Below are 144,179 nucleotides of genomic sequence, written 5' to 3' on the forward strand. Positions count from 1 at the left end.
GTCGACAATCACGCACGCATGTAAACAAACACCTGCATCTGTGTGGTGCTAAGTTTATCCTGTTTGTGGCACATGTTCCACAGTAAATCAAAAGTGCTGAAGAGAGGGGGAAAGATGGAAATAATATATGTTGTATTCAGGACACACAATCTATAAATTAAGATGTGCAGATCCAATTTACTTGTGCTGTCAGCAGAGGACTGCACAGTTTCCTATTTGGACTTTGAATGCCTCTGTGTGTGTGTGACAGCTATGTGTCTGGATGGTATGATTTATTCTGGATAGTGGAATGAAACCACTGCAGTCCAGCAGATCAGATCCCGCCCCATGCCCTGCCAAACCTATAATTAACACCTATACTATTTTTCTCACAAAGAAAAATCTATTTAAATGGTAACGTGTATAGAGATTGCCAATTGATATTTGCCAATGTTTTACATTTATTATTATCCGAATTGAGAAGAAAAACGCTTTTTTCATGCAGCTAAAATGAGCAGGTTGCCATAAATTCATAAACTTCTGGAACAGTCTAAAGCTTAATTTAAGCCAACAGGTGTGGGGTGGGACGAGGGGTTACAGAGCAGGACCCCTGGGAGGGGAAATATTCCCCAGGGGGAATTAGAGCAGGGCTGTAGTGACAGCGTTTGTTAATGAAGCTGGTGGATCTGGTGGCTGACCTGCATGTTCCAGGAACTGTTACAAGTAGTCGAAGAAGACTACAAACGAAGGAGGTCAGAGTTCAGAGATAGAGTGGAGGGTGAGAGATATTTACTTAGCCCCATCATAGGCTGAGGATCTTAAATGAACGTTCCCTTTAGCGCTCCCTGGTGGTCACTTTGAGAGCAGCACTGATTTATAGTTGGACAGACAAGAAAATAAATTCCCAACATAATGTAAATGATAAATTTGCCTACATCTACAGTAGTTACACTGAGATCAGACCATACATATGAAAGAGTGTATAACTTATCATGGTTCTTCATAGGTTATAAATAATATTTAAAAAGCGTCTGAATTGGTCACAAGCATAGGAAATAATTATAATTAATCTTACGGCCGTCCACACTACAGCTGTTTCCAATGATGAGTGCTGGAAATGAACAACTTCTACACTTCCACACTTTATATTCGTGTTGACTTTTTCGTCATAATCTATAAGTGGTCCTATTGACTGAGTTCCCTTTGGTTACTCACAACTCGAGTACCTGGGGTTGTGTTATAATGTTTAACAATAACTCAAGGTAATAACTGCAAGGTTCCTGTATTCATTTTTCCAAATGAGTATTGCAATCTGGCCAGGGCTGCCATCTTGTGGCAGCTAAGCAAATTGATGTTGAATATAATTGTGTGGTGAGGGTGACAGATATTTTGGTTGAGCAGGTTCAAAGAGACCATAAAAACACTAGAAGATCTGCAGATAGCTTTAGTGAGCTTGTTATATTCCACCTGTTGCTGCATGGTGTTCCTGCCAACAGGTGCATTGAACCGGAATAGTGTTTGTGATGGTTCGCCTCTTCCTCCCCTCTGCACAAACTGCTGATTGTGACACATGGCAGCAGTCCAATCAGGGGGCACACGTACAGCGGCAGATCTCATGCACTCTTAACTACCGTAACCGACTGTATGGTGGACCTAAAAGTCAATGTTTGATTGAGTTGCTTATTCTTTTATTTTTAGTCAGCAAAAAGAGGGATTAAGATTTTGAGAGCCATACTGTTTTTTTCTTGTATGACACCATTTTCTTTTCCACAACAGTTGCATACTTTATACTAAATTCTAGTAAATGTAGAAGTCTGTTTTTTTGGACAAATTATCATTTCAAAAGCATCAGGGTTTGAAGTTTTTCTACTAAAGTGTCCTTAAAAAAGTTAAAACACAAAAGGAAGTAGGGAGTACCAGAAACCAGTGAACACACCAATTTCTCTGATCAACCCCAGTTCTTAGGAAGCTGGTGCATTAGTTCTATGTGGACGATAAGGGTGAGGAGAAAATAAGGCAGTGCCTGTTACCTGCTGGTTTCCTCCCTCCAGCTCCACATGTTTGAGCTCCCAGAAGCAGCGCATGGTCTCCACCTTCTCCAGGTGCCGGTAGAAGGCCAGTCGGCCCAGACGTAGGCTGTTGCTGCGGTTGCGGATCGCCTTCAGCCCCTCCATTTTTTCTACGATGGGGGACATGGGTATCGGTGGTGGTACAGCAGATGATGAAAGTTGAACGTTCTTCTTGCCAGAAACAGACTCATTACACAGCGTCCTCTTGTCTGACCTGAAATTACATCAAGCTGTTTATTAACATTTAAAATACATTTGAAAATGAATGCTTTCTCCATCATCCATCAAGAGAAAGGTGTCGTGTGTGAACATTTCTGATTTAAATCTTTTTTATTCTGACTGGTGGTCAAGGCAAAACAAGCTATTTGAATGCAACACATTTGCTTCTGCAAATTGTTATGGGCTGCTACTCAAATTAATACATAAAAAAGAGAAAATATGCAAAATAAATGTTGTAAAAATAAATTGCACATAGTAATCTTTCGTTACAACCCTATTTAATTAAGAAACAATCTAGAGTTAAACTAACCAGAAAGAAATGTTTAAAGATAAGACAATGAAATACCTAAATCCAACAACGACATGGCTTTTACTTGCCTGACCCTAAAGGACTTACTGCGTCGGCATAAACAGTATAGCGAAATCCCTTCCCTAACCTATTGCTCAACTCTAATCTACGCTGTTGAAGTAGCAGGGCCCAACATATTCTTTGACCAGGCCTTCAGTGGGCACAGTGTCTCTGATCCGGCTGGGATGACGGATGATAGGGTGGGGAAATCCTGCCTGACGCCTGCTGGCGACAGCTGGCTTTCTGCTGTGCTCTACCTGTTGAGCCTCTGGGGGATTCATTGAAGATCACTGGGGATATTTATACCTCCAGAGTGTAAATGTCCTGCCTTTGCTCAACAATTACAGAGGTCAGAGAGGGGCTGTAGTTTCAACAAGCTGCATGAGCCCCTGATGCACAGGGCATGTAACAGCCAGGGGCTTTTCTTCAGCATCTCGGGGCAGGATTACAACTCCTGTGCTGAAACCAAACGAGAGACCAGGGATGCACCTGCCAATGTTATTTAAGTTGCCTTTTTTACATTCTGTGATTTATTTACAGATATTATAATTGTTTACTTCCTATGGATATGAGGCCATGGGTTTGGTCTGCCGATGCACCAATGTGGCCAATACATTCAGACCACTCAGTTGATATTGTTAATAAGAAGATAACGAAGTTTATTGTACGAGGCTGGTTTTGAAATTGGGCATTTAAGACAAGATATGTTTACAGTATTATAATTCTTAACCAAAAACAATGGCAACTATCTGGATAAAATCATAAAATGGAGTTTTTTCATTAGAAATACAAAGATTTTTTGAGACAACTTTTACAGAATTTCAACATGAGTATCTGTCTGAACCATCTTTGTTGGTTTGTTTGTCATTACCACGAGAGGCCTAATGTACTCTGCAGACGACTTACACAATCATAACAAACTACTCTCATTAATAACGTTCTTAATATTTTGAGGGGAATCACAACATAGGTGTTTGGGCCAAAGTGACCATGAGGTCTGAAGTAAATTTGATAGATTACCATTTTTCCTGAACATAAGCTTTAGCAAGCCTGCAAAACTCTCTCTCAAAACTCAACCTATTGGGGAGTAATATTTCAGCTAATCTTAATGCACTGTAATCTGCATTTTTCAAATTACAAGGCACATGTTTATAATGGCTAAGATATTCAACTAATTGTACTGGTACTATATGTGTCTTTTAGTTTTCTAAAAACACCTGAAAGTAGGTGTTCTATTTGTATAAATGCTTTAATTTATAGTAAGGAATCTGAGTATTTCCTCCACCACTCACTGAGCGACACAACAGTTGTCTGACCTTTCCACCACCCCGTCTGTTTCTTTAAACTCTATGTTTTGAAGAAGGCCTTTTTAAGAACTGTTACGCCTGTTTTGATGGTGTTGGCCGCTGAGGATCACTGGCCCTCCCTCCTGGCCACTCACTTTAAAGGGCTTTATTTTTGGGTTCCCCTTATTCAGGTCAAGGGGCACGCCATCACCAAAAATGGAAAAGGCCCATAAGATAAAAACCGTTAGGAGGCAGAGCCGTCACAAGGCTTGTTGCCAGGCAGACAGGAATCAAAGCTGATTAGTTTGCTTTCCATTGTGGTCATTTGACTCATTGCAGTTGTTGCCTTATCCAGCACTTACATAAGGGTTTTGTGTATGGTATGTGGCGTTTTTTATGTGAGCATGCATGCCAATGCTGAGTCTGTCGCTGTCCAAGCGATGCCGTAGTTGTGTATGTTTACTTTGCTTGGCGGCCCCTTGGTAATCCCCCTCTATAAAATAGCAGGGGGGTTCCTATCTGTCTTCTCTATCATAATCCTTCCATGTAACTGATCAGAAGCCCTGCATGCGGCTCATATTTCCTAGCAATGGATCAAGGAGACCCCCGAGGGCTGTATGAGTCCACTCCACCACTTTAGATGAGTAAGAGCCGGAGAACAAAAAAAGGGGGGGTGGCATCGCTTAGATCCCCCCCTAAAATGCCAAATATGCCACAAGAGCAGAGTGTTGAGAGGAAACATCACTGTGAAACCTGCCCACAGGAATTTAATATCCCAAAATGTATTTATAATGGCTGTCAATGGGGTTTAAGGGAATTTATAAAAGCATACGCCCGATACGTGTTGATTAAGCTTATTGGAGGGGTCAGATTATTTCTCCATGTTTCGGATTGTGCCAAAATGCTTTTTAAAAGTCTACACATAGATGTGGGTTTAGTTCAGCAGGCTAATTGTACAAGCTCAGGACAATTGAGACAATAAAAAGAGGGACACTATGAAAGACGGTAGCAACAGGTGATAACAAACACTCCTCTGTGTCACTCCTCTTTATATCTTGTAATAGACAAGGGTACAGGGGTCAGAGTGGTAAAATAAAACTATTGCAGTGGAAATAAAGTGCTCTAACCAGGCCCACAAGAAATATGTGTACCCTCTTCATAAATGGCCCTTAATCAAACTAGAATGTAATACAACAAGGTAAGTTAGAACATCTGCCAATTTGTTCACTATATTTGTGGACATAATTCCTTATTGAAAATGTGAAATTAAAAAAAGTGAACCTCACACAAAACTATTAAGCTACGCCAAAATACTCAAGGTTTTATTGATGATGGTTTTGTGTTAAGCCGGCTTAGCTAAAGGACTGGAAGCCGGTAAAAATGGCTGTCCTCAACTTTAAATATTATTACAGTATACAGAATTTATTCTAAGTATTTATCATTACATTTAATTTAGCTGACGTTTTTATCCAAAGTGACTTCCAATAAGTGAATAAGTAATTGTTTATTTAGTTTTATCTTATTCTATTTTACATGTAAATATTGTATTGTTGGAGGAGCCTGACACTCAAATCAGCTGTACCTATCCTATCGTGTCTTTAAACAGATAGAAATAGAAGATGTGGTGCTGTACGCTTACGTTTTACACTTGCGCAGTCGCGCTATTTATTGATTATCAACAGCTGTCAGCAGTGAGTTTCCCAACTGAAAAACAGAACCCCAGATGACTCTTGTTTGCTTTGGTAAGGTAAAAACAAGGTGTCTTAACCATTTAAAATATATCATTTAAATAGTTTCTCTGGCTACAAGAATATGCTGATGTAATGACATTTAAAATGATAGTTCGCTTTGAGTGGCAGTATATGACACATTGAAATAAAATACTAATAATAATAAGCTAATAATAAGCAGTGGGACTCAGTCGGACTTGAATATTGCTCAATAAATCGCGGTGAGTTTGTTTGTGTATCTGCTGCTAGGTAAACAGACGTTGCAGTCGCTTTAAGCCAAGATAACATCAACTGGCCAGCAGAGACACATGTCTGATACATGTCTGCCAGTGTTGTGTTCACATGTACATGCATTCATGTGCATATAGGCTACAGGTTAAGTACAAGTGTGCAAGTAAAGCCAAGTCCTTGGGTTTGTTTGTGACATGTAGAGAAACAGCAACAGGCTAGATTTGGGGGCTCTTTACGAGAGGCTGCCTTCAATGGACAGTCTTCGCTCCAGGGTGCTATCTCTCTCTCTCAGTGGCCTCTGCTGTCCTGGTTTAGTAGTCACATGGAAACAGCCATCAAAGCCTATAAACCATAGGAATGTGAGGGAGGTGTCTCTGAGTAGGTGTGTATAGGAGAGAATAGAACAGTACAGGACATTATGATTCATCCAAATGTGTCTTTGGTCAGTTTAAGTAAGCAAAATTCAGGAAAATACAGTAAACCTATACAGTGTCAGACTTCTGAAGGGACCTTGAATGTAGACGGACAGACATGCAGCTAAAGGACAAACTGTTCAGCTACAACGTTACCTGGAAAAAACGAAAGGAACTGAACTTGTTTCCCAGCCCACACTCCCTAATTAGGGGGACACTCAAGGGGTCGCAGACACTTCTCAAATTAATAGGCATCAAATTAAACACTGCCTGGCACGACTGTATCAAGTGACCGACAGGTTTATTTTTCCCCATCCAAACTCCACATTCCCTCCCCTCGAGCCTACCAGCTCACTGAAGCTTTCGACACTGCCCGAGCCAAGTCACGATCAAGGTATCACCGCTGTTTCTCTTGGAATGGGGGCCAAATTGTTATCGATCCCCTGGTGACCCTGAAATTCTGCTGTACACACCATATAAAATACACAAGCATAAATAAATATGGTAAGTAGACTAGAGCAGCTTTAAAAAGGCACAAACTCCAATCATACATTTGGATCTTTTGCACACAAACACTTTCATTGACGTAGGTATACACACTAATTTGGGCCCTAACAGACGTATTCGGTGCCCACAGCCCCTCCAATCCGTCTCTCTGGCAACAACTCAGCAACCTCTGCAAAAGATTGTAACTGTAGAACTTCAACTCAAAGCACTCTTACATTATGCCAAGAACAAAGCAGAGCTCCTATTTTAGTCCACCACCGTATGAGCAACACAACTTACATAAATACATTTAAATGCATAAAATGAACTTTACATTATTTTTTAATTGGGAAAAATATGTTTGTTTTTTTATTATTGCACTGAAATCTACATCATGACATCATGACCTGGTGTGTTATTTCATTCTAAAGCCCAAATAAATATTTCATTTTTGTATTTTTTAAATGAAACATTTAAATAAAACATTTAGAATAGATTAATTATAGATCTTTTACCAAAAAATTATCACAAACCAACAGCTGAGTAAGCTATTGTAACAAATAAGTGTGCCATGTAACTGAACAAGTGGCTACTTGCCCTGTGTGTAACTGATACCACAGGAAAAAAGGTGTTAGAATTCAAAACATGATCATCATTCAAGTTTAAGATTACTTTGCAATTTTGCGAAATAATACAAAAAGCCAGTGTAGATGGGTCAAAAGTGCAGCAGAGGACTCACCCTTGGTAGTTGGGAACATTTGCCATTACCAAAATCTTCTTTTCCTTTCCTCCCATGTCTCTCATGGGTGTGATGGAGTCAGTCTCTCCAGGTTTCCACTGGTTTGGTGTGTTTAGTTCCTGGTGCTGGATGCTCTCTTCCTTCCCTACACACACCGAGCAGCAAAATTATCCAGGGTGACCATCAAGGCAGACAGAGACAGTTCAATGGAAAGCTCTGGCTGCTTGTGGTTCTCTGCAGTGGGAGCCACAGACGCCCAGGGATAAGCACCAGAGGGGGCGGGTGAAGGAAAGAGGGCAGGGGGAGGGGGTCTGCTCTGGGACCCAGGGACCACAAGCAGGGACAGAGAGGAGGAAGTGTTCCAGGGAATGTGGCTTGTTATAACGGAATGAGTGGCATGCCAGAGCGCCATGTGTCTCTACGAGAGGAGAGAGATACAGCATGGGGGAGACAGGGGGGCGGTAATGAGGAAAGATACAAAGTGGGTTTTTAAAAAATGTCTTCCATGTTTGTAACCTTTTACAAGGGAAATCTCTCTGCTTGTTAGTGTACTTTAGGTATTATATATAGATATATATATAGTTAATACCTACTTCAATATTTCATTCATCTTTTTCACTTGAAGGAGCAACAAGCTAATTTGTTACGAATAAATATGAGATTATTTATATTTATTGTCCGTACTCTACTTATGTATCCATCCCACAAAATATATTATATAACATTACATCACATATGGTTAAAGACTGATCCCTCACAAAATGCATTAATACACTTTATTAATGACTTAACATTTCTAAATAACTCTATTCATTGTCTTTACTGCTATGTAAATGTGCTTAATAAATAAATCTAAATTAATACAAAAATAAAAATAAACGCATGAAACCAAATCAAACCGTTTTGAAAAATATATATTTATTGTAGGTTTAAACAAAATAACATCATAGTTAAAGATTCAGTGTGATTATTATGCTCATTTAATAACTTAAAATCCTTTTAATATGTTCACAATTTTCATAATTATCTTGTATTATTTGATAAGTAGCTAGCGTCAACAGTAAACAACATTTTGGAAGAGAACACAAGTCTTTCCGTTACACCAGCCTGTCACAGGATCGCCTCGTTATCATCTGTTGTGTTTATCACCATCCTTCCTTGTCCTCCTGACCTTCCCATTAGGGAGCTCAGTCTTCCATCCAACACTAAATCCCCCCCTCACTCCTCTGTCGCCCTCCTGTCCCTCTACCTTCTCTTTGTGCTAATTGGTGACACTGGTGCCTGTTGCTGTAGGGGTTTAGCAGCGCTTTACATCAGTGCAAGAGTGTCTCCCCGGGCTAAATGTTAGCATCACACGTGTGCTATATTTGGCACACTACATTTTATGATCCTAAACAGCTCGATAACTCAGCGATAAGATAAAGAGTGCCAGACATGTTGTTCAGACCTGAAACGCAACATACTGTATGATGTTGGGAAGAGCGAGGAAGTCTATATCTGTAAATAAAAAACATTAAAAAGGTAGTAAATGACAGCACAGTTAACCAAATATCTGCTGGCTGACCTGGCTACCACCTGCTTCACCCCTCATGGGTTTGAACAGCAACAAAACATCTGTTATTCATTTATCAATTACATACCTAAAGACCATGAACTTAAACATGTGGCTATACGAGGAAAATCGCCCGTTAATAAAGACAAGTGACTTATCTAAAACATTTTTGTGTAAAAAAGAAGAATATAGAAAATGTGTCTTTTTTTTATTGAATTTGTTATTTTTTACATGGACACCTTAAAAGCATTACAATTGTAACATACCTGTTATGCACAATGATCAGATTCCCTGTCAACAAAAGGCTTTTAGAAATCATAAGAGGAAGGCATCTAAAACGTATAGTACCACTCTCACAACATCAAACAAACCTTGTGATCACACAATGAATTCCTGTAATGTGTGCTTTACAATGATGACTTCAAAAGAAGTTCCATGGAGTCTGTTCTGGCCTTCTGTATTGTGGCGTGGTATGGGAGCCTTGCCGCTTGTTAAACTGGTCTCAAAGTAGTTGGGGGTGAGTCAGCTGCAGCTCTCTGACCTCTACCAGTAGAAACAAGGAAGGCTCAATCCATATTAGACTGTACAGTCATGTCGAGAGCTCCTCTTCAGAGAACAAGAAAATTAATCTTTGTATGGCTAGATGCAACAAAATTCCCCCTGACGGTTTGACCGGATTTGACCCTGATGGCAAGTCATTAGCAACTCAACTTGCGTCACACAGTCAGGTACATTTTAAGAGCGGCATTTACTGTGAGGTATTTTCAGCTGTGTAAACCGTCTGGTGTGGTGGCAGCGGAGTTTTAAAGATGTATCAAATCACGATTTAATGTATTTCTTCCAAGCAGATTCAGACTTTGGGTGACGGGTGGCACACTGTTGACTTGACACAGATTTCCAGTAGTTGCACTTAATTTGGCCTGGAATCATAATCAGGAGGGCAGATTCCTTAATGATTCCTGACAATGTCACAGCTGTCTGGACGCAAAGATAGGCCGACAAGCTGACCACCACAGTCGGCTGCAGAGACTTCTTTCCTTGTTCGTCATTACTGAGGGCACCATTGGAAGCCTTGACCTGAAGCGCATTCATGGCGGACGGGGATGGTCAGTACAACACACAGACATGATCTCATTTCTAGAAACTGGAGCGCATCTATTTTTCTGCTGCCTGGTAACAGTCAAGCGACGATGGAGTGGTACATTAATAGACTGTTAAGCCAGGATCTTAAGTTTGTGATCAAAGAAGACAACAGTTGCGGTGGACATAGTTCCATGGATTACCATATAATCTGCAAGAGAAGTGCAATAAAATAAACACAGGTAGATTATTCATTCATATTGAGGACAAAAAACAAAACATGTGTCAATGCTTTTCTGTCAGGTGACTCCTCAAAGGTATTCCTGAGCGTTCATACAACATTAACAAGCAGCAGAGATCTTAACATATGCCAATACATGGATGTCAGTTTGATCCCTGGCTCCTGAACTCTACATGTCAAAGTGTCCTTCTCCAAAATCTGAACCCCAAGTGGCACCAGTGTATGAATGTCAATGAATGTTTTGAGTGGTTGCTAATCCTAGAAAAATACTATATCAATCCATACCTTTTACAATTTTCTCTGAATCTGTTAGTCCAATTGAACTGCTTTCATGCTCCAAAACCCTGTGCATGTACCCATCATAAAAACGTGATACTTTTCTCATACTCAGGGTCAAGACTTTACATGGAGTATACAGTAAAGTGTTTTTATTTTTTATAGTCAAAGTGGCTTATATTGTATGTAAACACTCTTAACCTCCACCTTGTTTTCTTGGTGCACATTGATTGACTTGCTACACAATCAACTTGAACAACTGCTGAGCTTTGGAGAATTGGGTCAAACTTTGCAAAGCGCTGTGTCTAGGAATCACATGGTGCACAAAGGCACAAGTATTCACTGTTTCCTTGGATCCATTTGTGCTTTGCCAAATGATCATCTGTGGATATGTCGCATTATAGCACTGACATGGCACAAGTCGGCGTCTAGACCGGTGTATATTCTGTATCGGTGACTTCACATTTAATTCCACAAATGAGTGTAATTACAAACAAATTCTTTGACAGATGTTTAAGTGCTTAGGTAAAGAGCCTGAGAAATCTGAGCAAACGCAGAAAGAGCTGGCACACAGTGTTTAACTTCTGTTGGGTTAAACTGGGCAGCTGAATCGCTGGAGATTCTGTATCAAGTGCATGACACCTTATTTAATTGCAGCTAAGGGAAGCATTCATTCCTGGGTGATGCATTAGGCAGAGGTCAGCATTGCGAATATTCAGCTAAGGTAGTATCTAGTGATATGTCATGAACTATTCACCATGGCCCCGCAGATATAAACTCACTAAGACACCATTGCATGAACATTTCACCTTATTGAGTCTCAAAATTAAAGTCAGATTTTTTACTTTTAATCAGCTGACACAATTTTTTTTTTGCCAAATGATAAACCGTCAGAGGATTAACACTTGACTAATCTTTTTCAAAGCTCTTCTGCCTCATTTAGGTAATAGTTTTGGTTTCACTGCACTATTTACTGTATTGTTTTTTGTTCTCCTAACAAACAAGCTTTTAAACTGTAAACTCCCTGTCATGCATTGAAAAGCAGACGGACAAAGTTAGAGCCAAGCCAGTGAAGAAGCTAAAGAAGTTAGCTCAAGAACAATAAGTTAGCTAAAGACAAACACTTTTTTTATTCGGAGATAGTGGGGTCATAATGTCTATAAACAGGTATCTGCAATCTTCAGATTCAGAATATGTAGTTAGCTCAGCTGTGTTTTTGGTCTGAACAAACGTCTGAGAATAATATTTGTCTCTCTAGACGCTAAATGCTACTCTATGTTCATCAGCTTGTTGCTAACTCTACAACTTTTAGTAAATCATATCTGCTGTTCAGTGCTGACCAGGAAGTGTGCTGCATGTTTTGAGCAACTAGAGTGAACCCGAACAGTAAAGTTGTAGGCTGGACAGCAAATAATGTGCTGAAAATGAAACCCACCAATATCACCTTGTTCATTTTATCTTCTCATTTCACTTTCAGAGAGAAAATAAATCTGTACCTATCCGGAAGAATATTAATACTCCTTTTATTTAACTTAAAAAGTCAAAGTACGGCCAGAGTGTGGGGCCAGTCAAACCTCCACCCTTGTCCAAGAATTAAGACTTCCAAGGATTGCTCAGGGTAAGGATCAAGTTATATTTAATGTACCGTAAATTCATGTTTAGCTCTGGTTAGCTGTCAGACCTTGACTTCAAACCGCTATCCAACATTGTTGTGGCACAAAAAACTCATCCCATTGCATCTGTTTACTCTCGCTTTTTTTTCCACAACACCACAATATCCAGGCGTTTGTTTTTACAGCTTAGGCCTTCTGTGTCATCGCTGCTGCAGCTCAGCAGGCTGACATTAGGGGATACAGGACTTTATTTGTTTTGTAACTTGTCCGGCTGGAAGGAACCATTGCAGCTATGGTTCCCCGCTGTGTACAACCGTTTTAACACTGTCATGGGTATTAAGGAGTCCTTCATGAGCATGATGAAGGACAAATGTAAAGTAAGATAAACAATGTGAAATACACACCTCCCTCATGCCCCACTTGTTGGTGGCAAGCTACTACCATTTCATCTCTAGCTCGTAAATAAGTCAGAATAGCAGTGATGAGGTTTATGGAGGTCATGTAGGAGGAGAGAAGTGTGCCACCAGTCAGTACTAGACAGCTAAGTTCAAGTTCCAACTTTATTGTGGTGTTCCTTCACGGACCCCAAGTAGGAGTTAAGTATCTTGCCCAAGGACACATTGACATGTTGATGCAGGGGCTGGGGATCGAATCACAACATTTTGAATGGCGAACGACCACTCTACCTCCTCAGCCGCAGCCATTTAATTAAAAACAGTTAAGTAATGGGCAGTTGTAGCTTGTAAATCAGTCTTATAATGTCTTTATCTCTCGAGGAGCATCGGATAAAATGACTCAAAATACATCTCTTGAGTAATAATAGGCAGTCAGTAATAACCATAACCCTGCAATTATTTAACATCATCGTTTGATTAGGGTAGTTTGAATGGTACGGGAGTTTACACAAATCCAATTAAACAGATCTTTAAATGCATAATTGAAAGTACTGGATATGATGTTTATGCGGGGTTACCCATTAAAAGGGACTTGAAAATGAACTACTTAGGCCACGTTTACACGGAGACGAAATGGGTTGTATCCGCTACAGTTCTCTATCGTATGGACGGTTCGTCCACACGAGGCCGACACGGAAACGCGGATAACGATAACGGCTCCCAAGGTGGGTAGATCTGCGGACGAAATGCTCTGGGGGGCCAAACGGCTCCGTGTGTACACCCTATACGATCATTTCCTGATAACGATTACGCCATAGCCCTGCCTCTCCCCACCTCTGCTGCTCACCCCCGCGTCACCCGCGCCATTGCGGATGTGTTTCGCCAACAACAACAATGGCGGATAACAGGGTTGCTTTCGTGATCCAGACGCGACTGACCATGATACAGATGTTAGTGTAAAATCTAAAGCTCCTCTACCACAACCATCAGCAACAAGTGGACATGGAGAACTACATGAACTACATGTTGCTAAATCCACAGCGGAGAATAAACAGAAGGGCAACCAGGCAACCATGGCAAGCATGCTCGGGAGGTCTTATTCGCTGCTTTTGGTGTATTTTGTGGCGGAAGTACAGCGCCACTTACAGGCCCTGCATATGTACTACAGCTGGTCGAGCGGTCTCGTGTGGACGACGGACACGTTTCTTGAGCCAATTTCGTGTGGACGGAAGACTTTTTTGATATTGACTAAGGTTCGTTTTCGTCTCCGTTTCGTCTCCGTGTAAACGTGGCCTTAGTAAGATGTTGTCACAGTTGTTCAAAACTACTTTACCTGAAGGTGGCGCTAAAAGGTTGGGCGAAACTTCATAGTTTACTATAGGCTGGAAGACATTACATAATACGATGTTACATGTATTATACAAATGTGTCCAATATTTCAAATATGATGCATAAAAATACAATTTAACAAAGCTAGAAAAAAAATAGTGAGGGCAATATGGACATTTAATACGTATTTTTTTATCAAACAATAACTCAAAACGCAATAGAATTTAGCAAGAACACATGTAGCTAAATAGCAAGTAAAGCTAGCCTTTATACATTATCAACAATGTTTGCAACCTTTACCCTAGAAATCAAATGGAAAGAAATTGAGCTTCAGGTCTGACATTGCCTTCAACTTCCTCAAGGATATACTTTGTTCCCATGTTCAGTTTTCCTTTACGTATGACATAGCTTAGTATGTGAACAGATTATGATGATGGATCATGTTGACAGGACAAAAAGATGCTGCTGTTATTGGAAAGGCCAATGTCAAATGTGGGAACAGAACACCTAAGAGAGGGGAGGACCAGGGCCGCCCCTGGCCAACATGAGGCCCCACGCAAAGTTATATGATCAGGCCCTCTGTTTCGCGAGCGTCGAGGGGGGCGCCACCGTGCCGCGCCACACAATTGTGCTGCATTGGTGCGCCACATTTTCGGCTCAGTTGAGGCTCCCTCCGCAAGATGAGGCCTGGGGAGGACTAAAGCTTGCATGTGAGCTTCCCCAAATTCCCCGCTAACTCAGAGGGCATATGTGCACTTACAGTATCTGCAACCACAATGTATTAGTATGCTTCTTATTTTTTTACTGGAAACGGATTGATCAATAATGAGTGGAATATTTATATCGAGCGACCAAAGGGTTTCTCTTTAATTATCACTTATACATCTTAACTCAATTTCCAGAAAACAGATTTTTTTTATTTAAAAATACTGTAGTGAAAGTCAGGTACGGTATGCAAATGTATAAAATAAAATCTACAGCACGTCTCTCTGGCTCCCTCTAGTGAAAGACACATGTTATGTCCTCTCCTTATCCTGCAGCCACTAAACAACCCATGACATAAGTATACATTAATAACATAAACACTTTGCCTTTTGTATATCATTTCAATAAACACTTGTTTAATTTCATTTTCATTCAGGTTTGTTTTTTAGTCTCAAGAAATTAACTTATGCATTGTTTTAACTAATTATAAATGCAATGTTTCTTTGAGTATCTCTTTTCATATTTGTGTTTTAATGTTTTTCTTTTCATGTTGGACACTTTGTCAGAAAGAACCAAGCCAAGCAAAGTTGGTTTAAGTATATCTTTCTCTTTTTTTAGATAGTGCAGTAGGGCATGGCTGGTTATCGCCGCTCAACACCTTTGAGAAGCGGCAAGTATCGAGTGCTGGTATCAAATCCTTGGTCAGATTCTTGTGAAGTCTCCCTACTATTTGCCTAGATATTTCCTGATCTAAATTAGGAAGCATTCTTAATTTAGGAGGGTCATTTAATAGGACAAAATATCTTATTTAACACAATGAATTGAGCAGAAGGGAATGGTTTGTTTAAGGGGTATAAGATATTATATTGGTATATACTTTATGTAAATATAACTCATATGTAAGGAAGAAAGAGCGGAGGATCACTTCTATAGTGGGACAGGCTATATGATGGTTGTTATACAACAGAGAGGTCTGGGGTCCAAGGGTTGCCATGAATCAGAAATGTTTATCATGTTTCAATGGTTGCCAAGGCTGTACTGTAAGCCTCCGTGACAGGTGGAGACAAGATATAATCTCTACTCCGTAAATCACACAGGCACACCTTTCTACACATGAAATGTTTCAAAAGAATAACCTCTGCTCCTTCTTGGCTAAGCACAGTTAAATCTATCCTTCAAGCCCATAAACACAAAATAAAAGTGTATTTCAATTTCTACCCTGGGCGAAAAATAAACACCTGCTCAATATCCTGTTTCAAATGCTTCAAATAGGGTACATTTGTTTAATCCTGAAGGTTTTCCATAAAAAATCAACGTCTCCAGATCATCGAGATGACACTGAGAACATTTAAAGTGATATTACTCAACTTACACAATTTTAACTAATTATTTCTACTTCAAAATGGCCAACTCACTTCTAGCAGGGGCCAAATAGGACAACAAGACCATGTTCTAATATTCATAATATTCCTGGTAATAAGGGGGGTTTAATAACATAACATTTTATGCGTTTATATTGCACAATAGGGGAGGATTTGGCTCAGTGCGTTAGTGCGCTGATCTTCGTATCAGGGGGGGACTGGTTTGAATACCGCTGCAGTCAGCATGTCATTGTGTCCCTGGGCAAGACATTTCACCCCATATTGCTCCTGTGGGGATTGCCCACGGTATTGAATGTATTTTGGATAAAAGTGTCTAACAAGTGACATGTAATGTAATAACACACAGTTATCACGTATCTTAGTTTCTCATATTAAAATATAAATGTAAAGTTTTTTGGGCATTTCCACAAGACAGGTTGGAAAAGTATTTAATTGAAAGCTAAGACTGTAAGGAAAAATATGATTTAGAAGGAAATATAACTAAATCATTAAATGAAAATATATAGATTTCGTGATTATGAATTACTTTGGTTTGTGGGACAATGTGTGAGACGGGTGGAGTCCTGCTGAGTTATTTTGGACTTGTATCTTATATGCATTTAAATTGCGAGTTTACACCCAAACATATTACACATCCTAGATCCTTTTTTTGTTTGCATCTCCACAAGACAGGGTGGGTTAGGCTTGGCATTAACATTTGGATTTGTAGTGAAATCTAATATTTGCAGGAAATATAATTGAAGCATTAATTGAAAAAAGATAAAGGTCAAATGTTTTAATTATTAAATATAAATAAAAAACGCTCAGTTTGATTTGTGGCTGACAATGGGTGGGGTCCTTCTCAGGGATTTCGGGCTCATGTTTTTACGCCCCTGCTTCCATCCCTTATCAGTCATCACAGGTATCAAAACATTTCAATTATATAATTTTCATTAATTCAAATAGTAGCACGCTTTCAGTTAAATGTGTTCAAACTTGAATCGGCAGGTAATTTATTTCTCTCTCCGGAATAATGGTATTTATTACCACTCAGTCACTTATCGCCCAGTCACGCGTCCCACCCACAGACTGCAGTGACTGTGTTTCGTATAAATGAGCAGCTCTCTTCCTCTGGGCTTTACCACTGTCCCTGCACATTGTGGATTCTCTGTTTTCAGGGGATTTTTTCGGATTTGTGTGAGTCTTTACCTTTCGCTTTCACTTCTTCACACGTTGAGTTCGTGCCAGCAGTCGTTGCGCAAGGACAATAAGGTAATATAAAGATGTGGCTAATAGACCTGAAACAGCGTCATGTTTATGGTGTTTTTAAAACTAGCTAGTTTGCTATGTAAAGATGCTCGTGTGCGGTCGTTTCCGGGTAAGTTAGCGCAGCTTTACACGCCCTAGTGGAGACTGCGTGACAGAAACATGTGGGGAAATAAAATACAATATATTATATCAACTTTGGCTATAAATGCTTCCATAAATGTTACTTGTCAGCTTAAAGGTTACCAAAATGTAATACATTATTCGTTGCTTAATATATTCTGCCATCATCACTCGCTAAAATGCTGAATTTCCTTTAAATTAACTAAGTGGTTGAACTATGGCGGTGAATGTATAATAAAAGTCTCTTGAATAAGCATCTCGATAACCACAATGCCAATACACTGCATGTGCAAATAGATAATGAAAAAGTATACAAGGTCCAACAAAATGTAGGTAAATAAAGAACAAGTAAAAGGTAAAAGCTACAGCTTTTACCTTTTACTTGTTCTACCTAGGCACAGTAGCGTGGCGTGGGGGAAAATGTAGGGGAAGCCCATTTTTTGGGTCGGGGGGTGGTCAATAACGTAACCAGATGAGTGATTACAGCGCCCGGTATCATTTTACACACATTGGTATCACACAGATGCAGGACTTGCACACGCCTGTTATCTAACCGACAGGTCCGCACGCACTCTCCAGCTGAAACTCTCTCCTTATTAATTTAAGCATTTTACTTATTAATGTATGCAGACAATCACACAATCTATGTGATTTTTGGATTTACCGTGCCTCTCAATTGCCCGTGACAGGTTGGCAAGGTCGATGAATCCTGAAGTTGCCCAAGGATTGTTCAGGGAGCACGAATCCTTGTCAAAAAGAAGACATGGCCAGCAAATTAGACGCTGAAGTTTAGCGCTTCCAGTTAGCCACTCCGTGCGGACATAATTGTCCTCATTGAACGTCCGATTCTCTCCCTTTTTCCTCTGCGTACACACAGCTCGAGTGCGGGCATTTGCCTGTCATCTGATTTAATTTTTAGTTGCTGCTGTAGCGGAAGTTTAGTAAAGTTATGTTTGATTAAGTACGCCAAATCTCCACCCTCCATAATGCTTCATTTGCTTGATAATTTCTAACGGCGGTGATGACAGTTACAGTATTAAAACTGATGTTGATGTGATTTGATTGGATGGCAGTGTCCAATCAAATCGCCAGCCGCCAGCCGCCTCTGAAGGGAAGCAAGAGGCGGCTAGCTTCCCTTGGCATGGCCCTGACCAATCACAGGTTGGCAGGGGCATCACGTGGGCCTCATCTGATTGGTCAATCCCTCCATTTTTTTTCACCAAGGGAAGCTAGATTCGGCTGGCCTCCTCTCGCAACAGTGAGTGCAATCTACTGTTTCACCATAACATCTAGAGGGGCGCTGTTTGTTTCACTCTTTGTAAAATACTCAATGAGAATGGGGGAGAGCCGGGCCGGCAGCAACACACAGCAAAGGAGAATTATCGAAACAAAACAAAGTGTTTGTATTTATTTATTTAAATTATAACTACAATCCGAAAAAACAGGGGAAGCCTGGCTTCCCTTGGCCTCCGGGAGAAAACGCCACTGCCTAGGCATACAGGCCTATGTATTAATTGTATTCTTTAATACTTCCAAGTTACTTACATGGTCATAAAGTGTAAAAAGAATAACATGTAATAGCATTTACATTTTATTTGACAATTGAAAATAGAAATAAACACAACACCTGGCAAAGTGAGATCCATTCAAATACTCCAAAATAATTGGAATTTGCTCCTACTGCCATCTTTAACGCTGTGTGTTTGTTTTGTTTCAAATAAACAAAATAAAATGTAGGTGTAATGTATTTTAAAATAAATAATTGTATATTGATTTTCTCATTACAGGAAACCCGTACATTTTCCGTCATGGCCGGCATCAGCAGCTCAAACACAGATTTCGCCTTGAAACTGTTCCGCACTCTGAGCGAAGCAAATCCAGCCGGGAACATCTTTGTCTCCCCGTTTAGCATCAGCTCCGCCCTGGCTATGGTTCACCTGGGGGCTGAAGGAGATACCGCTGCTCAGATGGCAAAGGTCAGCACACTGGCTCTAGTACATGCTTCCTCTCTTCCACTTGTTGCCCAGCTGAAATAATATATCTGCATTTTGAAACATTCATGCTGGTCTGTTTCAATAAAACATTTTGTGAGTTCAGAAGTTCAGGTGTGTATGTAGGCATAAATTAAAGGTGTGTCTACAGATACGCCACATCTAATGGCACCTGTACTTTGACCTCAGTATGCACCTGTGAAACAAAGAAGTGTACTGTTTGCTTGAAAGCAGATGGTTGTGAAAGCTTGAAGTAGTACATTGAGTTATTTCAATTCACGAAACCGCTTTGCTTTTAAAGGTAGTAAATCCTTCGAGCTTAGTTCTTCTTTTGATTAATGATTTATTTGTTGGAAATGTGTTAGCTTTAGCCTAAATGAATATTTTCATGTTCAGCAGGTTAATGATTAATAAAAACAAGCAACACAAAAGCATACCGAATATAGAAATACTCTATAAATTCAAAGGTATAAAGAGTTATGAATATTTCACCCATGTGTTGTTGTTTGTTTCCAAATGATTGAGCATTAATCTGCTGCTATATCAGCTTCTTCTTCTCTGGAAAGGCTTTCCTCCTGACTTTAAAGGCTGCATTCAAGAGCATTAGAGCATTAGTCAAATTGGATACTAAGTCAAGTCATGTTAGTTTAACAAATGAATCCCATTACAGGAGAGAATTAACCATCCGGACAATATGCTCCTTCCTCAAAAAATATGGGTTAAAAATACGATTTTTTTTCTGTTGCCGAAACCCTTATCCATGCCTTCATCTCATCACAAATCGATTACTGCAACAGCATCCAAACTCCTCTGTAAACTTAGATAAATGTGGAGCCTTTCCAGTTCACCCTGAGGTTGTTACATTCCTGACTCTTAGCAGGGAAGCAGAAACAGGAAATAGCCTTCCTAAAACTGTTGAAACAAAGTTGGAAGAACGCTGTTGTCTATCTAAATTATAATTGTATACACTTTCATTCCCTTATTTGGACCTTAGCCTTAAAAAAAAAAACCTTAACAACAAGTACACAAAAGAATGGAGGCCTGCATGTCTGCATACCTTAATTATAGAATGATATTGTTTAATTTGTAGAACAGGCACATAGCTTTAACAACAACAGTCACAACTAAATCTTATAAAGTCATAAAGAAAATGTCTTCCATAAGGCAGGCAAGCTAATATGCTTCATAGCAGCCATGTATAGCAACACGTAGGACTAAACATCTGGTCTTAAAAGCTGTTACAGTTACATAGCTCAAGAAAAGTGAACCGTTCTTACTTTTCACAATCTTTAACACGTTTTTGATCCCAGAATAAAGTCTGTTGTTCCATCCTCACACACAGGCCCTCTCATTCAGCTCTGGTAAAGACGTCCACGCAGATTTCCAGTCTCTAAATGCTGACATCAACTCGCCATCTGCATCATACATCCTGAAACTAGCCAACCGCCTGTACGGAGAAAATACTGCCAACTTCCTCCCGGTAAGCTTTCAGTTTTCACTCATCACAGAATATCTAGTTACTTCAACTAAATCAATAACTCTAAATGACACAACATATCTGCTCTTTTCAGAAATTCCTCGCAGCTACACAAAAGTACTACAAGGCAGATATGAAAGCTGTAGATTTTATCGGAGCTGCAGAGGCGTGCAGAGCGGAGATCAACGGCTGGGTCGAGCAGCAGACAGAAAGTGAGCAATCTTAATTGAACACAAAAATGATATATCTCTCTTGTAAAGCAATCATTTGATAGTGTCCTCTTTTCAGACAAGATTAAAGATCTTCTGAAGTCAGGAACAGTCACGCCTATGACAAGGTTGGCCCTGGTTAATGCCATCTACTTCAAGGGAAACTGGATGAACCGCTTTGATGAGGCAAACACCAAAGAGATGCCCTTTAAACTCAACCAGGTGAGGCTTGCAGATGTAGAGACATGTATTGTAGCGACAGCAGGAAACAAACTAAGTCGCTGAGAGGCTGAGGCCGGGCCTGTTTGCTGTTGTATGACACGCTAAAAAAGTACTTGCTGATATCCAAAGCTCTGTTTCATAGTATAGTAGTTTAATGAAAAAACTCTGTTCTCAGACATATACATTGTTATAATCGAAGCAATTGTAATCTTGCGCTCAACAAAAAAGTACAACGGCCCCGTGTCACCCTCTCTTCCACACACTCACACCTCACACAGGTGAACAGGATTATAATGAGTGCCACCCATACCCATGTGACCCAAGCCAACCAATCAACAGCGATCATGGCTCCTACATGTATATTTGAGCTTCAAACTAAATTCAGACTTTCTAAGGTGATCCGACCGCTTTTCTTTTCTTTTTTGTGCACTTCAGAATGAATCTAAGCCGGTCCAGATGATGTACCAGATGAAGAAGCTGCCCTACAACTTCATTGATGAGCACGGCCTGCAGATCCTGGAGCTGCCGTACGTGGATGAGGAGCTCAGCATGTTCATCCTGCTGCCTGAGGAGGCCGCTGATGGCTCTGACCCTCTGCTGAAGGTGATGAACCTAGAAGCAACTACCTGGCATAACCAGGGTTGCAAGAGGTGTATTAGAAGGTGTTCATAAATAATTAACCATTTGCACTCTTGCAAAACTAAAGAATCTATACCACTAATGATATGCGGGGGAATGACTCTGAAAGTACCCATTGTTTGCGTCTTGCAATAGAGATCTTGAGATATTGACCACCTGACTTAATACAAATATTTGTATTGTCTTTATATAGTAAGCATGCATGCTTCTGAGATAGCATTGCAGGTTAATGGTGCATTCAAAAGCTCCTCGGTTGGTCTTTTGTCCAGGGTTTGGAAGAGTTAGTGAGCTTTGCGTCATAATGTGGACACAACATAGATGGTAGTAGAACCTTTATTTATCCAGGAAAATCAATTAAGAACAAATTCTTATTTACAATGATAACCTGACAGGAGGCAAGGCTTCCTGAGGGGATGGGGTTTGGGAGGGAAAAAAATAAAAAGACAGACTCCGGGCACTACAGAACCCAGGAGACAACACAAACACATATATGTGTGTATGTTACAATGAAGATTTGTTGTATTTCTTTCTCGGATATGACTGAAATATGATCAGGAATTCTTACATCACACGAAAGCATGCACAAATGACTATAGACGTTTTTTAGGGCCATTTCTGTAACGTCCTACTGAACATACATAGTCTACCTACAAGTGGGATGCTATGTCTAGGCATATAATAGGTGTTTTTAATCTCTTTTAATTTAAACTAGTAATGCATTGTAGAGATGTTATAAGAGGTGGGCTGCACTATGGGTCAAATGTGTATGTAGTGTGACTGTGTCACTTATATGCAAAACTATCCAAACTCAAAAGGTTTGAAAGGTACGATTCATTAACAACTCAAGGGAACTGAACTTGTGAAAAATAGTTGTTCTGCACATCACTAACATAAATAAAAGCATTTGTTTTAGCTAAACAAAGACTTAATTATCGGTGTGTGTTTTTGTTCCAGCTGGAGAAGGAGCTCACACAGGAGAAGCTGGACGATTGGACCAAGAGGGAAAACATGGACGTCCACTCTGAAGTCCTCGTTCACCTGCCAAGGTTCAAGCTTGAGGAAGACTACGAGCTGAACGAGCCTCTTTCCAAACTGGGCATGACGGACGTGTTCTGCTCTGCGAAGGCTGATTTGTCTGGCATGAACGGTGAAGGAGGACTCTTCCTGTCCACGGTGGCCCACAAAGCCTTCGTGGAGGTGAACGAAGAGGGGACGGAGGCGGCTGCAGCCACAGCGGGAATGGTATCATTCTGTATGTTGAGGGAGGAACACTTCACAGCAGACCACCCCTTCCTCTTTTTCATCAGGCACAATAAGACCAAGTCCATCCTCTTCCTTGGCAGGCTCTCGTCTCCTCAGTAGACAGACACAGCCGATGATAAATGTTAAACCAACTAAAATAAAAAACATGCAAAATCTTTGAAAGTTTTTTTTTTCTGTGATGTTTTTCCAAATGAAGGACTGACTTTTTGTATCTGGTTTTGCACTGAAATTAGATATGTAGCTATCTGATTATTGTGCACGTCTGTATATTTCAAGATTTGTATTATTTTTGGCCAAAAGAATGAAAACATAATTTTTCTGGATTGGTTAAAAAGGATGAAGCATAATTAATAAACATCAATGATTAGAAGTCCAGTACATTATACTGGTTTGATTATACATCTACAAGACAGCACATCTTTTACAAAAATGTGATAAATGCTATTGCATAACTCCTATTTTTAAAAAAAATACTTTTGAAAAATGAAAATCAAACACCAAACTGAAGCTGAAACTGTCCACTGGCTGTGATAACTAATAATCAGTCTCTGCTTATAATGTGTTTCTAAGACTCATTTTGACAGAAAATGTGAAGCAATTATTGCTTCATCAACCTGGTCGGAAGCTCATCTAAAATATTTACTTTGACCAAATTTAAAACAAAATCATAAATTATTCAGAAACCAGTTCTAGTCATTTAAATGATGAGTGTTCTACTTTAGAAGACATAGAATACAGTAGATTTGCTCTTGCATATGAGGTAGCATCCTACCTCATATGCAAGAGCAAATCTACTGTATTCTATATCTAGAAATGACAAAGATCAAATTAACGTGCAGTTGTTTTTGGAATATTCTGTAATTAACTTTTATTTTGACATGTAAAAAAAGCGTATTTATACATGTCAAAATAAAAGTTAATCATAGGCTATAAACATTCCGTGAGAAACACAATAAATGAATGAAACGTAATAACGTGTTGAATGTTTCTTGATTTTGTCACATTTGCAATAATTCAAAGTGAGAGAGAGATTTACAATGAATTTATTTGTGGCAGGAAAACGACCCAGCACCTCAATGAAACTTTATTTTGAAGTTCTGACCGGAAGCCGAGTTCTCCATCTGCCACTCTTTACCATCAATGCTCTTTACACCGACTCCATCAGTCCGTGTAGTTTAAATTACAGCTAACAGGTAACAAAACTATTACTTTACATGTCTGTTTGGATCTGACTTGGTGTAGGAGAACGAAGATGAATACCTGTTACTTGTGATAGAGTTGCCACATTCAGGTTTAGTTTTTATTTTGCTACATTTTCACAACACAGGATTAAATATGACTGCGGTTACATGCTAGCATAGCTAACTTCAACTCTGGCTAATAACGTTAGCTTGTCTGTCTTTGCACAGCATAGTTCTGTTCAGACTGGGTTTACTGTTTTGAGAAGCAGGTAACAACAAATCAAGCTTGTATTGGGATGCACTGAAATAGATCTAAGCGAATAACTAATATAGCTACAGAAAGTTAGATATTCATTCATTTAGTTATCAGAATCAGAAACGGGTTTATTGCCAGGTAGGTTCACACATAGGAGGAATTTGTTAGACATTGTATTTGTCTTGCATTAGTATGCTGACCAAGACTCTTAACTTGTTAAATGCTCTTTGTAAGTAAGAACATGTATTTGGACTTGTAAAACACATATTGACACGTCCTGCTGAATGATGTGGCATTCACCTGCAACACGCCCACCATAAGAAGCTTATTAACTGTTCTTGGGTGTGTCTCATATGCAGAGACTCATACCTTGTTTGTTTGTATAATGCTTTAGGTTTTCATGTGCCTTGCTTTTTCCAGATGAACTGTCAGAGTGATCACTCCGCTCCTCTGAGGGTGTTGGTGACAGGAGGGTCTGGCTTGGTGGGCAGGGCCATACAGCATGTGGTCAGAGAGGAGGGGGGAGCCAAGGAGGGGGAAGAATGGATATTCCTCTCCTCCAAGGATGTCAACCTGATGTAAGGCATACTTCCCCTAGCCTGAAACATGTGTCTTGTAACAAAAAAACACAATATGTCTGTGCACTTTTCTCATTCTGAATTGTTGTGGCCTCACTCTTTAGGAACATGGAGGAGACACGGACGGTGTTTGAAAAACATCGGCCAACACACGTCATTCACCTGGCTGCTATGGTTGGGGGTCTTTTCAAGAACATGAAATACAACCTGGACTTTTGGGTATGAAGAAGTGGTGCAATCACTGCTAAAGAAGTAACACAGATGGTTGAAACGGTTGTTTGAAATGTGTTGAAAGTAGAATTTGTTGTATTGTAGATTGTTGTTTTCTAACATTTCTTTACAGATAGGTTTTTGATGTCACTGATATATGTTGTGCCTTTCAGAGAAACAATATCTACATCAATGATAACGTGCTGCAGGCGGCACATGAAGTCGGCGTGGTCAAAGTTGTTTCCTGTCTGTCCACCTGCATCTTTCCTGATAAGACCACCTACCCTATCGATGAAACCATGGTGATAAGCCCCTATTTGTGTACTGTTAACTAGCATGTATCAGCAAGTATGGACAATGGCGACTTTTAACTTTAATTTACTTCTCTGCACAAGATCCACAACGGTCCACCTCATGAGTCGAACTTCGGCTATGCTTATGCAAAGAGGATGATTGATGTTCATAACAGGTGGGAACTTGTAGATTTTGTACTATTTAGTAAATTACCACTATCGCATGAATAAGAGTTGTTTGTTAAACTGTGTGTATGTTTCACAGGGCATATTTCCATCAGTATGGGCGTTGCTTTACAGCTGTCATTCCCACGAATGTGTTTGGTCCCCATGACAACTTCAGCATTGAGGACGGCCATGTGCTGCCAGGCCTCATACACAAAGCTTACATTGCTCAAAGTAAGTTACATAGTGTAACGTTTCCCTGTTGATATAACAACTATTTCTGACAACACCAAATATTTTGCTGCCCTTTGTCTTATTTAAAGGGGCCCTATTATGCTCATTTCAGATTCATAATTGTATAACATGTTTTGTTTTAGAAAATGGATTGTGTTGTTGCAATATATTTATTATCTGACTATGAAGCTGATACTACGGGTTTAGTGGGGATACATGGAACTATATAAATCCTTTTCTCAATTGTCCGATGATCAGAGGAGGGGAAGCCCCTGGTGGTCTGGGGCTCCGGATCCCCAAGAAGACAGTTCATCTACTCTTTAGACCTGGCTCGTCTCTTCCTGTGGGTCCTGAGGGAGTATCCAGAGGTCGATCCAGTCATTCTCTCTGGTGAGTTCTCATTCAAAGCATACAAGTAGTTAAGGCAGAATGAAATCCTGATGAATGCCTGTGTCCTGTGCACTGGTTCCAGTTGGAGAGGAAGAAGAAGTGTCCATCAAAGAGGCAGCAGAAGCAGTTGTACAAGCACTGGACTTTAAAGGAGAAGTTGTGGTATCCTTTTAATTATGCCAAGTTAACCAATGTTTATATAGTCTGCACGCCAGATCAAAGTCAGCTTTATTTTCAAAATTACTACATGTGTTATATATACATCCAGAAATCTCGAGATACCGTTTCCTGCAGTCCCACAGTGTGACATATATATATATATACATAAAACGGGCCTAGATAAACGGGGTATACCATTTTTAAAATGTTAGATGTGCAGCAGTTTCAGTTTTTATCAAGCAAGGTTGTTTGGATTAATCTGTAAACCTTCCTCTTGGTTCAGACTTATGTTGGTGGGGACACTACAGGTACAAATTGCCAATATTAAAGGTGGGGTAGGTCATTTTGGAGAAACCAGCTCGAGTGCGCTAGAACCAATGAGGGCACGAGATACGTTTGTGCACAGATGGAAGGCTGACAGGCAGGTAGGCCATCCAGTTATTTTAGCCGGGCCGGCTCAAATGAATGGTCGTGCTTTTTACAGTACTACAGCTTCCACAGATGACATTTTGTTTTGGATTTGTTGTCAAAGCACTTAAGATATTAATTGCTATCGGAATGTTAAGAGCATTCCATGGAGTATAACAAAAAGTGTATCTCGAGCCGGTTTCTCAATCTTACCTACCCCACCTTTAAGCATTGTTGCCCATCAAAGTAAACCATACAATTCACAATGCAATCTAACAAAGGTCATCCCATCTCAGTCAATTATCCATCCATGTATGTATTCTTAAACACTTTTACTTTTAAATTACTATGAGAAAAATAAAAGCTGCAAACTTCTTCACTGAGAAATATATTCTCGTTGCAGTCAGTTAAAGGTTCTCTTCAAATTCATTTTAAAATAAAATACTGTAATATTAGCTGTTCAACTATCATGTAATTTACAGACTTGTGTAATTATAACCATTTACTATTGCTTAAAATATGTCTCATCATCAGTTCTGTATACTTACCTTAATCTTTGACCTTTAGTTTGATACCAGTAAAGCAGACGGCCAATTCAAAAAGACAGCCAGCAATGCTAAGATGCACCGATACCTGCCAGAGTTCACCTTCACACCATTCACACAAGGTGGGACTGACCGTTGGAGTGGCTGTTTGGATGCCATCGATGCAGCATTTTTACATGAAGCACATTTTGATTACATCTGTTCCCTGTTTTCATTCTTCCTGCTCTCACTTACAGCTTTAAAAGAAACTTGTGATTGGTTTGTTGCCAACTATGACTCAGCGCGGAAGTGAAAACACCAACAAGTTTGTGCCCCCTCTGTTGGAAGATGTGGAGGAGAACAAAGGGGTACATGTGGGAGATGTTACAGAATGAATCCGTCAGTTTGAGTCTGTTACTCAGAGCTGGAATGAATATCTCACTTTGAAATCAAGTCTGCAACACCATACTGTGTAACTGTATGTTGATTTGTTTCACTATGCTGGTGTTAATCATTAAAATGTTTAATTGACTGCATTAATCTTGATATCCAGGTGATGGTACAGTTTAATAGGATATTATCTGTCTATTATACATTTATTTTTCAACAATTTCGCCACTGAATTACCTTCATTTTTGAAGGTTTTACAAGCTGTGATTTACTTTAAATTAAGAGGAATAGAGTTACGGATTGGCCATATAGCTGGTGGCTTGGATGTTTTTTGGACGTGTTAGCAGAATAAATGTTATACCCAGTGCTGGAATTGGGCCGGTACTCACCGGTACGCAGTACCGGCACTTCTGGTTCTGACCCATGGAGTACCGGCACTTCTTGCTCAGTACCGGCATGCTGGCGGTACTCCGGTACTCATGCACCGTGCCAGTACTCAACACTCTCCCGCCGTTCTTATTATACATCTGTGACCTGCCCCACCGGGGAGGGGGGGGCTGCGATAATAAAAGGGGGTTAGGATACTTAACGCTAACCTGGGTTCCCCAATACGAGCCCTTAGGACAAGTCACGCAGATAAGAATAAAAGGATGGGCAGGGACGCGGCCTCAAGTTCAAATGTTTACAAACGTTTATTATATAAATAATCAAGTAAAAGTTCAGTAGTACAAAATGCAGATTAAAACTTATTCAGCTTTCTCAGTCGACACACATAAGTCCCACGATTGAAGGCTGGCTCTGACAAGGAGAGAATAACTATAATAATTACAATATCACACATAATGATAGTTAAAAAGTGATTCTTCTGGCCAACTGCTGAGGGTTTCCCCAAAACCACAATATCACCACATGTAGCTGTATTCAATCAAACACTCACTACAAATCAACCATATCTGCATGCAAAAAGTGCCCAGCAAACCACATGCTCCACTCCACAGTATGGCCAGGATCGTCACTGAAGAAGTATAAGCACAGAGACAGTATTAGACCTTGTAGGACAGAGTGGGTCGTTACAATGAGGGTGCTGTCGCTTTAAAGATTAAATCACTAGTTTGTACACAATACAACAAACTAGTCAATAAGCAAAACATAGAAGGTAGGCAAAACGGTAGCAAACTAATCCTAAAATAAATGGAGAAAGGAGATTAGAAATTGTATAAAGACTTATATGAATGTCCTTCAGTGTACATACAATTAATCTCCTACCTCTGATGCAAACGCATTCACTCAATTATCACCTCACTGGACACCTCTGCAACGGTGATTCTCTGCACAGTCTCTGCTGGGGCTGTCAAGAAGCCTGGCGTTTACAGGCCACATGTTAACAATTCAGTGGTAGGCCTACACTGAATGTTACAAATCCTAACAGCAGCTTCACATACCTCGTATAGGGGGAATACACGCCTATCAGCCAGACAACGATAACTGGAACAAGAACACTCGTAATAGTCACAGCTGATTTGGGTGAGGAGTGAGTGGGCATTTAAAGTGTAGCGGGAGATGCTGAACTGCATACAGCTGCGCGTTTTCCTTATATGGAAGGGCCAGCTGACTAAAGAAGGGGGGTGTGTCTTAAAGGGCCAGTGGCGGCCCAGCCACGTGAAGAAATGATCTGACAGCTAATCCTCAGAAAACAGTAGCGCCGGCTACACATCCATATATATATATATATACAGCCGCCCGGTACTCAGTAGATGCGTCATGAGGTGCCGAACGGACATTCTCATCGCTCTAACCGCTGGAGTTTCACAGCGGCTGTCAGCTGTTTACTCCTGTCATTCAAACAGAACGTGCTGGAGAGGGGGCGGGGCTTATCTTCTCCATGTAAATACTGTGGTGAAAACGACTATGTCAAAATTAACCTATTTGACCGTGATTTAATAGTAATACGTTTCAAAATAATAATAATAATAATGCCGAAGTAACAACATACTGAAAACTGTTAGTAAAACCATGTTTTAATGCTTTACAATTTACATACCTAGATGCACGTGTGTTGTGTTTATGCAGTGCAACTCCCACCCAGTGGGTGGCTATGTAGAGTGATAGAACAGAGCAGGCACGCCCCCGAGAGAAGGAAAGCAAGTCACGTCACAAATTAGCATTTCTAAAATGTTAGCGTGGATTAATAAAAGTGCAAAAAGACAGCGGTTGTCGCCGGAAGAAACTTCAAATACAGAGAATGCTGTGCCTGTGTTGGAAATTGTGTCTGATAGGGAGCTTTCTTTGGTTGATCCTCCTGCTCCAAGTTCTAGTGCATTAGCATTAGCACTAGCTCCGCCGCCTCCTCCAGAGCCTCTAACGTTAGCTGCTGCTGGCTCAACTGCCACCACCAACACCGGGCAAAGCGATGCACCTGACTGCTGGACAACGGACCAGGTGCAATATTTTTTGCAAGACCAATGCATGGCTCCTTCTTAAAGATAAGAAGCTAGGATGTCGGATATGCAGAGATGTCAAATCTTTGGGAATACACACTGGACAAGGACTGAAACTGTCAACTGAATGGGGTGAGTGTGCAGTGTCTCATTTCGGTGTTGACAAGGGCAAACAACAAGCTAGCCTGAGAAAAAAAAATCAAAGAACATAAAGAATCACAAGTCCATGTAAAAGCTGCTGACATCCTTACATCTGCTTCACGTGAAACTATTCAACATCAAGTGCAGTCTATGCATAAATCTGAATTAGACAACCACTATCAGAGTTTTTCGAACGGCATATAAAATTGGCAAACATAGCCGGCCATTCACAGACATGCCAATTGATTTGAATGTACAGAAACTGAATGGGCTGAACGTGGGCAGGGTTTTGCACTCCAATAAAACCTGTGGCGAAATCATCGACCACATAGCTCATGAGCTGAAGAAAAAAATGGCAAAAGACATTACAGAAAACCAAAGAAAACTCTGTGTTTTGGTCGATGAATCTACCACTATTAGTGGTAAAACGGTGCTTGTTGTGTGTCTACGCTCAGCATTAGCTGATGCTGAGCCCGAAACGTTTTTTTGGGAGCTGATCGAGTTGGATGGAACAACGACTGATGACATCACAAAGGCGTTAATGGAGTGTCTTGGAAGAGATTTTAACGAGGACTTTTTAGGTCAGTGTTTCGTTTCTTTTGCAAGTGATGGGGCTTCAGTCATGCTAGGGAAGATAACAGGCGTTGCTACCCAGTTGTGTAGTAAATTCCCAAGCCTGTTTGTGTGGCACTGCTCCAATCATCGTCTAGAGCTAGCAGTTGGGGATGTGGTCAAGGAGGTCTCAGGGATCAATCATTTCCAGATCTTTTTTGACAAACTCTATTCCTTGTTCCATGCCTCCCCCAAAAATCAGAGGCAGTTAGCGCAGTGTGCGCAAGCAGTCGGACAGCGTCTCCTGGTGATAGGGCGTGTTTTGTCCATCCGCTGGGTGGCTTCAAGTGAAAGGAGCGTCAGAGCAGTCTGGGAAAACTACAGAGTGCTTCATGATCACTTCACAAATGCTGCAAACGACACGAGCAGGGATTCCAGAGACAGAGCAAAGTACAAGGGCCTGGATGATGTGCTCACATCTGCAACGTTTGTCAGCAATCTGGGACTGATGTACGATGCGCTCACAGAGCTCAGCGACCTCTCTCGGCAACTCCAAAAAAGAGAGATGACACTGCCTACAGCAGATGGGCTCTTAACTCGAGAAATACGAGTTTTTGATTCCATGGTCACCATGCCTGGCCCACACATGACTACAGTTCATACAGCTCTAGCTGAGAAGTCCTTCAAGGGTGTTGCCCTGCGTGAGAATGGCAGGCTTGTACAGATTCATGCAGGTCAGTTTTTCCGCAGTATGGTAGAGAATCTGAGACACAGAATGACTTCCACAACCTCCTCTCATGTCAGCACAAGAGAAATCCCATTACATGGCCGGGAGGCCCGGGACAATCAGCTAATCCAGGACATGAAAGTTATCCATCCTGGAAGTTGGCCTGAAGAGGAGTTAGACGTACAGTATGGGGACGTAGAGGTGCTACGTTTGTGCGAAGTGCTGAAAGTGGACAGAAGAGAGACTGTTCAGGGCTTTCGCGAATACAAGGAAACCAGGGCATCCCGTACACCTGCTGCCATGGAGCCTCTACTGAAAGCAGTCCGAACCATCGCTGTCTCCACTAGTGAGTGTGAGCGGGCATTCAGCTGCATGAACGATATCCTTACTGCAAAAAGGAATGCTCTCTCTGTCAGCCGACTGTCCAGCCTGGTTTTCATTAAATGTAATGGACCATCACTAGGACAGTTCAATCCGGAACAGTATGTGAGGTCCTGGCTGGCAAAGGGAAGGAGAAGTGCTGATGAAAGAGCCTGTCCAGCTCCAGCCCCTGATACTGATGTCCCCAAGGCCTTCTGGAGCCTTTTCTAACAATGTGAAGTATATTGCAAAGCAGCTCACCCAGTGAGAAGACTTTTGGCATAATGTGCCGATTTGTACAGATCCTGGAGATAGAAGGACTTCAGACCAACCAGGGAGTTATCTGATCAGCTTGGTGTTCAATGTAACTCTTTACCATGGCTCAGACTTTGTTACTTGCAGTTACAGTTTCTCATTTTAGATTGTGCAAATTTTGCATTTGTTTTTACATGTTCTTTGTTCATGCTCTTTATCATTTTTCTGAGTTGGAAAGTTAGATTGCATCATAGTTTACTTTATACATATTTGTATTCTTCAGTGGTGAAGTATATTGCAAAGCAGCTCAGCCATGTGAGAAGACTTTTGGCACTTTTTCGTTTTTCGTTTTCTGAGTTGGAAAGTTAGATTGCATTCAAAATGTACAGAAATACTTAATTTTGTTAAAGCTTTTTATAAAAAATGCTTCTGACCAGAGCTTTGTTTCCTTGTCATTAATGTTGAACACCACCAGAGGGGCTCTCACCTGAAAGGTCTCTGCTTCATGTGTCTTCAGCAGAAGATCTAGACTTTGATTGCTATATTTTCAGTTAATATTGACCTTACTGAGCTTTAGCCATATCCGCTGCCTATCATAAAAAATGTTAAGTACAGTGAACCTTTCTAAAATAGACAGTAGTAAAGAGACAAACCCACCAGCATTATAGTAGCCAAATTCTTGTTTGTGGGCTGTATATATAAAATTGACTTGAAAAAGTTGCTGATTTTAGAGTACTGGCACCTTTTTCATTCCAATTCAAGCACTGGTTATACCTATAATATATCTCATGTGTCTTTCCTGAATCATTCTGTAGGTTGTGAATTCAGCTTTGATGCTACTACTGGTGTTTAAATACACTTACAGAAGGATTTATATGTAAAGAAATAATTTATTAAGTGAAAACTGAACCGCAGGCAGAACTTACAATGACATCACAATAACCGTAGAACAGTTAAAAATAAGGCAATAAAATACATTTAAAAAACTTTGTAGTCTTAAAAAGAAAAAGGCGTGCTCATTTAGCAACATAGGAGGTGTACCCCCCTCTGTGGACCCCGCAGTACTCCTGTTCCGGCACGGCTCTCTTCTTACAGGCCTTCCCTGTTTTTGTGACTCCATTGCACAGCTGACGGCCTGATAGAGAGCTGCCATGACACAAAACATCAGTTTACATTAAAAATCCAGATACAAATTTAGTTTTCATTTAAAAAGATCCCCTATTATACTGTTTTTCATCAATATAATATAGGTCTCAGATATATACAAAACATGTCTCTGAAGTGTTTGGCTGGAAATTCCAAACAGATCATGCATTGCAGCATCCCATAATCCCCTCTGTTTCAAAAGTGCTGATTCTCTGTCTGTTACTTTAGATGAAAATAAGGAGCCCCTCCCCACGCCCCTCTGAGAGATATTTGGTTACAAAGAACACAATGGTGCTCTAGGAGGAGATTCATGTGTTAAGGTGGGCCGGGGGGTTACCTTGGTTGCTGATTGGCTCATGGTTACACAAGCCAAAAAAAATCATTATGACATAAAGTGGCCAAAATCTGATCAGCTCATTTTCAGACAGGTTTTTATAGACATGGATCAGGACAAAAAGCGAGTGAATCTTTTTACACAGAGGGGACACGTGCATGTATAAAATACATGAAAACGTGCATTTTGCATGATAGGTCCCCTTTAAAAAAAAAGGCACTTTAGGTGTGATCGGAAAGACAAAAAACTGACCTGTTTGGTGACGGGGTCGGACTCGCACCTCGTGAGATGTTCCCTGAATCATTAAAACATCCCAAGCTCCTTGGGGGGTTATCAGCAAACAAAGCCTAAACAAAGTAAATGGATGAGGATTTATTTTAATTCATAAAAAGGTACTACATATGACACACTCTCAGTTTGCTCACCGCTGAAAAAAGTGGCTGTGGCCCGAGCCTGGGGGTGGAGTAATTTGGTGTCCCAATGATCGGAGTAAACCTGGACTCTGGCATCTTCCTCCTGGGAGGGGGGGACACTGCTGCTACCCCAAAGTTACCTGTATAAGTCAGAGCAAATGTGATAACTAAATCTAGCAGGTTGTCACTTCAGGGGAATTCATTGCAATACATTTTACAGTTAATCTACTGTGTGTATTTCAAACCTGATATGAAGCTTTCCTGATTCAACAGGTCGTCTTTTGCCATGAAACCATAAGATTCATTTCTGAGGATAAAAGAACAAGATGGACCACATCAAATAAATTACACAAATAAGTGCTGATCTCATCCATTTGTTGAATTGATTTTGTTTTACTGTAGCAAATGTTTATACGTTTTGAATCTGCCTAATATAACATCATTATTTTTCTGTTTATATAATTGTAAATTAATTATCTTGGTCAGCTGGACACGACATTTCGATTTTCTTTGAAAGCATATTGAGCATTTTAAACTATGTTTTGGACATTTAATAAACAAACCAGTATTTCAAATAAATGATACATATCCATAGTGATTTGCAGCCCAAGTGTGCAGTATCAAAGGAACTCTGCTGACTCACTTCTGTGGGGTGGAGGACGTTGGATATGAGTCGCAGGTTGGATCTGGTTTCAGGGGCTCTTCAATGGCAAGCGGGGTCGCTGGCTTTCCTCTAATCTGGAAGCACGCCTTGCTTAAAAACCAGTGACCTGCAGATATGAAACAACAACTATTTAGTGACAAATACATTAGGAATGGAGACCTTGTGAGCAGCTTTCAGTGTGTACCCAGGCAGAGGAGGAGCAGCAGCAGGCTGAGGCCGGTGAGATCCAGCGCCGGCTGCTGGTTCATCTCGCAGACTGCATTAAGAGGCACGGTGAGTAGCAGCATGGCTCGGGAGAAACCGGGACAATGCAGGAACGTCAGCAGGACAGCAGACAGGAGGAAGTAGCTCGCATGTGCGATACATGTCCACATGGCTGTCAGACTCAAACCTGTAACCATGAGGTAAATAAGATTAATCAATATTATTTTCACCATATTTAACACCTCATGCCAGAATTGGCCATCATCATTTCAAAAAGTCTTAAAGGTGGGGTAGGTAAGTTTGAGAAACCGGCTCGAGATATACTTTGTTATATTCCATGGAATGCTCTTAACATCCCGATAGCAATGAATATCTTAAGTGCTTCGACAAAAAAATCCATTAAAAATAATGTCATCTGTGGAAGTCGTAGTACTGTAAAAAGCACGACCAATCATTTTAGCCGGCCCGGCTAAACGGATTGGTTGGCCTACCTGCCTGTCAGCCTTCCATCTGTGCACAAACTTATCTTGTGCCCTCATTGGTCATGTGCGCGTTTTGTGTGTTGGAGGAGGGGCTCTGTAAGGAAGTGGCAGATTTTTCCCGGCTGTGTATTTTCAAATTCTAGCGTATAGAGCTGGTTTCTCCAAAATCTACCTCACCTTTAATTGATGTATTCAAAAAGCTTGTTTAATTTGACAGCACAAAACAAAGATATTTAGTTCATGCTCATTTATAAATTGACCTTGGATACTAGAATGAACCACTTGCCGTTTTCTGTTGATCAATTCATTATTTAAAGTGGACCTATCATGCTTAAGCTAGTTGGTAGCAAAATGCCTCCGTTCTCTACAGATGACTTCCAGAAACTTATACAGAAGATGGCTGTGTTGGAAATGAAAATGCAACGGTTGGAAGTTAACGTGGAATTGAATGGACTATGTCGTGGGAATGACACGACTTTACCAGTGTTGCAAAGTAATGGAGAAGGGTATGCTAACTCACAGCTAGTTAGCAGCTACAAGAATTCCAAGGAACAGGAGGGCTGTGTACCGGGTAATAAATCTACAAGTGATAGTCCTCCCTGGAACTCTCTGGGTGCAAAGCCTAAGAGTAAATCACTTCCATGGGATTTGGGAGGACGGATAACAGGCAGAGCCCAGAGCTCCGAAATCTGTGATGCGACCGGCTGGCCTGCATTGTTATCACCCAGGAAGAGCGCCTCTTCAACCCCTATTCATACTAGGAAACAGCAGTGGACAGCTGCTAAAGGGAGAATTACAAACAATCCTCCTAAACCACCAAGTGTGCCAATCCAGAACAGATACGCTCCACTGACCGAGAACCGGAGATCTGATGACCTGGATAACCTGTCCTCTTCACGCAGCAGGGTAAGGACCAATAGCTACTCTAAAAGTAAAGGCTAGAGGGAAAGCTAACGACTGGGCCTGAAACTCTGATTGTGGGTGACTCTGCTGTAAGAGATGTAAAAGGTCTGTGTAATAAGAACAACACCAAAGTACTCTGTTTTCCCCAAGGATGTGGTCTCTGACTTGGCTGAGAAGATCCTGCATATTGGGGCTGAACATCTGATTGTGAAGAATGTGGTACTGCACATTGGAACAAATGATGTTATGAAACAACAGTCAGAAGTGCTGAAAGAAGACTTTAAATGTTTGTTGGAAACTGCCAGCTCTCTAAATGCAGAGGTGTTCATCAGTGGCCCTCTACCGCCAGTCAGAAGAGGAGTGGAGAGATTCAGCAGATTGTTTACACTGAACACCTGGCTTTCAACGGCCTGTACTGACCATTCTGTTCATTTTATTGACAATTTTAACTTTTTCTGGGATCGCAGACATCTTTTCAAGGCAAATGGAGTTTGCCTGAACAAGTCAGGAGTGAAATTGTTTATCTCTAACATATTCAACTGCCTGCGTCATCAATCTGTTCCCTCTGCCAAGGACAAGCGGCAAGAGGAATCAAAACACGAGAAAGACACAACACATCACGCAGAAAACCCTGAAGAATTATCACTGCACCCGCCTGAGGAATGTTCTGATTATGGGAGACATATGAGACACATGGAGGAGTCTCCACTGCCCCCCCCCCCCTGTCAACGCCTTTGAGGATACTCCGTTCACCCTTTCACCCTCGCCCACCCTCCTGGAGATCGATGAACACACAAAGGAGATACAGAGGGTTGGCACCGATTCCTTCCTGGAGTTCAAAGACCAAACGAAGGCGATACGCAGGGCTGGCACCATGTCCTTTACCCCCGCTCCTCAACGACGCCCCACCAAAATCACCGCGGAGACGCGCACCATCTCCCCGTCCTCATCACCGCGCCTACGTCAACCACCTCCCCCCCCTGGCAGCATGTCCTCTACCCCCCGCACCATCTAGCCCGTCTCCATCACCGTGCCTACGTCGACCACCTCCCCTCCCTTCGAGGGGGCTTCTGCAGTCTCCGAAGCCTGATAAGGATGTGTGTACAAAACACAACAAACTCTTACTGATATGTGATGGGTCCAGGCTCAAGGGCGTATGGCACTCTCAACTCTTTCCAGGACATGTCGGGGCCCTGCCTGCCAGTAGCTTTGCCGATATCTGTGTTGATAGGTAATAGATTAAGAGCGGTGAATCATAGAAACAGGAAGCGCTCAAACGTTTGTGTGAGTGTATCTAATTTAGCAGTGATTCCATGTCAGCCACAGCTTGTTACAAAAAACATGACTGATAGTGTGTTTAACAAACTTAAACTAGCTTTATTAAATGTCAGGTCTTTGGCAGGAAAAACATTTTTAATCAATGATTTAATCACTGAGCACAATCTCGATTTTATGTTTTTAACAGAAACTTGGATTGAACAAAATAACAGTGCAGCTGTTCTTATCGAATCAACCCCTCCCAACTTTAGTTTTATGAGTCAGGAAAGAATGCATAAGAAAGGGGGTGGAGTTGCTATTCTGTTCAATGATTCCCTTCAATGGAGGAAGACATCGTATGGAAACTTTGATTCTTTTGAATATGTGGCCCTTCGGCTGAAATGCTCCTCTCGAGCTCTGTTCCTAAATATCTATAGACCACCCAAATACTGTGCAAGCTTTTTTGATGACTTTACTGAACTGCTGTCTATAGTGTGTATTGACTTTGACCGTCTAGTCATTGTTGGTGATTTTAACATCCATGTTGACAACCCCCAGGACAGAGGGGCTAAAGAACTGTTTTGTGTTCTTGATAGCTATGGACAGACTCAGCATGTGACGGAGCCCACGCACAATAAGGGGCACACTCTGGACTTAATTATCTCAAAGGGTCTGAATATCTCTAAGGTTGTGGTGACTGATGTTGCACTCTCTGACCATTCCTGTGTTTTCTTTGAGAGCTCTATTTCTGTTCACAAAAATGTTCAAAAAGAGGTAACCACAAAGCGATGTTTAACTGAAAATACTAGGGAAATGTTTACTCAGAATTTCTCTTCCACACTTGCCCCTGCCAACATCTCAGTAAATGAGCTAGTAGATCATTTTAATTCAAAAATTAAAAATGTTATAGATGCCATTGCTCCAACTAAGGTAAAGGAAGTGTCTGGCAAGAAAATATCTCCATGGAGAAAGGCCATGACCGTGAAAACAGAAAAAAGAGAATGTCGAAAAGCTGAACGCAGGTGGCGAAAAACAAATCTCCAGGTTCACTTTGAAATCTATAAAGAGAGACTTGGCCTTTATAATTTGGAATTGAAAAAAACGCACGACAATCGTTCTTCTCTGACATCATTACCAAAAACAAAAACAACGCACGTGCCTTGTTTGCTACCGTCGACAGACTAACTAACCCCCCAGTGTCAGTAGCCTCTGAATTTCTATCCACCAGGGCGTGCAATGATTTGCCTCCTTTTTCACTGACAAAATTAAGAAAATCAGACAAGCAGTCAGTTCCTCTGCATCAGGAACAGCAAATGTGTTGTCCCTATCTCCACTTAACATCAATTCAGACATCATGACACAATTCCATCAGATTAATGATAAAAACCTAGAGGACATTATTCAACTTCTGAAATCCTCCTCTTGCTGCCTTGATATTATTCCAACAGGATTTTTCAAAAGATGTTTTTCGTTGCATGGCCTCAGATCTACTTCATATAGTAAACAAATCTCTTCACTCAGGTATTTTTCCACAGGCCCTGAAAACTGCAGTCATTAAACCGCTCTTAAAAAAGAATAATCTAGATGCTTCAGTAATGAACAATTACAGGCCCATATCAAACCTCCCATTTCTAGGTAAAATCATTGAAAAAAGTTGTTTTTCAACAGTTGAGTAATTTCTTGCATTTAAATAACTGTTTTGATGTGTTCCAGTCAGGCTTTCGTCCAAACCACAGCACTGAGACTGCTCTTGTAAAGGTCTTTAATGACATCCACTTAAACACAGACAGTGGCAGAACTTCAGTGTTAGTATTATTAGATCTCAGTGCTGCGTTTGACACTGTTGACCACAGCATATTACTAGACCGACTGGAGAACTGGGTGGGACTTTCGGAAACAGTTCTGAATTGGTTTGAATCCTACTTAAAGGACAGAAACAACTTTGTTTCTATAGGTAAATACACATATGAGTTGACAAATATGACATGTGGGGTTCCTCAAGGCTCCATCTTGGGGCCTCTTCTCTTTAACATCTACATGCTACCACTGGCTCAGATAATGAAGAACAACAAAATAAGTTACCATAGCTATGCAGATGACACAACAAATTTACGTAACAATTTCACCAGGAGACTATGCTCCAATTCAAACACTGAGTAAGTGCATTGAACAAATCAATGACTGGATGTGTCAGAACTTTCTCCAATTAAACAAAGATAAAACTGAGGTAATGGTTTTTGGAGCCAAGGCAGAACGTATAAAAGTTAGCGCTGAGCTTCAGTGTGCAATGTTCAAAACAACAGATAAAGCCAGAAATCTAGGTGTAGTCATGGATTCTGACCTGAGTTTCAACAGTCACATTAAAACTGTTACTAAATCAGCCTACTATCACCTAAAGAATATATCTAGGATTAAAAGACTAATGTCACAGCAGGATTTGGAAAAACTTGTCCATGCTTTTATCTTCAGTAGACTCGACTACTGCAATGGTGTCTTCACAGGTCTCACTAAAAAATCTATTAGGAAGCTGCAGCTAATTCAGAACGCTGCTGCTCGAGTCCTCACTAACACTAAGAAAGTGGATCACATCACTCCAGTTCTGAAGTCTTTACACTGGCTTCCTGTGTGTCAAAGAATAGATTTCAAAAATACTGCTGCTGGTTTATAAAGCACTGAATGGTTTAGGCCCAAAATACATTTCTGACCTCCTGCTAAATTATGAACCATCCAGATCTCTCAGGTCTTCAGGGACTGGTCAGCTTTCTGTCCCCAGAGTCAGAACTAAAACATGGTAAAGCAGCGTTCAGTTATTATGCTCCAAATATCTGGAACAAACTCCCAGAAACCTGCAGGTCCGCTGCAACTCTTACTACTTTTAAATCCAGGCTGAAGACTTTTCTTTTTGTCGCTGCTTTTAATTGAACTATTCATATCTTAGACTGCACTGTAACTTTTATCCATGTACTTTTTCTTTTAATGTTTAATTGCACTGTAACTTTTATCCATGTATTTTTTCTTTTAATGTTTATTTTATTAGCTTTTCTTTTTAATGACTGATTTTAAATGCCATTTTCTTAATCTCTTTCATTTTTTGTAAAGCACTTTGAATTGCCTTGTGTTGGAAAGTGCTATATAAATAATTTGCCTTGCCTTGCCTTGCATTTGAATAATATATTGTAGGGCCATACCTATATAAAACATGTCTGTGAATTTTTTTTTCAAAATACCAAACAGATCATGCATTTTAGCCATGCCTCATTTCACTCTATTTGCTGTATTCCAGCCCTGTTTTTGCAAAGGCTGATTCTGTGGCAAATGAGCTGCAGCTGACCACGCCCCCCTGCAAAGGAGGGGGGCGAGGCACGAGCGTCATGTTACCATGCTGTTACCATGCTGTTACCATGCTGTTACCATGCTGTTACCATGCTCAGGGGGCGCCGTAAGGGGGTGAAAAGTTAGGACGATTCTAAGGGCTCGTGACTGACAGAGGCCCCAAACATTTTTAGAACATTAAGAAAAAAATGTTTTAAGTAACCTTTCATCAATCATCAACAATTAACATTAATGTAACGTTAAATTGATATGTACTCACTAAACTTACGATTCATTTCACTTTTTTTCTTCCAAAAATGTATTATCCAAAAGCCTCTGTACACCCCCCTCTATTTACATGAAATGGTTTGGTCCTGCCTCCAAACGCTGTGCGGAACCGCTCTTTCTGGCAGCAGAGAGTGACTGAGAGCATGTGAGAAGGGATGCTAGTACTTACGTGTGTGCCATGTCTCAACGACTCACAAAGTCAGGCTTTCAAAAGAGAAAAGAAAGGAGAGAAGACAAGAGAGAGGGACTATAGGGTGACAGTATGTCACCCAGTTTTTCAAAAGAAAAAGGTGGGTGTGGTCTATGTGTGGTGGAAATTAGTCTGTTAGCTAAGCGTAGTCCATTGTAAATAATAATTGTAATGTTTTGCTGACATTAAGTACTGTTAATATCTTCACAGAAAATGCTGAGCTTTTTAATGTCACTGCTCTTTTAGCTGACATTTAATAAATGCAGGTACATTTTTAGCAGCTATTCATACTAAATCAGTTGTCCCTCCCCCTGGTGCCAGGACCACAGATCCATCTCTAGGCTCAGCAGCCCTGTCCCCCCATAATGCTTTAAAGTCTTGCCATGCTGTCCATTGAAAGCCAGTTGGCTAGAAAGCTGGACTTCAAGGACTTGATCAGTGACTTTGCCTGTAAAAAGGCTAGGCGCTGGGCTCTTGGTGAGTAAGGCTGAGCAAGGCCTCGTAATAACTGTTAAAGGGCAAGGCTATGGTAACGATATTGGATCACTACACAGAAGATGCATGATAAGAAAAAGACTGATAACAGGTAATAGGCTCTGATTTAGCACCACCATCAGGCCTTTTCACTTCCATTTCCGTTTGTTGTCCGTTTACACTTTAATACCTGCTTATTTTGTAGTTGGTATGTATATTTAATTAAAAAATCTGCTGCTGATGTTATTTTTTTTTGTTATAGCATTTTATAAATGATAATATTGGTGTTAATGTTCACTTTATTTTAATTTAAGAGGTCATGTATATTTAAGTTATATGTTCCATTCAAACATGTTATTAAAAAGGCATGTACACCACACTGTAAGTCCGAACAGTACAAGCTTCTTGAAGAATATGGGTTGTTTTAACCCAAACATTTATAAAAGTGAATTCACCGCTAATTTTCTGATGACTATGAACTGATTTGTATTGTACAGTATTCATCCACTTTGGGTCATATTGGGGATTGTACTCAAATATTTTTACTGAATCTGTCTGACGTCATCACGTATGTGCTCCGCTCCCGACGTGCCCTCACTGTTCTGTTCTCATCCATGCGTTCATTTGAGTCCGCCATTATAGCTCCTCTCGGATGAAATCACTCAAACTTTCAGAAGTATACTTTGCCCACCGTGCTCTTGAGTCTCACTGCCGGAATTTGACCGCGCTACTCTGGTAAGTTACGTCTTGCCTTTGCACAGTATTTAAATGATGTTTTTATTAATTTCTGCATCTAATGCACTTTGTGTCACATGGTGTTTGATTTGAGCTCTTGTTAGCTAGCCTAGATTTAATATCTGCCTCACTTGAAAAATGATTTAAAACGTGTAAGACAGTATATTATATTGCTTTAAAGAGCCTGTGACACGTGTTTCCCCCATCATCCAAACCCATCAATTTGAGTAAATATTGTCCCCTTGAAAACCGTTACTGAACTGATTTTGGATATTTGTACTTTGATAACCATTAATCTGCCCTTCAATGTTGACCATTTTCTGGATCTTCTCGGGGATTCTTCAAATCCCGCCAAATTATGTGTGACGTCATTGCGGGCACAGCGCTCCAGCTGCACCGTTCAGGATCCCAGCAGCTGCATGTAAACGCACGATGGTGCACACAGTAGCAAGCTCAGACAGTTTCATTTTGAACGTGTCTGAGAGCTCATATGAGGCTGAAGGATCGCTTTATGTTGTATCTGTTAGAAGTTTAGGAATTAGGTGCGTCAATATGGGCGATCATAGGTCATGTAGCCAGTGGTGGAATGGGACTAAAATCATCCCGGGACTCTCGACCGGCCCACTTCGGTACCCGCTAGTAAATTGTCAATGGGGGGAGTGGGGGATGTCAGGGGCGGCGGGTGCTGTAGGCTAGGGAAGGCTAACCCCCTAATCGCACCAGGAGTGTCTGCGCTGCGACCTCCTCCTGCGTCCTAACCCACCAGGCACGTTTCAAAATGTTGCGGAAGCGGAGCGTCTTGTGTGCAGCCTCGCAGTTGTTGGATGAACATTCCACTTCCTGCGCCGCGTCAAAAATAGGATTCATCCTATATTTTAGAAATTCCTTGCGGCGAGGAGCTTCTGGGACGCTTCGAGCTGCGGCGCGTCTGGTGGAATAGCACCCATTGACTAGAGTGGCCGCGATCGCTAAAAACGCCGCAGCGCAACGCAGCGCAGACGCTCCTGGTGGGATTATGGGGTAAGCCTTCCCAAATATTTGTGTCACTGCATCCTGGTAAAATACAAATATAATGTATAATGTCTGTGTCTTTGACATTAGCGCTACTAGCCACCTGTGCCCTGTACTACGAAGCCAGTTCAACATACCCTGGATATGTTTGAGTAGCAAACAAACTAACAACAAACTAATAAACGAGATCTTGCTAAGCGGTCCTACGACGCTGGTTATCAACTCGGTAAATCAAGCCAGGGTTTCTCTCACCAGCTGAGAGTGCGTTCACGTGAAAGGGGCGGGGTTAGCTACATTTGACCAATCACAAACAGGGACAAGTGTACTGAGCACAGCGTCATACTTCATTAATGAAAAGTAAACTAATATTAGACAAATATGAGCTTTAAAACATCCATGACTTAAACATATCATCCAGGATACGAGCCACAGAGTTGCACCTGCAAGGTGAATACAGAACAACTGGTTAAAAAATAACTAGGCCTACCGAGTGTTTGAAAGCGTATAGTTTTATGATATCACTGCCCCGTCTAAGACACGAGTGGATCTGACTTTAATTACATTTGACTCGAGTGTTTCGTCAACAAAATGTGTTGCTTAAAATAATACTTCTGCATACAGTATGTGACACTGTAAGTGTTGCACAGCCAGATACGGCTCAGCTGACTCAGATAAGGAAATATATGATATATTATGATATTATGATCGATGATCTGATTGATGATGTAATATGAATGATAAGTGCGACACGTCGGCGTCTTCTCTGCATACGGCAGTTTAAACTGTATTTCCTTTATCCTGTAATATGACTTGAGAGATTTAAACTCCGCACACTGAGTTGATCTCTTTTCTATAGACGCCGGAGGCGGGCAGCGTCAGGTAAAAAAAGTTATTTAGCCTTCCCAAACCTGAGCCTTACGCGCCGCCTATGGGGGATGTGCTAGTGACTTATCCGACCGGCCCACTTCGGTACCGGCGCATCGGGATTCGTCCCGATGGCCAGTCCGCCACTGCACCCAGCCCACGTAAACTGTCAACGGGGGGAGCCTCGCTGCGGGGAAACGGTGGACCTAGTGTCCCGATCGGGAGTGGGAATAATAATAATAATAATCCGTGCATTTTATCCATTAATTTCCCCAACATTGTGGTAAAAAAACCACACGTTTAATCCATGTTGGTGTACTACAACTACAAAAGCATCGGTTTGTTGTCTCATCAGGAAATGCAGACCGGCTCAAACAAACGATTTTTAATCATCATCCTCACGATCACTTAATCTATCATATGTTCGCCGAATTGACATGAAAGCACTAATAAATGTAGTTTCATCCACTTGAGTTTACAACTACAAAATAATCAATTTGTTTTTATATCACATCCGACGGGAGGTGGGTGCTAGTGTTTGTTGCCTTTATTTAACCAGGTGAAAGCCCCTTGAGATCAAAAGATCTCTTTTTCAAGGGTGACCTGCAGGACATTAGTTACACCATGTAACATAAAAACAACAGAAACAACAATAAGGATGACATACAACATAATGTACAGGGTACAGTTTACAAACTCTATTTACAGTGACAGGTACCATGAGTATCAAACAGCATGTCAGCCAGCTGAGTTTTAAAATGATGCAGGGGAACCAAAGCGCTCAGTTTTAAACATGTTTGCAGACTGTTCCAATTTAGTGGAGCTGCACAACTAAAAGCTTTCTTCCCTAAGACAGTCCTAGCACTTGGCACATTTAATAAAACAACATCATGAGATCTCAGGCAATATGTACTTTCAATTCGTCGAGAGATCAGAGATAAAAAGGTAGTTTACCCAACATGGCTTTGTAAATGAACATGTACCAATGACTGAGCCTCCGTACAGTTAGTGAAGGCAGACCTGCCTTGGCATACAGGGTACAGTGATGAGTAAGTGCTAAGTGTGTTAAGATGAGCGATAAAACCATCCCTTGATTGCAAAGTTAATGCAGACTACCTTTGCTCTGCGGCGCAATGAGATCATCAATGATGAGCTACCTGTTGGAGAGATCCTGGAACGCTGGCCTGCCTTGACAATGGAGTCACAGGTGAAAATATTTTAGATATTACAACTAATCATTTTGTGTGCCTTTTGTCACTGATAACTTTGGCATGTTTACTCAGATTTAGCATGTCATGTTTCTGTTTCTCTCTACTGCCTTCAGTCCACATATACATTGTACTCTGAATTAAATAGTCATTTTATATTTTGGCAGATTTGTGCAGAGTTTCACAGGATAACGAACCTCAACCTGAAGAACCACTTTTACGCGGAGTTGGATCGGCATGCTGTTGCGCTTGTTCAGGAAGAAGGCGGCACGCAAAGGCGAAGTGTCTGAAGTTCAGCTCTTCACCGCCTATGACCTCCAGGTGAGTCGGTTAAGCCTCTTGGTGTTTTATTATCATACTAGATAGAGATGTCCCGATCACGTGATCGGGGATCGGAGCCGATCACGTGATTTTCAAAAGAAAAAAATCGGGGATCTGGATTTTTTTAATAAATTTAAATTTTTTATTTAATGTTACAAAACAAAAAGGACCATGTCCACGTCTTAAAGTCATCCTGAGGCCTTAGTTTTGGTTTAAAAATTACACAACATCATGTATGTGTTGCTTCTTTTGGGCTTGTTTTCATAGACCTGGTTGCTTATTTCTCTCAAATCTGGCAACAGAGTGGGCGCAGTGTCTAATAGTAGCAGTAAGCTAACAAGAGGCTACGTTCAGCTGATGACTCGGGACAGAGAAAATGTCAGGAGTTTGGAAGTATTATAAAATTGAAAGCGAAGGCAGTGTAACAGCCAGATGCAATGTTTGCAAGGCGGAGGTTCCGCGTGGTGGAAAGAACAGAGCTACGTTCAACACGACCAATCTAATACGCCAGCTGAGAAACAAACACCAACAACAACACGACGAGTAGCTACACAGCGGCCACTCAGGTAACGGCACTGAAACAACCGACACTTTCAGAGACTTTTAAAGGAAAGAGAAACTGCCCCAGAACAGTGAAAAGGCCAAAAAAAATAACAGCCGAGATAGCTGAATTCATCGCGTTGGATGACCAGCCGTTATCTGTTACCTTTGTTTTCTCTTAATGCATTGCATAAAGATCGGAAAAAATCGGTATCGGCAGAATGTCAAATTCAAATGATCGTAATCGGAAGCAAAAAAAGGTGATCGGGACATCCCTAATACTAGAGTGGATTTTCTGTGTGTGTGTGTGTGTGTCGGGGGGCAGGGGGTCAGCCTGCTAGATTTAGATTTATTATTAAGATACTTGTGTTTGGGGAGGGAACAGCAGTGTTAATGTTATTGCACCTTGTTGTTGTGCTAATGAGATACAGGTGGGATCGCAGACGCCTCAATTCCTTCAAAATGGTAATCTCTTCAGTCATGGAAGAGCCCTTGTGATATCAATTGTTGTGTGGCTATGCTGTTTAGCATCCAAAGTACAACAAAGATATGTTTTCGCACTCAAGGATCAAGGTGACGTCCATAGCCGACGTGCTGCTCTCCTCCCTGCCTGGATTTCTGCATGAGGATGACTCCAGGTTTCTGAGGCTGTGGCATGTAAGTCAGCATAATAACTATTTTGAATGTATGTGACAGATCATCAAAAAATATAGTTTCTTATAAATATACATACACACACAGACCGACACACGCACAAAGACACACACACACGCATACAAACAGACACATACAAACAGACACAGACACACATAGACAGACAGATACACATACATACACACACATACACATAGACACATACAATCAAGAGAGGGCTTTCTTTCCTGCAGCACCAGTGTTCAATACAAAATAATCTCTAGTGTTCACCATATATTTTTGTATGTGTAGTAGGGAGAGATTATACTGTAAATATATATTCAGTTTCCAGTTTATTAGGTACAACTAGCTAATAGTAACAGTCTAATGTGATAAATAATAAATAATACCCATATGAAGGTTATACATGTTTTTTCTGTAGAAATAATTTATGTCAACTGATTGGTTATTTTAGAGGCTGAAGTTTCTGGTGCAATGCGAATAGGCGTTTCGTTAAACCCACGTTATGCACAAAACATTAGGTTATTTGATGTGATATGTCACTGATGTATTTTTCAGCAAACATATTTCTGAGATAGCTAAGGCAATTTGGGGTAATAGGTAACGTGTATCTGTTCTTGTCATCAGGTAGAGCAGTCTGAGGATCCAGAAATAGATGACGTCGCGGTCGGACTTCTCCTGATCAGTGCCAGGTCGACAAATGCCACGCTCTTCTGCCCAGAGAAGATCGCTGTTGTCATAGATAGTGCTGCGTACCGGTACGCCGAACCGGTACTGGACTTGTAAAAAGTTTCGGTTCAAGTCCGGTTAAAACCGGAACGTTGGGAACCGGTACTTGGACTCGCAAAAAACTAGCACTTACGTATATTCTCCTTCTTGTTCTAAACCATCTAAAACCTCCTGAAGGCAGGAGAGACTGAAAAGAGTCAAGGGAAGCTTATAAAAGTTAACGGCATTTAATTACACAAAAAGATGCGATGGTGTACAAATGAAATTGCAAAAGGGAGGCGCTCTCCTCATCTCCCGTCAGCCCAGGTTGGTGTCTGTGGTTATTTAAAACATTCCCTGATAAACGTTATTCAGCGTCAATAAATGAGTGCTAATCCCAGTGTGCTCAGTGTACAACATCACATGTCATTTCACCTTCGATTCACGGTTTGAAAACGTAGCATTTCGCCACATGCTAATGCTAACCGGAAATGAAGAATTTTCAGTATAAAAGTATTAAGTTAATAGTGTGAACTTCTGTTTTTTCAGAATTAAACTGATTTAAATTAAATAGTGTATTTAATTCTAAATTACGCCATATCAACATTGATTTTAATTTCTAACAGTATGTATGTACATCACTATGTATGTAGTGTATAATGTACACATGTAGAGTTGTAGAAAAGACATGGTGTACAGACAGTACAGTACACTCCAACCCCCAAAACACACCAGGAGTGTCTGCGCCGCGTTACGTTTGCGGGCTGCGCCACGCTGCGACCTCCTCCTGCAACAACACACAACAGACGCGTTTCAAAACGTTGCGGAAGCGGAGCGTCGTGTGTGCAGCCTCGCAGTTGTTGTTGATTTTGGAATATTTCCTGGACATTTGTACTTCTACAAGTAAGTAGGCTATACGTAGTTAAATGGTTTATGTTTGTGTCTGTTTAAATCGTGTTTATTGTTGTTATTTCCTATTTTGTTGTGTTGTAGACTACAGACACAGTTATAATAATTGTAATATTCCAGTTATAAACGACATGAATCAAGATGTGTTGCTGTATTTTAGTGGTAAAAAAATATGCATTCATCATCATAATTATTCTATATATATATATATATCATTTACAGTGCCTGTAAACCGGAGGAGAACGCTGGCATGTATTCTCCTACTTGAAAGACTACGGGGGGATGGGGGGAGGAGTTTACCTTACGGCTGTGCCGCGGCAAAAATATGATTCATCCTCATTTTAGAGAAGCGCTGCGCCGAGCCGCTTCTGGGGACGCGGTCTGAGCCGTAACCCGGCGCGTGTGGTGTAATAGCACCCATTGACTAGAGTGGCCGCGATCCCTTACGACCGCCGCGGCGCAGCCGTAACCCGATGCAGACGCTCCTGGTGTGTTTTTGGGGGTAACGGCCCCTACACACGGCGGCGTGCGTTATTGCTTGGCGGTGGGCGTGGTCTGAAGCTTGGGGATTTTTTTACGAACAACGCGACCAACAACCAATCACATGAATGTCCTGCCCCCGGACATACAAAGCAAAGCATTCATGCTACATCCATGCTGGCTAATATACTGTCTATGCTTGCTAGCTGTCCATTCAAACGAAGTACACTGGATATAAACTCCCCAAACAGGCGAAAACCTACCAGTTTCACCCACTGTCTCTGCCACCTCCCCCCATGCCTGGCTCCTCCGGTTTGTATCCCTGTATGTAAAGAGGGACTGGTCATATAGTACCGGGTGATTCCCTAACGCCACGATAATTTCCTCCTCCATTTTTTGACATGGGAAATAACTGCGGTCTGGCTCTCCCAACATACACGCGGTTTGATTGGCTAGCGCTTGTAATGTCAGATTTGTATACGCGGGATTTGATTGGCTGACGCCTCCGTCGAGGCGGCAAAAGTAGAACATTGCTCTACTTTTGCAGCGAGCACCGCGAGAGAAAGCTACGCTTTGCTCCCACAATGCAGTTCGGCGAATCGTGACGTCACCCCATTCAAAGTGAATGGGCAGAAGCGTTGAAGCGGCAACGCACGCCGCCGTGTGTAGGCTCCGTAACTGTACAGTCACTACAGTGTAGCCTATACTGTTAGGTGTGTAACAGTGTAATGCGTATAGTCTACTCTACACTCTACCTTTCAGCAACGTTTTAGGGATTTAGGCTCAGTCAGCTCAGGGACTGTTTGGTTACTTTAGTTTGGTAAATGAAATAAATGTTTGAACAGTGTAGTAGTTCACTGTAGTTGCTGTCATAAGTCATTTGTAGACTAAGTGGCAAAAAGTTTTTTTTTTTTACATTGTACTTTGTAGAGAAATGTAGACACAAGTTGGAAGGGAGCACAATAAACCTGACGAGTTTGAATTTGAGTTGAGTATGAGTTAATTTTCAATTGATAATTAGCTCACAATAAGTTCACTTTAGTTACTCACACAACTTGACATAAGCCATGGGTTCAGGTCCGGACTTATAAGTCCGGACCTGAACCTGAATGTGAGTCCAGGTACGCAGCACTAGTCATAGAGGGGGACAAAGTTATCGAACTCCCCCACACTGGCTGAGGCATTCATCCATCTTTTCGCACTGATCTATGCCCTCCATCTGAGTTACCCGAAAGAGTTGGCAAACACTTTCGACTTCATCCAGAAAGTATTGATGGGCCTGGATGAGGGGAACATGAGGCCCAGGGTATTGAGCCTAAAAAATGAGCTTCTCACATTGTAGTCATCCTACAATATAACACACCACACTCCCTTGTGGCTGGACGCTGGCGTTGTGCCCCACACACATACACTACACTCTCTTGTGGCTGGACGCTGGCGTTGTGCCCCACACACACACCACACTCCCTTGTGGCTGGACGCTGGCGTTGTGCCCCACACACACTCTTTAAATCTGCTCTATGCATTGTAATATGTGTTACTGTTCAAGTTTGTTTGTAAATGTTAAAGGATGGAAAACATTTTCACATACATTTTGATACCTTACAATACATATTCTACACACACAATGTTCTCTGTTTACATCCTGCACTTTAAATCTGTTAATTGAAAATGTGTTACTGTTCAGCTTCAAGTTGAAGGACTGTTTCCCATACATTATTTTATACTTTTATAAAAATATATCTGGATATTTGTCAAGGCCTTAGCACCGTTTAATTTATTTTGTATTTAAAAGTGAGTTATTTGCTATAATTTATATATATATTGTTTGGTAAAGTGTGTCACTTAATAAAACAGTAATTTGTAGTGGTGCACGATAATTATCGGCCCGATAATTATCGGTCCGATATTAGGAATTATGACGTCATCCCGATAAACCCGATTAAAAGTATTAATAGCCCCGATAATATAAAATATATTTTTTGGGTAAAAAAAGAAAAAAAATACTGCGGTGTGGGTGGATTGGGATGAGGGTCGCTTGTTTTTTACTTGGCTCCTCCCGTTTGCCAGTACTGTGGTATTAGTGGTTTAGGAAGAGGGGAGTTTTTCACAAATCCAGCGCTCCCTAACTCATGCCTGGCTGTGACGTAAATGGTGTGCGGCCATGAAGCCAGGACAGTAAACAAACATGTCGTCGGTAGTATGGGACTATTTCAAAGTTACACAGTTAGATAGTTCGCTTGCTATTTGTATTAACAAATGCAATATAGAAGTTCCACGAGGAGGGAAAAAGGCAACGAGCTATAATACTTCCAACCTGATTAGTCACCTGAACATCGCCATCGCTACGATGGTGTGTTAAAAGCGCACGAAGACGCCCTGCGCTGCTAAATTAGCGGCGAATCCAAAGCCAGCTGCAAAGTCACCGGGGCTTTTACCTATCGACGAGGCTTTTGAAAAAGGCAAGAAGTTTGCAGAGAAGACCCCAGGGTTAGTTTTGTTCATATCAGTAATGCTCATGTATTTGCTCACTACTATAGTCTTTTTTTTACCACCAGGTGTGCAAAAACTACAGGTACATTTAATATATATATATATATATATATATATATGTATCGGTCTTGAGAAGCAGGAAGTTATCGGTATCGGTTTCAAAAAACCAATATCGTGCATCCCTAGTAATTTGCATTTAAATTGTCAGTGTTATAAAGTGCTTTTTAATGTTTAGTCAAAATGTTAAATTAGGGATTTGAGTTACAGTTAACCTAAAAATGTCGATGTAATCAGTTTCAACAAACGTTTTAAGTATTCGACAGTCCGTTTGAGTACTACTCAATTGAACATTTTAATTCATATTGGGGTTTAGAGATAATAAAAATCTACTGTGCTAACAAAATAGCTGAAGAGATATGAAAATGTTTAAGTTAAAGATAATTGATCTTTATATTACAGTGTTAACAAAAATTATTAGTTTAAATAACTTAATATATCCATGGTTTCTTTAACTTAAAAACAATATGTTTGTGTCCACATTAAAAATTACTAGTAAATAGAACCTCAATTGATAAGATTATACTTTTAACTAAAACATTTAAGTTAAGGTACCTCAAAAATGTCGAGTGTAATCAGTTTCAAAAAAACGTTTGAGTTCTATTAACTTGTCAGGTTTTACAGTGCATAAAAGATGACTATTGAGATCTATTGTCAGGAATGTTGGTGTTATATCAAATAGTGAATTCTACTGCAGAAGAATGTTGCACGTCTGCACAGTGTTATATGTTCACCACCGCAGTGTCAGTAAATATTGTGCAGTTAGTATTGGACTGATAGATGCAAGCCTAAATGAGTCGGTTGGGTTCTGAAGGTGTGGTTACAGCATTGTGCTTGGTTGGCGTGGCCTGTGCCTGGTGGTGGGGCCCAATGTGATATATTTTCATGGGGCCCAAAATCCCTGGTGGCGCCCCTGACCATGCTGTTACCATGCCACGGCAACCTCTCATTCCCCTGATAGGTGGAGAGTTGCCCATATAGGCGGAGCTCCCCGTTTCTGACGTCAGAACAATTTCAAATCTGTATCAGCTCCGTTGCAGCCCGTTTTTAGAGATTTGGGTATGGAGGAAAAGAGAGAGGGTTGTGTTTTCTGACACTTGGTGAGTTCCCTGACACACCGGGGAATCATATTCATGTATAAAAGACGTACAAAAGTGCATTTTGCATGATAGGTCCCCTTTAAGCTCAATGTTTGTTGTTTAGTCAGGGAAGATGACACATAAACACATTTGGATACTTCAGTGAGTGTACTGTCCCACCTGCCCAGCAAAGGTAGCTCTGGATCATGTGAAGCCTCTCCTCGATGCGGCTCTGCATTTTGTCCAGGAAGTGCAGCGTGGCTCCCAGGGTGCCGTTCATGTGCTCCAGTTTCTTCATCAGGTCGGTGTAGTACTGAGAGGTCTGGTCCTGGTACTGCAGGAACTCCGACACGCTGTGGTCTGATCATACACAGGCACAAATTAAATAAAAGATAAGACATAATTCCTTTGAAGGACACGTTTTCAAAGCTTCTAAGGAATTTAAGTTATTTGCAATACTCCGTTTGGTTACCAATTTTTTGGTGGATGTCCTGAGCTTGGTGCCTGACGGCTGCGAGGTCTTTAACAATTGCCTTGTGGCTGTCCTGCACATCCGAGCCTTGGTCTGCAGATGCTCACTCACATTCTCTTTTAAAAAAATGAAGGGAATGCAGGCATGAGGTAATAAATAACATTTCATACTAGATGACGACAACACCCTGGTTTAGATGGAGTGTTTATGTCCAATAACACATGAATTATAGCACAATCGTTTTTGAATTACAAGGGGAAATTCTCTTTACAAAAAGTGTTTAAAAAGAGAGCACAAAAGGTGTAAGCAGGTATAGCTCCTGGGATTTTCTATCGTAGTTCACACACTTTTATGCCAGTAAAAGGAAATCACAGCAATGCAAAGCAGAAGTATAGCCTTGGCTTTGTCCACATTTAATGTAAACACAATTCATTAAGCAGTGAACTCAATTCTCAACATGACGGCTCTCACCCATCTTCTTCGTAATGCCCTGAATGAGCTGGGCTACCAGTTCCTGTCCAGAGGCGATGAGGGCTTTCTCCTGGCCCAGCCGCTCCAGGTTGTCCTTCAGTGAGCTCTCCATTTGGCCCTGGCCCTCGAACAGTTTCCCCTGCTGGGCCTGCAGGGCGCTGTGACCGTCCAGCACCTTGTCCAGGGATGCTGCAGTCAGCTCCTTCAGCTCCAGCTGGCCCTCCTGTTATAAAACACCACGATCAAAGAAGAACCAACCTGCATACTGTGCACGTGAAGATCAAAACTGAACTGAGACCTACCTTCAGGTCCTTCATTGCATCCAGTTGGCTGGTAGCCGTGGAGATGAGAGCATTGACGGTGTGCTCTGCTCTGCGCCGGAACAGCTGCTGGCGCATGGCGTAGCAGACGGAGCGCGCTCTGTTGCTCACTATGTGGTACGCATTCCATGTGTCTGAATCCATGTCTGCTGTACACTCTTTTATCGTCTGAAACATCAAAGTAAGATCAGGAATGGCTCCACAGAAAGATAAAAAAAAAAACAGCCTGTTTCAATTATAAAACATTTGGATAATTTGGATCATGTTTTACCATTTCCTCTGTACATGGGAAGGTGCAACGCCCCTCAGCCTCTGCCTGGCAGTTAAACAAAACCACTCCAAGTTTGGCGAGTTGTTCCTCTGGGAGGTTTTCACAGCTCGCCTTCAGCCGGGCAACAACCTATACAAGAGGATAGCGCTTTGTTTACATCTCAAGGATAAACCACATTCTAACACCTTCATGATAAAAGATGGAAAGGCTTCACAATGTTGTTTCTCAACCTTTCTGGAGTGTATTATTGATCCCAAAACATTTTAGGGTTTCCTGTGATTTTAAGTCTTAAAGGAGGCTTTAATATGATTTTGGGGGTTTTCCCTTTCCTGTAGTGTTTTATACAGGTTGTTGTGTATGTAAATGGTCTGCAAAGGCCAAAGTCCCAAAGGTCGTTTCTCTCCCACACACTCTCCCCAGCCTAAAACACCTTCATTTTAGTCCATTGTTTACTTCCACAATATAGTGACATCACTATGTAACACTCGCAATTCTATTGGCTAGCGCTCAAACACATTGTATATGACAGGCTAAGGTGCAGTACATCTCTAAGCAGTTGACCAATCACAACAGAGCCGGCCAGATAACCAATCTAGTTTCAGACAGATGGTGAAAAGAGGTGCTGCAGCACAGGAAGTATGATAACAATAAAGTCTTTTTGAACATTAAAAGCATGGAGACATGTCACAGAGGCACAAAATCCAATTATGAAACATGAATTCCGCATAATATTGCAAGTAGGAAACTGTTAGATTAAATCAATGAAAACAAATACTGGCTGCAGCCTTACATATAAAAGAACATGAATATCAATTATTCAATTGTGACCCGTTCTTACAAAAGTTACCATAGGTGAATTCTGAGCAACAGACTAAAACAAACCCTGATTTGTTCACCTTGTAGTGGCAGCCGTCTAGCGGGCTGATCTCCATCTGCTTTGCTTCAGCCAAAAACCTCTCATCTGCAGTTACCATCTCAAACTGTGCTGGGACTTCTGCTGCTTCAGGTGGAGGAGGTGGTGCTGCTGCTGCTGCTGCTTTAGGTGCCGACCCTCCCTTTAGCCAATCAAACAGCCCTGACAGGACAATGACAGGCCAGCATGCAGATCAGCAGGTAGAGGTGAGCCATATCTGCAACAAAACAGAATACGAATGCACTGTCAATTTGCCACACAAATATATATAGGCGAGCGATTTGCAACACTAAATAACAGCTAAAAATAAATATATTATAGTCCTGTATTTTAAGTTACAACACCTTGTCCTTTGATTATATTTAAATCAGCATTCATTCGCAGGACAAGATGTAATGTCCCTAAAAAGGTTAGGTTGCCACTAGATGGCGACAACAACAGTGGCATTATTTTTGATTGATTGTTTGAAAATGTATAGGCAACATTCCTGATTTGGTTTATTTTAATGTGTGTGGTGATAAAAACCATACTGTATGGTTAAAGCTATATGCATAATGTCACAAATTTCGAAAATGTATTTAACCATAATGTTTGGATGGAGACCACACGGAGGCTTGCCCAGGCATGTCTGCCCTGCTGAAGCGCTTCAACACAGCATAGATCTGCCGCAGCCTTGTTTATGAGTATGAGTTGAAAAAATGCGATAATTTGTTTAAATGATACAAAACACATTATAATATAACAGTTAGCATGTTTAAATCTAAATTGCCCGTCTGTTTAAAGCACCGGGGAGCCCATCACCCATGCACCCTGAAAAACTGCAAACATATTTAAAACTGTATTAAAACACATTTAAAACACTCAGCGACATTGTTTGCAGCAACATATACGAGTAAAAGACAAACATAATGAACTATGATTTACCTTAGTCAATGCACACGGGATTAAAGAAACAAATTAAAATATTGCTTAAACGTGTACCTGTTTGTACAATTGTGCAGGTTCTTTCTGGAGTTGTCTCCGTCACACAGCTGATTGCAATGACAGCAAATGTGTTCTTATATCCAGCCCCCGTCCGCGCTATAGGAGGAGGACACAGCCAATGGAAATAACTCGCATTTTTGGGGGACGGACATTGGGTATGTTAGAGGTGAGTCACGGCTGACATGAAATAGTAACAGGGTGCGGAATCAATCTGTTGGAAATGTATAGCTGAGGACGCTGTAGACTCCGCCCACCTTGGTGCAGCAGCACGGAGGTAGAAAACTAACTCACCGACTCACTGGGACTCAGCACTCAGGTGGTTAGTTTCGTGGATACTGCGGGTGTGTGCCGACCTGACAGACAGTTTGAAATAAACTACAGTTGGGTTTTACTAAACGTGACGGCAACAAATCTGAAACATATCAGGTGAATAATATCCTTCCACAACGTCAGCCGGTGTTATTACAGCATCGCCTGACAACGTGTTATGTCACTCCGTGTTATTTTATGGTTGTCCAGTCAACAAGTAACACGTGCATTGTTATTGCTAATAGGTGCTGGATTATTTTGTCGTTTTCCTTAGCAAGCAGGATTTTTTACATTTTGGCACGCATTTTTGCGACCTGCAGTCTTTATTCAGCTAAAATGTAAGCTAGCTACAGTACCACTCTCCCCTTGCCACACCATAAATGACACTAGCACCACATTAGCAACCTAGCCGTGTGGATAATCTACCTTTGGGCTAACTAGCCGTACAACTAGTGTGGCTACATTGTCATAACAATGGACGACCCCGGTATCAAGAAGCAGAATTGGGACGTGAAGGAGACAGAGTTATTTCTGGAAATACTGAAGGACCTGGACATGAAAAAATGCTTAGACGGGAGGAAAGTAAGGAATAATAAACTGTTTAAGGTGGCACACAGGAGGATGACAGCGGCTGGTTATCACAGAACTGTGGACCAATTAAAGTTTCGCTGGAAACTTCTCAAAAGTGCGTATTATAAGTGCAAGAGGGAACCGAACCTCCCGGCAACGACCAAAATACAAGGTTGGTGGCGGTATGAAAAGACTATGATAGCTATCATGGAGTCCAGACACCCCTTGTTAGGAGCTGGTGTCAACTCTGTCAGGAATGATGAAGTGCCAGAAGACTCGGATGGAGAAGCATCGATGCTGCACTGGCCGCAGCCCTGCCCGGACAATACCGCCCAGAACCTGGGTTTAATTGTAGGGGTGATGCCGTGGATGCGATGTAGTCTTGTCTTAAGATCGTAACCATTTGTGCCATGTGATGCATGCATTCATTACCCAACCGCTGGTGTACATGTCTCATACTCCTATAACTCAGTGTGATTCTACAGTTTTGATTTGTATCTTTATTTAAACAAGCAGTCTCATTGAGCTCAGATCTCATATTCACAAGACAACATGAGCACAAGAAACATCTTGAGTATGAGCATAAGGCAATTCATTAAAATCTACTTTCGTCAAAATCACAATACTCTTGAATAACACAGTTTTTACAAAACCTAAACAAAACATTTAAGATGTATTGCAGGACTGTTGATTTAAACTGAATGTGACATATAATAAACTGGCAACTTGGTGTAGTATGGTACAACATATACGTTTTTCTGACCAATCAATTGGTCTGTTGTACTACTTTCCCAGCTATTGTTTCATTGTTTATTTTCTAGTAAGGGTGAATAATGCCCATTGCAATCTAAAATTAACAAAAAATGGTACCAGTTTGAATCAGGGATTTTAGCATTAGAAATTATCTGCAAGTTTAAGTATCAACATTTTCTGTCGGTAGACAAATATCAATACCATGATGCCTTCTATTTGTTTACCGTATAAGCTTCTTTCAAATATTAAGACATGTGATTTACAGATAGACTTACTGCTTGCTTTCTGCTGCAGCTGCCAGCTCTGTGTTAACCCTTTAAACTCTAATCTGAGTAAGCGATGTAGTTGCAGGACAAAAAGACCCAGGACAGAGCAACTACACTGAAAGCGAAGACATTTGATGACTGTCACCCAGGAGTTTACAAGTTATCTTTCATCATTTAACCTGACGCCGAAAGTAATCCAGTTACTTGTGACGATGTGAACACAGTCAATAATTGCATTGCCTATGGTAAATGACACTAATGGTGTCTGGCATCTAACTGTAATAACGATAACTCCCAACTTCTATTTGAAATTTGGTGCACATTTCCCGCATAAGAAATAACAATCATGATCAAATAATTTACTCATGCGTGTGTATGCTTGACAAAATACCTTAAATAACATAATTTAAATGAGTTGCCTCCATTATTTTCCATAAATGAATCAATTGAATTACTAATCGTTGCAGCTTTAACTGTCTTGCACACATGGGGTCTAGCATAATCTTGATGTATATTGTGATAATGTCTGACACCATTGGTCATCATTGGAAATGTGTTATAGTTGTTTCGTGATTCACTTCCTCTGTTCTTTGGTCAATTGTTTAACTCTTTGATGTTTCCAATTGTTTTCTCTAGATCAAAATGGACCCCGAGATGGACTCGCAGCTGAAGATCGGTTTTATTGGTGCAGGGAACATGGCATTCGGCATCGCGAAGGGCATCTTGTCTGGTAAGATATGATAAAGTTGTTGAAACTGCACAGAGGTTTTTAAACAAAAAAAAAGGTGTTACACTGTCCCTTTTGTTCCCATTAAAGGAAATGCTCTTCCTGCAAACATCAAAGTTAGCGCACCATCCTCAAGAAACCTGGGACGCTTTCAGGTACGTTTTACTTTACTTCTCCTATCAGTGCTCAGTAGGATGGGATGGATTGCAGGACAGTGAGCATGATGGTAACTGTTTGTAAGATCAGTTACAGTGATTTGTTCTGTGTTGATGAGTCGGGTAGGTGTCACTGTTTTTTGAATGTGTGCACATAGTTAAACAATTGCAGGGTACAAATAAGTAACTGTCCTTAAATTTGAAACGTGTGTGGCAACAGAATATTAAGATATGAATTAAATGTTTACAAAACAGTGGTTATGTTGACCCTGCTGTTTATTAACATAAACAAATAAAATGTTAAGTTACCATTAAGAAAATCTAAATCGTTTTTCTTGATTTTTTTTGTTTTGTTTTGTCTATAAAATGTGAGAACGGTGAAAATGCCTACCATAAAACTGACTAGTGAAGCACCTACACTTTTTTTGTCAATAATTATATATAATCTGATATCAAAATTGTTTTCAGTTGCCTTTTATTTTTTTTATTACATTTACATTTATTCAACTAAAGAATATGTGTATGAATTATCATTCAGTTTGAACCCAAATTAAGAATGTAACATGCCAATGATTTAACTAAACATATGCCTCTCTCATCGTTATCTTTTCTGTGTGCTGTGTTTTATTTATACCTCTAACACAATGTGAACTGTTCATTCTTGTCACAGAGTGATTTCGTGTTTGTGTCAGTAACCTCTTTTCCTCTGTCTTTCAGGAGCTCGGTGTTTCCGTCACTCATTCCAATGAAGAGGTGGTCTCTGGGTCAGATCTGGTCTTTGTTGCGGTCAAACCTCACCTGGTAGCACCTGTTCTCACTGAGATCTCAGAACACGTCACGGAGCGACACATTATTGTGTCTGTGGCAGCGGGGGTAACACTGGCAACAGTAGAAGAGGTGAGAGCATAATGTGAAATGGTTTTTCAAATTAAAATTGTGTTGATCTAAAGATGACTAACATTATTTTTCTCTTCCGATCTCAAGCTCTTGCCAGAGAATTCAGTCGCCATCAGGCTGATGCCAAATCTGCCATGTTTGGTTCAGGAGGGAGCTCTCCTGTTTGCCAGGGGATCCCATGCGAAACAGGAAGACGGAGCTCTGCTGCGCTCTTTGCTGCACCGCTGTGGTTTGGTGGAGGAGGGACCGGAGGCCTGGATCGACATCCACACTGGACTGAGCGGGAGCGGAGTTGCTTTTGTGAGTGGGCCAGGATTTGATGCTTTGTTTAAAGTCCTTATAACTGCTGGCCTACTCTTGTAGTAGAAAAAGAAGATAAGGAGCCTTTGTTGATCCCCCTAGGGGGAAATTCAGTTTTCCACTCTGGTATATGCACACACAGTAAAAATACACATAGGTATATAGGTGCACGGATGCCTTGCTCAGGAGAACCTCTGCAGTGCCCAGGAGGTGAACTGGCACCTCTCCATCTAGCAGTCCACACTCCGTGTTGGATCCGATCAGACCATTTTATTGCGAAAGTTAAAATAGTATAGAAATCTGTAATTCTTCTAACATGTTCCTTAAATGGCCAGGTACTGATAATTGCCAGGTAGGGGTTCACACATACAAGGAATTTGCTGTGGTGTATATGGCAAATACAAACCACACAGTAAGAGGGATTCAGTTGTAAACAAAGTAGCATACATAGAGTTCTAAAATATATAATATACACAAGAAGAATAATAATAATAGATACATTTTATTATAGCGGCCTTTCAAGGGACCCAAGGCCTCTTTTACATGCTGTGAACAAACAAACAAACAAACAAACAAGTAAGGCAAATAATAAAGTAGAAATGAAATAAATAGCAGTGGGAGTGGAAGTACAGTAAGATAAGGAATATTTTACTCTGAAAATGAATTATTATCAGGTTTCATCTTTAGAGACTCGAAAGTTACCCCCGTTAAATAATCCACAATAAGTCTTGGTACGGCTTTTATTGCCACTATTGTAAAATGGTAATTATTATTGATAAAAAGAAGTCTGCATCACATTACTACAGAATATTTATGGAAGTTTTGAAATGCCCTCTTAAGCATGTGAATCCAAGAATTGAGTTGACATAAAGTTGTGCAGACTTTATATTCATCTCAGTGTTTTACTGGGACTGGTGCAGAATACAAAGTTGATTTACTGATTTACATGAGCACACATTGAAAGCTCTGCATTGAATCCTCAGTTAAAATACATATCCAGTCAGTTTAAGTAACATAAAGTACAAAATATAATTATTTACACTTTACCCCTGTATTAATAGGACTTATAAAGATGGTCCCTGTAATGAATAACCTATTGGAAGTATGTTTCAAGTCTGAGAATTGAAAAAGAAAATCCAACAAAGGTCATTAATGCAAACATTGAATGTAACACCATTGTGATATGTGACAATTAATTACTTTGCAGTAATACAAATTCATACACATTTTATTTTGATGCACTTATTTGTGCACCTTTTGATGCTGATGCATGTGACCCCCTCTCTGCAGGTCTATCTGTTTGCTGAAGCGCTGGCAGAAGGAGCTGTGAAAATGGGAATGCCAAGTGCTCTGGCCCACAGCATCGCATCTCAAACTGTTCTGGTCAGTTCTATTGCGTGTGTGCTTCTGTTTCTCTGTAGCAACATAAGCAATTTTCTAAGAAATACTGTGTTGTTTGTTCGACAGCAAAATATTTGAACCCACCATAATTATTTTGGTCTTTATTCCATCTGATGCAGGGTGCTGGGAAATTGCTACGTGAGTCCGGGAAGCATCCGGCTCAGCTCCGCTCTGAGGTCTGCACTCCGGGTGGAACAACCATCTACGGGCTTCACACCCTGGAGCCAGGGCGGGCGGTCTGAGGGAGGCGACCATGAGCGCCGGGAATCTGCCACTGAGAGAGCCAGGGAGCTCGGCCGAAAGTGAGCAGAAAGATCCAGGAAATAACGGCTGCTCTTTGCCTTTCGACTACTACTCCATTGACTAATTCAAGCCTTCCAACAACTGACTTTTTGGCTCAACTTCACCATGGAACACAAAGACAAAGGAGGGACTTGTCATCTTTTCTTGTTCATTTCTTTCCCTTTCTCATCAATTAGTGAGAATGCAGATTGCAACCAACTGACAGATTCTCCTCTCACCCCTCCCTTTCAGAGAAACTACAGTGGCCTTCAGGTAACATAACAAATGTGATGGCCCTTACGAATGCCTGAGTGTTTTTGTTGTTTCTTGGCTTTGTAAAATGGTGGTCCTGTGCATGAATGAAGACGCCATCCTAACTTAAAGGTTCCATGTCATGGCCATTTCTACTGATCATAATTCCATTGTTGAGGTCTACTAGAATAGATTTACATTGTTCAATGTTCCAACTCACATTGGTTTCTCATACAGCCATCTCTGTATAGTTGTGTATTCACTCTCTGTCCTAAACGGCTTGTTGGAGCTCCTGCCCCCCCCCTCCCTATGAGCCCACTGTGCTCTGAATGTGTGATTCTGTGTTCACAACGGCATTTGTTAGCAACCAGAAAGTGACACCAGTAATGACAAACAGATGAGAATGCTGCGTGGGGTCTGGGTGCCGTGTTTGGCGGGAGTTGCGGGGCTTGCTGCTTCCGCTCGCTGCTCGCCCTTTGAGTCTCGAGGAGCGGACAGTGTGAGCTGGATTACTGATGTCGTTTCCTGGTTGCTGCGTGGGGTCTGCGAGACACCGCGAAACTCAGCCTGAACTCAGCTCGAGCACACACACAACTCTTCGCGGTGTCTCGCTGTCTCGGGCTGAGTAATCCGCGGATCCGCTGCTGAGAAAATAGAAGGCTGAGTGAATGTGTGTGTTCCACGGGTTGGTCCATTGGACCTGGGCATGGTTACGTCACCATACTCTGGACGGAAAAAAATGGAAAAAGACAAATCTCCAATGCGGCGTTCTGGGGCAGCATAGACAGGTATTTTTCTGTGTTAGAGCTTTACTCGCTACAGGGTGTACTTTGAGGGTTTGTGACTTGCAGGACCGTTTACATGCAGAAAAAGCTACATAACACACAAGGGGATGGGTAATAGCCAGAAAAGCAGACATGGGAACCTTTAAACAAGTGCAGTTTATACTTCCTTTTTATGTCTTAGACAGAAGAAGAATTTGTTTTAATCAAAAGGAATGTTGGCTGAATCTTGAAATTGACAAGTAAATTATTTGATCATGACATTGTGTTTTTCGAGAGAATTACTACTTTTACATGCACACCAAAAATTCAATCTTGAATACATGTAAGGTGAAATCCAAACTTCATTACTCCCATAGGTTGGTAATATGTTAAATACACTTGATGCCACAGTACTTTTATGTAACTTTTTCAAATGTTAAGGCACTTTTATTGAAGGCAATGTAGAGTGAATACAGAGGGTCACACTGGTGTCAGACTAAATTCAAACTTTATTATGTAGCATCGACCTAAGAAACCATGTATATAATGGCCTAATATTTGGCCAAATTAAGCACAAAACCAAAATGTTGGATAATAAAATATTTTAGTTTGTTTTTAAAGAGTAGAGTGCTATATAAAATACTGAAAGCAGGAAATCTACATTTCATTCATTTAACATACTTACTACTAACTTGCTATTTTTCTGCAGCCCTAGTGTACAAAACAAATTCCAAAGCCATACCTTAACCATCTGCAACATTAAAACAATGAACACACTATTGCATTACTAATCATAATCTAATATATTAAAACCCTTGTGTACTTTTATTTAAGTCAGATTTTAAATGGATGACTTTTACTACTAAAAGTCTGAGTACTTCTTGCTCACTGCCTTAAGGTCATACTTGCCATTGCAAAACAAGGTTGTGGGATTTCCTTTTATACAATAACATACGTCATAAAGAGTTGGGGATTGTTGTAATAGGACAAAGGTTGAACATTGGGGTATTAGTTATTTAAACCAAATACACATTGTTCTGTCTCAGTTATGCAAATGACTCCACTCTAATAATATTAGTAAATACTAATCTGATCATGCAATGTCAACAAATTTGAGATTTGAAAATGGCCCCTCCCCCATGCTCAGATCACACAATCACCGGTGCTCCTTGTCCTTCCCTTCCCTTGTCCTCCCTCCTCCCTCCCGTTGTCACTCACCGACTGCTGGAGAAACACGCGTTTAATCCACCGGCCTGCCCCTCACACCGACAAGACAAAATACACAACAGTAAGTACGTTAACGCTGACTGACAGCTGGGGGTTTCAGTCTGGGGAATATTATCTCCAATCATTTGAGAGACATTTTGGGCAATGAATGGAGATTCAGCGGTTTACAGACAGCAGGGGCTCGGCGTGGGTTAGCCTAGGCTAGCTAGCGGCTAGCTGAACTAGCAGCTTGCTAGTGCTCAACATCCGCGGTGCTAACGCAGTGGCTGTCACGCCGGCTGGACACCGGCTTCAGAGGCTGTTGTACATTTACATTTTACTCTTAGTAAACCTCCTCATACGAAAACAATAGTCAAGTGTCGAATTGTAACGCGTAGTAATTGTGTCGCATTTAATATTAACCACCCACTGACGGGCGTTCATCGCAGCTAGGACCTACTAACAGATGAAAGATGGCTAATGTTGAGGTTAGCAGGGCGCACCTTCTGAAGACAGCTCCCTGCCTTTCATAAATTGTTTAATATGTTGCATGACAGGTTTTCATTCATGACATTAACAGTCTGACCTTAAGTGAAAGTGTTGCGTTGTTTTAGGATGTAATGTCATTTTAGAGAGGACGTGATGATGGCGTAGTCCTGTTAGTAAGCTGTGGGTTTTATCTTCAATCTTTAAAATACAATATTATTAGTTGGTATATCAGTGCTAGTATAGTTAAGCATGTGCAAATCACTGTACCTCACCCTTACTGGGGTGCTTAAATGCATCAGACACTTGGCTGAGGTTATTTGAGGTGACTTCCTCAAAAGGGGATATTCACTCATAAGCATATTGAAAGGGTAAAGCTGGCAATTTTGATTTGTTATCATTAAACTCCATGTAAAGACCACATAAAACACTGATTTGACTCTTGATGCACCCAGGGTCATTTTCTTTCATAATATTTAACATGAGCATTGCAGTTTATTTTTAATACAATCGTACCCTCATACACCTTAATGCTGCCAGAAATACTCACTAGTGATGCTTAAAATAGCCCTGTTTACGTGGTATTTGTTTAAAAAACTGCAGTGCCTAGTCTTATTCACCCTTTGTTGTTTTAATTTGATATGGTAGTATAAATGCAGAGTGTCAAGGGCGGAGTAGAGAAGTCAACATATAGAATTTCTGCTGTTAGTGCTTTAAATAAAATATTGTCCCAGTGTCCCTAGAGCGACATATAAAGGGGTGCAGCCTAGCAACCCAGCATATTAATGTAGTTGTAGTTGTAGTGTACAAGATTGACATTTGTTTAATTGAAAATATCACCACTAATGTGCTTGATTACATTTTCGATAGTGCTGCTTTAATAGAACATTTCATTTTTGATGAAATTGAGAAAATAGACGGTCCCTGGTGCCTTTCAAATGGAAAACTTTGGGATGTATCCAAGTAATTGCTCGATTTTCGTTCTTATCAACTAAAGCAGATGATAGTGCAAGTATATTCCATTTGAGTAGAGTTTCATGTCAACTTGTTTGTTAAGAAAACTCACATTTTAACACAAGCTTCTTTCCCCTCATCTTGCATTCAGAATTTGACAAGTGAGTACTCCTGATAACATTGTTGACATTTTCCCATTCGAGTTGTGGTACGTCCATAGTTTTGTCTTTGTTATGCAAGGTGGTGATTGTTACATTTCTTTTGAATGGCTTGCGATTTAACTGGATGAAAAGAACGTGTTGAGCATTTGACTTTGAGTAATAGTTTAAGCTCAACACATTTTTACCAAGGAAGGTGAGTTAAGAGCTTGAATAAGATTTTTTGTAAGCATTAAGCAGGAAATGCTTTCCCAAATGGTGCCCAAATCCATTTCAGTATGCCACTATTCATCGTAATATTACTAACCTCCACATGTTGAAACATTAAGGGAATGCATTTCCTGTGTAGAATAATGTAACTTCATAAAAACAGCATGGCTTGTGCAATGTTTGATTAGAAAATAAATGTATCTGAAAGAAAACCCAAAGCTGTTGACTGAATAAGTTTGCTTGCATGGACATCTTTTTAATTGATCATTAATGTCAGTGTTTAAACCTGTTTATATTTTTGCTCTGCACTTGTTACACACTTACTTGTTGTTGCATGCTTTCATGTTGCTGTGTCATGATTGGTCTTGTTCCAAGAAATATATACAATCGTTGTGATAAGATTGCTCTAAATTAAGTGTTGGTTAAACATGTCATATTATTTTGTTCAAGAATGTTTAAAAGCCATTTATAATTATAATAGCAGCTAGGGGGGGGGGGGGGGGTGTGGTTGGTTAAAGGTAGGGTATGTAAGTTTGAGAAACCGGCTCGAGATACACTTTTTGTTATATTCCATGGAATGCTCTTAACATCCCGATAGCAATGAATATCTTAAAGGGGACCTATCATGCAAAATGCACTCTTGTACGTCTTTTATACATGACTGTGTGTCAGGGAACTCACCAAGTGTCAGAAAATACAACCCTCTCTATTTTCCTCCATACCCAAATCTCTAAAAAAGGGGCTGTAACGGATCTGATACAGACTGATCCAGATTTGAATTATTTTCTACGTCACAAAAGGGGTGCTCCGCTTACTGGTCAATTTTCCACCTATCAGGAGAATGAGAGGTTAGGCCACGGCGGGCAATTGCCGCTCGAAAGAACTGGAGACGCTGTAGTACATATGCCAGGCCTGTAAGTGGCGCTGTAGTCTGCCACAAAAGCAGCGAAGAAGACTTCCCGCACATGGTTGCCATGGTTGTCTTTCTGTTTATTCTCCGCTGTGGCTCTTTTTCTCCCTCCCAGAGGCAAGGGTTTGCACCTCCTGCTTTAAAACAAATGAATAATGACTCTATATAATCATATGTAAGGGATAATGTGCAGCGACGCGGTCATTATGGGGAAAATAACACTGACAGGCTGATCAGGAGCCCACGCGAAGCGGAGGGATCTCGATCGGCATGAAGGTTATGCTAAAAATGACCAAGTCGCTGCACATTATCCCGCTTATTACATGGCCACATTCTCAACAAAGTAACGACATGACTCCCAATATTAATTGAAATGCTTTTATGGATTTAGAAAATGATTTTATTGATTTAAAAAATAGTTTTATGTATTAATTTAAATTGACATGCATCCGCTAAGAAAAATAGTCCGTTGTTACTGTTTGAACTAACGTAGCAACGGCAGGAACTGCTTCGATCGCGTTTTTGAGGAGCTTTTTGATTTCAGATTTGAAAATGTCGTTGCTTGCTTTAAAAGTAGCACAATTCATTATGTCAACCTTGGAAAGTATCTAGATATCCCTGCCCTAATGCCAAAGTAACTGGCAACTGAATATGTGTCGCCGTTTGATGTCTATGTCTGGACCGCTGCGTAAAAAGGAGGGTTTCTGCCCCATTACTTCTCTTCTTACTTCTATAAGAATAAAACACGGAGGACGGAGATCTCTTTTTCTCCCCCTCTTCTGACAGCCCAGCAGCTGATCTCAAAGCATGCTCCCCTCTCCTGCAGGGGGGCGTGGTCAGCTGCAGCTCACAGAATCAGCCCCCTGCAAAAACAGCGCTGGAAAGAGCAAATGGAGCGAAATGAGGCATGGCTAAAATGCAGGATCTGTTTGGTATTTTGAAAAAAAACTATATTTATATACTTTATATAGGTATGGCCCTACAATATATTGTTCAAATATAGCATGATATGCCCCCTTTAAGTGCTTTGACAAAAAAATCCATAACAAATGTCATCTGTGGAAGCCGTGGCGCTGTAAAAAGCACGACCAATCATTTTAGCCGGCCCGGCTAAAATAACTGGATGGCCTACCTGCCTGTCAGCCTTCCATCTGTGCACAAACTTATCTCGTGCCCTCATTGGTCATGTTCGTGTGTGTTGGAGGAGGGGCTCTGTAAGGAAGTGGCAGATTTGTTCCCGTTGTGTATTTTCAAATTATAGCGCACTCGAGCTGGTTTCTCCAAAATTACCTACCCCACCTTTAAGTATTGTGTTGCAGGAGAAACTGCAACTCAGATTTGATTTTTTTGTATTTTAAGGACTCAGTTGGACAATCTCAATCTGGCATTCAGACTTAAAAGCATTCAGTCCTGAAAAAGCACGGGCCCCAGTGTTAATTGCCCCTTACTTATATTCTTGAGTTTAAACCATGTAAACTCAGCTGAACGCTCTCCAAGCTTTGGTACGACTTAGTCAGCATCTCCTGTGCATGAGTTTTGACAATACTAACAATTCACCAACATGTAACTCCATTCACTAAACCTTTTTAGTTCATCTGCATGGATTTCTTCTCAATTTCCTGCATGCTTCCTGTGTTTCTCTGGGTCTGATTTCTAGACTCTGTCTCAAACGTACAGCTCTTTGACTGTTGCATTTGGACGACTGAATCTAAAAGATCAATCCCTTTGTGTCTCCAAACCTTCCTGCGTCTATCTTACTAACCCAAAGCCTGTACCTGTTATTCTCTTTTTTTCCGCTGCCACGGATCAAAGATGTCTAAGAAGATTCCCTTGTGCTCTGCACTTGATCAGTCAGAGATAGATAAGAAAGCCAGCCACTGTCAGGTGGACCGGTCCGCACCTGCAGCCTCGCCGTGTATGAACAAGGCTGAATCAGGTCAAAGAAACGGAGATAGGGCATCATCGTCCCCAGAGAGCGGCAGCCTAAACGGAGATGGAAAGCGCAGTGGGAAAAGCCGTCGGCGCAAGAAGCGTTCATCCAATCCTGAGAGTCAGCCTGAGGGGACGGTTGACAGTAAGACCAAAAAAGAAGAGAAGCCAGACAAACGGACAAGCCAGCCAGCATCTGACCCCCGCGCTGGGCTGATGGGCCTGCAGTCGGAGTGTGCTAATGTGTGGTTTGAACGGAGCATGTACGAGCAAGCCGAGAGCCTCTACCAGTGCTGGTTGGCGAGCTCTTCCAACGGGGCCACCAAGTTAAAGCGTTCCTCCCCAGCCCCCGGCAAACACTCAAACTCTCAGTCGTCTGTGGATCCATCTTCCTTAGGACCGGTGTGCCAGCATGGCAACCAGGCAGAAAGCCAATATGCTGAAGAATCAGTGCAGCGACCAATTCCAAACTCTCTGGTCCTCACATCCCCACCTAACCCCTCCATCACCCCTCAAACACCGGATGAAGGATATCAGTCTCTAGCCCCGACACCTGCAACCCCGGTCATCCAGCAAGCAGCCGTCACCCCAACCAATCGTCAGTCGATCAACGGACTGCCCCGCATTCCAGTGGAGCTGCTCAGAGACGTGTGGCTGGAGAAACCTCTGTACGACCGCGCAGAAGCAACTTTCTACCAGAACCTGTATGGCAACAACTCCTCCAAACGCTCCACCTGCGCCTCCACTTCCAGAAGTAGCGACCACCCTCAAAGCCTTGTAGAAGAGGAGGAGGAAGAAGCTGAGGAAGAGGCAGTGGAGGAAAAACGTGTGGTCCCGCAGGGGAAAGCGGAAATCTTCCACGCTTTGCTGCCTATTCAGGAGGAAGAGGAGCCAGCTGAGGTCCAAGAGAAGATTGAAGCATCAGAGACCGGGGTCTGCTGCTTCCTTCACCCAGACACCGAGCGGGTGTGGTTGGACAAGTGGCGGTATGATGCTGCAGAGAGCCGTTTCCATGGCTACACTGGGAGTGATGCTGTGGTGGTGAAGAAGGGTCGGCGGACAGAAGCAGCATCAGCGGCCTCCACCGCCCCACTGAGGGACAAGTATGACCAACCCGGGAGAATGGAGTCGCTCCAGATGTTTCCGTTTTACCTTTCATGTTTTTTATTTTATATAATCATGAGTTTTTCTCTTTTTTTTTTTTTGGAATGTGTGCCCATTTTCTTTTTTAATTTTTTTTAATTTGTGTTGGTTCATGCCTTTTTTTTAATTCCTTGTCTGTTTGAGATTTGACTGTGTGACTGATGTTCGTATGAACCATTGTTGCCAACTTTACTTCATTTATAGTAGATTTTTGTGGTGATGTAGTTAAAAGAATACATATAATAAGCCATTTTAAAGAGGCCATGTTATGCTGTTTGGGGTTCTCCCTTTGCTGTAGTGTTTTATATAGTTCTTCTTGTGCATGCAAAGGCTCTGCAAATAATAAAATCCCAAATTTGACTTCAGATGAAGGCCTGAAATGCATTGATTGTAGTCCTTTGTTTAGTGACATCACTACATAACACTTGTGCTTCTATTGGCTAGCTCTCCAACGCATTGTACGTGATAGGCTAAGGTGCGGGACATCTCTAAGTGTTTGACCAATCACAACAGAGCCAGCCAGCTAACCAATCAGAGCAGACTGGGCTCTGGTTTCAGACAGAGGGTGAAAAGAGGTGCTGCAGCACAGGCAGTATGAGAAAATTAAGACCTTTTTGAACATTAAAGCATGGAGACATGTCACAGCAGAGGATCAAAATACAAATAAGAAACCTGAAAAAGAGCATAATAGGGCCCCTTTAAGATAAAATGTTTGTTTCCCTGCTAAGAAATCATTGTGATCATATATAACCTATTGGTTATTTCTAATAATTATAAAATAAATGTCTTTGACCTTCTCTGTTATCTTCATTCATCCCTCTCTTGTCCCTCTCTACTCTCTTCTGTAGCACCATGAGTTCCGTGGACTTTCTGGCCCAGGAGAAGATCTGGTTTGACAAACCTCGCTATGACGATGCAGAGAGACGCTTCTACGAGCGCACAGACGGCTCCTCACAAACCGCAGAGGTATGCTCATCAGAGGTACGCTCAACAGAGGTACGCTCAACAGAGGTATGCAAGTCTCGTCACTCTGAGTTTATATCCTGATTTTAGACCATTTGACTTCAAGACGATATTATTTGTGTTCATTTTTTGTGAAAATCTTACACCAGTGACATTACATGACATAAGTAACAAGAAGATTTATGTTGAATTTGACAGTTTTTTTTTTACAAAGTCTGACTTGCTATTTAAATTTCAAATATGCACATCAAAGCAAGGTTATAGAATTAAGTAGTCAATGTGCTAAATTGAAATGATGGAACTACTGAGACGCATTGCACCTTTTAATATTTAGTACTTGAAAGTTATTGACTTTTTTTTTTCTTTTTCCTTTTAAGGATGTCGGATCCAACACCATTCTGCAGGACATCGCTAGGGCCCGGGAGAACATCCAGAAATCTCTAGCAGGAGTAAGTACACATTCTGTGCGGTGTTCTGCCTCTTATCACACATTATCACCCTTTACTCAGGTACCTCATGTACTATTGACTGAGCAAACAACGTGCCATGTCCTGTCACATGGCTTTAGAATGTCCAGGGAAAAGACACATGGGACGAAACTGAATTTCATGAATAGTGATAACTACAGTGATAAATAATAAGTAATTCTGCACAATCTTGCAGTGGCAAAAGTTGCAGGACGTTGTCGCATCTTTTCTCCTAAGGGTTCCCCTGCTTTACTTCTTTTATTTTTCTTTGTTTGTAAAGGACACATTTGGGAATTATACAATACCAATAAACTCATTTTTGGTCACATTTGAATCCTTTGTCAAGCCAAACTTTTATTTTAAGGACCTAGACCAGGGGTGCCCAACCTTTTTTTAAACCGAGAGCTACTTTTAAAAGTTGCCTGTCTGCCGAGATCTACCAGTCCAAATAGAGAGACGTAGCCATTACTGACAGCCTACTACCAGGTAAATACACACTTCTACTTGTATAAAACTGACCTTTGTACGATTAATACTTCATAAAATACTGCAGATCCTTTATCTTACCTCTTTCTAATCTACACACATACAAGTATTTTACTGAAGTTACACAACAGTGTTGTTGATACAGAGTTGGTGTTTATTCACACGTCACTACAGTGGGTAATGTTTTCAAGAAACATTGAACAGTGCTGCCACATATGACACAGGAACAAAGAAAAGACTCTGAACCCTTTCTTTGCCATTATATAAAAATAGTGTTGCTACAAAAGTATAAATTAGGACTACTAATAAGACAACTCAGATCTGAAGCTACACAGGAATCTGCTGCCAAAGTGCAATAAAAAGACAAAATTAATAGAATCAAACCCTTTTTTTGTTGCATTTTAGTAGATTATAAAAATAAATGCCTTTAAAATAGGATGCAAGCAACACTAGTTTCTTAACCTGAATTGATAATAAACTATAATCAATTTAAGTTTGCATTCTTATACCATTTTGTACAATAATTATAATGAATAAGTTCAAACAAACTAAAACTTACAGCTGATTAATAACGGTATCTAAATTGAGTTTTTATTATATCAAAAACCTGTTGAAATGCTACTGTTATTTTTACTGTCCCCCAAAAGCGCGTCGGCAGCCTCCAGGAAAGCTTCTTTCACAACTTCGCCGTCTTTGAAAGACTTCATGTGTTTCGCAAGAACGTGACTGACACGATGCTATGATGCTCTGGTAGCAGCCTTGCTCTTGTTGTTGGGCCTGGTGAAAATGGACTGCTGTGCATTTAGCTGTCCTTTCAGGCCCCTCCCCTTTTGGGAGCGTAGGGCAGAATTAGGAGGGAATTCCGTCTCGTAGCGTGTGTGCACTGTTTTGAAATGCCGCTCCTAAATTACCCTTCTTCGATAAAGCCACGCTCGCATTGCAGATGGAGTTTGAATTGGAATAGATACAAAAATAATCATCCTCCCACTCGGATTGAAAATGATATATTTTTGGCTTTTTTGCTTCTGACATAATTGCGGTCTTGTGTGTGTGCGGACTGTCACTCCTGTTGACACGGACAACGTTAGCGAATTAGTGCACTGCCCACTAGCCACGCCCCGACACATGGGGTCATGCCGGCCAATCACAAAGCTTTGATGCGTTCAAGTGCATTATTCTGGCACAGGAAGATTATGTTACAGGACATTAACGATAAAACTGAATATTGTTGTTCTATTTTTAGACACATCTCGCGATCGACTGGTTGGGCACCCCTGACCTAGACTTTTCAATGCTGGTGATAATACAAGCATGTTTGTTGTTGATGGTTTAAATCAGGCTTTTGTATATTGAACATGTATTTTTGAACAACTTGTTAGATAGATTTGATAGATTAGACTTCTTTCATTAATATTTAATTGTTGCTGAAATGTTAGAGGAATAATTTGCCCAGCTGCAATATCTAATAAAAGTAAATGCTTGGTGGTCAGCTGATGCCAGACAAATGTTACTCTACAGAAATGGGGGTAGATGTTATCTTTTAATAATCTTTTATCTTGTCCTGGTCTTCTTTCATGATCTTCATTAAGTATTCAGCACCCAATCTTCAACATCTAGTGATTTGTGCCTTAATCTTCCTTAACCTCCCAGCTCTCTTTGTTGCTCTTTTGCTTCCGGTTTGAAACTCTCTGACACGATCCTCCTACATGCTTCCCTCAGTTTCCTCCCTTTTTTCATGCTTTAATCCCCTGCCTCCCCCAGCTGAAGACCACACTGTGTAACAGAGGGCAACCTCCCTGAGCCAACAGTCCCAGCTTGTAAGTGCCTCCGAGCTGCGTGTGTCTCTGGAATCTTCTGCCAATCAGTGGACCCTGCTTGAGTTTGAGTGTGTTAGACCTTTAGTCGGCTTTTAGATATTATATTTGTGTGTGGAGTGCTGCAGACCCCTGTCCAAATAGCTGCCTGTCACTCATATTTCTGTCACGCTCTTTCTATGCATTTCCTGCCGTGATGGACACTTGCTGTGTGTGTGTTCACATATGGGGTCTGCCTGATTGATTATGGTGTGATTAAAGGAATAATATTCTGGTTTAGTTATTAAATGTTTCTCTGTGTACAAACTGTGTCCATTATTTCCTGTCTTTGTGTCTTGGCTCTGCAGAGCGTCAGCGGTGCAGGTGATACAGGAGAGATCATCTGTCGCATCAAGGGCCTGGAGCTGGAGAACCATAGCTTACACCAAGGTGGGTTTAACCTTGATTAAATATGAATCCATTTTGTTTTCTTAAGAGAAAAATACATTAGGTTTTTTTAACATTTGAATTTAATGACATACTTGTTAAAATTACCTATTTTAAGACATTTCTTTTCAATTTAAATACTATATTACAAACCATTTGTATCACAGACAAAGAAAACGTTTTGTGGTACAATGACCTTTCTGACATTGTACATCATTAATTAATTGAATCTTTGGCATACTATAATGACATTTTGATTTTGGCTGCCTTTTATTTTTGATCGCATACTATAATGTAACCATTTTTATTTATTTGTTATAACATACCATACTCTACATGTTTTGATTGTATCATTATTTGACTTCTTACTGACTTATTTATGAAATTATTCTGACCCCTTTATGACATTTATGACATAGTATTTTTATAATTTTATTTTAACATATTACTATTGTTAACTTATGAACTGCAAGACTTTTATCACTCTATTGTATTACTTTTTTTTCTACATATGTTATGACTTTTTCTTTGCCACTGGGACAAAAACAGGAAACACAACAGTCTACAGCACATTTTTAAAATACAAAATAATAAATTTGGGGTCTGCCCTCTGATTGGCTGCCTTTCTGCCTCCTGCATGTGGCACACCAAGCCCAGGTGTGTCCAATGTCGCTAATTGCAGCCAGCCCTTAGACAGAATACCACCCTAATACTACACTATTAAATACAAAACTTAAAATAACACTATAGTAGTATGTCTCAAAATATTTCTCTGTTATCCAATGAAGAAGCTTGTTTGGAATACATTGTTTATGATTTTCTCTTTTTATTCCTGTCCCTTTTTTTACACACAACACTACCAAGGTGTTTTTTGAGTCAATAGACTGACACTTGACGTATTCCACTGTCAGCAGCTAAATACCTCTAACTGTGCAATACAGCATTCATATATTTTATTAATGTATTGTTTTATAATAGTTTCTGAGTATTTATTGTTGCTATATATTTTACAATGTTTCTACTTTAACTCTGTGTGTATATATATTTGTATTTCTTTCTCAAATTGAGCAACTCTCGTGAAACAAAATTTCCCCCTGAAATAAAGTATTCTGATTTTATTCCTGTTTCTCTAGTGGTGGACGATTTGAGGGCTGCACTTTCCAAACTGGAGTGTCGGGTAGCAGTTCTTGAGAAGTCTCCTGCAGCAGGGACCCCTGCCGCTGCTCCCTCAGTACCATACACAAACGTGAGTTCTTACAGATTGTTCTCATCAAAGGAGTCATCTTGTGTTCTAGTTTTATCCAACCTCCGGTCGATTACTCTTTGTGTAAGCGTGTCATTATTTTCACTCTGCTCAGGGCACCACCGTCCAGCAGCAGAAAAGCGCCCCAGTTAAAGTCGAGGAGGATGATGATGACGACATGGACCTGTTTGGTAGTGATGAGGACGATGAAGAGGCAGAGAAACTCAAAGAGGAGAGGTTGAAAGCATACACAGCGAAGAAATCCCAGAAGCCCGTCCTCATCGCCAAGTCTTCCATCTTATTGGACGTCAAACCTGTAAGTCTGCTTCAGACCAGGTTCCCCAAAAATCCTAAAACACTATACCACATACAGGGAGTTAGAAAAACGTAGAACTTTTTTATAAATACTAATAGGTGATTATCCCTTTCTGTTTTTATTTTAGTGGGACGATGAAACTGACATGGTGAAGCTGGAGGAGTGTGTGCGCTCGGTGCAGGCTGAAGGCCTGTTATGGGGCTCGTCCAAACTGGTTGCCGTGGGTTACGGTATCAAAAAGCTCCAGATTGCATGTGTGGTTGAGGACGACAAGGTGGGAACAGACCTGCTGGAGGAAGAAATCACCAAGTTCGAAGACTATGTAAGTACAGCATGCCGTGACTTCTCAGCTTGATATTTAAAATCAGAACTGCAAAATGTGAACATCCTTTTAAATCAAATTTCCTGACAGGTAAACTTATCTCAGCTCAACACATTTTCACCACATGATGGCAGCAGTTTGCTATGGAATGCCATTTAAACCAAAAATAAAATAAATACATATATATATATATATAAATATAAATATGCCTATGAAATAAATTCTGAAATAAATAAATGAGGCAATAAATATGTATACATGTACATTTATTTATTTCATGGGACTTTTATTTCATAATGACACATTTATTTATTTCAAGAGACTTTTATTTCATAATGACACATTTATTTATTTATTTATTTCAAGAGACTTTTATTTCATAATGACACATTTATTTATTTCAAGAGGCTTGTATTTCATAATGACACATTTATTTATTTCAAGAGGCTTGTATTTCATAATGACACATTTATTTATTTCAGGGGACTTGTATTTCATAATGATACATTTCCATTCCTTATGTGCAAATGAATGGGCCATGGTTTGCTCACAGATCCAGACCAAAGCAACAGCACCACAACACTGACTCAATAGCTCTTGTTTCACACTCCAGTACTCTTAAGTGGTTTGCAAACTGCCAATAAACCAAACCGGTTCCGTTTCAAGAACCGTTCTTGTGCTTTTCTGGGGCAATGCGCACTCAAAAATGAATAGCTGCTGATTTGACCAAGCGAACGCGAGAGACGGCTGAGTTGACCGCAGTTATGCAACAAGCACCCGAAGCTAAACTGACTATCTTGACTACTTGTTGCTATCCTATTGTAGCATAAGCCATTATCTACAGGCACATTTTACCTTTTCATTATGATTCTACTCAGTGGCGGCTCCAGAGTATTTTTGTTGGATAATCTATGGTAGGGCTAACCCATACAGTGGTGGGGCTCAAGTCAGTATTTGCAATGTAATTACATACACCGTACACGCTCCCCTTGACAGTGAAACGCCACGTATGAGGTTTAGATTATTTCCCTGTCTCAATCCAAATTGAACTTTATGAAATAAAAAGGCACATTTGTCTTGTAGTAAATAAAAAGGGCGACCTGCAGCCAATCCTGCAATTTCCCCACAGGTGAAAGAGTTGACATACTGAAAACCCAACCCCTGCAGGGGGGTCTGGTTGGATTTTTTGAAATACTAACATAAAATACACATTCTGGTACTCTCTTGAGAAGAGAAATAAATAAATCTATTACTACGCGACATATTAAAAAAAAAAATGAATGCCATTTTAGTTCTTTGTTACTTTGTTCTGAAAGCTGAACCTGCTGCTCCTCACAGAGAGAGAAGAGGCTGTGTGAATTACTTTACATTGTGGATAAGGGTGGATAGCCCCCATTGTTCTGTGTGTCAAAATGAAAGATAGCCCACACACCTATCAATCATCAAACCGTGGGGTCTTATTTCATTACGTGTTGATTTCTAACAACACGTAATGTTGTATCGATGTATAGAGATTTACTACAGCAAAAGTATTCTCGGTCTGGACTTCCTGCAACAACACCACGCCGTTATCGTGATTCTGATTGACCAGAAGACATTATCAAAGATGTTCTATTGAGAAGACGATCACTACGTGACAATAGTTTTCAAAACCGTTTCTAGTCTTCGGTATTTCCAGACAAGTGGCTACTGAAATCAATCTTACTAACTGCTGTCCGTGCAATTTACTCCGCGAGTTGGCGAACTTTATTTTGCTTACTTTAACATAATTTTTCATGGTGTGGCTAAGCCATTTCTTGGTATGGCTGTAGCCTGCCCCAGCCCTACCCTGGCGCCGCCACTGTTTCTACTTGTGATAGTCGGACATGACAACCTGTGCAGCCCATGTATTGATTCCATATGATAGCTGCTATAATACAAAACAAAACTTCTGCCTGCTCTCCACAATGATCAATAACAGCGAACGGATGGTAAAAGTAAGGTACAAATAAACAGAATCACACGAAGCCTGACTTTATAAAGTGTGTTATTTTTAAATGTAAGTGTAAGTGTGTGGTTGCGTTCTTGTCACTTTGCTCAGCGCTAATGCTTGTTACAACTTTTATTTTCCGTGCTCGCCATAAACTGTTATTATGGCTCAGATTAATCTCGCCCCCTTCCGACGTGAGCGTGGTTCTTGGTTCTTGCCGGGCAGCCAAATGGGGTCAGCTAAGAACTGGTTTTCGGTGTTTAGAGCCGGCTCCGCTGCGGCCGAAACAGGAAGAACCAGAGCTAAATCAGGCTAGCCCGGAACTGGCTCTGGAACCGGTTTGGTTTATTGGCGGTTTGCAAACCACTTAAGAGTACTGGAGTGTGAAACGAGAGCTATTAGGCGCGTTCACACCGCAGTACTTTTCCCACTTTAGTTCCGATATAGTTCCGAAATGTTGCGTTCCACCAAAAAGAGCCGGAACTAAAATTAGTTCATGAGAACCTTTCACCCCCTTTTCCGTCCCTGCTAGAGAGCAGGGACTTTCGTGGGAGTAAAAGGTTCCTATGTCTGATTGGCTGGGTGGATTGCAAACCACGCCCCGTAAAACTCTCAAAAAGTGTTGTGAAGCCGCCATTTTATTATCCTCGCATTAGCATTAGCCCAGCGCAGAAACGCAGAGAGACTAACTTATGGCAACACAAAATAAAACATGGGAGCGGTGGAGATGAGGAGGTGTCGGCGTTCTGGCTGGGAGTCCCAGCAGCTTCTACTGAAGCCAGTCCCCAACTCCGGGGACTTCCGGCCGGGGACTTTGGGCGGCAGTATACCCAAAGCAGAAGAAGAAGAAGTGACGTCAGCGGCTTCATTTGCCTAATCCTCCCCCAGGGACTTATTCCGGTCAGCGCGCTGATTCCGGTGTGAACGCTTTCTGTACTTAGTTCATGAAAACTAAAGAGTTCTCATGAACTAAGTTCTGATGAACCTTTGTGGGAAAAGTACTGCGGTGTGAATGCGCCTAATGAGTCAGTGTTGTGGTGCTGTTGCTTTGGTCTGGATCTGTGAGCTAACTACGCCCTGTTCATTTGCATATAAGGAATGGAAATGTGTCATCATGAAATACAAGTCCCCTGAAATAAATAAATGTGTCATTATGAAATAAGTCTCTTGAAATAAATAAATGTGTCATTATGAAATAAAAGTCCCATGAAATAAATAAATGTGTATTTAAATGTACATGTATACATATTTATTGCCTTATTTATTTTATAGGCATATTTATATATGTATTTATTTATTTAATTTTGGCTTAAATGGCATTCCATAGTTTGCAGACTCACTGATTATTATCGACACCTAGTTAAAACTAATGTAGGAAAAAATCCTGCCTTGATGGAGGTTATGATTTCCAGTTATTTTTAGAGGTTAACAGTTTGTGGAACATGGCTAAGTTTCCTAGTTAGAAGCTGTCATTTGTGACACTTTAAAATGGTGTTACACTTGATCATACATGAAAACGTTTATAACTTTTCTACCAGATGTTAAAGTTCTTAGCATTGTTTTCAGTCTTTCTTGTGTTTTTCTCCGCTTAAACGCAAGCTCAAAATATTTAGTTATATTCTTATTATGCAGATGATATAGTCTTCTTCTTGCCTTCTCCACTCCATGTCAATACAGAGTTAAAACTGAAAACCACATTTATTTGAATGCCTCCATTTTATTTTTAAATGCCATTTTTTTTTAATGTCCCTGCTCCACAATTGACGTACAATTGTGCATGTCACAGGGTTCCCGCGGGGTCTTAAAAAGTCTTAAATTAGATTTGATCTGAATTTAAGGCCTTAAAAAGGTCTTAAATATGACCAAAAAAATAAGAAAGGTCTTAAATATGATTTAGAAGGTCTTAAAAATTATCGGTAACCAGTACGGTAATAGCCTTTCAGTTCCCCCCAACAATTTGTATTGAATTAAATCAACATGGAACCAGTAATCACTAACTTTGTTCCCCCGGCCCCTTATCGGAGAACACCCAGCTAGTAACCTAGCAACCAAGCTTCAGCTAGCGGCAGTCAGAAACTCATGTATCTTCGAATCTACTTACAAATTAATATGAGTCAGTTCAACCGTATTTGGTTGGAAAACATCTAATTTAGTGCTTGGTTGAAACCAGTGGAGGGGAACGTGTTTTAAGCCCGCCGCACCTTTTGCAAAAGAAATTAGCGTTTGTTTTGCTAATGTAGCGTTAGCTAGTGGAGCGTTAGCTAGTGCAGCAGCTCCCGCAACAACACCGGGGGACCTCCGGGCGACGTTTGGGTCTACGTCAACCCTAAAAGTGGAGGTGCTGTAGACGCTAAATACCGTAGCTAAACACCAATTATACAACAGCAACGATGAAATAGTGTAGCCAAGGCAACAGAGCTCTGAATATAGCTCTTGTCACTCTCTCACACACACACACACACACACACACACACACACACACACACACACACACACACACACACACACACACACACTAGGGCTGCTCGATTATGGCAATAATCACGATTATGTTGGTCAATAATTAATATCATGATTATTAAATACGATTATTCATTGACTTTGAAAACATCCATTTATTGAACTTTAAAACAAATAATAATTTGAACAGTATCTTTTTAACTGTTGATTACCCTGAACGTATAATTCAACTGAAAAACCAATACAAAAATTAATTATTTATTGCCGTGAAATAGGTCTTAAAATCTATTCAAAGTGGTCTTAAAAAGGTCTTACATTTGAGTTGGCGAAACCTGCAGGAACCCTGGTATCAGCACATTGTTAGTTTTCTGGGATCAGCATGAAGCATCATCAGAAGCTGAGAAGATTAGATTTACTTCAGTGACTTGACAAAACACGCCATCTTCTGTAAACTAATCTAAGTTTCTCCTTTTCTCTATTTCAGATCCAGAGTGTCGACGTAGCAGCTTTCAACAAGATCTGATTCCAGTATGTCCCTTTCTGTCTTTCGTCACGCCTTGTTTCTCTGATGATGTGTCAACGGTTAATAATAATAAAAACAAACTCTTGCACTTAAACTATTGTTCTTGTTCTTGATTAAAAAAAAAGTTTGTATTTCATTAAATGTTACTCAGATTGTAGACAGTCCTACTCGCCCTAGTATTAAGTCCCCCAGTAAATCCTCCTTAATTGATCTAATTTTAACTAATGTTCCCCATAAATATTCATCTGTGGGAGTATTTGCAAATGATGTGAGTGACCACTGTGTTGTAGCCACAATTAGGGACACTAAGGTCCAAAAGGGTAAACCTCGCATTATTATAAAGAGAGACACAAAACATTTTGTGGAGCAGGGTTTTGTACATGATCTGGTTTTGATTGGGGAAAAATTGATCTGTGTGATGTTGAAACTGCATGGTCTTATTTTTATCTTGGTTTTATGGAAATTATTGATAGACATGCACCCCTGCGTACATTTAGAGTGAAGGGACGAGACAATCCTTGGTTTTCTGCTGAATTGTCTCCTTCATGAGAGAAACAAGGCCTGGGCAAAGGCTAGGCAATCAGGCTCAGTGGTAGAATGGCTGCGTTTTAGGCAGCTAAGAAATAGCTTTACATCTAAAATCAAAGTAAGTATTATCTGTCAGTTACCACAAAGAACCTGAATAATCCTAGAACATTTTGGAAAGCCATACAATCGATATCCACCGGTGAAATCCGTAATGAGCTACCTCCTTGCCTTACCACAGCATCTGGCACTATATCGGACAGGGCCACTATGTTAAATTGTTTTAATGAGCATTTTGTGTCCTGTGGCTCTCTGTTTGATTCTGTGACTAACTCTGCTTCTGTGAACACCACAGTCTGTCACTCTGAACAATAGGCGCATTCACACTGCGGTACTTTTCCCACAAAGGTTCATGTGAACTTAGTTCATGTGAACTCTTTTATCGCGTTCACACCAAAAGAGCCGGTACTAAAATGAGTTCATGTGAACCTTTTTACCCCCTCGAAAGTCCCTGCTCGAGAGCAGGGACTTTCGAGCGGCTCTTTTGTGAGAAAAGAGCTATATTTCTGATTGGCTAGAAGGATTGCAAACCACGCCCCGTAAAACTCCCAAAAAGTTTTGTGAAGCCGCCATTTTATTATCCTCGCATTAGCATTATTAGCATTAGCATTACCCCAGCGCAGAAACGCAGAGAGACTAACTTATGGCAACACAAAATAAAACATGGGAGCGGTGGAGATGAGGAGGTGTCGGCGTTCTGGCGATTTACTCGGAAGGCTTCAGTAGAAGCTGCTGGGAGTCCCAGCAGCTTCTACTGAAGCCAGTCCCCAACTCCGGGGACTTCCGGCCGGGGACTTTGGGCGGCAGTATACGCCGTGAAGTGGTTTGCGGCCTGCCAGTAAACCCAAAGCAGAAGAAGAACAAGTGACGTCAGCGGCTTCATTTGCCTAAAAAAAACACTAAGAAAATTCCAAAAGTATGGAAGTCAGCTTATGTCCTGCCTTTACTAAAAGGAGGGGAGGCCACCTTATTAAAGAATTATAGGCCCATCTCTAAATTGTCAGTTCTGGCGAAGGTGCTCGAATGTCTAGTGAGTGAACAGGTAAAGGAGTTTTTATGTAAAAATGACGTCCTATGTAAACATCAGTCAGGTTTCAGAAAGCATCATAGCACCATCACTGCGACAATGAAAGTGGTGAATGATATTGCGGTTATCTTAGACCAGGGGTGGGCCGTATACGGCCCGCGAGACAATTTGGTACGGCCCTCGAGGTAATTTATAAACACACGCAAAAAAGAAAAAAAAATTAAAAATCTAGACCGCAAAAAAATTAAACAAGCGAGTACCTGTTTTTCCTGGCCACGGTTAGGGTCCATGAACACAACACGAACCTAACGTGTCATCACGTGGATATATGTCTCGTCTGACAGGGGTGCAGTTCTGACGGAGAGCACCAGAACGTGGCTCGGCACTTCAGATAAGGAGCCGTACACATGCCGCAGTTTCTGCGTGGCTGTGTCTTTAGTTGAAAGCCCAGTGGCGATCTGTGCATCTGTCATACTGATCATACAGTCAATAGCTTTGTTGTTATTAGCATCTGGTTAGCTAGCTATGCTAACGAATATAATAATCTTTTTCTACAACCAGTGAGGTAAAGGCACATCTTTATATGATCATTATAGTTGTAAAAAAACAAGAGAATAAAGTACAGGTATAAAATACTATATGACAGTAAAAAAAAGTTGTTATTAATAAACAAGAATACAGTTTGAAAGGAGAGTGATTTGTAAAATATCCATAAAGAAAAAGTAAATATGCTTACAGTTTCATATGGGTGTTGAGAGATGTATCCATAGATCTCTTAATGTTGCTCTCAAAGTGCACCAGATTGATGCTTTTAACTTCAACATTTAAAAAAAAATCTTCCCGGGGGAGCATGCCCTCCATATCTTTCTGTTTTGGTGGTCATGCCACAACCGTGCACGTGCATGCATACGTGAATCATGGTAAAATATCTGGATTAAGAGGTTGCTTTTTCTTTGCACAGCATGAAAGAAAGAAGAAATAAATGGGTTGTGATTTTAGTATTTTTAAGCAGAGGTCAATCATTTGTACGGCCCTCGGAGGATGTTGAAAACATTTAAATGGCCCTTGAGAGGAAAAAGGTTCCCCACCCCTGTCTTAGACAATAAGCAGAGTTGTGCACCTCTGTTTATTGATCTTTCCAAAGCGTTCGATACCGTCGATCATCATATCCTGAAGCAGAGGCTGGCCAGTATTGGCATATCCAGCCATACAGTGGGTGGTTTGTGAATTACCTCTCTGAAAGGTCCCAATGTGTTCATTTTGATGGGCTCACTTCTGAGTGGTTAAACATTACTAATGGTGTACCACAAGGTTCTGTTTCAGGTCCACTTTTATTCTCCATCTACATAAACAGCTTAGGTTAAAATGTGGATGGAGCAACTTTACATTTGTATGCGGACGATACCGTGATGTATTGTGCAGGTCCCTCCATTAAGGAGTCTGCTGTTAAATTACAGGCTGTTTTTAACATTATTCAGACTCAGTTCTCTGAACTAAAGCTTCTTTTAAATGTTGATAAAACTAAGGTAATGCTATTTACCTTAGATAAAAAGACACCAGAGACCACTTTGGATATTGTTACTGGCAAGGACAAGTACTTGAAGTGGTTGCCTGTTATAAATACCTTGGTATCTGGCTGGATGATTGCCTCTCTTTTAAACTTCAGGTCAATAATCTGCTTAAAAAGCTGAGGTTGAAGCTAGGTTTATTTTTCAGAAACAAGTCCTGTTTCTCGCTTGAGGCCAGGAAAAGGCTAGTCTCTGTGACCTTTTTATCTGTGCTGGACTACGGTGATCTGCTTTATATGAATGCACCTGCCCATTGCCTGAACAAGTTAGATGCCGCCTATCACAGCGCACTGAGATGTGTTACTAATTGTGAAGCACTTACTCATCACTGTACCCTGTATGCCAGGGCAGGTTGGCCTTCACTTACTTTACGGAGGCTCAGGCATTGGTACATGTTCATTTATAAAGCCATGTTGGGTAAACTCCCATCTTACATCTGCTCTCTGATCACACAGAGAGTTGCAGGTAGCTATTGCCTGAGATCACATGATGTGGCGTTGTTACATGTGCCAAGTGCAAGGACTGACTTAGGTAAGAAAGCTTTTATGTGCGCAGCTCCTCTTGCTTGGAACAGTCTTCAAAAATATTTGAAAATGAGCAAATTGGTTCCACTGCCTGTTTTTAAAGCTCGGATAGGTGCAATGATACTTGATACTGTTGGTACTTGTCAATGTCTGTAGGTATGTAAATATAGTCCTGTAAATACAATGTCCTTTTGTGTTATCTGTTGTTTTATGTTCATGTTGTAACCTACTTGCTGCCATGTTGGACAGGTCTCCCTTGAAAAAGAGATCGATGATCTCAATGGGACCACCTGGTTAAATCAAGGTTTTAAAGGATCAGTTCTCCCAAATGACACATCTTGCCTCTAGGTGGGCCACAGAGAATTGTGTTTATTTTGTATAGATCTTTAGACCTCCCCATCCACCTCAATAAATTGGAATTAAGAGCATTTTTGTTTATGGCACTCAAATAAAAAAAGTGTTAATATACCTATCCAAATTAAATTAAAAGGTAAATGCACTGAACTTGCTTAGTGGATGCACATGTACCACTAAGGTGGAGATAGACATCTCACAGATGTATTTATTTATATTTAAAGCCTGAGCAAAGACTGACTATAATAAATTACATAATGCAATATGAATTTTAAATGACATACTGTATTAACTTTATTTATAGTTACTATACTAGGATTATTTGGACAAACTATATTATAAATTATTTTATATGCATTCTAAACTTTGACTTTTTAGTGACAAACTATATTATCAATAATTGTTTAGTCATTCTACACTTTTTGGGCTTTCCCCAATAAGTAAAAAAACATTTACAATAGGATAGCCATGTTGCTATATTATACATTATCAATATGTCAGCTACTGAAACAATGTATTTAAGATGTTTTTATTAAATAAGTACAGGTTGGAAAATGTATTTTTATTTTTTAAACTCAACTTTTGCAACTGTTCTTGTGTACAGGGACAGTTGTAGCACATACCAGGCACGGTTGTAACATGTTAATAACGGTTACCTTTTTTCACACTACATGGCAAAAAAAACTTCAACTTCATTTGAGGCCCTCTGCAGCAGAGCAAGTGGCATTCCCCTGTCTGTCTTCCTCTTTCTGACATTTGGCATACTGTAAACACACACACACACACACACACACTTTAGACCTACTATACAGTATTTTATTCTGTTTATTTTTACAGGGACAATGCACACCAATCAACAATACAACTGTATGCTTGAATGAACAATTGATCATTCAAGCAAATGAGCCATCATTGTAAATGTGCCATGTTACAACCGTCCCAGGACCATCAGTCTTGCTTTCACCTCCTGTGAAGCACCACAGGGGCCGAGGAGGGTGGGGTTGCAGGAGAGGCCTGGGCCATGGAACGGGCCGTCGTAAGGGGGCCGCAGGGGGGGCCTCGGTAGGCGTTGAGGCGAACGAAGAACACATCCGCCAGCCGTAGAACGCTGGGTCGTTGAGCCGCGACGTGGGGATGGGCATGAATATCCCGGTGTTCCCCAGCAGGGAGGAGCGCAGCCCGGCCGCAGGCAACGCGCAGCGGCGGCGGGCACGAAGTCCTTGGGAGGAATGAGCGGTATCCCCTGGAGGCAGGAGCAGTCTCCCCGGGAGGAAGGAGCCGTGGACAGAGGAGAGGCCCGACAGGGTCCCGAAGCGCGCCACTCAGGCGCTGATGAAAGCGAGGGCGACATCCGATACTGTCAAGGCGAACCGTGAGCCGCGGTTAGAGGAGAGGCCAGGCAGGGTCCAGTAGTGCACCACCCAGGCGCCGATGAAAGCGAGGGGCGACGTCCGAAGCCGCTGCAGAGGCGAGGGAAGAGGCCAGACAGGGTCCCGGAGCACGCCACCCATGCATGGGCCGATGAAAACGCGGGCGACGTCGCGGTGGTGAAAAAGCGAGTGTCCACACAAGGTCAACCGGCTGGTCGAACCTCCTCTCAGGCACCGGAAAAAGCTCAAAAGGGTCGTCCTGTCCACTATCAAAAACAGGTAGGTGAAATTGTGTGAGGATCCACACGAGGTCAACCAGGCTTGGTCGAACCTCCTCTCCGGCACCAACAAAAAAAAACGTTAACAGTCAGATGTTAACACATGGAAGCAGCCAGCCGTTAGCTGCTAGCCGTTAGCTGTCAGTCATAAAATACTGCAGATCCTTTATCTTACCTCTTTCTAATCTACACACATACAAGTATTTAACTGAAGTTACACAACAGTGTTGTTGATACAGAGTTGGAGTTTATTCACACGTCACTACAGTGGGTAATGTTTTCAAGAAACATTGAACAGTGCTGCCACATATGACACAGGAAAAAAGAAAAGACTCTGAACCCTTTCTTTGCCATTATATAAAAATAGTGTTGCTACAAAAGTATAAATTAGGCTTACTAATAAGACAACTCAGATCTGAAGCTGCACAGGAATCTGCTGCCAAAGTGCAATAAAAAAGACAAAATTAATAGAATCAAACCCTTTTTTTGTTGCATTTTAGTAGAGTATAAAAATAAATGCCTTTAAAATAGGGTGCAAGCAACACTAGTTTCTTAACCTGAATTGATAATAGACTATAATCAATTTAAGTTTGCATTCTTATACCATTTTGTACAATAATTATAATGAATAAGTTCAAACAAACTAAAACTTATAGCTGATTAATAATGGTATCTAAATTGAGTTTTTATTATATCAAAAACCTGTTGAAATGCTTCTGTTATTTTTACTGTCCCCCACAAGCGAGTCAGCAGCCTCCAGGAATGCTTCTTTCACAACTTCGCCGTCTTTGAAAGACTTCATGACACGATAAGATGCTATGGTAGCAGCCTTGCTGTTGTTGGGCCTGGTGAAAATGGACTGCAGTGTATTTAGCTGTCCTTTCAGGCCCCTCCCCTTTTGGGAGCGTAGGGCAGAATTAGGAGGGAATTCCGTCTCTGCCGCTCCTAAATGATCCTTATTCGATAAAGCCACGCTCGCATAGCAGATGAGACAGATGGACTTTGAATTGGAATAGATAAAAAAATAATCATCCTCCCACTCAGAGTGAACATTATATATTTTGGGATTTGGGGGGGGGGGGGGGGGGGGGGAGCAATATATGATGCCCAATCCTAAAGCAACTGCTCCTGTATTAAATGCACTATTTCATGCCACCAATCGAGAAAGTAAACATAGAAAGTATGTCAAATAGACCGTCTTTTTATTAGTAGGCTATTATTTAACTGGAATGAATTTACATTTGAAATTATTAATATATACACAAACATTTTTCACAAATTACAGACCTTCAAATTGCCATTTTAAGTCAACATTTATCTGCACACTTACTCAAAAACATTCAAAAACAACTATGTGAGTACAGAGACATATTATCTGAATTGATTGAGGAATGAAAGTCCACATCAATATAAGCAGTTCAACAACATTACTGTATGTACGACCAGCTACTTCATCAAATCCCAGATGGGCTGATAGGGGGAAGCCTGTGTAGTCGTGCATCTTTGTCTACCGGCTAAATGCTGCAGACCTTCTGGTAGCTACCCACTTCCTCACATATTTTGTGGGGTCCCAAGAGGTAAGAGGAGGTCCAACCATTTGAATGAACATTAGAGCAGAGACATTTTGAGTTTTCAGTTGTGAGCGCATTGATGTTACAACTGCATTCATTTCTGAGAAACCCCTCTGACACTCTGCACTGCTCACAGCAATGGTTCACTGCATTCTTAAGCTTTAGAAGGGACATGTGCATCGGCACACTGGCATTCTCCTTAAAGTCCTTAAAGTAAATGTAGGATAATTAACAAAGGAACTTATGGTGAATAAATAAAAGATACAAATGGCTTTGACACGCTAAGTAGCAGTGATGTCTTGCATACCTTTTAAAGAAGTCTGTAAGTTTCCTCCTTTTTGCTTCTCATTTCTGCATCATGCCTTACTTTAAACTCTGAAACTTTCAAAGAGAAAGGAAATAAATATATGCATATCTCAGCTTTATGCACTCACATACATAGCATCAGGCTGGGGCCAGTTATTTCATGAGAGGGGTACAATAAAAGCGGGTTAAATTGACAAAGACAGTATAAAGTAATTTTGTAAAATAAACATAAAATACAATAATTGGTATTTGTTTTGGTAAATTTAAGTGACAATTTCATTAAAAAACATAAACAGTATTTGCTTTTATAAGGTAATGAACAGTTTAATCTCCACTGTACATCCGGGTCTCTGATTTGATTTAATTCCAATAAATCGTAATATTGTAACCTTTTTTTGGAGGGGAGCCATACCTGGTCAGTGTTACGGGGGCACTGGCCCCTGTTTGCCCCCCCCCCCCCTAGAACCGCCCCTGCATAGCATTATTTAGGAAACGGGCGCTCTGCACGGAAGAACCGCAGCAGAGTCCCGCGGGAGGTGCTGCGGTGTAAAGCTCACGATCGGAGCAGAGACACACTTCACTGACAAAGCCGACAAACTATAGCTGGTCGCAGAGATCTGCTATTCTAAAATAAAGTCAACAATATCGACCATTGGCTGGTGTCTTTCTCTTAGTTTAAGAAACGCTTGATTTGATCAAAAGTTAGTTAAAACAAAAAAACGTTATTTAACTTAATGGTAGTCGAACGTAAAACCAGAATATCAGACGAATTCATGTTAAGAAACCTGTCAGCGTATTACCTATTTTTCTCCACACTTTTTCCCGGATTCACCTGTCACTCTGCTGGCTGTCTGTGTGACTGACGGAAGAGACTGTGTGGTCGCCGATCAGCCAAGTAGATTTGAAGAAAATAAAGAAAGGGGAAACCCGCGAAAAATTTGAAAAGTGCAAGTCATCGTCGCGTCATCTTATTTATGTTCTCAACAGCTACAAAGAGTGTTTTATTGATTTTTCGAATTATTAAGAACCTTAAATATATAGAAAGAAAGGTTTTAACATGTATATAATTTTTGTGTAGACATATGATATAAGCATGCTGCATACATTGTTAAAATATGCGAGGGGCATGACGTCAGAGCATTTTCCTATGTGCCGGTGCTTAGCCCCGGACAGCCCCGGCCCAATTTAACCCCTGGTTACAATACGTAACCCTCCGTTCATGCAACAGGGCCTCTTTTTGACTTCCTGTTGAAAGGAAACCTATCTCCTCCCAGGATGATAGATTTGACTCTCTATTGCCCCTGAATGGAGGAGGGACGCTGCAAAGCTTGAGTGAGTAACCCAGTCTCAGTGTCCTGCCCCTCTACTCTGTCAGTACACAGCTTTTGTGGGGCTTCCATTCCCCACAAAACTGTGTCCAGGGGACATGCCAGCAGCTGTGGAGCCAAAGCTAAGAAGCTGTAGTATTCTCTGGTGGCCTACTCCGCTGCCAAACCTTTCCATAAGAAGGGAGTTTTGGCATGGGGGCTGACACAGAAAAGGGCCGATTTTCTACTGAGGTCCTTGAACGCACTGCGGCACGCTCCCGTGGGGCCGCGGCTCTGTCCTAATGCCGTCCCTTTGAAACATTATGGTGAAAAGTGGAGAGAGATGACTCTTACTCTGGGATAAATGCAATCGTTTTCACTAAATGCGTTTCTCACACACACATCACTCTCTCTTGAACCCGCAGTGTTTTGACAGCACTTCGGTTTATTCCACTCACGTGGACGCGCCCACCTGCTGGCTCCTATACTGGAGTTTACAGAGGGGGCGGGGAGTGTGGGACAGTGTTATTTCCTCTGGGGATGAGCAAGAAGCAGCCACGCTGCGACTACTCCTCACCCACGTAACCAAGGGGATCGATCCAAAGAGCCCTTCCGTAAACACGGGGGCTCCCGGCCCGGGAGATCAACAACACGGTCCTTTTGGAAAGTACCATGCGGCGTGATCCCTCACCGGGATATCACACGGCAGACAACGGCGGCGGCCACGATCAAGCTACAAATAATCGCTCTGATCTGGTGAGGTGGGGGCATCTCCAGCAATGAGCGAGATGCCCAACACACCAGTGGCGTTTTCTCCCGGAGGACAAGGGAAGCCAGGCTCCCCCTGTTTTTTCGGATTGTAGTTATAATTTAAATAAATAAATAAAAACACTTTGTTTTGTTTCGATAATTCTCCTTTGCTGTGTGTTGCTGCCGGCCCGTCTCTCCCCCATTCTCATTGAGTATTTTACAAAGAGTGAAACAAACAGCGCCCCTCTAGATGTTATGGTGAAACAGTAGATTGCACTCACTGTTGCGAGAGGAGGCCAGCCGAATCTGGCTTCCCTTGGTGAAAAAAAATGGAGGGATTGACCAATCAGATGAGGCTCACGTGATGCCCCTGCCAACCTGTGATTGGTCAGGGCCATGCCAAGGGAAGCCAGAGGCGGCTGGCTTCCCTTGCCTCACAATCCAATCAAATCGCATCAACTTAGTGTTGCAGTGACGCATCCTAAAACCCGGAAGTATGCTGCGCTCGGTTTCCCTCGACAAAAAAGCAATGGGAATTCTCCATAGGATTTTGGAAAATAGCTCGAAATAAGGTCAGTGGAAAACGAACCTGTTAGATAAATGCAAGTTTTGTTCAGTCGGATAATATCCACATGTCTACCCTACTTTTATAATTTTCGAATCATAAATCTAATCGATAGAAGATAGATAGCGTCACTGCATCACTCTCACCGCCGTTAGAAAGTAGCAAGCAACTGAAGCAAGTGCAATTATGGAGGGTGGAGATTTGGAGTATTTCATCAAAAATAATTGTACTAAACTTCCGCTACAGCAGCAACAACAAATACAATCTGATGACAGGCCAATGCCCAAACTGGAGCTGTGTACAGCGAGGAAAAAAGGAGCGAATCGGACGTAAAACGTTAAAGTTCTCCTGATTTAGTTTGTGAATGAATGCTTATTAGAGTTTCGGCTGGAGAGTGCGTGCGGACCTGTCGGTTAGATAACAGGCGTGTGTAAGTCCTGCATCTGTATGATACAAATGTGTGTAACTGTAAAATGATACCGGGTGCTGTAATCACTCATCTGGTTACGTTATTACATTGACCACCACACCCCCGACCCAAAAGAAAGGACGTATTATTGGCTTCCCCTAATTTTTTCCCCACGCCACGCTACTGCAACTCACCCGTGTCGCCTTGTCACGCGGTAGCGTGGCAGAGCTGTTTGCAGCTCCCTGCCCAGCCTGCTGCCCGCTGGGAGCAGCTGCGCTCCGCCGCCATGGTCATCACCTAGGGCGGTGCAGCGCCAGCTATATGGCGCTGGGGCGGTGGACCTCCATGGACCGGACCCGGAAGTGCCCGACAACGGCAAACAGAGCCATCCGCCCCGCTGGAATGGCGACGTGAATGGCACCGCCTCGGCCATATCCTGGTCCCCCAAACACTCTAAGCAGAGGTGGTAGAGACCGGCGCCCGCGATCAAACCAGGGCAGGTGCATGGCCGAGCTTCCAGTAATGGTGAGTCCATTTTTCCTTCTAATCTTCTAATCTACGTTCGTTTAACTCTTCGGTTGTCAGCTCGTCTGAAGAGAAAAAGGATAGTGGGCGGCGGGTGTAGCCGCCTTTACATACTGTGGGCCTGCGCGCGCATTCAGGTAGGCTCGCCCCGATTGGCTGGCTACGTTTACGTAAACTCAGCAGGTGAAAGTACGCACAGCATGATAGAGAGTAGTACCCATAGAGTCCAGTAGAGGGCGGAGCCTGTGTGAAATATAACCTGCATTTATCTAACAGGTACGTTTCCCACAGATCTTATGGAGAAATCTCATTGCTTTTTTGTGGAGGGAACCAATGCGCAGCTTACTTCCTGGTTTTAGGACGACGCGTCTGCCAATCAAATAAAGAAAGTACAATTTAAAAACAACAATATTTATTGTCAATTAACATTGAACTATACAGATATACAGTAAATACTGTGGATATGAGTAATGTTCCTCTCTGGCTGCATTTAAAAATAAAATAGAGAAAATAAATAAAATAGCTTTTGAAAATATGTGCATCTTAAAAGTGCTTAATTTTAGATAATGTGTAGCAGCAGCTTGAGTTTCCCTTTTTCTTTGTTAACCGTTTCACATCACGACTTAACCGTTTCAGCCGATTATAGAACAATATCAGTTTTTACACATCATAACAATTGAACAGTTTAAAGTTTCTCTTTCTTTCCCTCTTATATTGCAGTCCCTCACTCACTTTTTTTTAATTCAGTGCGAGAATTGAGCTTGTCCTGCCAGGAGTTTAAATCTGGGCTGAAATGGTGTCGGGGCCATTCTCATACACACATGCAGGTGCTCATTGGTTAGCCTGGAATGATATTTAGTTTTAAGTTTGATCCTGGTCGACTGATCATATTGGGCTCTGAGACTGCTTCGTTTTTGTGACCTCAGTTCTGACTTGAAAGGGAATGTGTGGTCAAACACTTTGTGTTTTGTCTCATAGTGGTGTTTCACTTTTAATGAGAGCCACGGTCTCTGAACAAATGAGACACACTGGTTCTGTGCTCCCAGTGGGCAGGATGAACATGAATGAGTCCGTCCACTCAGGGTTAAAAGCTCTGTTCTCACTGTCCACTTTCCTCTTCTTGGAGAGCGCCATGTGTAATTATTAGTCTCTCCCTGTCTGCCTGTTGCCGACCCCTGCCCTATGGTCATTGTTTTTTTTGCCACACACATTAAATAGGACAATACTCTGAGTATGCACAGTGTAGTTTTTACAGTCACCATTGACTTAGACAGTGAGAGGGAGGGGCATGAGTCGGGTTTTGTCCCACATGGCTCTAAACAGCTCAATAGGCACACACACTAATTAGAAGAACACAGACTAAAACAGCAATGTACAGACGAATCAGATGATTAAACATGATCTTAAAATATATTTTGTATATTTTTTTATTTATTATTTGCATTTTTTTGTAATCATTATTTGTAATACTTTCTGCTGACACTAGGTGGGGCTGTAGTTTGTGGAACATAGCTAAGTAACCTAGCTTGTTAGATTAGTTTGTGTAACATAGCTAAGTAATCTAGCTTGTTACATTAGTTTTGTGAGGATCCACATTTCTGCCTCCTTCTTTTTCCCTTCTGTGTTTGTTTTTGTCTGTCTGTGTGTCTGTCTTCCTGTCCGCTATTTTTGATCACCCGACTACTCTGGCTCAGCTGCTAGTCGTCTGCTAAATTTACAACAAGGGACCCGAACCGTGGCAGACTACTCTATCGAGTTTCGCACACTGGCGGCAGAAGGCCGATGGGACGAGGCAGCTTTAAGGGCAGTGTTTGTTAGGGGGTTGAAGGATCAACTGAAGGATGAGCTGGCTGCACAAGATGAGCCTGCCGACCTCCAATCCTTACGGCCCGTCCACACACAGGCATGAAAAAAATCTTGATGCTGGGCGTGTCTGAAGCTTGGTGATTTCACGCGCCCAAGGCGACCAACAACCAATCAGGAATCTCCCAGGAATCTCCCGCCCGCCCCCGGCATACAAAGCAAAAAAAAGCCAGCTTCTTCTCCACTATAGCCAAAATGGATGGCGGTTTTGTAGCAAGGGTAGCAAGAGTAGCATTGGTATATGCAATGTCTCGCAGGAGGCCATGTAGCAGAGGTGGGACCAAGTCATTGTTTTGCAAGTCCGAGTCAAGTCTCAAGTCTTTGCGCTCAAGTCCGAGTCAAGTCTCAAGTCATTGTTTTGCAAGTCCAAGTCAAGTCTCAAGTCAGGATGGGCAAGTTCAAGTCAAGTCAAGTCCTAAACTTTGACAAAACGAGTCATAAACAAGTCATTATGTGTTTTTCACCAAATGTAATGACATCGATCAACAGAATAATACTTAATAATCAAACTGCTCTTTATTAGTCACATTAATAATTTAATAATTCATTTTCTCTCTGCTGGTAAAGTAACGTGTGTTTTTCTAATTTAAGAGGGATCAGTAAGGTAAGGCTACCGTGACAGTTTGATTCAGAAGGAGTTTAATGTATAAGATCCCTGATGTTGAGGTAACCAGAATGTTTATTTCCACTATGTACAACATGTTATAAGGGACCCACAATCTATCTTTATGCCAGGGATAATGTGCAGCGAGGCACATTATCCCCTATGGGGAAAAGAACACCTGAATCTAGATCCCTCTGCAGGTGGTACTTTAACTATATTTTGATGCTAATACTTTTGTACTTTTACTTGTAACATTTTGAATGCAGGACTTTTTATTGTACAGGGTTCCTGCAGGTTTCGCCTCTCAAATTTAAGACTTTTTAACACCTTTTTAAGACCACTTTGAATAGAATTTAAGACCTATTTCACGGCAATAAAGTATGAAGGAAAATGTATATAAAGAAGAAATACGTCCCATAATCACTTACAAAGTAAATGTATTCATGTTCAACATAAGAACAATGACTGAACACAACAGCGTAACAGTACAGAACTGTGTTAGCGTGTTAGACAAAAAGTTTGTATGTGTGTGCGTCTGTGTGTGCGTCTGTGTGTGCTTGAGAGTGTGTGTGTGTGTGTGTGTTTGTGTGTGTGTGTGTGTGTGTGTGTGTGTGTGAGGGCTGTGCAATTAATCATATTTTAATCGCAATTACGATTTTGGCCTGCCACAATTACGAAAACAACATAATCGGAAAAAACGATTATTTTGCTTTGCTAGGTTGTGACAGTGCACTACAACATATTTGATCTAATGAATTTTTTAGTAATGTATCATTTATTTAATTAATTTTTGTATTGGTTTTTCAGTTGAATTATACGAGGGTAATCAACAGTTAAAAAGATACTGTTCAAATTATTATTTGTTTTAAAGTTCAATAAATGGATGTTTTCAAAGTCAATGAATAATCGTATTTAATAATCGTGATATTAATTATTGACCAACATAATCTTGATTATTGCCATAATCGAGCAGCCCTAGTGTGTGTGTGTGTGTGTGTGTGTGTGTGTGTGTGTGTGTGTGTGTGTGTGTGTGTGTGTGTGTGTGTGTGTGTGAGAGAGAGTGACAAGAGCTATATTCAGAGCTCTGCTGCCTTGGCTACACTATTTAATTGTTGCTGTTGTATGATTGGTGTTTAGCTGCGGTATTTAGCATCTACAGCACCTCCGCTTTTAGGGTTGACGTAGACCCAAACTTCGCCCGGAGGTCCCCCGGTGTTGTTGCGGGAGCTGCTGCATTAGCTGCTGCTGCACTAGCTAACGCTACATTAGCAAAACAAACACTAATTTATTTTGCAAAAGGTGCAGCGGGCTTCAAACACGTTCCCTCCACTGGTTTCAACCAAGCACTAAATTAGATGTTTTCCAACCAAATACGGTTGAACTTACACTTACCCATATTTATTTGTAAGTAGATTCGAAGATAGGCTACATGAGCTGAAGCTTGGTTGCTAGGTTACTAGCTGGGTGTTCTCCAATAAGGGGCCGGGGGAAACAAAGTTAGTGATTACTGGTTCCATGTTGATTTAATTCAATACAAATTGTTGGGGGGAACTGAAAGGCTATTACCGTACTGGTTACTTTGCAGCCCGGACATTTCCCCCTAAACACATTTAGACGCTATCGCAACATAGCAGTACCTTTCAAATCCGATAATTTTTAAGACCTTCTGAATCATATTTAAGACCTTTTTAAGGCCTTAAATTCAGATTATCAAATTTAAGACTTTTTAAGACTTGTTAAGACCCCGCGGGAACCCTGATTGTAACTTTTTTTTTAATTGTCTGAACTTCTCCCATCTCTGACAATAAATCCTGAGTGGTTACCAAAAAAAAACCCTGCTCTGAAGGTTATTTTCATTTTACAAATCCTGCACTCAGCTTTGCTTTCTCCAATATCATTGAAAAGCAGCCAGATGCTGCTTCTTTCTTCGGTTTTCGCTCATTTCTTGACTTTTTCCGACGCGCTTGCATTTAAATCCGGCTCCCCGTCGCTCTGTGCAGCTGGCCTGTACCATTACACATGCTGTGCCCCCCACACTTCTTTCACATAATGGTATGATCCTAGTGTGTCCTCGCATATGATTGGCCGCATGGTGGCCCAGCTAAATAAAGACCCGCCCCTGCCTGCAAGGATTCTCAGCAAGAGTAGGAGCGGCTGAAGATTCTGCTTTCCCCGACGGGAGAGTGTCTGCTCTTCTAACGGCAGCTCGCGATCGGCGTGTTGGAGACCTCTGAATTAAAGTATCAAGTCACCTCAAGTCAGAAGGCTCAAGTCCAAGTCAAGTCCCGAGTCATTGGTGTTCAAGTCCAAGTCGAGTCGCAAGTCTTTTGTGATGTTGTCAAGTCGAGTCTCAAGTCATAAAATGTGTGACTCGAGTCTGACTCGAGTCCAAGTCATGTGACTCGAGTCCACACCTCTGCCATGTAGTGTGCGTCGCTGTTGGGTACATCCGATACTCAGAAAACGTCTGCAACGGGGGGAATACCACGTTCTTGTCCAAGAGCTCCGCCTGGATGATGTACTGTTTCAGCAGTACTTCAGGATGAGCAAAGACGTGTTCGACGAGTTGCTCGGAAAAGTGGGTCCACTGATTGCAAAGGCGGACACCCATATGCGTTTGTCAATCGAACCCGCCGAGCGACTCGCCATCTGCCTACGGTACGTTTTGTGTATTTCTACTTCTTTAATATGACTCTGTATATAAAGAGAGAGAATGCATGCCATGGATGAATGATGAATGAAGTCTGTGATTTAGTTCAGATGAATGACATTAATTAAGATAGCTAGGTAAACACAGTATTGCTCCCCTGTGTACATGGCGTGTGTGTGTGGTCTCTGTGTGTCTGGGGTCTGTGTGTGTGTGTGTGTGTGTGTGTGTGTGTGTCTGTGGTCTGTATCTGTGGTCTGTGTGTGTGTGTCTGGGGTATGTGTGTGTCTGTGGTCTGTGTGTGTGTCTGGGGTATGTGTATGTGTGGTCTGTGTGTGTGTCTGTGGTCTGTGTGTGTGTGGGGTCTGTGGTCTGTGTGTGTGGTCTGTGTGTGTGTCTGTGTGGTGTGTGTGTGGGGGATCTGTGTCTGCGTGGCGTCTGACATATCTTTTTTTTTAAATCATGTATCTTTTTTCTCAGGTACCTGGAAACCGGTGACTCGTACAGGACCATAGCATTCAGCTATCGGGTCGGGCATGCAACAGTGGCTGTCATCGTGAAGGAGGTTGCGGGTGCCATCTGGACCGCCCTGGTCGAGGAGACCATGCCGGTACCACAGTCAGAGGACTGGAGAGTCATCGCTGCAGAATTTCAGGAGATCTGGAACTTTCCTAATTGCGTTGGTGCCATTGATGGGAAGCACGTGGTGATCCAGGCTCCGGCAAATTCTGGGTCCCTCTACTTCAACTACAAGTCCACCCACTCCTTGGTACTACTGGCTGTCGTGGATGCCCAGTACCTCTTCAGGGTAGTGGATGTCGGAGGTTTTGGAAGGAGCAGCGACGGTGGGAGCCTGCGGAATTCCGCTTTTGGAGAGAGCCTCCGAGATGGCAGTCTGCAGCTACCATCTGACACCGTCATCCCAGGAGCAGAGTGGCTGGGCCTTCTTCTCCATGTGTTCGTTGGGGATGAGGCTTTTCCGCTGCTGGACAACCTGCTGCGTCCATTCCCTGGATGTCAGCTCACGCGTGAAAGGAGGATGTTCAACTCAGCCGGGCCAGGTTGGTCGTTGAATGTGCGTTTGGCATCCTCTCATCACAGTGGAGAATGTTCCGGCGTGTCATCACCACCAGCCCGGAGGTAACAGAGTTGTGTGTGAAGGCCACCTGTGTGTTGCACAACTTCCTCCGCAGGAAGACAATAGGAAGGCCATCACGCACACCTGTCGTCGCAGAGTCCAGTGATGAAGCTCCAGCTACTCCAACCCTGCGTGATGCACCTAGGATGGGCTCAAACAACGCTACACGCCGATCCATTCAACTGCGGGAGACCTTCTGCTCCTATTTGAATGAGGAGGGTGTAGTGTCACGGCAGCATAAAGTGGTGTAGGGTCACCATGGCTCCTCCAAACCAAAAGCTCTTTTAAGAGCTACCCATTTTCTTTAAAGAGCAAATATTCCAAATGAGCCATTTTAAAATCAAACATTCCTAATAAACATGTTTCTTGAATTGATATTATTATATTATGATATGACTAACAACCTTTTTCTTTCAGCCCTGTTTTTACTGATAAACCACTCATAATTTCAATAGGTTTTCACATGAACAATTACAGAAGAAAGCACATTATATATCGACATACATGAAGCTTCTGGTATGTTGCAACTGACAAACCACATGAACAAGTGAAGACACAGTATAGCCATAACATACTTTAAATAATGTTTTATTATGTAATGTTGTGAGTGAAGTGTGTGATGAGTGATGAGTGTAAAAACATGTAATGTGGATCAGTATGTGTGAAAAACTAAAAAGTATTATTAATTACAAATTCTCCTCCTCCTGGTCCGCCTCAAAAATGACCTTATGAATGCCGAAGCGGACTATTGCCCTCTTTGCCCTTGACATCAGCTGAGCGTCTTCCACCTCCTTTTGCACACTTCCTCTAATAAAATGAAATGAAATAATAAAGTTAATAAATAATAAAGTTCATTTCTTGAATTTACTAAATTATTCCTCCATTAATGAAAACCAAATCCCTTTATCACTGTCAATTGCATACAAGGTTTTACATGTCACACTTTATATAATGAACATTTATGAGATTAATGTCTATGGTGCTATTTTATGCTACATTCCATGCTGGCTAAATATACTGTCTATGCTTGCTAGCTGTCCATGTATTATATGCAGTGTTGTGCTAGTTACTGAAAACCAGTAACTAGTTACCATTACTAGTTACTTCATGTCAAAACTAACTCAGTTACTTACACCCAAAAGTAATGCGTTACTGTGAAAAGTAACGTTTTCGTTACTTGGACAAATGTCTCCCATTAATGCCCTTATCGCCTTCATTTCAGTACTGTTATTGCATTGGAGAATAATACAATCTGTTGATCAACTTGACATGCATTATATGCAATCTGGATTGCATCGATATTAGCTGGCTTTCCATTTTTGTATATTCTTTCTCCAGGTAGTTGGAAAAAGTTTTCCGTCCCATATGCCGTGTGCCGCCCGGACATGCTATCATGCTAACTAGCTCCCTGAAAGCGGGTGACTCCACTGTAGCAATAGCCTGCATGTGTTCTACAACATACCGTGCAATGGCTTTATCGACTTTTCCCTGGCCAGCAGTCCCTTGGTTAAAATCCAGCCGCTGTTGCTTAGGTGGAGGTGGAGTGGCGTCGGCTGAGTCTCTGTGGTCTTAGCTACTAGCTTCGTCCCAGCCAAGGGCGCCGGAAGCGGGGGGGGCCAGGGGGCCATTGGCCCCCCCACTTTACGGCCCTGCCCCACATTTTCGCAGCAGCGGATGCCGCGGAACACTGTACACATCCCGTTTCAATAATTCCCCTCTACTCTAAAGTCGCATCTAAAAAGAACGCCATCTGATATTTTGTTATTTTTGATTGTTATATTCAATCTCATTAGCTACAGGCATTTTTGAAGCTTGTAAAGGGAAGAACACAGCTCGCCTCTCGCTCGCCACTCTGCTCTTCCACAGCGCCGCTTCCCCTCCCTCCGCTGACATTATGAATGTAAGGCATAGTAATCATAGATCACACCGCAGGGTCCGTTACAGTTTGTTTTCATCTGATTTCAAATAAACAAAGTTTTGGCTTTCAGAATATTAAACTTGTTTCGGCAAATTCAGATGATAAATACAGCTTTGAAGCTTTTAACGGCATAATTACAAGCGGAGAACGGAGTAACTTGACGTCACAGCAAGCATAACAACAGCCGGTGTTTCTCCTGAGAGTTTTCCCCGGGAAACAAACGCAAACATACACACACACGTGGTACATACACACACACGTGGTACACACGCACACACTCGCGAGCTTCCCCCAGACCAGTAATCCAAACGAAAATATCTTCCCTCCGTACTACTTTGATCATTTGCTCCGCTAATAATCAATCAGATCGATCCAGAGAAGAGGAAACTTTAAGGCCTTTTTCTCAAAATGATGACTCGGTGACAGTCATTATATAATGTGACATATTTTGCTTAATATAGTACAAAAACAATCCTGATATCATTAGAAAGCTAGGAATCTCCTCTTTCCAACAGTGTATACAACTCAAAATGTGTCTTCGGATCAATGCGACTGATTTCGATGGAGCAGGTCACTTTGCATTAGGTAAAATACAGCAGGCAGACATAACAGGAAGAATATGTACATTTTAATCCAATGAAATAGGACATTGTCACACCATTCAAATGTATCCATGTACATTACAACCAATAACAAAGCTTAGATGTGTTTATTTGTTACGTTGTTTACGTTATGTGTTACGTTGTTCAGTGTGTGTCAGCCGTTAACCTAGATAGATAAACTTGCAAACATGTCAGAAGATAATAAGAAAATAAGAAAACAAAATACAGTCAAACTAAGCTGAAATTCAACAACTTGAATGTCACATCCCTGACATCGGCACCTCCGGAGCCTGGTCCTTCAACCATAGAACCAGCGCAGCCTCCAGATGAACCCCAGCAGCAGCTCTGCGGCCGCAGAGGCTGTCAAAACTGCCGCCGCCGGCATCGTTGAACCGAAACAGGCTGGTTCCGACTGCATGGAGGTTGTCGGGACATTGTGACGGGCAAATAAAAGCTTATTTGGACAAAGAGAAGGTACTTCAATGCAGAATGGTACAAAAACAGAGAGTGGTTCATTCTTTGCAAAACCACTAAACGAGCCTTCTGTGAAATATGCAGATGTGCTGCTGTCAAACGGCTTGTAACTTTCTCCAAATATGGAGATGACAGCTTTGTAAATACCGAGTTAATAACTGGAACTTTTCACAGAGCTTACTTCAGTCAAACACCAGTCAACATTCAGCTTGTCAAACAAGAGCGTAGCAGGAAAAAAGAAGAGATGGAATGAGCAACTGCGCTGTCATATGTGTGGGCTGGTCTGTATAGTTTAATGTACAGGAAAGGAGTGAGCAGAGGGTTGAGTTGTCCATTCTTGTTCTGTTTTCTCTGACTATCTTCCTCCTGAAGACCCTCTCAGACTTTCATTTGCTCGCGCTACTAAAGAGACACGTTACCATGGAAACCAAACAATGATGTAGCTGTATTGAAGTCTGAGTGGAAACAGTAACATTTGGTGCGTTATGTTAGAATGAAACAAATCAGATTTAGTCAGAAATCGGGAGAAATGCGGGATAAATATGACCCCGGGAGGAAAACGGGAGTCTCCCGCGAAAATCGGGAGGGTTGGCAAGTAGGCTATGTCACATACACACGCACTTTTTGCCCCCCCCCACTTCTGAAATGAATCCGGCGCCGCTGGTCCCAGCATGTTGTTTTTGCAGATGTTTTAAGAGATTTTAATTACTGGTTTGGTCAGTAGATAGGATATTTGACCCGCCAAGACACAACTTACATTTAACTAAAACGTTCTTTTCTTTGTGCTCGACAAAAGTGAAATAGTGAGAATATCTCCAGGTGGAGAAACTAGACTTGAGCTCCGCCGCCGCCATGATAGTCTTGTTAGTAAACAACACAAACACGCCCACAGCCCGTCTCCGCATGTGACACAGGAAGTATCTAAGTACATTTACTCAAGTACTTAAGTACAGTTCTCATCTCTGTTCGCCTGGCTGTTGACTATATAAAAAAACTAACGGAGTAACGCACCATGTAGTAACGGTAACTGAGTTACTGAATATAAAAAGTAATGCGTTAGCGTACTAGTTACTGCCAAAAGTAACTTTTTACTTACAAGTAAGTTACTTGTGACGCGTTAGTCCCAACACTGATTATATGTTATACTATATGTTATATATTATGCTTATACTTATTATATTATATATATTATTATATATTATTATTATATTAATATATATATTATATATATTATATGTTATGCTACATTACTAGCTGTCCATTCAATGTTAAAACGAAGTAAACTGGATATAAACTCCCCAAACAGGTGAACACCTACCTGTTTCACCAACTGTCTCTGCCACCTCCCTCCATGCCTGGTTCCTCCGGTTTAGGTCCCGGTAGGTGAACAGAGAGCAGTCATAAAGAACTGGGACATTTCCTACAGCGATGATTAATTTATCCTTCATTTTATGACATATGGAAAAGACCTGCGGTATCTGCATACACGCGGTTTGATTGGCTAGCGCTTGTACTGACGGGATTTGCATAAACGGGATTTGATTGGCTGATGCCAGCTTCAAATGCATCGGGAGCATCAAAAGTTGAACATTGCTCAACTTGTGATGCTCACGATGCTTGCAAAGCCATGCTCCGCTCCCCACAATGCAGTTCGGCGAAGATTAAAAATATTCTACGTCACCCCATTCAAGTGAATGGGCGAAGCTTTGAAAGATTTTTTTCATGCCTGTGTGAGGACGGGCCGTTAATCTCCTTGGTGTCTCGTCTCGACAGCCGGCTGCGGGAGCGCCGTGCGGAGCGAACGCAGCGTTCTCCTTTTACTTTGCCAAGTAAGTCAAACTACTCTACTCTATGCTATCCAGACCGTCTGGCTTCACCTCGCCACCATGTGCCGGACTATCTCCTGAGGAACGCCTTCGACGTACGAGGTCTGGAGAGTGCCTGTATTGTGGCAAATTGGGGAATTTCCTTGCTGGTTGTCCTGTCTGCCCAAACGCAGGAGCTCGTCAGTGAATTTGGGGGTCCTCATCTGACGAGTCCACATCCTACAACAATTGTAGCCCCAACCTTGCGCCATTTTCTCATTCCTGCCAGACTTTCTGCTTACACACAGACCTTGCCCCTCTCTGCCCTCATTGACTCTGGAGCAGAGGACAGTTTTGTGGACCTAGAACTAGCCAAGCAGTTGGGTCTCAACTTGGAAACATTACAGGATCCTATGACTGCTTATGCCCTAAATGGTCAAAGGATTTCTAAGGTATCACAGCAGACACAACCGTAACCCTGATTATTTCTGGTAATCTCAGAGAACTAATTCAACTTAAGGTTATTTCCGCCCCAGCTACCCCTTTGGTTCTTGGTTACCCTTGGCTTCGCACCCACAATCCACATATAGATTGGGCTGGAGGTAGAATCATTGAATGGAATCAGTTGTGTCACCTTAACTGTTTGCAGTCTGCTGTGCCTCCCGTCTCTGTTCACCCTATGCCTGCTCCATGTGTCTCAGCTGTTGTAGATGTATCCGGCGTTCCTGATGTTTACCACAACCTGAGTGAGGCCTTCTGCAAGGATAAGGCTCTCTCTCCCTCCTCATCGTCCCTATGATTGTCCCATTGATCTGCTTCGTGGGTTAAATAACATCACAGTTTTAAACAAGTACCCACTTCCCCTGATAAATTCTGCTTTTGAGCCTCTCCAAGGTGCCACCATCTTCTCAAAACTCGACCTCAGAAATGCATACCACCTGGTTCGTATCCGCCAGGGAGATGAGTGGAAGACTGCCTCCCCCCTTGGTCACTTTGAATATCTCGTCATGCCCTTTGGACTCACTAATGCCCCAGCTGTTTTACAGGCCCTAGTTAATGATGTCTTGCGAGATTTTCTGAACCAGTTTGTTTTTGTGTACCTTGACGACATTTTGATCTTTTCCAAGAGCCTGGAGGAACACCAGAACCACGTCAGCCAGGTTCTACAGAGGCTGCTTGAGAACAAACTGTATGTCAACTCTGAGAAATGTGAGTTTCACCAGGAACGGGTCAGCTTCCTGGGATACATCATCAGGCAAGGCAGGTTGGAAGCAGATCCTGGAAAGATTCTAGCTGTCACTGAGTGGCCAGTCCCCACAACTCGGAGAGAGTTGCAGAGGTTCCTGGGTTTCGCGAACTTCTATCGCCGGTTCATCAAGAACTATAGCAAGGTTGCAGCTCCACTCTCCAGTCTCACTTCAATCAAGGTCAAGTTCTCCTGGACCACTGATGCTAACGATGCTTTTCTTAGACTCAAGTCTCCGTTCACTTCTGCCCCCATTCTCATCCAGCCAGACTCAAGCAAGCAGTTTGTGGTAGAGGTAGATGCTGTTTCAGACTGCAGGGCCTAACAAAAAACTTTATCCATGTGCTTTCTTCTCTCGCCATCTTTCCCCAGCTGAGAGCAACTATGATGTGGGCAACAGGGAGCTGCTGGCGGTGAAGATGGCGTTGGAGGAGTGGCGACACTGGCTCGAGGGCAGCAAGCTGCTATTCTTAGTTTGGACTGACCACAAGAACCTTGAGTACATCCAGTCAGCCAAACGTCTAAACTCCCGACAAGCCAGGTGGGCCCTCTTCTTTGGTAGTTTCTACTTCTCTCTAACATATTGCCCTGGTTCCAAAAATACCAAGCTCGATGCCCTGTCCAGGTCGTTCTCTTCTGTGGGACCAGTTACCTCTTATGACTCTATTCTCTCCCAGAGTTGTGTTGTGGGTTCCCTCACCTGGGAGATCAGTAACTCAATCCAGGAGGCGCTATTGGAGCAACCAAACCCAGGTAACGGTCCGCCTAACCGTCAGTTTTTCCCCAACTCTGTCTGTTCCCAAGTTCTGCAGTGGGTCCACAGCTCTCGTTTCGCCAATCATCCTGGGGCCAACCGCACACTCTCCCTTCATTTCACAGGAGACATTTCTGGTGGCCAACTGTTGGTCATGACACTAATGTGTTTGTTTCAGCCTGTACTACATGTGCTAGGAGCAAGGCCTCCCATCAGAGACCTGTGGGATTGCTCCAGCCCCTTCCTATTCCAAGTCGACCCTGGTCACATATTGCTCTGGACTTTGTCACCGGCCTACCTCCCTCACAAGGTAACACAACTGTTCTCACTGTTGTTGACCGTTTCTCTAAATGTGCCCATTGTGTAGCCCTGCCCAAACTCCCCTCAGCCCTGGAGACCTCCCAATTACTCACCCAGCATGCCTTCCGTCTGCATGGAATTCCGGCTGACATCGTCTCCGACCGTGGCCCTCAGTTCACCTCTCAGGTTTGTGTCATTCGCTTGGTGCATCGATCAGTCTAACCTCTGGATATCATCCCCAGTCTAACGGCCAAACTGAAAGGGCCAATCAAGACCTGGAATCTACTCTCCGCTGTGTTGCCAATCGCAATCAATCAACCTGGAGCTCCCTTCTACCCTGGGTTGAGTATTCCTTCAATTCACTCACGTCTTCTGTTACTGGTCTCTCTCCTTTTGAAGCCTCCTTATAGGTACCAACCTCCCCTGTTTCCTGAAGAAGAGAGTGAGTTGGCAGTTCCATCCGTTCAGCAACATGTTCGTCGGTGCCGTAAGATTTGGATGGACACTCGCTCGGCTCTCCTCCGGACTTCCGCCAGAAATCAACAGTCAGCCAACCGCCACAGACATGCCGCTCCTCCTTACACCCCTGGACAAGTTTGGTTGTCTTCCAAGAATATCTCCCTCCTTACCGAGTCTAAGAAGTTGTCCCCTCGGTTTATTGGCCCCTTCCTCATTGAGCGCATTATTAACCCCTCTGCTGTCCGCTTGAAGCTCCCCAGATCCATGAAGATTCATCCCACCTTTCATGTTTCCCAAATCAAGCCAGTTCACACCAACGATCTGTGCCCTCCAACCGTTCCCCCTCCTCCCCCCGAGACATCGATGACCATCCTGCCTACACCGTGCTCCGACTCATGGATGTCAGGCGCCGGGGCAGGGGCTTGTAGTATTTGGTTGACTGGGATGGGTATAACCTTGAAGAACATTGTTGGGTTCCACGTTCACGTATCATGGACCCTGTTATGGTGAGGGAGTTTCACAGGGCACATCCAGACAAGCCTGGTGGTCGCCAGGAGGCTCCCGTTGTGTATATATACCCGGTTCCCTCATCCAGTATTAACCAGTTCGTCGTCTAACCACAGTGGTAATACGTCTTGGTCTCTTAGCTTATTGCTAAACCTTTATCTCTAGTGTTCTTGTTTTCCTTACCTTGTACTCTCTCTGTGCAGTGTCCATCTACCTGCTCCTCTGCCTGCCGCGTCCAGCCACCTTCCCTCCAGCTGTGTTCCTCCGTGCTTCCCCACTCTCCTGGTCCAGTCTGCTCTCTCTCGTCACCCAAGATCCCTGGCTTCTGACCTCCGCTCCAGCTCTGGAAGCATTCCCTGGCCCTGGTCTTTTTTGGATTCACTATTCCCTCTTCAGTTCTGTCCCAGCCTGTTTTTGGATATTAAACCCTTTTGCTACATAACTTCAGTCTCCTCTCGTAAGTGTTCAGTATTGTGGGTTCAGTATTGTGGGTTCACTCCTGTAAGCGTTTGAAGAGCGTAACAAGTTTGCGGAATAGATAAGTTACCTAGCTAGCAACTCCAACTGTAACGATATTGGCTGTGTTGGTGACATACAGTATATTGTGGACACGAAAGGTGCAGGTAACTCAACAGTTTAAAAGTTACTACAACAAACTCACTTGAATTCCAAAAATATATTTTGTATTAACTAAAACATGACACAATTAAAAAAGATAAAATAATTATGTATCTCTTGCCATTGACTACCCAACATATAGTTTTCAGAATAAAAGTCCCATATTCAACTAAAAGAGTGGAACCTCACCTTTCTATAGGTACAGTATCATCTATCCAACAATCAATAACTTCTAGTAGAACAACCTGAAAATGAAGATTTTGATTATATTCTGTTTTTCAGTTGCCACAAAGAGTGTGTCTAGAGTACCAACTTTCACTGTGTCTCCACTTTGAAGCATGTCGAAACAATTAGTTGTAGGTAGCTTTGATTGGTGTCACACACTCATTAGCAGCAGAACATAGCCCTTTACAGTGAGGTAAGAAAGGTTAACAAGGGGTTTGACATTTAACCATTTCACAAGAAATATTAAACAATACATAGATATCCAGACATTTTTGCTTCAAATGTGCTGCTGTGCGGTTAGACAGTTAACAAGAACGTTTAGGAAATCATAAATCTTCTTCAACTATAATTGTTTTTTTTGTCCAACATAACAATAGCTGTAATTGCACCTTTATTTTTTTTGCAATCTGGTCACATCTAGCTGATAACATGAAACTACAAAATACTTGTATTTATTCATCATGTTGTGAGTTTTCTGCCTCAGGCATTTTCAGCATTAGCCTTCTGGTGTCCTTAGAGTTGCTTTATACAATTCTTACCATAATATAAACTGTCATTGAGTGTATTGATGTTAGCAGGTGTTTAACCATGCTAGCAATATTACAATAATCACTGATCAGTGTTACAGTGATTACATACTGCTTGTGGTTACTGTGAACTGCAAAGTGATTTTACTCATTAAGTCTTGAAAAAAAGGGCAGTACAATGAAGACAAAAAAACCCGTCTTTCTCTGCCAAAAGACGGCAGCCTTCCTCCGCAGAAAGGCGTCCAATCAGATACCATAATACAATACCTCCAATGTTCCAGCACAGGCTGACAATTCAGATTGCAGTCTGGCCAAACATTACGCAGGCATAACAACCAGCCTGCAGGTGATAAAACAGTGGATAGAGCTTCAACTCATGACGCACTTGTAAATCCACTTGAACAAGAAAAGCGAACAGCTTTATTTCTCTCAGGGAAGGTCATAAGGTCACAGGTTAGGTCCCAGAGTGAGTGTCCGGAGGTCGCTGTTGTAACGTCTCATCTATGGTTATCACCGTGTCCTCCGATCTGTTGGAGCTCAGGCAGTTGGTGTGGTTCAGGGATATGTAGCTCATCTCCACCAACCGGGGCCTCTCGTTCAACTCCCTCACCTCGGTTATATTGTTGGTGATGCAGTTAATCTCCGTCTTGTGGCTCTTGTCTCGACGAGAGTTAAATACCCAGTCTGAAGAGAGATAGAGGGATAACATAGGGGTAACTTTTTCTCTTGTCAATACAGATTAAGGAAGTGTGAATAAGGAAAACTCACTGTGCTGGCAAGGGACTAATAGTTTCAGAAGGGATCAGTCAACAACTAAATCAATCAAGGTAGCTTAAAAATTGAGTTTTTACATTTGGAGACTTCTTTCCTGCACTTTACATATCATATTTTATATTCAACATGAGATAAAACAGAGTATAAATATGTTTTCCTTTGCTTGATGCTTTGCGACAGATTGAGCTAGGGCTAGTCAATTTGCCTGTTATGTCTGACACATCGTAAAACAAAGCAAAATACACTCACATTTAGTAAGTTATCACAAGCAAACGTTTAACATTTTTGTACAAAATCAATTATGAAAATAGTTTGTTATTAATTAACTTAAATTGACTAATCATTTCAGCTATAGATCTAGTCACTTTTCTTTGTATACGGTTTCCACAAACAAGCCCTGACAGATGCAGCCTCAGAGGAAACGGAGGCCCATTCATGCACGATGCAAAAACAAGCAAACTCCGTATTTAGAACGTGCACAGAACAAGTCTGCAAACTTCATCTGATAGAAAAGTTAGGATGGGTTCGGCCTCTGTAATTCCATTAGAGGCAAAGCACCATAAAATTGTTTCTGGGGAAGATGTCTGCCGCGCAGTAGCCCCATCATGAGCGGTGGAGCCTGTTTGAATTGGGACACATCAATCATTGTTCTGTCAGATGACGAGCAGCTGAGATTAAGGCCGACACTACAGTAGTGAGTGTGAAGGACAGACGGCAGGCAGAACGGGATTCCTCCAGACTGCCAGAACTGATACATGACCACTTGGTACCACCTCACGTTTCTTAATTCTTCTTTTGTATATTTAATTTGTATTTAAAGTGGCCCTACGTATATATATATTAATCCGTGTATCTACCGTCCAATTGTTTTTCTTTATTAAAGGGATAGTGGAAATCTGCAAATTTTGGGTTTAACTTATGTATTTGTATTAAAAATAAGCATAATAAACAATTTTTTTTAATTTCATGCGCCTAGTTTCATTTTATTTTCAATTTTACTGCGCCCTCTCAATGAAACGAAATACTTCGGGAATCGTCGGGAATCTTCGGGTGATGACGAGAGCAGAGGAAGACGGGCACAAACAATGGCGGACATTCAATAGCATTTGCATGTGAATAGCCGACCTTTATTATGGTGAATAGATGTGTTTTGTATGGCTGTAGTGCGACAGCAAATGCAGAGAATGGCGTATCGACGCATGCGTTTCCAAGAAACCCAGCCATTCGTCGTCAGTGGGTGAAATTTGTTCAGATAACACGGGCAAACTTCACGGAGCCGAAGCTGACGAGTAATTCGGCAGTCGTGTGCTCCCGTCATTTTACTGACGATTGTTTCGAGAACATGATGATTGATTATCAGTAAAAAATTCTACGTGACACAACGACATTGGATTAACCTTGAGATGCGTTTTTATTCCGTTGAACACAACTTTTGATCACAAATCAAAAAAGGTAAGACGTAATTATTGTAATATTTTTGGAACCGGATGTTGTTTACTTTCTCTTTTCTGGCTGATAGCTCCAGGAATTCCAGGTCTTACAGTGATGACATTACACCTGTGGAGTCTCAGCTTTAAATCGTATATCTTGTTTGTGCAGTTAAGATAGTAATAAGGGCATTTCTACCGTGTGTTGTGTGTAAAAAAGCGTTAGTATTAGTTAGCATTGTTTCGCTCAATGCTAATTCAAAGGCTTGGTATTACTCTTGTGTTTTTTCTAGCTAACAATTGTTCTTATTGTCAGTTAGCGGAGTTTCTTACCTTTAAAAGGGTAAGAAACATTAATAGTTTCATAAATGTTAAGAAGCCCTGAGACATGTGAGAGAAAAAAAACTGTGGAAGGGGTCCACTAGGGGGACCTTCGGGATTAACTGGTTAACAATGATTAATATTTGTAAAGGCTACAGGTGATCTTAAGATGCGTGAGCTATGCTTAGGGACCTACCAGTCAAGATTATTTGTGCGTAGGGGTGCATCATCTGGCGCCTGGTCCTGGTCATCCTCGCCATTGCCCATGCCGTGAACCATCACCTCGGGCTCGGGCTCGAACAAATAAGGACGTAATGGTCCATCGTCTGGCTCAATATTGTCACCATCGTCGCTTACTGAACCGGATTCAGATTCAGTTCCTAAAACGACATTTTCGTAGGAAAGCCGAGAGGATGTTTCTGACTCGCTATCATCACTGGATACCTCGTACAATCCTTCTTCTTTGTCTGGTATATTTGCCCTTCCACGTTCATTCTGCATAGACGCCATGGTTTGTTATCGTATCGTCTTCCTAAGTTTTCGTCACTTCCGGTTTGGCTGAGTCGAACATTTCGTTTCTAAAAAACTTCGGGGAAGCTGCAATAAAGTGCTTCTAACATGCGTAAGGCAATTATTATATATTTTTTAATCAGGTGTGATTGTTTTGGTACGTAATTATGCTTGTATATAAGTTAAAACGAAACTATTTGAGGTTCCATTTCCACTATCCCTTTAAACAAGTAAACGGAAGACCGTCTGAGAGGCCTTTTTGCTTTTTACCTTATTAAATGGTCTAATGGTCATTGGAGCGAGGGGCGGGGCGAAACTCACGGAAGTGATTTCAAAACAAAAGCACTCGTGTGGTTGGAACGGTGATAATATTATAAACAAGGTGCATTTAGCGATCACAACGAAAACGGCCAAGACACATATTGAGCCCAGAAAATGAATGATATTAAGGGCTGTATTTATAATAGGCCTATGTCTAAAATGGACAACATTGTTAGGAGATTTAAACTACAGCGATTCTGCACTGCGGTCACCTCAGCCGTCTCTCGAGTTTGTTTTTTCAATTCAGATGCTCTTCATTTTTTGTCCTGCTATATTTGATGATCGATAGCGATACAAATATTTGTTATCATAAGTTCTTAATAAAACTGACACTGTTGGACTCGGTACTAGTTTGACTGCTACCAGAAATAAAATGAAGTACTTTTACGGTGTATTTAGTGAATAATCCTCTGCCAGAGTCCCCTCCATAGTACATAATCATGGTACATAAATTATACATAATGCATGTTTTCTGCTATCTTTGATGAGTGATAAAAAGACAATTTTACCATGAGTTCTTAATGATATTGATACTGCTTGACTCAGTAGTCTTACACCTACTACCACAATACAATGAAGTACTTCTAGTGTGTTGTTTAAAAAAAAATCCTCTGTCAATGTCCCCTCCTGAGAACAAAATCAAGCCACTTCTGTTAAGTTTGATGAGGGAAAAAATGATTTTTGCCATTAGTTCTTTGTGAGTTTGACACTGTTGGACTCAGTACTAGTGAAACTACTCCCACAAGTACTATGAAGTACTTTTACTATGTACTTTTCCAGTAATCCTCCAGTCAATGTCCCCTCCTGAGTACAAGAATGCATGTTTTTCTGCTATTTTTAATAAGCATTAAAAAGCCTTTCTTCCTGAGACTGACAGTATTGGACACTCCACCATGTCAATATGTTTCTCTTTTTGTAGTGTATTGGTCTTTTGTAGAGGTTTTTCATTGCCAGCTAAAATATTGCCTATGGGGCAGCAAATTGGTCAGAACCAGCCCTGGTGTCATCCCCACAGTACCCCCCAAACATGTTCCCACGGCTATGGATGCCTAAATCCATGAGTGGGAAATATGATCTACGTATTCGTCCAGTATTGGATCTTCTAAAGTTTCACCATTCCGGAATAAAACAATAAATCTATGTAGGTTATTGCGTTATTTTTCAATATTTGGCAGATGGGACAAAAAAGGGAGGTGTAGCTCAACAGGAACCTTTGATCTTGTGTTGGGTAACATTGACTCTGGAAACACGACTCTTAAAGTATGTGGGTCACACTGCAGCTTTTCTAAGTAAAATACTTTGATAAATGGTAGTTTTAAGCACTTTTGCCTTTTTACTTCTGATGCTAACTGATGTGAGTCCCATGGTCCCCTGAAGTGGCTGAATTACTTTAAATATAGTGTATATATTCAGGTTTACAATACACGTCCTATTTTTCATAAAGCAGGAGGCTAGGACACCCACAGCCAATTACTAAGAACATCTATGTAAGGAGGTCTTTTTAGGTTTCAAACAATAATATGATATATGAGGATTGTACTTCTAATGGATTATTTTTACTTTACTTCATGCACTGGTTAATACTGCTTGTTTTTTAGCTTATGTTGCGCTAACGGATAAAAGAAGCTGTTTCTACAATAATGTGGAGGGAGAGCTCTCATGTCAGACTGAGAGGCTGATAACTACAGCTCAGTGAGGTAAAGGACTCTGAGTGTTTAGATAGTTCCCTTTAGTCTAAGTTATCTCAGTGGGTCTCAAATGTTTTGATCACAATTTATGTAAACAAATATTTCCAAGGCACTCCTTTATAATTATTAGGATAAATAAAAACAGGTTTTAAATCATTTCAATGTATACTATAGGACAGTAAACCAAAAATATAGTTTAAAACTGGAGAGATTAAAAAAGATGCATAAATAAATAAATGTTAACTGGTAAAATAAGATATGAATCAACAACAAAAATAAAATAAGTTATATTTATTTGTTATTGGCTATGGTAGGTTATTGGTTATGTTCACATACTTATTTGATTATTAAAATATAAACCGATCTTTTCCATATGGGTGTTTAGAGTTGTATCCTCAAGATCAGGTCTCTAATTGTGTGCTCAGAGTGCACCAGATTGAAGCATTTTACTTTAAAATGTTGAAACAAATCTTCCTGGGGGGGCATACCCCGGACCCCCCTAGAGGATGTGACGTCCACCCCCCAAATCAAACATGTTCATTGAGTACTACATGCATTTGAAGCCTTTTTATATAAGCTGTCCACCATGTAAATAAGTTTCTCTGTTTGTAGTGTATTGGTCTTTTGTAGAGGTTTTTCATTGCCTGCTAAAATCTTGCCTAGGGCAGCAAATTGGTCAGAACCAGCCCTGGTGTCATCCCCACAGCACCCCCCATTTGAAACATGTTCCCACGACTATGTTGGACAGAGTATTTTAAGAGGATATGGTGGACATATTATCAGCAATACTTCCAGTCAGTACTCCGGCAGCAGCATTTTTACACCTTGGAAAGTTTTTAGAGTCTGGCCCGGATAGCTGGTCACAAATATCCTTCAGCAAAGTGACACACTCTGTCACTCTTGTTGGCCTGTTATGATGTTGCTGTCTTTTAATATATAATTATTTCTCTGCCGCTAGTTCGTTCCTCGCAGATTCTTCATTCTCATCAGCCTCATCCTTCCATCAGTCCCAGTCAACGCCTCCAGCACACTTCCAGTGTCTGACTCCATATGATATTGTCCTGATGCTGTAAGGGTGATGCCCCATGATCATACAATGACCCCTCTAAAGTCTGAGTGCCAACTGCCAAGGACCTCATATTATGTCTGTCATTAGTAATCACCCATTATAACAATTTGCTTTCCATTTTTTCTCTTCTCTTAACTGAATAGTCCTGTCTTTAAGTATAATAAAATGTAAAGTCCTTTTCCTGCACCATTTTAAGGCTTCAAAACAGGCATTTTTACTGTATGTGTTTGGAGAAATGACAATAAATGGCCCAGAATTGTACTTTATAAACTAATCTTGTGGTGCTTGAAGAAATACACACTGGTTAAGCCGGCCATGTTATATATATATATGCCTTTTTTGGAGCCCTTTTTTGCAATATTTTTTAAAATGTCAGTAGTTATTTAAACAAACCACTATCTGAGGATAACAAGCAACCATAGAACACCCTTTACTAGAGCCATTGAAGCCCATGAAGAATTTATCCTTTCACAAATCTTTTCAACTGCTGTAAGTTAGGGCACTCTCTGTTCAGAACATTTAAAATATTCTTCATTTGCAGTATTTTTTTTCAAAAGCGTTCAGAAAGACTGCATCAATTATATGCTATATATATATATATATATATAATATCAATATTTGTATTAACTAACCAAAGTCAATTTAAATAGCGGGCAAAAATTGGTTAATTGCCATGGATGTGGTGTTTCATATAGTTTACGTTCAATTTCAACTATTTTAGGCAGAAAAACGTTTATTGACTACAAGTTTTTTAATAATTTACTATAATTTCGAAAGGTTTTTGTGAGAAATAATTTCAAAAGTAAATTTCATTTTATATTTAAATTTGAAATGTTTGCACACAACATTATTCATTTATACATTTTTATGAATTTTTTTAAATTATGAATCAACTTATTTTATTGCATTTCCTTGAGGCTGGGGAAGATATCCGGCATGTAGTTCAACATGCAAATGTTCTAATGCAAGTAAGTATAAATATAACATGGAAAAGGAAATAAAATACGTTTCATAGGAGGATGTGGATTTATTTTCCCTCACCTTGTAATTACACAATCAAACCATCTATAATTTAGCTCTGGCCTTCACTCACAAAACATTTTTTGTTGAATTTGACACATTTTTCGAAGCTCTATTGACTGACATGCAATGACTGGGACTGATGGAAGAATCTGAGAGGAATGAACTAGGAGCAGAGAAATAATCATATTTTAAAAAACAGCAGCTTCATAAGAGGCCAACAAGAGTGACAGAGTGTGTCAGTGTGCTGAAGGATAGACCAGCTATCCAGGCCAGACTCTAAAGACTTTCCAAGGTGTAAAATGCTGCTGCCGGAGTACTGACTGGAAGTATTGCTGATAATCAAGTCTACCATCCTCTTAAAGTACTCTGTCCAACAATATCAGTCTCAGGAAGAAAGTTTTTTTTAACGCTTATTAAAAATAGCAGAGAAACATGCATTCTTGTTCTCAGGAGGGAACAAAAAACAAAAAAAACTCGAGAGGCGGCTGAGTTGACCGCAGTGCAGAACCGCTGTATAGTTTAAATCTCCTAACAATGTTGTCCATTTTAGACATAGGCTTTGACCAAATTTTAAAGCAAAAAGCAAAAAGGCCTCTCAGACGGTCTTCCGTTTAACACACACACTACAGGAAAGGGAAAACCCCAAAAGCACAATTGGGCTATAACATATTTTCTTTCTGCTTTCATGACTACTACTAAAATGAATGATGTAGACATTATTAGAAATAGCAAGTTTCATATACCCACATGAGTATAAGGTTTTATCCAAATTGTTACATCTTACATATTATTTTCAGAGTTTTCCTTTTTATTTATTTATTTTTTCAGTTTTCATTCCACTATATTTGTTTTTGTTTTTATGTGAACCCTAACATACGCTTTTGCTTTTCTCATGTTACACCCTGTCAGAAGAGTGAAGCATCAGGCTGTGAGTAGGAGGCTTGACAATGTCTTTTCCAGCTTTCTCTGGTGAGCAGCCTTAAAACACACATCCTCCACATTTACACCTCAGCAAAATGATCAGGAGCCCAAACACTTTGTTGCCTGTGTGTTTGTGTGAATGTGTATGTGTGAGTTTTCATATGAAGGTGGGAAGGTCAGGTGAGGCGCAGACAGAACAGCAGAAGTCTCTGTGGCAAAGCTAAGTGCTGCCGACTGTGACCCATGTGAGCTACGGTTTTTACCTGGTTCACTGGTTCCATGGCTGTCACTTTCAGCGATCATAGACCTGCCTCCACCTACAAGCAGGGAGCACCACAACCAGCATGTTAGTGACCACATCATATGATAAGGACCAAAGCAGGAAGGCTGAAACACAAGTCATTATCACACCAGTAGACAAATCAAATCAAGTTTTATTTATATAACACATTTATAAACGATTTTTGGTCGAGCCAAAGTGCTGTACATATAATAAAATTAGCCTACAGTAGAGACACTTTACAGCAAATACAACAACACAGATTGTTCAGAATATCAGTATGAGAAAAACGACACCCTCTGTCCTTAGACAGGTGTTATAATGTTACCTCCATTAGGTAAAATGCTAAATTTGAAGGCTCTTCCCACACACAACAATAAAACCAATCTATTGTTAATTTTACTGCAGAACAACTGTGTTCGTGGCATGCTGTAAAACAGTTTTAACAGACATCTGTCAGTTTATTAGAATGTATTTTTTAAGAAAAATATATAATTACCTTCAAAATATAAACCCTAAATTGGTTTCCAGGCCCAAAATGTGTTATTACTTAAGAAATTAGCTGTCATAATACAATTATTCATAACAGCACCCAAAGAGATGGTCTACAATGGGGTCATGAACGGGTTCAATTTTACCCGCTATTGATTCTCAAGGTATCTTTTATTTATCATGTAGAACAGTGAGTTTTGATGAACAGGGATGAAACGTATAGAATCTGTGGACTCTCAGCTTTTCATATGGTATAGTTTGTGCAGATAGCATGAAGTATAAAATATCGCCAACAGTGCTGATTTAAAAGCTTGGTGCTAGACTTGTGTTTTGTTTAGGTACAAATCTCTCTGCTCTCTCTCTATCCCTCTATCTATCTATCTATCTATCTATCTATCTATCTATCTATCTATCTATCTATCTATCTATCTATCTATCTATCTATCTATCTATCTATCTATCTATCTATCTATCTATCTATCTATCTATCTATCTATCTCTCTATCTCTCTATCTATCTATCTATCTATCTATCTATCTATCTATCTATCTATCTATCTATCTATCTATCTATCTATCTATCTATCTATCTATCTATCTCTATATCCATCTATCTATCTATCTGTCTATCTCTCTATCTATCAATCTATCTATCCATCTATCTCAATCTATCTATCTATAAGGAACCGCAGTAGACAAAATACGTTGCCATAGCAACACGTCATGTTTACGCTGCATTTTCTATGAGGTAAATATTACCTGCTGGCGGATATAGGTATAAATGAAATTTTCTTTGGCGATTTCTTCAATCTGACTTCATATTGACCATTTTTAACAACAGAGGGTGCTACATAACACACTTTCAGGAAAAGCCACGGACTGGGAGACTTGAATATTCTATTGAAAAAAAGTTACATACAATCAAAAAACAGCTGCGGGTAAAATTGACCCAGTTGGCGGTTCTAGTGCTAAAAGCCAGAATCCTAAAATTGTTCACCTTAAAATCAGTTGCCAAAATCACAAAGTATCAACAATGCAAATGTGTTGATACTTTGTGATTTACAAATGTATTTTTATGTTCGAAAAACCTAACATTGTTCATATCAACAATGACTGTAGTCCTAACAATTAATAGCCCTAATATCCTAAACATATATCCAAAATGTTTGGTAATGGGCCAAAATGTCCTTTAATGCCAGATTTTGGTGTGATGACCACCACAATTGTTGTCGTTAACACAAATATTCTTGTCACACCACAAACTCTAAGTCTGTTGTGGATCAATACCTCCAAATCTGGTTGTTACGGCCGTAAAAGAACTTCAGAATTTGATCTAACATCACAGAGCCTAACCATTTATAACAAGGACCCCTACATTTATTTTTAAAATGTGTCACAATTTCAAATTGTGTTGTATAGCAACAACGAAATCCCAAAATGTGACATAACTCCCATCTACAATTGGTATCATTATGTCACAACATGTAAAGGTGTAGCGCACATAAATCCTAAGCATTTGTTTGGCATAGTATCTCTAAAAAGTTGCGATGTTTTCGAAAATGTCTCAAAATTGGTCACATTTTTTGTTTTTGTGTAACACTTATTGTAATGAGGATTTTGGCGCTCTATTATGGACAAATGTAAGGATTGTTTCGTGAGATAATAGAATGAATCCAAGGAGTTTTATGTTCCAAATATGTATGGGTCCCTGGTGGCCCGAGAGGCCCCTGAAGCTGCTGAGTTAGTGTTTCCCTGTACTGATCCACCAACAGTGAAACCTCACTGAGTGAAATCTACTATTTTGCTTTAAGTCACTTGAAGTAATGAGCTGACAATCGGGTCAACGCAGGGTTCGAGTTATGTGGGAGCCAATGGGAGCTGAGCTCCCATACGGAGGGGTCTGAGCTCCCACGGACGCAGTGAAATCATCCATCTGTGGGGGTCGCTAATACATTACCAGCAATCATTATTTTTAATCACAAATAATGCATGTGTCAATGTAATGAGTATTATTTACGTTAACGAGGTAAATAGGCTAAAAGAAAAACATGTTTTCCAAAAGAACTACGCATCTCTTGAATGACAATATGCCTGCATTGCACCTCCAAGGCGCAATACATTATTGCGCAATCTATGTCTGTGTGTGTGTGCTGCGCGAGCCTAGATGATGTGTGTGTGCGTAGTTGAACCTTTTCATATTTAAGTTTGTAGCAAGAGGGCTGCTGCTGTGTGTGTGCGTGCGTACGCGTTCATTTTAAAGACCCCCATAGAGCTCAGTTTATAACTCGAACTCTACTCAGAAGTGTTGACTTGACCCGGTCAAGTCAACACTTCTGAGTTGAGAACGTGTCCTAAAAATAGATTTCATTCATTTATTATGTATCGCTCACAGGACGCTCTTCTAAAATAGAGACTCTCTGTATTTCTCTCTCATACACACACTTGCTGTGTAGTGTTCAGTTTGTCAGAATGTGTTCGTCACAAGGTCATTGACTCAGCAGAGCAAAGGACTTTCAAATTTGGGATTTTTGATAGAGGGATGACACAACAGTTTACACATGTTTACTAATTGAAGTTTACCAGAAACACTGTCATACATATTGTTTAAAGTCTTGAACTATATATTTTTTTGAAACAGTCACTAAAGAGGGTTCTGGGAGACCAAATGGAAATGTAAAGGACCCATATTAGGCTCTTTTTCAGGTTTCATATCTGTATTTTGTAGGGGCACATTCCACAATTTTACCACAATTTATTAGTATTCCCATGTGAGTGGAACACACACACACGCGCACACACGCGCGCACACACACACACACACACACACACACACACACACACACACACACACACACACACACACACACACACACACACACACACACACACACACACACACACACACACACTAGGGGGGTCACATACCGACAAACTCATTGACCACATCTTTGACCAGGTGTCCAACTATCGCGTACGCCACCACCACCACCACCAGCGCGGCCATGAGAAGGTACAGGATGGCTTTGGGCAACGGGATGGAGCCTCGTGCCGGTGTCCGGTAGTCCGTGTGCAGCAGGTCACTCTCGGAATAAGAGTACTGAAAGAGGTGCTCCATGCCCGAGGTATGGTTGGAGTTGAGAGGCGGGTTGCTGGCGCTCATTACGCTATCCGGCTGCAGAGCGGTCACCATGGTGGTCGTCACATCCTCGCCTTCGTCCATGTTAACCAAGCGTGTCGTTTTATTCATCAGAGGCAATATCTGAGACAGAAAAAAACTCCAGTCCTTTATGGCACTCGTGTTACATAAAAACATTTCTTCTACCATGTAATCACCAAAGGAAGGGAGAAAGGTGTGAATCTGCAGGGTATCCAAGGCGCAAAATCCCACCGCGGACGCACCAGAATAAGAACAAAACTCTCCAAATGTGTCGCCTCTCAAACAAACAGATTGGGGTTTTAAATAATCCAACAGGCTCCCTCTGATGCCGGAGTCTCCGTCAGAAAGGAGCTCATCAGTGCCTCTGAAAACTTACATAGCTTTCACTGGTGAAACGCACAACGCGTCAATCATTTACGGGCTGCGCGGCTTTTACGCAACAATAAAGTAAGCAGGAATTTCGTGCGCTTCCACTTTAATTAGCGTATTTCCAAAAGTGAAATAAAAACTATACATCATACAAGATTCAATAAACTGTTAGACTACAATAAATCCAAGGAAATGTATTAGAAATATCTCCGGCCGACTACTGTTAAAATGCATCCAACATTTAGAAAATAATTTGTCACTACACCAGAATAAAACATCCCCGCGGCTGTCACATGCAGTGGTGATAGATAAAAAAAACAGCAGAAGTCAAGATACCGGTACCTCCTCTACTAAGAAGTGTCCGGTCCGGGACTGAAGTGTGCGTCTGGAGGGAAAACGGGGACACTTGTTCGACCTTCCCGTCGACTTCATGTGGGACAATATTCCTCAGACTGCAGCCTGAGGTGAGTTCATGTCTGTCTGCCACAGGCTGCTGGCTCAGACCTCACTGGGTTGTTTGTCTGCTAACAATTAAATGATGAGTGTTGATTTCAAATGAGCCTCAGTGGGGTAAGATGAGAGAGCCGTCACTCTCTAATGCATCTCAGTTTAATGATCAAAAAGTAAAGAAATAAAAGGAACATATCGAGGGGTGAGAACCAGAGGGGCGTAAGTGAAAAAAAAAAATGACCATACTTTGTCCTGACTTTGTTTATCAAATGCAATCTTTAATATGAAAACTTTATAAACATGTGGATGACAATACTTAATGAACGATATTTTGACATTCATTGAAAAAAACATACTTCTATCTTTTTACAGGTAAACAAGAAGATGCACAACATATAATTATTTACCTGTAAGTATCCTTTTTGGAACTAAGATTTTTATCTCATATACACTAAGAAACAGGGCGTATCTGATAAAAATAGGAAAAAGGCTTTACATTTATGAGTTGAAACAGTAATCAATTGTTATAATAAAAATATCATATACAAATATCCTTATATTAGTTAATTGAATGTAATTATAAAAAATAAAAACATTAATAACCATTTTGCCAAATAATTAATTGTTTAGCCATTTCCACTCTCGGCTCAGTAGAGTGAATGGAGAGAGAAAATAAATCTAGATTCGGCTTTTAGTGCATTTCACAACTTTAAGGACGGAATGATTCTAATAAGGGTTATAAAATAGTTCTGACGGAGCTGCCATCCATGGAGGACCTTTACTCCCAGCGGCTCAGGAAGAAATCCCTCAGGATTATAAAAGACCCCCATCACTCCAGCCACAAACTGTTCAGTCTGCTGCCGTCTGGTGCTACCGCAGCATCCGGACTAAAACCACCAGATTCAGAGACAGTTTCATCCCACAGGCAATAAGACTGTTAAACACCTGAACTGTTTAAACAACATCCATAACATTCATCTGGCTGCTACTTAGTAATTATTTATCTATTTATCTATCATTCCAATAGCTTGCATGTAGACTCTTATTTCACTATTTCACTTTCTTTAAACTATTTTTCTTTTTGTATTGACTTTTTAATATTTACTTGCACTATATTTTTCTGTTTATCTGTGTTGCACTGTTGGAGAAGCCTGTGACCTAAGATTTTCATCGACATAACTACTCTGTAGCTATGTTCGTATGACAAATAAAGAACCTTGAACCTTGAACCTTGAACCAGGTGGACCTGTGTGCATCTTCTTTGGTTCAATTGCATGAGCACCTCTGGTCTCCTGCTTTCCAACTTGCAGCTTGGTCGGACAGCTCATATTTGAACTGAATCGCTTTCGGATCCTCTTTTGTGTAGCGCAGCCATTTCATTTTCTGCCAACGAACTGTTTGTCCCTCTGTGTCTTTGGTTATGTTTCGGACCGTGTGTTGTGAGAAGGACTTGAAATCCAGAAAGTCACTGTGCCCAAGCTCAATCACCTTGTATGTCCTGTTCCTCCTTGCCATCCTCACAAGAGTGTAGTACCCCTCCGGACTGTACACACAGGCACTTTTTTTCTGGCTGTCTCAATGGCTGCATGGACACTGTCACATTCCATCTGGCTGTGACCAGACTCCATGAATGTATAGTCAATAATGGAGATGGGCAAGGTTTTAACTGCATGGAGACACATGGCACTAAACCAGCATTCCTGTTCTGCCCACCACATGTGTCAGAGTACAGCTCAGTACCTGAAAGAGTTGACAGATACTGGAACATGCATGTGCTGATCTCTGATGAATTGAATTCTCTGTTGAAGAATATGGATCTGTAGAAACTAAGTTTCCTTGAATCCTGGATTTCATTCTCTTCATCAAGCTCTTCTGCATCTTGAATATAATAGATAGAATCTGAGGGATGAAACCCTCTTTAAATGGTCACACATGCAGAGCACACAGCACACACATGTGTTCTCTGCATTTGACCCTAGTAGTAGGAGCAGTGGGCAGCTATTGCACACCGGGGAGTAATGGGAGTAAGGAGGGAAGGGGCACCACGGCAGGGCCCAGGAGGTGAACTTGGACCTCTCCAAGTAGCAGTCCACACTCCTTATTTAGGTCTGTTCGGGGACTACGGCTCCCAGTCCAAGCCCCTACTGACTGAGCCACTGCCGGACAGTCTCTTCATTTGATCCATTCTAGTCTTACTGTAGGAGCAGTGGCTCCCCGGGCGCCATAATGTACGGCGCCCGGGGAGCGGTGTAGGGAACGGTGCCTTGCTCAGGGACACCTCGGTAGCACTTGGTCTTTCCGGAACTTGAACTGGTGACCTTCTGGTACGTAAGTGCACTTACGCCCTTTTGGCCCCAAATAGTTCAGTGTGTTCTGTGTTAGGTCTTTTGGTTTTTGATGAATAACTCTTGATTGGTTTAGAATTCACATGCAATGTTTTGGCAGTAGAAAGAGCTCACGAGAGCTTGAATTTGCTATATATAACTCATTTTTGACCAAAATGTCACTTGCTGGTTCTCACCCCTCGATATTGTAAATATCCTCAAAATAATTTTTTTAAAAACTACTTAAAAAAACTAAAATGTAATGAAACTTAAAGATACTAAGCCATATTGATAATTCCAGACACTGCTAAATGTAAATAAAACAAGGTATATTTCATATATTCAGTAATGTCGTTTTCTTCATGTCCCACTTTACTTTTCCCCAAAGAAAACATTTCAGAAACCATGCCTTGTTCATTGTCATTGTTTAGGTCCAAGAGTTAAGATGAACTTTGTGGAATTGCATTTGTATAGCTACATTTGAGAGAATGGAGATGTATGGACTGTTGCAAGCTTCCAACATACTTTTTCATCCAACACATTTTAAACTTAGTTTAAGTTTAATATTTACAACCTTATATTCACTTTCAGAAATGTAGGGGACTGCACATCTGTAAAATAGGGGTTTGATGCTTCTGTTGTCATCTCAAATCAGAACAACAAACTTGATGTTTGTCATCTAAAGAGAATATTGTTATTTTGGATGGAGAACCACTGGAATACTGTGTGACCACTTGGGTTTTGATCTGAGTGAAGTCAGTTACCTCTTTCGATCCGACGACTTTGTGTTTCTCCCTTCCTTCCCTTTACCCGGGGAGATGAACTAGACTCAATTAAGATCACATCAGCCGTTCAAAGATTGGCTCAGAGGAAATTAATTGGACTCACTGACCCTTAAATCAATCATTGCATCCAGTGAGTCACTGCAGATGCCACCGTGGCCTTCAGAGGTCCAGCTGTCACAACTGAAGAGGACATTTATTAAGATTCAGCTCTCAAAGATGGAGCTAAGTTTCTATAGCTTGGTGTGCTCATAGGTTAAATGATAAAATGGGAAAACTATGCAATATAGAGTACATTTAAACAATGTCTCATTCTAAATTATGCTCATATTCACCATCAACCAGGATCACCACAGATGTGGTGAAGTGTATGTATTGTAATCTGTTCCAATGAGAGAGTAGGTGATCGTGATGCCTTTAAGTCCCCCAGTGCGGGCAATCTTTTGTTACCTATCAGGCAGGAGTGGGCCGAGACAAACCAACCATGGTATCCCAAATGTCACAGAGCACTTCATAAACGTTGGGGAACTTCAGGCAGGAGAGTCTAAAATGATTGGTCATGCTTGTGGTTCTCTTCCTTTTCACTATGAAACACTACTGTGCAAGCTTAAAAGGGTGCCAGCCTAGCAAAGCTGAAACATATTTTATCCCAACAAAAATGTGTAGTCTATTTCAGTGTTTTGCAACAGACACAATCAGAGTCGTGAATTATTTACCATTATGTTTATATTACATTAATCAGATAATGTATCAATTGCACGTTTGTACATGTACAAATTACATACAAGAGGTGGTTCCACTCAGAAAAAAACATCATCTATATTTCCCCATTCTGAGGATGAAAGTTGAAATGGTGGAAAGAGTAAGAAAATATCTGCTGCGAAGAGGCTAAAAGAGGCATTCAGGCGTAATATAAAGGGGCAGTGGCCCCCTAGGCCCCCCTCCTAGAACCGCCCATGGTATGATGATGGTCACAAACTCTAGACAATACCATCACCTTTGAATTTTTTTTTTTGTATATGTTATAAACAACAAACTGCGGTATTTCATCCATCTTAACTACGGTCCTTGATTGTCATGGACATTTTTCTATCACTGGCTCTGACACAGTGATGTTTCCATTCCTAATATTACCCAAAAAGCTATGTTTGGTTAATCCTTTCTTAGTCCTGGAACATTGGACTTTATCACCAAAACAAATGTTGAAAGTGGATTTTACTGGAAAGTTGATGGCAGCATACACAACATTAATACTGGATGATGATTGACCAATTCTAGGGTAAACATTACAAAATTAGGAGAAGAAAATGTATATATTGAGCACACAAATCAATTAAAGGGAATTCATCTGAGCTTGAGGGAATAATTAATCTGAATATTTGTTCACCTGATGTCTACCGGGCTCTGTATGATAAGAGACACAAGAGAGACTGTGAGAGAAAGGGAAATGGGGGGGGGGGGAGTGGGGGGGGGGGGAGACCAACTGTAACAGAGTATCCTCTCTATTCCCGTTTTAATCAGGGATTGTGACGGCATTGGAGGACACGCGCCTGTGATCGAGTCCTGCTGAATTAAAAAAAGGACTGTGTAGCTCAGGCTTATCTGGCTGCCTGATGAAAATTACCCCTCATACTAGACCCATATACTTTAATCAGATATGACCCGAGCTAGACAAATGCTCAATTCCACCTCCTCTCTCATCCATTCTCTGTATCCTCCAACCCTCCTCCCTCCTCTCTACGCCTGCTGGCTGAATTAAGCTCTCTTGTGTCACTCGTCGGGCCTCATCCTCAAAACCAGCGCGGATAAAAAGTCATTTTCTCTCCCTAAAACCATCAAGGTCACCCTCCTCCTCTCTCATGTCACATCCTGATCACCAGAAGCCTTTAAGTCTCAGGAAGTGGACTCACTTCCTCTTTACCCGCTATGATCCTTATCCTCAACACTTGGCTCTTTTCTGACACATTTTCCATGAATTAAGTATCTTAGAACTCTACATTTCATAAAAAACGAATTATTTATAATTAATCAAAAAGGTATCACACAACTTATAAATAAAACCCAGACGCTTCAATGTAGTACCATGAATTGCTGTCAATCAATAGTGGATTTTAAAAGAATTGTATTCTTGCACTATAGAGACCATCACAGTTAATTAATTTAATTGACCTTTGTTAATCTTAATTAAAAATCATTATCTGTATCTTTGCATGTGGCAGTGGCTGCCCATTGAAGCTCATTCATCCAGCAGAGTCCTTGTTTCCTTAAAGAGGCCCTATCATGCTCTTTTGTGTTTTCCTTTTTCCTGTATTGTGTTATATAGGTTTTTGTGCATGTAAATGTTCTGCGAAGGCTGAAATCTAAAAGCTATACTCGACATAGTGACCTCACTATGTAACACTCACGCTGCTTCTATGTGAGTGAACGGTGCCGCTCGCCTATGCGGTTGCGCGACCCATAGGCGTCAGACGCCTCTCAATTAATCTCAAAGCTATGCTCTCAAACTCTTTCAACTTTGACATACACTGAACAAAAATATAAATGCAACACTTTTGTTTTTGCTCCCATTTTTCATGAGATGAACTCAAAGATCTAAAACATTTTCTATAAACACAAAATAACCATTTCTCTCAAATATTGTTCACAAATCTGAAAAAATCTGTGATAGTGAGCACTTCTCCTTTGCCGAGATAATCCATCCCACCTCACAGGTGTGGCATATCAAGATGCTGATTAGACAGCATGATTATTGCACAGGTGTGCCTTAGGCTGGCCACAATAAAAGGCAGCATTGAAAGACAGGTTACCAGATAGGTCTAAAAGCAAAAACACTTCAAAATTGTAGATCTACAGACTGCATTGAAAACAGAATGACCATTTATTATAACCACAAACTACGTAAAGAAATACTTTAATACTTTGGATACAGATGAAATTAATGAAGAATCACATTTGCAGAACTAATGTGAGCGATACAAAATAAATGTTGCTTCTTCCTACAAACAGCACCTGCACAAGGGCAACTTAATCTGTCTTGGTAGATGTGCATCTTCAGACATTTTACAGGATATATAAGATGATAGTCCAAATACAGTTTGTATTATATTTTGTCTTTAAAAGCAGCCATGCAGCTTCTGAGTGATGTGGAGGATATCTGTGTAATCATGTCATGAGCAGGTCAACCTCTTTCTACTCTACTTCCCTGGATATTTGGCAGGTAAACAGGATACTGGCATGAATTGATTTTCCACCAATTAAATGAAATTGGTTTGATGTGTTGAAAATCAACAGCTTCCTCTTCAGGGTCAAAGGGACATCTGTGTAACTGCTCTGTAATTGGAGAACTAAAATGCAAGAGCACACTGAGATAATAGCTGCATAAAACAAAAGCTGGATGACATTGTTATGATTGTTGTGTGTTTTGTTCAGCATGACAGTTCACTGTGAAAGGATTTGTCAGAGTTCACGTAGAAGTTCAACGGTAGAAGGAAACACAAACAAAAACAGAAATGATACTGAGTGTACTTTGGCCTCAGTCTCAACTCACCCTACATTGAACAGAGATTATTGGTTTCAAGAAGTTTTAAGACTAGTAAGTAATCGCTAGAATATAATGACACTAATCAAGTTTAGATTGGCTGCCTATAAGCCTAATTTTGATTGTCTGTGTGGTAATGTCCCAGTAAGAAGTAATTCAAAGGTATAGTGTATGGGTAAAGAATGTATTTTGGGTTATCAATGTGTGACTGTTGGTAATTATGTTTGTGTGTGTGTTGTGTTGAGGTGTGTCTATGTCATGGAATAATTAAAATAAACAGTGCACATGCTGAACATTAGTTTTGGTTATTATGGAGAGGGAGAGAATTCAGGGAGCCTTACTTTCTGTTGACAGCAATTTAACAATTTGCTTTGCCCAGTGGTTAATTTAATATACTTTATTCTGATTGACCTTATGTACGCTTGTGAATATATTGACAGTGTGCATGTGGGGTCTACAGGTGACACAAAATCTGAGTTTTACTCATGATCATTATCCTCTGCAATGAGGAGCAGCGAATATTTCCAGCGCATTAATCACTTGAAAGAGATCTCCTTTAAATAGGAGATTCATTTCCAAAATGGACATAATTTTTGTATTATGATTTCACTATTTCAAATGGAAAATTAAGGCGATACATTTAGGACGTTAATTCATTTCTCTTTAGAAGAAAACTCTGTCCAGTGGATTGTTTTTTGTTTGTGTTTCATTCAGTTTGCAGCAGTGTGATTCAATGTATTTCAGTGTTTTAATTGTTATGTAGAAGAATAGCGGACAGTCAGTGAAGACTAAGTCCCTGTTTACTTTTGAACTTTTGTATGGCTGCAAACACCATCAACCTCATGCCAGCTGCAGCGGATTCATACTGAGGGATCAGAGCAACAAGTCCTCCAACTCATACGACCAAATAGGTTGATTGTTCAGCAGCTTATTACGACCTATAGTCACATTTGAAAGTTTAGCACCTCTAGTGGTCGTGTAAGAAACAACAATTTGCGGCAATTGCAAACACTCCGGAGGGTCGTATATTCACAAATAACCCTCTCTGGAAAATCCTAAATTGTAGAATAGTTTGGCCATTAAAATGCTTTTTGATTAGATTTCTAGAGAGAAGTGTATCATGTACTTTTAGAATCCACGTCCAGTGGATGTGTAGGATCTATAGTTTGATAGATATTACGAAGATGATTTGAGGTCCCGCCAGGAGAACGTGTATGTCTTTCCCCCTATGTAAAGTTAGCATCAACCCTCACCGGGTGAAAACAGTATTTCCGGAACACGTGATATACGGATATCACGGAGTGTCGCATAAACATTTCCGCAACTTTTTTAAGGCCCCGTAGAAAGTAGAGACGCTGCTGCGCCTTTTTGGCCAGGATGGAGGAGTTCAGAGACCAAGTGAGGTCGTCGGATATGTGAATGCCAAGGAACTTGAAGCTCGACACACGTTCCACTGCAACTCCGTTGATGAAGATGGGGGTGATGGGAGTTATAGAGAGGACACATAGGTTCGAATACTAATGGAGCAGGAGACGCGGTTTCAAGTTATCAAAAATATACAATTTTATTTACTAGTTAAAATGCAGTTAAAAACAGTCGCACAGGGCTGTAGCACAAAGGGGAAAAATGAATTAGGGGCTGAGGCTTACCAGTGGGGGGATAGGGTCGACGAGTGAGTGGAAGGATCCCCAAACAAACCAAACTTAAATCACCCCAGTCATACGTGCAGGAAATCAAATCCCGGGGGAGCACATCACACACAAAAGAAGAGAGGAAAACCACCACCTTGGACACCAGCACCACCACCGTCAGCTCTCAGTAACTAAGTAGGGAAACAAAGAGGGAAACGCAGTTAATGGGGGCTAAATACGTAAATCAAAGTAATCAACAAACACAATATAAAATATGTTCTCATAAATAGATGATAACTTGTGTAAACATTTAAGAATAAAACAAATCACAAGAGAAAAGGTTCAGTTAAACAAAATAAACAACTAGAATAAAATAAACAAACTAATTTAAATCAAGTTGGCTAAAGTAAGGACAAGTTATAGAGGGAGTTAGCCCCAGAGTTCAGTGACTAGCACACTTTGAGTGTCGGCCCAAGCAAGGCAACAGGAAGGCGTGCAGTTAAAGCAGCACTTTAACTGGTGAGCCAATCCAGTCTCATGGCATTTCGTGTTCACCAACACGATTTTTAATCTATTGATTCGTGTTCACCAACACGATTTCCCCCTTTTTTTTCGTGTTGCACAGCAGGATTTTGAAAGCAATGTATTTCTACTGGTAATGTGTTTCGTGCCTGCAGCACGTCTTTTTCTCCGGTCGGGTTGTGGGAGACCAGAAGCTGTGTGGTTCATAAAAACATGTTGTTACTCAATATCAAGCCACAATTATTGCTTTTATCTTAAATCGTATAATTTCGGACTTTTGTTGCCGTCTGTGAGGAAAATAAATGGGGCTCAGAGCCTCAGGATACTGAAATCTGTATTTTTTAAATCTTTGTTTCCTTCTAATTTGTTATTCTTTTCAAAATAACACACTGTTATTTACTCACCAATAACACACAATTATCCTTTCTTTTATTTATTGATTTAATTCCATAATCTCGGGCTTTTTTGGCGTCCGTCAGGAACTGAATTTCAAAATAAAAATAACCGGAAACAGACGTAGGCATTTCGAGCGATTACCCAAGATCCTCAGCTATGGTTTAAGCTCGCTGATTGGATGTTTTAGCCGCAATGCATGCTGGGATTTGGTGTTTATATTATATGAAATCCGGAAAACATTTAAAAAGAATAAAATAATACTTAATTCCGAGTGCTCTTGCTTTTCTCTTTGAAAGTCATCACATAACGGCATTGTAATACATGGTTCGGCTGCATTACATATTACAGATCTGCCGTAGTTCTTTATTTATAGAGCCCTGATGAGAAGACCTTTGGAAAAACTGAAGAAATGCCGCCGAAACTGAATACTTGACGTGGATCATAAATATATCAACAATTAAACAACATCTTCAATTTCTCTTCACACAATACGTCTCCTTGCAGTATCAACACTAATTCGGCTGACTTTTACATTTGATCTAATTCATAGATAGGTTATATTTACACCATAACGGTGATATAAAAGGACTTTTTTGTAGTTTTTAAAGATATTACTGATTTTCTTTGAATGTAAGAATGTAAATACTGAGTCTGAAATAGTATAGCAATATTCTGTAAAATTATGTGAAAGCATGAATAACACTACACATCTTCAGATGTTGTACATACATAAGTGTCCTACACTAATAATACAAAGTGATTATGGCTGTGTGTACCTTGTGTGAATTATTGTTTTTATGTGTTATATTTGATTAAAAACATATTAAGAGTACATACTTTCATAGGGGGAAAGTAGAAGGTCTGTGATAGAAATATAGAATATAAAAAATCAAGAAGATACTATAAGTGATCTCTACAATAAAACAGTTTAGTGCAGGATGTACAAAGATATTAATAGGAGGAGGTGCAAAACAGAACAACGAATTAACCTTTATTTAAACATTAAATAACAGATTAAGGTCTTCTTTTAAATAAGAAAAACACTTTGGGGGTATCTATCTACAGATAAATATTAAGCCTGACAAAGTACTTAACGTCTAATATATTGTTTTCCTGCAATGTTAACTATGTTGAAGCACTTATTTTAACTGATATTATACATATGAATTATACTCTTATGTATGTAGATAGAATAAGAAATGTGCAGAATATGACAGTTTAATGGTGGAGGTACATACATATTGTTAGATGTCTTGTAATGCACTGTTGAGGAACCTGTGACCCAAGTTTTTAATTCATTGCATGACTACACCATAGTTGCGTATATGATATGTCAATAAACCTTTGAAAATCTTGAAATCTTGAAAGGGATGTGCAAAATAGCCATAATATACAGTCTTGAATTAACTATTAGTAGAGAATAACGAGTAATGAATATACTTTATTACTCGTTTCCATTCATGTCAATTGCAGATACATGTTTAGTCTTCTCAAGCACCAACTATCAAATATCTCTCCTGATTGTTGGCACTTGACAATCACATTACCTGAATTTTACTCAGGTGTAACTAAAGTCTGATTTAAGGGTTGTTTATATTTCACATCATTAATCAGAATCTGCAATGTAACTCAAATAAGTGTAGTGGAGTAAAAATACCAGGTTAACCTCTGAATTGTGGTGGAGTAGAATTACAAAGTAACAATGAGCTGTCATGGGTATATATTAATGCTGCGCATTATGGACACAAGCGATTTTCACCCATTTATTAATTATATGTTTTACATTTGATAGCACCAATGTGTTTAATACTGGCAACTTCTAATTGTGGGAAAAACGAAAACGTTCAGTAGAGATGTCCCATAGAACATTTTGCGAAACACAATCCTCAGCATGTGTTGTGTCCCGTCAATTATGTTAAGTTTTGTCATGTTAGTTTAGTTTATGTTCCACTTCCTGTTTTATTTTGTACTCACCTTGTCTCATTCCAGATCCCTTTACTTCCTGCTCTGGTTCCTTTTCCCGCCATCATCAGTGTCTGCCCCGCCCCTGATTGTTTCCACCTGTGCCCACTTACCTCATGTATATATTGTCCTGTCTCCCCTTGTTAGTTGTCGGTTCGTCTTGTTCATTGCTCCAAGAAGTAAGATCTAAGCCATTGTTTAAATGAAAGTCAGTGTTTTGCCTTTTACCCTCCACGAGAGCGCTTTACGTTTGTCAGTTTGTTCATTCCTCTAAAAGAGTGATTTTGTTTTTTGCAAGTAAAGACTATTTTTTCTTCAAAACCTTTTTGTCTCTGGGTCGTGCATTTGAGTCCTCCAAGCTATTGAGTCAAGGTTCCTAACAGCATGTGTAGTTCTGGGGGGGGCGTTCGATTACAGTTTTGGATAGTCTGGCGTGGTTTCGTTCCATTTCAAACAGCTGTTTGACGCTCTGCGTAACCTTGGCGCACTGCCACTCCAACATCCAATCCCAGAGCTTGAAGATTAATCACGGGGACTGTAGTCCTAAATGATAGCTGGGGATTATGGGTAATGTAGTGTCTTCGGCCATCCTAAACTCAGAAATGTTGACAATCACAATGATGCTCGAAATGTTCCTTATAGGCCTACGTCTGTTTCCGGTTATTTTTATTTTGAAATTCAGTTCCTGACGGACGCCAAAAAAGCCCGAGATTATGGAATTAAACCAATAAATAAAAGCAAGGATAATTGTGTGTTATTGGTGAGTAAATAACTGTGTTATTTTGAAAAGAATAACAAATTAGAAGGAAACAAAGATTTAAAAAATACAGATTTCAGTATCCTGAGGCTCTGAGCCCCATTTATTTTCCTCACAGACGGCAACAAAAGTCCGAAATTATACGATTTAAGATAAAAGCAATAATTGTGGCTTGATATTGAGTAAGAACATGTTTTTATGAACCACACAGCTTCCGGTCTTCCACGACCCGACCGGAGAAAAAGACGTGCTGCAGGCACGAAACACATTACCAGTAGAAATACATTGCTTTTAAAATCGTGCTGTGCAACACGAAAAAAAGGGGGAAATCGTGTTGGTGAACACGAAATGCCATGAGACTGGGTTGGGTGAGCGAGCCTCTGCAGTAGGCGACGCAAAGCAGCCAAGAAGCAGCAATCAGAAGCCACAATGTGGTAACGGTAGCCCAAACATCTAGGCAGGATCAACAGCAGTTGTGACGTTACTGCTGATAAACATACTTTCTCCGGTGAAGCAAAACAGCAGATGTCCCTCAACCATTGGATTGGCCCTACATTGAATTCCTTGACTAACAAGAGAACGATTAATTCATTTAAATAAATATTTAACAACAAATGGGCCGGTTCTAAGGGGTTATTCAGCTAAGCCTGATGAGAGGGGATACAGCTGTGCACATGTCATCATTAACAGACGTCGTTTAAAAGTGACGTTTGAGTGAACGAGGACATCCCAATTAATACCTGAGGACTCCTCTGTCCTCCCGTCACATCCTCGTGTCTCTCGCTCGCATCTTACGGAGGCGGAGCTAAGACGCAAGGAAGGGAAGCGAGTGAGGGAAAGGAGGAGTCGAGGAGGGGTATTGGGATGAGGCTATTACCTGTGTTCGAGTCCGAGTCCAAGTCCGAGTCACCCAAGGGGTGTCCGAGTCGAGTCTGAGTCATCATTACCTGTTTTCGAGTCCGAGTCCAAGTCCGAGTCACCTAAGAAGAGTCCAAGTCAAGTCCGAGTCACAAGTCTTCATGTATTAATCTTCGTGGATATATGTGTTGAAATGTAGCTGCTCCTCTACATTGCTTTTATCCTGTCATGTTATACTAATCTGTCTATTGAACTGCTGTGAAGCAAGTTTGGCTACAATTCTTGTAATAGGTGCTATACAAATATAAAGCTTATTACTAATATTATTATTATTATTATTATTATTATTATCAATCAATCAATGTGTATTTATATAGCCCAATATCACAAATGTTACATTTGTCTCAGTGGTCTTCACAGTTTGTACAGAATATCAGTATGACAATACGACACCCTCTGTCCTTTTACCCTCACATTGTACATGGAAAAACGTATTATTATTATTATTATTATATATAAATAAATTATATTTAAAAAGGAGTTAGCTTTTAGAGAAGTGATTATATTTGTATGCCAATATTTTCCTATGGTAAAGTTTTCGTTTTGCACTTTTATTTTGATAGTAATAAGACCAGGACTCTTTTTTTGAAGGAACTTTTAATGGTTAGATCGGTTTACTGATAAAGATTTAGCCCCAGAAAGCACATGGCTACTTAGCATGCAAAATGACGTCATTCTGCATGTTAAGTAGCCATGTGCTTGGCTGAATCTGTATTTATTGATTAGATCACGTTACTCTGATGATAGTGTTCAAGACAGCCTATATGTCTGAACTCGATCCTTAGAGTAATGTGTTACAGAGCCTTCTCTTCAATATTGTTTTCACATAACGAGCATTTTGCGCTGCTCTTTTCCAATGTGGAAGCAGAATGTGTGAAAGCATACAGCACGATGCGGGGTGTGTCTCTAGACATCTTTAGACTGGGCCGCCCCTCCCTACAGGCCAATCACGCAGGCTGCATGGGCCCCGCCTTGCGCAGGTGGCCCCGCCCAGAGGGCCTCAGCTGCTGTGTGCCATGGATGTCTGTTAGACCCTCCAGAAAAACGTGATTCTGCGATCGCAGAATTTACCACGTAATCAGCTAAATGGCGCAGATTTTTAAAAGGCCGCATATTTATCAAAAGGCCGCATAATCCCCGCATTTTTCCACACAAAGTTGAGAAGAAAAAAAAGTTAACTCGTCTTGAGGTGAAGTGATGATGATGACGCGACGTCATCAGCTCGCGCATCACAGAAGGTAAACAACACCGTAGAGTGAACGTGTGGAGCTCACACGAGAGAGAAAACACCAAAATGAAAAAATCGAATCCATCTCATTTACCGACGAACATTTCTGCTAAAGACCGGGCAAAGCAGTACCCCGATGTCTTGCACGAAAGTGGGGGGAAACTATTTTGCACCCCGTGCAACTGAGTTGGAGCATAAGAGAACATCGACGGTGACGACCCACTTTGATTCATTCAAAGATTTGAAAATGCTTTCTGCTGCTGCGGACAAGAAAGCCAAACAACTCACGTTCACTGAGGCATCAACCTCCAAAACCCTTTCGAGGGTTACAAGAAACGAGGTGAGTAGCCTACAAGATTGAAGCTGGTCAGATAACGAACGAGTAAATGAAAACAGAATGAGGCGGAGAAGTGTGTGTGTGTGAGAGAGAGTGTGATTAAAATAGCCCAATTTCTTTTAACGTTAGTGGCAGGTTGTGTGTGAGAGAGAATAAATAAATAAATAAGACAGCCCAATATTTATTTTTTCCGCATATTTCGCAATTTCACCGCATAAAATCACATAAAACCCCGCATGTTTGATCGCATAATCAAGGATTTTAGCCCGCATAATCAAGGATTTTTGCCCGCGTTTTTCTGGAGGGTCTAGTCTGTGCGCAGTTCTCCGCGCACCCCCGGCTGACACGCGAGAGTGAGAGGTGACAAGGGGAGCACGTCTGTAACCCGACACCGTTGCAATGAATCGACATCTGACCAATCACGGCTTTGATACGGCCACTAGTGCAGGTGAAGAGATGTAGGTGAAAAGACAGTTTCAGTCCGGCGCAAGCTAGAGCGAAAAAAAAAAAAACTTGAAGAAACTAGAGCATCACTCGAAGGTGGGTTATTGTCAAATGTACAACTTGCGAATGTTGTATAAGTCAAATTGCCAATTGCCATATTAAAACATCAGCTGCAATTCACGACATGAAGAAGGCAGTCTCTGCATAGCATATTCTTTCACACACACATACGGGTATTGGGCCTAGCGCGACACCGTACTTCCGGTCTGCGCCGTTTTTCGCGAGGTGCAAGCAGCCGTACACCGTCTAGGTGTTGCTAAGCTTCCTGTACTGAATTTCATAGTCTATTGCCTTAATCAATATCTCTAAAATACCACATATATGCAATGGCATGATAATATTATTGTGACAAGTGGGGTATTCACCTGGTGTTTCCAGAAATTAGACGTAGATGCAGCCAAAATCGACGAAGGCCACTGTCGTTTTTCCATACATCTGCAGGCAGTCTGTAACAACCCACACAGCTCTAGTTTACGCTGGTAACGACCTAAAGCACACCCCTCAAGTCCAGAGATGTAATCCGAAGATATGCAGCGATTTTTTCGGTCGTTAATTCAGAAAAAAAACCTACTGCGCTCTGCCTGGCTAGTTAGCTAGCTGTTTATATTTGCACTTCCAGGATATTAGCACCTCCAGGAAAATGGCGCATTTATATATATTTATATAGCGCGTGTTGCATTGTGGGTAGCTCGTGACGTCACTGTGTGTGAAAGAATAGGCTAATGGAGATGCAGTTATTTCCAGCATTCTTTATTTACCATTCATTCAAGTATGTGATGCCTTTTATCTGCTAATGTACAGGAGGAAGAGTGATACACTGTCTGTCTAGTTGGCTTACATAACAGTTAAAGTTTACAGCCTTATATTCATTTTTATGTGAATTTGCACATTTCATGGTGATGCTCAGCCTCTCCCCTTAACTCCTAACAGTCATCATCATGTCAACCACAACACAGAGAAATACTGATAGAAATGTGTGTGTAGTTGTTGATGCATTGCTGACAGAGGGAACTACATTTGAATACAGATTTAAGAAATATCAGTTTTTGAGCATGTCATAAGCATGTTTTGTCTTGACTATACAACTATATTATAATAAAATAATATAGTATTTATATTATTGAATTGATTATGATTATTATTAGTAGAAGTTGTTTATTTGCATTAATCATATTTTAATCTTTTTGAGGCTAGTATTTGGCAGGAAATGCAGACGTATTCACCTATAAACGCATACTGAACGACATACATGCACAACCATTTACCTCACTGCATAAAAAAGTGTTGATAATAATAATAAACAGGAATTATATTTGCAAAGTAGCCTACTTTGTTTCCAAACATTTTTATTTTCACTCCTGTCGGTTGGGGGGGGGGCCTCATCTCACAATGTCGCTTGGGGCCCCAAGTTGGCCAGGGGCGGCCCTGAGCGGGGCCCAGTACGTGAACTCGCCTCGCAGGTGCACACACCAGGATAGAGGACATCAGACTCCAGAGAACATTTGTTCGAGTCCGAGTCCAAGTCAGAGAGTCAATGTACAAGTCGAGTCCGAGTCATCGTGGGGGGAAAAATTCACGAGTCCGAGTCGGCGTATGCGATAATTCACGAGTCCGAGTCCATCGTGCGCGAGAATTCACGAGTCCAAGTCTGAGTCGCGTCAATCAGTGCGCGAGTCCAAGTCGAGTCGCGAGTCCAAGTCGAGTCCCGAAAATCGGCACTCGAGTCACTCGAGTACTCCATCTCTGAGCTATGGTAACTTTGCTACAAAAACTTTGCTTTATTCTTACCTTCAATTGTTGTCTTTTGGATACTATAATTGGGTTTTACCTGTGATGGGACTTACGCCATAGTCACATTGCATGACGTGCGATGTCATGGAAGGCAAATGAACTCAAACACATCATAAAGATGTTGCTACTTGCTACAAAAGGAAGACTTCACATTTCCCAAGACTCATCTACAAGTCTGTCTGACAACCTAATCGACTCTGATTCAGGGGTTCTGGGACACACAGAATGTGTTGCTATGAGTGACATGCCATTGAATGTAAATACCAGGAATAATGTATGTGAGCCTCTCTGCTCACACAGTGTTCAAATAGGGACGGAAAGAGCAGGTCGGTTTATCACAGGCGTTTATTAGCTCCAAACAAAGTATCCACCGGTCTCCAACGTTGCCCGTGTGGGAACCTTCACAGGTCCTTTGGTGACCTTCCAGGATCCCGCCTACTGCAAAACAGACCAGAACCAGGTTACGACATGCTTTTATTCCGGCACTGATTACCTGATTCCGATCAGCTGTCTGGCCTCCGGCCGAGCCACTCCCTTCACTCCAGCAGCCGGCGCCCTAACCACATCCCGCTGCCACAATGTAATTTAAAAAAAAGAAAGAGAAAGGGGCAAGATAAAAACAATGAAAGGGACGATTTAATTGGAACCAGGAGTACCATAAGTGTGTGGAGACAATACATTTTTAGACATCGTAAAAAGGGTTTAAGACAATTCTGTGGTAGCAACCCTTCAATAACAAGCATAGACGGCTTCATCGCATATTTTACTCTGAATTAATTTACTAAATGGATCTCATGGGCTCGGCGAGACATCGAGACACAGCGAAACCCAGCCGAAACCAGCCCGAGCACACACACACACCCGAAGCCTGGCCGCGTCCCGCCGTCTCAGGCTGAGAAATCCCCGGAGCTGCAGCTGAGAAAAGATTGAGTGTGTGTGTGTGTGTGTGAGGAAGTCCACGGATTGGTCCGACTTAACGTAATGTCTCCGCGGACGTAACGTAGCGGGTCAGCGGATTGGTTCATTTGGACCAATGGGTCCATTTGGGTCGTCGTTACGTCACAGTGACCAGGAAGACAAAAATGGAAAAATAAAAATCTCCAACGAGGCGTTCTGGGAGCTGGCCGTCTGAGGAGGTGCTGTTGACGAGACGGAGATTGGAGTGAACGTTGACGTGAGTGCGAGATTGAGAGCAGCTGGTGGAATGGCGTCTTTGAGTCCTGGAGAGGAGGATATGGAAAGTGCATCTGAAGGAGAAGGAGGATGGAATGAAGTAAGGAAAAAGACTTCAAGAAAGAAGATAGACATGTCAAGTGACAGTCTTAGTGAATCTGATTCGCAGAATGAATTGAAGAAAGTAAAGAAAAGGATTGAGAATGAAGAGTAGAAAGTGATTGTGGAGTTTGGTCAGCAATCCGCAGCTAAGCTACATCCAGTGGCCCTGACTAAAGCGATTCACAAAGAAATTGGATCGATAAAGCAAGCAAGATTTCTGAGCAAAGGACGGATGTTGGTTGAATTGATGAATGCAAAACAACAGGAAAAGTTACTGAAAATGGAGACCCTGAATGAAATTCGAATTAAATGCCATGTTCCTGGAGCAAATCGGAAAATACTTGGAGTTATCAGTGGAGTTCCCATAGAAATCGGCATAGAAGAACTCAAGAAAGAAATTAAAAGGGGGAAAGCGTCTTCCTACTAGGTATCAGGGTAAGATAGTGGATAGTTTGTCTGTTCTTCTTCAGTTTGAAGAAACAATTCAACAGAAGATAATGATCGGTTGCATGAGCTTTCCAGTAAGAGAATTCATCCCTAAACCTCTGTTGTGCTTTAAATGCCAAAGGTTTGGGCATGTGGCAGACAAGTGCAAAGCAACTAAACCCAGGTGTCCAACCTGTGCGGGGGAACATGAATATGGTAGTTGTGCTGCAGGTGCTAAGGTGAAATGTTGTAACTGTGGTGGGGAACATAGTGCTGCGTATCAGGGCTGTGACGTGCAGAAAAAGGCCAAGGAGGTGCAGAGATACAAAGTGCAAAATAAAGTCTCATATGCTGAAGGAACAGAAAAGGTTTCACTAAACATAGTTAGGAAATCCCAAGTAGCAGCAAGTATGTTCTCTTCAAAATATTTTCCCAAACTCCCACAGGCAAAGGAAAGCTCCACAAAGTGTTCACATAAATATGTGACAGGAGAGGATGCATTGATTGTTAATAAGTACAAATGTGTGGCCTTTATTGGAAAAGTGGTGAATGTTGCTTTGCAACAAACAAAAAAGAGGTCAAGACTGAAAACAATAGTGGAAGCAGCAGGTGAATTTTTGGGGATAAAGGATATAACCGTTGAAATGATACATGATATGCTAGCCCCCAATAATGATGATTCACAGATTAGTGAATAGATTAATGGTTTTTCTCATTCTGCAGTGGAATGCTAGAAGCCTTATTGCAAATGGACAATAATTCAAGACCTATATATATCAGTTAAAAGAAAAACTAGACGTTATTTGTATTCAAGAAACATGGCTGAAGACTAATTTGGACTTCATAATTGGGGGATATACTGCTATAAAACAAGATAGAAATGATGGCCAGGGAGGGGGATGTGTAATCTTTATCAGATAAGTAATATCTTATAGTAGGCTAACATTTAAGAACAGTCATGATGTAGAAATAGTGGGTGTAGAAGTTTGGATTAATAAAAGGAAAATTAGTGTCCTGAATTTTTATAATCCATTTAATAAACTCAAAATAGAGGAATTAGACAGTCTTTGCCAAGGAAATGAAATAATATGGTGTGGTGATTTTAATGCACATAATACAATGTGGGGAGGGAGATCAACAGATTACAACGGACAGGTGGTGGAGGACTTAATGGAGGCAAAGGAATTAGTTTGTTTAAATAATGGGCAAGGTACAAGACTCAATTTTAGAGATGGAACAGAGTCTGCGATCGACCTAACTCTTGTAACAAGTGAATTAGCTTCTGGTAGCAGTTGGGAAGTATTGGCAAATAACAGTATTGGGAGTGATCATCTTCCGATTATAATCAAGTTAAGTAATGTGGTTGAGCTAGATGGTATCATGAGATGGACTTTTTCTAAAGCAAATTGGGAGATGTTTGCTAAATTGTGTGATAATGAATTTGATCAGATTGATATGGCAGAAAGTATTGATGAAATAAATGAGCAATTTACTTCAAATATAATTAAAAGCGCTAATCAAACTATTGGGAATAAAACTGGTAAACTTAGTAAATGTGTTAAGATGGTAGAGTGGTGGAACAAAGAATGTAATGATGCAATCCGAAACAAAATCAGGCTGTTTGGAAAGCTAAGAAAGACAAATTCATTACATAATTTATTAGAATATAAAAAGGCACAGGCTCAGGTAAGGAACATTGTTAAAAGAGCAAAAAGGGAGTGTTGGAGAGGATTCTGTTCAAGTATTGGGAGAACTACACCATTAGATAAAGTATGGGGAATGGTTAAGAAGATGAGGGGAATAAGACAGCAGAGTAACTTGCCAGTGTTAGAGAATGGAGGGGAAATTGCCACTGGTGCTATAGAAAAGGCAGAAATTCTAGCTAAGAATTTTGTCAAAGTTCATTCTTCGGAAAATTTGACAGAAGAAGGTAATATCAGGAGGCAGGAAGTGTTAGATGAACATCCTAATGTATATGAAGAAAGACATTCGTCGCAGAGTGTTGTAAATATACCTTTTTCTATTCAAGAGTTGAGAAGAGCATTAAGTAAGTGTAAAATGACTGCTCCTGGGAAAGATAATGTATACTATATAATGTTGACCAAATTAAGTGATTTTGCATTAGGAAAGCTAATGGAGATGTATAATAAGATTTGGGAGAAAGGGAAGCTGTCAATAATATGGAAAGAGTCTGTCATTATTCCTATTAGAAAACCTGGGAAAGATCCAACCAGTCCAGGCAGTTATAGACCTATAGCTCTGACATCGCACTTGTGTAAAGTTATGGAAAGAATGATAACAGAAAGGCTGACATACTACATTGAGAACAATGAACTAATGACTCCTTATCAGAGTGGGTTTAGAAGAGGGCGGAGTACTTTAGATCCACTGCTGTGCCTGGAGTCTGAAGTCAGGAAAGCCCAAGCGAATAAGGAGTGTGTTGTAGCTGTATTCTTTGATGTGGAAAAAGCTTACGATATGATGTGGAAGGAAGGATTATTAATAAAAATGGACATTATGGGTCTGGGAGGTAATGTATATAATTGGATTATGGATTTTTTGTTTGGCCGTGCCATCAGAGTTGGCAATTCATATTCTCGAAGGCATGAAGTTGAAAATGGAACCCCGCAGGGGAGTGTAATTAGTCCTCTTTTGTTTTCTATCATGATAAATGATATATACACACAAGTAGGATCTGATATAGGTATGTCACTTTTTGCAGATGATGGAGCTATTTGGAAAAGGGGCAGAAATGCAAAATATATTGTAGCTAAGATTCAGGAAGCCATTACGGAAATTGAAAGCTGGTCTCTGACATGGGGGTTTAGATTGTCGGTGGAAAAAACTGAAAGTTTATTTTTTACGAGGAAAAGGATAGGTGAGGAGGTTAGGTTAAAACTTTATGGACAAGATCTAAAGAAAGTGAAGACATTTACATTTCTGGGAATATGGTTGGACGAGAGAGTCACATGGAGTACTCACATTGATAAAGTAGAAGATAAATGTAAAAGGGTTTTAAATGTTATGAGGTGCTTGGCAGGCACTAAGTGGGGGGCTGATAAAGCTGCTTTGAGGAATGTATACACAGCCTTAATAAGATCAGCCATAGAATACGGACTAATAGTGTATGGTTCAGCTGCATATTCTTCTCTTCAAAAATTAGATAGAGTCCAGGCACAAGCACTAAGGATATGCTGTGGGGCAGTCAGATCTACACCAGTGTCGGCACTTCAGGTAGAGGTCGGAGAAATACCAATTTCTTTGAGGAGAAAACAGTTAATTGTTCATTACTAGGCAAATCTTCAGGGCCATAAAGATACTCACCCTACTAAACAAACTGTACAAACAAGTTGGGAAAGTGACAAAATAAAAAAAGAAAGTTGTTGTGTTTGTTCGGAAATATGTAAGGAATTCAAAGTTAAAGGGGACCTATCATGCAAAATGCACCTTTGTACGTCTTTTATACATGAATATGTGTCCCCGGTGTTCCAGGGAACTCACCAAGTGTCAGAAAACACAACCCTCTCTATTTTCCTCCTTAGCCAAATCTCTAAAAAAGGGGCTGCAACGGATCTGAAAAAAACAGATCCAGATTTCACTTATTTTCTACGTCACAAAGACGTGCTCCGCTTATTGGTCAACTCTCCACCTATCAGGGGAATGAGCCACGGCCACGTGCATTGCCAAACCTCTCATTCGCATATAGGCTATCGGCAGGCTAAATCAACCCCAGTCACATCTGTGTTTTTGCCTGCTCTTGCCAGGATGTCTAAGCCAGTTAAACGTTGTGCTGTTGTTGGCTGCAAGACTCGAGAAAGGGGACTGCATGTAATGCCATCAGTGGAAAAAGAAAATAATCTGTGGCTAGACTTCATTTTCAAGGGACATGTGCCAGAAGACCACGGCAGATTTCTGTTGGTGTGACTGTGTTCCAAACATTTTACGACGGACATGTTTATGAACTTCTCTCAAGTCCAACACGGATATGCCTCCAAACTAATGCTAAACCTGGGATCAATACCAACCATCCGGGACCAGGCCAGTGAGGACACATCCAATTTTGAAGCTGTAAGTTTTTATTTAGCGGTGTTTTTCCTGATAAAGCTATCTCTAGCTTGTAGCATGTAGCATGTAGCTTCGCCGTATCAATGTCGCCTCAAACCCAAATAGTAATCGGTTAGGTGTTTATATGTTTTTGTAACATTTTATTTTGTACGCTCCGCAGTCTTTGCTTTGTCTTTTATTTTAATTATCAGGCATTTGCTAACATGTTCAGACATACTGCCATAATGGCGATCTGTGTGAAGGCTGTAAAGCCACGCCATAGCCGATAACACAAGTATTTATTCTCCTATTTATTAGTATTTTGTATCCTCTAAAATCATATTGAGTAAGTTATAATAACAAACGTAATCTTCTGTAGGTAAGTGCTGTTTTTTGCAACGTTATATGTAAAAGCTTTTGTGATTGTAGTCTGTAAGAACGATCAGATATCATCGATCTGTAAGCTACGCTACGCTAATGAGACATGCCGTTTTTTGCAGCGTTATATGTAAAATATTTTGTGTGTTTACTTGTTTGCGCACATGAATATAAATGGGGGTGTGTGAGGATACAACACTGTGTGTATGTATGCGAGGGGGGACACACACCACTGTCCTTCACTGCAAACATCGCTGCTACAACCCGTTGCTGCAGATACACGCTTTACAACATCAGGAAGATACGTCCCCAGCTGACTCATAAAGCGACTCAGGTTCTGGTCCAGGCTCTCGTCATCTCACTCCTAGACTACTGCAACTCCCTCCTGGCTGGTCTACCTGCATGTGCCATCCGACC

At 41.1% G+C, this 144,179-nt stretch overlaps 5 protein-coding genes and 2 long non-coding RNA genes across 7 annotated transcripts; 5 read left to right on the forward strand and 2 right to left on the reverse strand.

Annotated features, from left to right (window-relative positions):
- The first annotated feature begins 17,142 nt into the window (after positions 1 to 17,142).
- LOC117560514 (leukocyte elastase inhibitor-like) lies at positions 17,143 to 23,398 on the forward strand. Its single transcript, XM_034237398.1, has 7 exons — positions 17,143 to 17,325; positions 19,230 to 19,418; positions 20,776 to 20,913; positions 21,005 to 21,122; positions 21,199 to 21,341; positions 21,777 to 21,944; positions 22,935 to 23,398. The coding sequence occupies exons 1-7, from the start codon at positions 17,167 to 17,169 to the stop codon at positions 23,340 to 23,342; spliced, it is 1,323 nt and encodes a 440-aa protein (XP_034093289.1). The 5' UTR covers positions 17,143 to 17,166; the 3' UTR covers positions 23,343 to 23,398.
- A 966-nt stretch (positions 23,399 to 24,364) lies between these two features.
- On the forward strand, positions 24,365 to 28,181 carry LOC117560515 (GDP-L-fucose synthase-like). Its single transcript, XM_034237399.1, has 10 exons — positions 24,365 to 24,436; positions 25,101 to 25,258; positions 25,363 to 25,477; positions 25,642 to 25,770; positions 25,864 to 25,937; positions 26,027 to 26,160; positions 26,419 to 26,550; positions 26,633 to 26,712; positions 27,685 to 27,784; positions 27,899 to 28,181. The coding sequence occupies exons 2-10, from the start codon at positions 25,101 to 25,103 to the stop codon at positions 27,952 to 27,954; spliced, it is 978 nt and encodes a 325-aa protein (XP_034093290.1). The 5' UTR covers positions 24,365 to 24,436; the 3' UTR covers positions 27,955 to 28,181.
- Positions 28,182 to 28,699: 518 nt separating this feature from the next.
- LOC117560520 lies at positions 28,700 to 29,817 on the reverse strand. Its single transcript, XR_004571179.1, has 2 exons — positions 29,474 to 29,817; positions 28,700 to 29,391 (listed from the first exon to the last, which is right to left on the reverse strand). It is a non-coding gene; the product is annotated as an uncharacterized LOC117560520 (long non-coding RNA).
- A 3,557-nt stretch (positions 29,818 to 33,374) lies between these two features.
- bmb (brambleberry) lies at positions 33,375 to 55,892 on the reverse strand. The gene is given in 14 exon segments (XM_034237540.1): positions 33,375 to 33,650; positions 34,237 to 34,331; positions 34,410 to 34,537; positions 34,643 to 34,704; positions 35,041 to 35,167; positions 35,246 to 35,452; positions 53,411 to 53,590; positions 53,703 to 53,795; positions 53,798 to 53,818; positions 54,174 to 54,396; positions 54,476 to 54,661; positions 54,765 to 54,893; positions 55,661 to 55,844; positions 55,846 to 55,892. Coding segments are annotated over 14 exon segments (1,812 nt in total). The 3' UTR covers positions 33,375 to 33,520.
- A 1,209-nt stretch (positions 55,893 to 57,101) lies between these two features.
- On the forward strand, positions 57,102 to 63,616 carry pycr3 (pyrroline-5-carboxylate reductase 3). The gene is given in 8 exon segments (XM_034237400.1): positions 57,102 to 57,891; positions 59,196 to 59,289; positions 59,377 to 59,441; positions 60,159 to 60,338; positions 60,426 to 60,638; positions 61,929 to 62,021; positions 62,159 to 62,263; positions 62,266 to 63,616. Coding segments are annotated over 8 exon segments (1,338 nt in total). The 5' UTR covers positions 57,102 to 57,444; the 3' UTR covers positions 62,407 to 63,616.
- Positions 63,617 to 64,550: 934 nt separating this feature from the next.
- LOC117560518 lies at positions 64,551 to 66,563 on the forward strand. Its single transcript, XR_004571178.1, has 3 exons — positions 64,551 to 64,625; positions 66,135 to 66,144; positions 66,277 to 66,563. It is a non-coding gene; the product is annotated as an uncharacterized LOC117560518 (long non-coding RNA).
- Positions 66,564 to 68,510: 1,947 nt separating this feature from the next.
- Positions 68,511 to 81,416, forward strand: LOC117560512. Its single transcript, XM_034237395.1, is given in 10 exon segments — positions 68,511 to 70,293; positions 71,182 to 71,299; positions 71,674 to 71,745; positions 74,011 to 74,038; positions 74,041 to 74,066; positions 74,411 to 74,492; positions 75,623 to 75,735; positions 75,848 to 76,048; positions 76,176 to 76,370; positions 81,284 to 81,416. Coding segments are annotated over 10 exon segments (2,094 nt in total). The 5' UTR covers positions 68,511 to 69,073; the 3' UTR covers positions 81,323 to 81,416.
- Positions 81,417 to 144,179: the final 62,763 nt, after the last annotated feature.

The sequence above is a fragment of the Gymnodraco acuticeps genome, unplaced genomic scaffold (genome assembly GCF_902827175.1).
Source record: "Gymnodraco acuticeps unplaced genomic scaffold, fGymAcu1.1, whole genome shotgun sequence".
NCBI classification, from domain to species: Eukaryota; Metazoa; Chordata; class Actinopteri; order Perciformes; family Bathydraconidae; genus Gymnodraco; species Gymnodraco acuticeps.

Coding starts and splice junctions, on each gene's coding strand:
- LOC117560514 (XM_034237398.1), top strand. CDS start 17,167: ATGAGCAGCTCTCTTCCTCTGGGCTTTACCACTGTCCCTGCACATTGT. Junction 21,123..21,198: donor GGTCGAGCAGCAGACAGAAA/GTGAGCAATCTT, acceptor TCCTCTTTTCAG/ACAAGATTAAAGATCTTCTG. Junction 21,342..21,776: donor TGCCCTTTAAACTCAACCAG/GTGAGGCTTGCA, acceptor TGTGCACTTCAG/AATGAATCTAAGCCGGTCCA.
- LOC117560515 (XM_034237399.1), top strand. CDS start 25,101: ATGAACTGTCAGAGTGATCACTCCGCTCCTCTGAGGGTGTTGGTGACA. Junction 26,161..26,418: donor CAAAGCTTACATTGCTCAAA/GTAAGTTACATA, acceptor TCCGATGATCAG/AGGAGGGGAAGCCCCTGGTG. Junction 26,551..26,632: donor CGATCCAGTCATTCTCTCTG/GTGAGTTCTCAT, acceptor CACTGGTTCCAG/TTGGAGAGGAAGAAGAAGTG.